The 120,000-nt window shown below is 37.8% G+C and overlaps 2 protein-coding genes across 4 annotated transcripts; both read right to left on the minus strand.

Annotated features, from left to right (window-relative positions):
* Positions 1 to 11,048: 11,048 nt before the first annotated feature.
* On the minus strand, positions 11,049 to 15,052 carry LOC126367219 (uncharacterized). Its single transcript, XM_050010647.1, has 4 exons — positions 14,406 to 15,052; positions 14,076 to 14,264; positions 13,503 to 13,691; positions 11,049 to 12,870 (listed from the first exon to the last, which is right to left on the minus strand). Exons 1-4 carry the CDS (start codon positions 14,467 to 14,469, stop codon positions 12,734 to 12,736), a joined length of 579 nt encoding a protein of 192 aa, XP_049866604.1. The 5' UTR covers positions 14,470 to 15,052; the 3' UTR covers positions 11,049 to 12,733.
* A 7,241-nt stretch (positions 15,053 to 22,293) lies between these two features.
* On the minus strand, positions 22,294 to 79,042 carry LOC126367216 (neuropeptide FF receptor 1-like). 3 transcript variants are annotated; one of them, XM_050010641.1, is made up of 6 exons: positions 78,998 to 79,042; positions 61,868 to 61,973; positions 36,190 to 36,287; positions 29,369 to 29,537; positions 27,559 to 27,680; positions 22,294 to 22,703 (listed from the first exon to the last, which is right to left on the minus strand). In XM_050010641.1, exons 1-6 carry the CDS (start codon positions 79,031 to 79,033, stop codon positions 22,512 to 22,514), a joined length of 723 nt encoding a protein of 240 aa, XP_049866598.1. In that variant the 5' UTR covers positions 79,034 to 79,042; the 3' UTR covers positions 22,294 to 22,511. The 3 variants fall into 3 exon arrangements, with proteins under 3 accessions (XP_049866598.1, XP_049866599.1, XP_049866601.1); XM_050010644.1 differs by having other exon boundaries at positions 22,521 to 22,703; positions 27,588 to 27,680; XM_050010642.1 differs by lacking the exons at positions 61,868 to 61,973; positions 78,998 to 79,042 and adding an exon at positions 42,672 to 42,821.
* Between the last annotated feature and the right edge of the window lie 40,958 nt (positions 79,043 to 120,000).

Genomic DNA, 120,000 nt, shown 5'->3' on the forward strand with positions numbered 1-120,000 from the left:
AGCACGGTACATACATACATAAACTCACGCCCGTAATCCCTAATGGGGTGGGCAGAGCCACAAGTAATCAAAGACAACTTGCAGCCACTGTTGATACGATGTTGTAAGCTGGATATGATGAACCTTATGGTGATAAGGGATCAGCCTATCGCCCATAACATTAGTCCATCATGGTTAGAGCACACAATCCCTCTGTCGGTTTTTACGACATGCCCGGGAAGACAAGCAGCTGAACGTTTTCTATGTTTTTTATTTGCTCCCAGAACAGCATAGAAGCAACAAAAAGCACGGTGATTTATAAAATATAAATAAAAAATCAAATCACTAGTAATGAATAAATAATCTTCTTTCACCCTAAGGTTGTCTCGCAGAAATTGCTGTTTAGCAATAAGGCCGCCTATTGTGCTTATGTTTTATTCGTATGTTTATGTCCCTTGTATTATGTTGTTGTGCATTGATTGATTGATTGATAAATAATAACAATAAAAGTGTAAAATGCGTAAATATGTGAGAAACAATAAACCTTTCAAAGGTTACTTTGTGTGGTCGTTTAATTAATCGTGTGGTCGTTATATCAGCATAACAACTCAACAGTTAAAACTAGAACGCCATATAAAATTGATACATTACACTCATAACCTTTTTTTGCTCATAATTGTGGTTGAGTGTCGAGAAATTCCACCTGATAAAATAAAGGTCGGAATCCAATCAGGAATTGTTGATCGTTAGCAAACTTTGCATGAATAAATTGATTCAACCTGTTTCCGTATCTTCATTACATTATATAACACGTTTTGGGATAGATTCGAGCATGGTTTCAGCTTGAATACGAGTAACAATTATTAAATGACAGGAAAATTAAACACAAATTAAGGTACCATGAATTATTTATTACTGTCGTATAGTGAAGTATTGGAGCTAAGTAGTGTCACATCGTAAAATTTTACAAAAATAAATCTGTGAAAATGCATGAAACGATAAATTCATGTGATCTTTTAAAGTGGTTTTTAACCACTCGCCACTTTCACTCTGTCTCATAAAGTGTTAAGTTTGAATTCGTAATATAATGTAACTTAAAATATGCATAGGGTTTAGTGGACCTACATAACTAACTAAAGATTCGAAGTCAAGCCCGTAATCCAGGTGCTTTTCGTGTCGTATGATACAAATCCGCTGTCCTTTTGTACTCACCTACTCCTTTAAAGTTAAGTACGGTGGTGACGAGTACTAATATGCATACACTTTGAAACCATGTCACATTAACTTTTTCACAAATTAAACCGTAAGTCTCATTAAATGTCAAACGGCCTCTGTGGTCCAGTGGTTGAGCGTTGGGCTCACGATCCGGAGGTCCCGGGTTCGAATCCCGGTGGGGACATATCACAAAAATCATTTTGTGATCCCTAGATTGGTTAGGACATTACAGGCTGATCACCTGATTGTCCAAAAAGTAAGATGATCCGTGTTTCGGAAGGCACGTTAAGTCGTTGGTCCCGGTTACTACTTACTGATCTAAATAAGTAGTCGTGACATGAGCCATGTCAGGGGCCTTTGGCGGCTCAATAGTAACCCTGACACCAGGAATGATGAGGTTGGTACTCCATCTCACAACCCATACGTACGATAGAAGATTAAATACCTACTTTGAACGCGGTAAGAACCCGTTATCATGTGTTTTAATTACTTAAAGATTTTTTTTATGGATTGGTTAGTTCAGAAATGAGAAATTAGAATTATTTATTCAACATCAGATCAGAGATAAACTTTTCTTTGAATCTACGTCATTTCGCAAGGTTTTATAAAAATAAAAAGGATAAAATCACAATTATTAAGTATAAATGAAATAAAAAAGTTAAATAAAACAAAACAAAAGTTTGATTACCTTATTTTCATTTACCTCTTCTGTGTTACCAAGGAATTGAAAGTTTTTGAGTTAAATCATTTCATAACAATTCTCAAAGAATTATGAAAACATTTACCTATTTAACCTTATTCTAAAAAAATAAGTATCCTTATTCTAAGGATAATTAAGCTTCATTGTCTTATAAAATCCACTTTGAGGTAAATCTAGCTGGTGGGGTGCGGAGAATTGCCGTTCTATGCGTAGTATTATTCCTTATTAGCTTATATCGTAACGTAACACTTAGTGTTCAGGTATGTAGTCGTAACTACAACAACCAAACTAGGGATCACAAAGTGATTTTTGTGATATGTCCCCACCGGGATTCGAACCCGGGACCTCCGGATCGTGAGCCCAACGCTCAACCACTGGAACACGGAGGCCGATATACGATATAAGCCGATGTGCGGAGGAGAATTTGTAGTTTTAAAATAATATTTAAATATAGCAATACTGTAATACTTTTTCCTATAATGGCGTATAATACACGCGTTTCCCAAACTTCGGGAACTTGTCTATTTAACCAGCACCCTATCGAAAGTTAAACAACTGCGTAAACATATTTTACGTCGCGGGGGCGAATCCTCAGCGCTCCTTATTTACCCTGTCAATAGTTGTTTTGAAATGCAATTTTCGGCAAACCTACAAAAAAGTCACGTCAAAAATATATACTCGATCGATAATCGAAAGTTAAACAACTATGCATAAGTACCAACGTATATACGTTGTTCGGACATAGCGATACGTAATTTCAAATTATTATGACACAAGAACTTGTCAAAGGACGTGGTCCAGAGAACCTGTCATGAAATTATCTTTTTCATTGATTTTATCTTTTTATACGTTTGTTGTACTATTTCTGTTGTCTTTCTGCAGTGCTCTTCTCGCTTACATTTTTTTGTCCTTGTAAGCGAGAACAACACCGCAGAAAGTTAACAGAAAAACAACAAACGTATAAAAAGATAAAATTAAAAATGTCAATTCATGACAGGCCAGACACATGCAATAAATGAATATGAATATGAATATGACACCAGCCAGTCGCTGCCCAACTAAAGAGTTTGCGACAGAACTTACTAATAATTTAACCAATGGCGATCAAAACTTCTAGCAAATGATAATTTCTGATAAGCGTGGGCACGGACGGATACAAGCCACAGCTGTTTGTCTCCGAAAGGTTTTCGGGATATATCATTTTAGGATATATCCAATAATAAATTTTACGAATAACTTAACAATTTTCCCGAGCCTAATTTGCATAATCAAAATAACGTTATAACACGCTTTTAGCGCTGTCTCTATTAGAGGTCTTGTTTTTTTTATATACATACTTGCACAAGATCACGCCTATTCCCCGTAGGGGTAGGCAGAGATAATTTAATTTCTATTAGTACAATACGGACAGAACACTTTCACTTCTACCACTCTTGTCAAAGTGTAATAATAATTGGCATGATCTGATAGCCATAACATAAATTCGCATAACAGACTTAGTATAACCTAAATAATAAAACAGCATAATACTGGGTGTTAGTGACATCGTAACGAATTCTGAGAGGGATGATTCAGACCATGATTCTGAGTTAATATCTAGTGGAATTTTCCGTCGCAAAATTCATGAAATTTTGAGTTTTGTTTTTAATTATTTTCAATTCCATATTGTGCTTTTAGCTGCATAGAACCCAAATTTCAATAAAAAAAACAATAATGACAAATTATCGAAAAATTTCGATGTAATGGAGACAACAGCTGCTCGAACGGGTCAACGGCCACACGCACCGCGCCGCGCGCCCCGCTCCGCACGCCCCGCTCCGCGCCGCACGCCGGCGGCGGCGCGGCCTGCAAAGTAGGCACTACGAACCGATCCTATTTCTTTCTCTGTCTATCGTAAATTATAAATTTATTTTATTCTTATTCTTAAATGGACGGATAATCAACAGGCATAAAATTTATGGAATACACGTCAATTAAGCAGAAATCTAAAACAACCGACAGAATTAAGTTAACAGCACACGTCAAACGGTTTGCATACCAGCGATACCTTTTTGATTCGACCGGGTTATTCATTCATTTACTCATAGGAATCGGGGCCATTATCTACCTAAAACAGTTGAAACAGTAAATAATTGTATTCTTTGTTGTCATTAGAATAACTAACAACCAACTAACACAACCACCACAGATTAGGTAATTAGTTACCTACTATGTCAACCATCCACCAACTTAGTATGTAAGTACCTACGCAAAACCTCGCTACACAAAAATCGAGCGAGATCGCGTCTAGAATTGGGCGGACACTCCGCCAGAGTGTTGCCTATCGATATTCTATCGATACCTTGTTAAAAAAAAATTAATAGTAGGTACCTATCGATAGATCTTTTAGATCAATACCCATTATTGTTACAAAGCAAGACCTATCGGTACTATCGCTAGTATCGATCTAAATGTACTATCACTACTTTCGATAGTTTAGACAATTTTCAAGTTCAACAATTGATAATCTACCTATCGATAGTTCGGCAACTCCGCCGCGTAGGCAATGTCGGCATGTTCAAAGAAAAAAATTGTCCGAGAGGAGTGATCTTATTTTTCTTGTTACATGTTGGTACCGAGGTACTAAGTACATACTAAGTTATTCGTGTTTTAAATCTCATTGTTAAATCATCAGTAAAGAACTAATTAAACCTATCCTGTTCTGTGTACAATATTCATGTAACGGCTACGTGCTTACATAAGTACCTAGTAGACGGGAGCAACGACTTAACGTACCTTCCGAAGCACGGATCATTTTACTTTCGGACAATCAGGTGATCAGCCTGTAACGTCCCAATCAAAGGCCTTATAAACAGATTTTTGTGATATGTCCCCACCGGAATACGAACCCGGACCCTCCGCATCCCATCGCTCAACCACTGGACCACATAGGCCAAGAAGGTTCTAAGACATAATTAAAGGATCCTGGGACGCAAGACCTCCGAGTTAGGGCTTGTTTGATCTGTCTTGATGGATACTCGGACGTGAATAGCCTCACGGATCAAGGGCAACGCGCGCCAATAAAGTAGGCATTACGAACAGATACTAGGTATTTCTTTGAGTTGATAGGTATCAAGTGAAGTTTCCTGTCGCAAAATTCATAAAAAAATTAGATTTTTTTCAGTCCCATATTGTGTTTTAAGCTGCATAGAACGCACATTTAAAATAAACAAATAAAAATTACTAATTATTAAATTTTATCAATGTCATCAATAATAATAATAACGTATCTACAACTTCAGCTATGCGCAGGTGAATAGCCGGCGCACGGGTCAAGGGCAACGCTCGCCAATAAAGTAGGCATACGAACAGATACTATTTCTTTCTCTGTCACTTGCACCATAAACATACTTCTCTCTCTCTGTCTAGTCGTCGGCTCAACTCGGCCGCGGCCGGCGCGTCGTCGGCACGCCTTTGATGCTTTGCGCTAACGCCGCCGCGCGCTTCCGCTCAGTCGAATACTAAGCTTGACCCGAATCGCGTGATGTTTTTCGAGGATATTTTTTTCGTGTTTGTGAGTGTTTTGTGTTTGTTTTATTCTGTAAATGAGTAGTGTCGACTATGATGATAGATCATAGACCATTTACTGCACAAAAGTATGGAAGATTGTTGATGTTTATTAAAGAAAGAGCAAGGTGTTGTGTTTGTGAGTGCGTGTGATACCTACCTACCGCGGAGGAAACGCGATGTTGCATACCTACGTGACGTGACATGTTCTAGGGTACCTACCTAGGTACTTCATCCGAAGGAATAACAATTAAGGTAAGGCAAGAGTAGGGTTTTTATTGTTAATAAGTTAGGAACGTTTTAATAACTGGTAGGTAGGTACCGTGCGTGAAAAATCGTGGCAGTAGGTGTTCTACTTCAACAAACTCAACATTTTTAAACGTTGCACCACTAAGCATCTAAATACAAGAGAATGAAAACTCCTACCTAGATACAACATCGTATCTCGCACGCACGCGTAACGTAGCCGTGCGTAGGTTTAACGTCTGTGTGCCGCGTTGTTCGACTTACATTGCGGCACAGTAAAAATTCAAAATCTTAATTAAACATTTGCGACAAGAAAAACACCCACCATCGTTTTTAGTTCAATCAAATAGGCGTTCCATTTTTTTTTTCGTTACGATGTCCCTAACACCCTGTATATAGCATAATAAATCAACATAATTAAGATACGCATAATATTTTTTGTGTATTTATTTTTGGTTAAGTTAACTTCTAAATAGAAACGGTTAGGTTAGTATTTTGTTAACAACAGGGCATAGATTCGGTTAAAAAAAAACAAATGTTTATTTTTTCATGTTTGAAGTAATTTTCCATGTATCCGTGCTTCGGAAGGCACGTTAAGCCGTTGGTCCCAACTATTAGCCGTAAAAACACCTCCACCAACCCGCAGTGGAGCAGCGTGGTGGAGTATGCTCCATACCCCCTCCGGTTGATTGAGGGGAGGCCTGTGCCCAGTAGTGGGACGTATGTAGGCAGTTTATGTATATGTATGTTTGAAGTATGTGTTGGTTTATCCGGGCTGAAATCCACCCTCGACTGATAACTCGTATGAAAATGATGTACTTTAATCTGGCAGAATCGCTACAAGTATCATTGTTTAGAACGAACACGAAGTAAGTATAATAAGTTTTTATGTGATATAAAACTATTAAATTAAAAATTTGAAAAAAAAAACCCCGACCAAAAAAGGTACTTAATTATTATGACAATAGCTAAGAACACTCTCGACTGATATAAGTACCTTTCAAACAAAAGAAAACCGCATTAAAATCGGATTGAAGCGATTGATGAATGTGGAGGAAGCAAGAGAAGTGTGTCAGGATCGAAGCAAATGGAATTCTATAGTCTCTGCTTACCCCGGTGGGAAATAGGCATGAGTTTATGTATGTATGTATGTAAAATCGGATCATCCCTTTGGGAGCTACGATGCCACAGACAGACACATACACATTTACACACACATAGACACGTCAAACTTATAACACCCCGTCGTTTTTGCGTCGAGGGTTAAAAATACAGTTGTACAAAAATAAGTCAGAGAAAAACAATGTGGAGCGACCCGGCACTTTCATTAGAATTAAAAGAGAAAAGATTTAAAAGTATAATACTCCTTACTCATGAATAAAAAGCTAAATAAAAGCTCGTAAATGTTTAATTCTAATGAATTCAGAGACAACTTCAATCCGGTGAAAGTCAACCTGAGCTACCAAGCTCAGAAAATGAATACATTAAGGACACGGCCATATTAGCGATGGATACGGCCATATTAGGAAGACTGTTACGTATTGCCCTACTTCGTTAATCTGATATAGTATTGAGTATATAATGGACCAAGTGATTAATGCGGGAATTATGAATAATGTCTAGTTCTGTTGGGCAAAGTGATTAATTACTATCCAAGGTTCATTACTTACATAACATTTCCCGGACATGATTAAATTGCTACTTGTTAATTTGGCAATAAGCTATAGTTTATTGTATGTTTTATAATAATATGTCAAAACTTAATTTATTTAATATTTAGTCAATTTTAACTCACAATAATACTTAACAAAAAAAGTACTATATAGGTATGTTTTTGTCACGCTGTCCAAAACGCTCATGAGAGCAAAATGTATAATGCCCTTGCGGGAAAAGAAAAGAAATAATAAGTGAAAAAACCCATTTGTACCTTGTCAAATTGTTATTTTAGTAATATAATATCATATATAAATATTATACATCAATACAATCAATAGTCGTTACCGATCAACAAATGAGGGGGGGGGGGGGGTTGGTAAACAAACTTACTTATTTATTATGAGGATATAAACTAATGGACACTATGGACACTATCACATGGTCACATTAGAAACGCTGCCATATTGGGGTACACTGCCACATTAAGATCATGACCAAATTAGGAGCTTGATCTTTTTAAAGTCGCGGCCACATTAGAGATACATCGGAGACATTAGAGACACGACGGTATTATAATCACGCCCTCTATGGAATATAGTCACTCTAGGCACGCGGCCATATTAGGAACTTGCTCACATAAGAGACACGACGGCTTTACTTAAACGACCACATTAGATGCACGGCAATATTACGGATACGGCTAATTACGAGGTACGGCCGCAATAGGTACAAGCCCACGTAAGGTTTACGATCATATTAGAAACACGATCACCTTAGAGATGCTGTCACATTAGAGACATGGTCACATTAGAGAAAGGGTCGCATTAGAAACAAGGATACAATAGACACTAAGTCATGTAGGTCACATTAGTGACATGGTCACATTAAAGACATGGTCACATTAGAGACATAGTCGCATTAGAGACATGGTCACATCAGAGACATGGCTACATTAGAGACATCGTCACTTTAGAGTCATGGTCACATAGAGACATGATCACTTTAGAGACATGGTCACATTAGGGAAATGGCCACATAAGAGACATAGTCACATTAGAGACATGGTCACATTAGAGACATGGTCACGTTACGGACATGGTCACATTAGGAACGCGGCCACGTTAGAGTAATGGTCACTTTAGGGACATGGTCACATTAGAGACATGATCACATTAGTGACATGGTCACATTGGAGACATGGTCACATTAGAGACATGGTTACATTAGAGACAGGGTCACGTTAGAGATATGGTCACATTAGAGGCATGGTCACTTAGAAGCATGGTCACATTAGAGGCATTGAAGACTTTTTATCGCTTTCTTCACAATAAAATACGGCGAATCCACTTGAATAAATTTATTGCGAAAGAGCACACGTATACATTTTTAATGTCGCAGAGAGAAGAGGTTTTTTTTTTTACGGCTGAGTTGCCATAGATAAAAAATATAATTTCCAACATGCTGGGGGCCTAGCAAGGAAACAATAATAATTAAGTATTATAGCACATATAAATGTGAAAAGTTTACATTTTATCACTATTGTAATCCCAGCATGAATGACAACTAAAGTATTTATTAACTTAAAACAAAGTTTTACTTTTTACCTTACTTTATAACTATTTTTAAGTTATACTATTTGTAACTAAGTATACCTTGTAACTGTAAGTATAATTATATGTAACTAAGAAAGTTTTCAAATTGTACATACTAAAGATAATGGAATATGTTTGTATTTACATTGTATCAAAGAATCTAAGTATGTATGAAAGATTAATTATCTTAGGTTTTATAATAGTAAAAAATAACACAATCTTATTCTAACTTTAGTAATTAATTGTAGGAACATATTCTTAATCTAATGGTAAAATACACACTTTAGTTACAGACCTAATGTGTTTCTTTCTATTCGGAGTCATCACTTCAAATGCCCGAACATGATTATCTTTGCCAGGGAAAATCTGTGTAACACGAGCCATAGGCCAATTCAAGGGAGGAGAATTATTCTCAACTAAAAGTACAAGAGAACCAATCGTAATATTGCTCTTAGCTGTTTGCCATTTTGGCCTAGACTGCAAGACATTTAAGTAGTGTTTGTACCATATTTTCCAAAAGGATTGCACCATATTGTTACATACATTCCACATTTTTAATTTGTTTACAGGTTTATTACTTACATCATGATCAGGGTATGTCATTAATGACGTGCCTATTAAAAAATGTCCCGGGGTTAAATATGTGAAGTCATCGGGATTAGAAGTCATTGGTAACAGAGGTCTCGAATTGAGTACTGCCTCAATTTGTACTAATACAGTGTTTAGTTCCTCGTAGGTTAATAAACTATTTTGAACTATGCGTTTCAAATGATATTTTGTACTCTTAACAGCGGCTTCCCATAAACCACCAAATACAGGCGAGTATGATGGAATAAAATGAAAGTTGATCTGATTCTGTGCTGCAAAATTATTAACTTGCATTTGATGATTTTGCGATCCTAAGAGTTTGTATAAATCGTTCAACTGAGAACTTGCGCAGCGAAATGTACTAGCGTTATCGCAATAACAGTCACTTGGTAAGCCCCTTCGAGATATGAACCTCTTAAAACACGCGAGAAAGGTAGCAGTGGTGAGATCAGAAGCTAGCTCAAGGTGCACAGCTTTGGTGCTAAAGCAGACGAATACAAGAATATAGCCTTTTCCTATGACAGAACGTCTAATTCGCGACTGTTTAACCTCAATACTTCCAGTAAAATCTAATCCTACCTTTTGAAATGCTCGCAAGGGACGAACAACTCTATCACTCGGCAAAGATCCCATCAATTGTTTAGATGCTAACGCTTTTAACTTGAAACAAGTGATGCACTTGTGTGTTACCTTTTTTACCTCTCTTATGCCGTTTACAATCCAATACTTTTGGTTAAGGCTTGATAACAACAATTTGGGACCAGCGTGTAACAGCCTAGCATGTTCGCTACGAATTATCAATTCGGTAATAATAGAGCCCTTCACTAAAATGATAGGGTGTTTCTGTGCATAACTAATATCGGAGTTATGAAGCCTTCCGCCTACTCTTAAAAGATTCTCGTTGTCTAAAAATGGATGTAAGGACTTTAAAGAACCACTTACCTCTTTTTGCAGTTGTAATGAATTAATCTCATTATGAAAATGAATACTCTGATCGTATTTGATAATCTCAATTAATGCCCTTTGTAATTCTTGTGTAGAAAGATGTCTTTTTTCAAATGTAATATTTTTATCTTTTACCTTTAATCGGAGATTATCACGATATCTAAGAATGTACGCCATGATACGTGTCATTTTATTAATATCTGAGTACCTGTTAATAAAGGATCGCAGGAACTCATTTTCTTTTACAGTGAGAAGGACTACATCAGCGGGGGACGCAGAGGAAGGAGCAGTCTTCACTTCAGGTAAGTTTTCTAAAGGTAAGTATACATTATTGTTTTCAAATTGATACTCCCTTTCTTGCAGGAAGGTCGGACCATTCCACCAGAGGGCGCAGCCGGGAAGTACTTGCGGATCCACACCACGACTGATGAGGTCAGCGGGATTGTCTCGTGACTGTACGTACAGCCATTTCCAGTTACCTGTTAACTCCTTAATTGCTCTCACTCTGTTTGAAATATAAGCCTGAAGCCTTGTTAAATCTGTCTCGATCCAAGCGAGCACGATTTTCGAATCACTGTGCAGATAAACATTGTCAATTTTTATTTTTATATGAAGTGTATCATATACCTTAGAAACAAGCTTCGCCAACAACAGTGCTGCATGCAGTTCGAGCCTGGGGACGGTGAGTGGCTTTGCGCGTGGGTTTATTCGTGACTTGGAGCAGAGTAAGAAAAGTTTTGCATTACCTGTTGTGTCCACCACACGTAAGTATAGACAGCACCCGTAGCCAGTAGTGGAGGACGCATCGGCGAACCCAATGAGTTGTACTGCAACAGCTGTCTCTGGTATTGGTATATTTCTATCTAAATGAATAGGTTGCATGCTAGCTAAGTTGTTAGAAAATTGTAGCCAGTCATGAACAATTTCTTTGGGTGCAGGAGCATTCCAATCTAACTTGTCTTCCCATAATCTTTGCATAATAGCCTTAGCCTTAATTATAATCGGACTAGCAAAACCTAGGGGATCATAGAACCGCGCGATACAACTTAAGACTGTGCTTTTTGTGATATTTCCTGATGACGAATTATCAGGACTTGAAATAGTGAAAGAATCTTGTTTCAAGTTCATTTGCAAACCTAAAGTTTTCATATTAAAATTACAATCTTGTTCAAAATCTAAACTATCAAAATGTTGTTTTTCAATTGGTATATCTGACAGAACACTGGCTTGATTTGAAGACCACTTATGAGCTTCTAAGCTTCCATACTTTAACATTGCACACAACTGTCTTTTGGTTTCAATTAAAATATCTAAGTTTGAATTGCTATATAGCACATCATCTATATATGTACAGTTTCTAATAACAAAAGAAGCTAGAGGGAGTTCATGCTCAAACCTATTAGCTAACTCAAGTAAGCACCGTGTCGCGAGATAGCTCGAGCTTTTTAAACCGTAAGTAACAGTATCTAAGCATATACACCGAATTTCCTCATGCAAGTTATTTCGCCACAGTATGTTTTGAAGTGGTTTATGTGCAGGATTTATATTAATGTTCCTAAACATGCGCCTGATGTCTGTAGTAACCATGTATTCTCCAAATCTAAACAACATTAATATGTCAAAAAGATCACGCTGAACTTTAGGCCCATTAAGCTGTATGTCATTTAATGATACACCTTTATTTGTTCGCATGGAGCCATTGAAAACTACTCTCATGGGTGTACTCTTGCTTGCCTCATTTACCACTGGGTGGTGAGGGAGAAAATATACAGGGTCTTTAGAAAAATCGTATGAATTAATATCAACATAGTGCGCTTGGCCTAAGTCAATGTATTCATCAATGAAATTTTGATATTGAGTTAGTAAATTAATATTTTTGTGTAGCCTTTTTTCTAAGCTAAGAAATCTAAATAATGCAAGATCAAAAGAGCTACCTAAGGTGTGATTGACCTCATTAAGGTTTACTTTTAATGGAATATCAACTTGAAACTTATTATTTTCAAGTTTTACAGAGTTAGAAAAAATTAATTCAGCTTGCTCTGATTCACTGCATTTGTCACTTAGTATTTGGGGAACATCCTCTAATTTCCAGAAGTTTTTTATATTTTCATTTAGCTCACTGATATCGTTATCGCATGTGTGACAATGCAATGATATTATATTGCAATTAGCATTGTTTTTACTCTTGTTGAATATTGGTAAAGCACCCCCCACTATATGACCAAACCTGGTGTTAGTAATTATAGGTAAGGCTGAATCTTTTTGCTCATGCTGCTGCGATTGGCTCGGCGGCGGCTGGCACGATGGCTGGTTCAGCGGCTGACACGACGGCTGCCTCGATGGCTGGTACGAGGGCTGGCTCGGCGGCTGTGTGCTCGTCGTCGGAGTAGATGGCAGGAGCACCTGGAAAAACACATCAGCACCCATCAGCATGTTTATCTCGGATGGCGCATTAAATGTTTTGTCAGCCAGTTGTACACCAGGGGGAATCTTTAATTTTGTCAAGTCTATGGGTTGTTGGGGCAACTTGCAAGTAATTTTGTCAACAACATGAAAATTTACTGTGGTTTTAAAATCTGATACCAGTGATGACACTTCCAGAGGTATGGAATATTTGACATTATTAATTGAATTTGTGACTCCCACGATATTGGTGTCAGATTGCATGGGGGTCAATTTTAGTACATCAATAACTTTGCTTGTGACTAGGGATGCTTGTGACCCGGAGTCAAGTATTGCCTTTACATGTACTTCTCTGTTGCCCTTTGTGAACAGCTTCACCTGTGCTGTAGGGAGCAACACATTATTATTGACATTGGAAAATAATGTTACTGGTGTGGAAATGACTTCAGGATGCACCAATGTATTATGGTCATTCTTGCAAAGATTGCACCTGAAGTGAAACTTGCATCTCCCATTGTGTTTGTTTAAACAAACATTGCATAAATTATTGTCTTTGACAAATTGTATTCGCTCTGCTGATGGCAGTAGTTGAAAACTTTTGCAACTATATAATTTATGTGCAGTCGACTTACATTTCTTGCAGGATGATCCCTGGACTGCTATGTTGACTGCCAGTCTTGAAGCAGGCTTCCAATTGCTTGCAGTTGCCGGAGAATTTTCTGCAGCTAGAGCTCGTTTCTCGAGGAATGCTAACAATTCGGCAACTGTTGGCTCCTTCCCAATCTCCCTTTCGAGTTGGAAGGCGCGGGATGTGAATCCATCTAATTTGCGTAATAAAATAATAGTTAGGATAGGATCCCATGACTCAACGTTAATGTTTAAGTTTTTCAAAGCTGCGAGCGTCTGTTTAATTTGTGATACAAAATCTCTAACATTGCTACCCCTCCCTAACGTGGGCAAATCTAATAATAATGACACATGTTCATTGATAATTTTGTGCCTGTTATAATAGCGTTCTTTTAATAATTTGAGGGCTTCCAAGTAACTGGTTTGCGTCAACGGTAGTTCACTTATGATGTTAAATGCTTCGTCTTTTAAATATGTTCGGAGATAATGAAGCTTCTGTATGTTATCTAGCTTAAGATCACTATCAATTAACGAGTTAAATAGGTTTATGAATGTTACATATTTTGCACAGGACTTACCATCAAATATTTCTATGTTTATTGCAGGAAGTTTGAGTTTCCTGTCGTTTACGCTGGATGTACTTGGCGGAGGAGTAGAAGAGGAGTCGTTCTTGTTGCGTTTTTCAATTTCGTCAAGTAACATGGCCTTGGAAAAGTAAAATATTTCCTCGACTTTTCCAAAATCCTCGATATCATTTTGGTTGAGAACTGAAATTTGGCAATTGAGGTTTTCGTACTGAGTAAATGTGTTTACTAAATGATTTAGTTTGGCTTCTAATTGTGATTTCGAAGATACAACAGACAATTCATGGGAATCTGTAACAAATTTATGAATTCGTGTAAGCGTACCTTTTATGTATCCACGTTTGGCAACAAGTGTGCTTAATTTCTCTTTCTCCTTCTCCTCTGCCATGTTTACAAAACTTTAAACTTATTTTTACTTGTAAATATATCGCTACGTTAGTAATTTCGTTACAAACAATTATTTTTTCGTTGAATGTAAAATGTACAAACGTAATGGCGGATAAAATATGAAAAAGAACGAACAACGCTACGCTATAAAAAAAATAAAACCATAAACAATACACGCGAACGATTTTTCGTATCGAACGAGATGTCCGAAGGCCGATGATCTTGCGTCCCGCTCACTCCTGCGATGAAGCTTGTGGAGCGAGTGAGATCGAAACTCACCCCGAACTCACTTTTCGATCGTGTAGTGTTACTATTGCTAGTTCTTGCGTTTCGTTTCAGCTTACCGATTTCCGATAGGTAGCAAAAAAAGATGTTTCTAGAATTCTTGCAGTGAAGCTAATAATAATAATTTGCAGCTCACTGGATATCTTCTTGCACTTCCTCTGAGTATATTTGCGTATGCACTCACGGTTTCTTGGTTCGTATTCTTTTGGACTCGTTCTCGCAGCGTAGTCGGTCGGATTCAAGACGAAATCTTGACGAAATGTATAACGTCCTGCCACCGCCGCCCGCCGAAAATTGTAATTTTTGTTAACTCGCGATGAAATTCCGCACTGGAACGCTTGCATCCGGCTCGAAGGACCAAATTATGAAGAGTTTTTATCGCTTTCTTCACAATAAAATACGGCGAATCCACTTGAATAAATTTATTGCGAAAGAGCACACGTATACATTTTTAATGTCGCAGAGAGAAGAGGTTTTTTTTTACGGCTGAGTTGCCATAGATAAAAAATATAATTTCCAACAGGCATGGTCACATTAGTGACACGGTCAGATTAGAGACATGGTCACATTAGAGACATTGTCACATTAGAGACATAGTCAATTAGAGACATGGTCACATTAGGGACATGACCACATTAGAGACATGACCACATTAGAGACATAGTCACATTAGAGACATGGTCACATTAGGGTCATAGTGACATTAGAGACATAATCACATTAGGGACATGGACACATTAGGGACATGGCCACATTAGGACCAAGGTCACATTAGAGACGTGGTCACATTAGTGACATGGTCACATTAGAGACGTAATAGCATTAGGGACATGGACACATTAGGGTCATGGCCACATTAGGGACACGGTCACATTAGAGACATGGTCACATTAGTGCCATGGTCACATTAGTGACATAGGCACATTAGAGATATGATCACAATAGAGACATAGTCGCATTAGGGAAAAGGTCACATTAGAGACATGGTCACATTAGTGACATGGTCACATTAGTGACATGGTCACATTAGTGACATGGTCACATTAGAGACATGGTTACATTAGAGATATGGTCACATTAGGGACATTGTCGCATTAGAGACTAGGTCGCATTAGAGGCATGGTCACATTAGAGACATGGTTACATTAGAGACATGGTATCATTAGAGACATGGTCGCATTAGGGACTTGGCCACATTAGAGACATGGTCACATTAGAGACATAGTCCATTAGGGACATGGTCACATTAGAAACGTGGTCACATTAGAGACATGGTCACATTAGAGGTATGGTCACATTAGTGACATGGTTACATTAGAGACATACTCATTAGAGACATGTACGGGACCACAAATTAAAGTGTGCAACATGTCTCACCCACGGCTTAAGATCTTGCAGGAACATTTTCAACGTCCTTGGATGAGTGGTTGAGCGATAGGTTCACGGTTCGGAGGGCCCGGGTTCGAAAATTCCGGCGTGTACAGTACATACCACATAAATCACTTTGAGATCCTTACTTTAGTTAGGACATTATAGGCTGATCACCCGATTGTCCGAAAGTATGACGAGTACTTTAAGTATGTAATCGGTACATGAGCCATGTTAGGGGCCTTTTGCGGCTTAACAATTACTCTGACACCAGGATTGGTGAGGTACATCATTGATCGTACAACCAACACGAAAGAAACGAACTTATCAGAGACATCTATTTAACTTACCCCGTAAGACAATTCGTACATCTCATAGACATGGGCTGGATTCATTGTACCAGCAACCCTCAGTTACCTACAATAAATACACCCTAAGAAATGTAGATGGCGCTACTTACTACTTTTCGTAAAAAAGATATGAGCAAACTTCTTCTATCGTGTGGGTTGTGAGGTGGAGTACCAACCTCATCAACCCTGGTGTCAGGGTTATTATTGAGCCGCCAAAGGCTCCTGACATGGCTCATGTAACGACTACGTACTTACAATCATCAGTAAGTAGTAACCAACAAAAGTCAGTGTGGTGTCAGTGCTGTAGTAGTATTTTATTATTATTATTTTTTAAACTATAGTTTATCTTCTCTTTCTTATTATTATTATTTTTTGTATGTCGTTTCCATATCTCGGGCCTACGGAGCCCCGAATTTTGGAAGGCGTGCGTGGGGCCGAAGCCAACATGTAGAGGCCTCTTAAGACAGTTTAATCTAAATGTGGTGTGACACCAACCGGCGATTATCCCTGTATGCACTATGGGAGTGCACCCAAAGACAATCCCCGGTTCGTGTAGGACTATTGCAGATTATGGGAACAAAGGGAACTGGGCTATTGGGTTGGGGGTTAGTGGACCGGGATACTGGAGCTATGGGGGATTATGGCGCCTGCTCGACCAATGTTGGTAAACATGGATAAAATGAGCAGGCGGTGACTTATTATTATTATTATTTGTAACCGGGACCAACCGGGATAAGAGCAAAAATAGTCCTAGACTTCTCTTATTACAAACTTTAATAGCGATTATTTCAAAAACTAAAAGTTTGATCACAAAATAGATACTTACCCCAACACCGTCGATCTGCATATCTCGTTTGCCCAAAAATCTGGAGGTAGTATTATATCTAGTATACTGATATTGTGAAAAAGATTTTTACGTAAACTCACGCCTAAGATCCCGATCGAGGTGGACAAAGTCTTCATAATACTTAACATATTTTGGTATACGTACTAAACACCTTTGGTTCATCATGTCAAAACTACAAGCCTTTAGATTTCGCATCAAAACTGGTTGTGGGTCAAAAGTTGAATACTCTTTGTAGTCTGCTGTCCCCAACAGGGATTGCAAGAGCGATGCATCCGGGTTCAAATTCAATATGGAGTTTTGTTTTGTTTTTACACCTAGAACCATACCCCTGGTTGATTTGGGGAGGCCTATGCCCAGCCGTGGGACGTATATAGGCTATCTCTTCTCCTTATCGTGTGGGTTGTGAGGTGGAATATCAGCCTCATCAACCCTGGTGTCAGGGTTATGATTAAGCCGCCAAAGGCCCCACAGGCTATTATAGGCTATTTATATTGCCTATGTTGTTTTTCGAGAACCTTCTTAAGAAGCCTCAGAAAACAAAATATCTGTTTATGTACAAATTCGACACATTTAACGAGCATTAATTTTGTATAATAGAAGGTGTCAGCTTCTATTATACAAAATTAATGCTCATTAAATGTGTCGAATTTGTGTCAAGGTCCCATAATACAAATATGTACGTTACATAAACAGATATTTTGTTTCATACCGTACCGAATACTGAGGGGGATGATTCTGAATTAATATTATATTTCATATCATTTCCGTTTTATTATTATTTTTATTTAATTTATAATTTTCAATTCCATACTTGCGGCGGAAAATTTCAATTGATATTCTACATCGGTATTCAAACTCATTTAACGAGCATTAATTTTGTATAATAGAAGCTGACACCTTCTATTATACAAAATTAATGCTCGTTAAATGTGTCGAATTTGTGTCAAGGTCCCATAATACAAATATGTATGTTACATAAACAGATATTTTGTTTTATACCGTACCGAATACTGAGGGGGATGATTCTGAATTAATATCATATTTCATATCATTTCCTTTTTATTATTATATTTATTTAATTTATAATTTTCAATTCCATACTAGTGGCGGAAAATTCCAATTGATATTCTACATCGGTATTCTACAGACTGCACTTCGGAGAGTGTGCCTGCGATCTATACGAGCTCATTCCACCATCCCCCTTTTATCTTCGGACTTCCAGACGTACGGCCGGGTTCCATCCCTATGTGGTGGATATCCCAACTATTCGCACAAAGCGCTTCGCATCGTCCTTCATTATGCTCACTGCTAGGGAGTAGAATTCTCTGCCATCTTACCGTCTTCTGTATTTCCGAATACATTATAACCCGGGTGCTTTCAAGGCCAGAGTGAAAAGGCATCTTCTGGGCGAGCTCATTCCATCTTAGGCTTCGTCAATGCCTTCGGGTAAGTCTGAGGCTAAGAGCAAAACCATCAAAGGTAAAATAAAATGATATCAACTCAGAATCGTGGTCTGAATCATCCCCCAAAGTTTTTGTTACGGTGTGTTGCTAACACCCTTTATAAGAGGTACCCTTTATTTCCTTTATACTTTGCGTTTTAATACAATTTAAGCGACGAGAAGGAAAATCCTTTAATACAATTTTTAGGGTGGCTTGCGTAAGGGTCTTTAAACATGTTTAGTGGCCCACTAAACATGTTTAAAGACCCTTACGCAAGCCACCCTTAGAGTTCCGTTTGAAATCCCCTTGATAAATACAATGTAATGTCCTGCATTAGATTTTCATTCAATTTGTTTATTTTGCTACTTCTTTGTACGTTATAATGTTTTTATATTACTCCGGCAAAGTAGTTAACGTCATTTGCTGTAAGTCTACAATAAGTCACGTATGTTATATACGAAAGAATCTTATTTATTTAGAAAATGTTCGTGTTAGAGCCCTGGTAGTGTGAGATGGTGGCTGTGTTTGCATAGGGACCCAGATCTACGGGGTTTAACGAAGAACCCTTGCCCAGGGATACGGGTGAAGACCTCAACGGTCGCAGAGGCGGAGATTGGAGCCATTGGTATGGCAATGCAGGACGCGTCACAGGGACTGTAACCTGGAACCTGACAGAGGGCAGCAGTAACTGTCAGTACCATTCAGAGGCGGAGGCGATAACAGCGTGGCTCTTAAGTTAGTGATGAGAGCTGTGGTAACTCAGTTGGAAGAACGCTCGACTCTCAGTCTGAGGTCGCATGTTCGAGTAATCATAAATGAAACAAAGAAATCAAAATACATATTTTATTTACGTATATACAACTCTTTGCTCTACCTAAGTATAGTCTCACTACATAACATTATAATTGTGTTTCTTGTAATTATTATTATTAACATAGGTTATAACATAGGTTATAATTATTATTATAACATAGCATCATGCCTATGTCCAGGCAGGGGTAGGCTGAATTTTATAGTATACATACCCACTTCTCGACAGCTATGTTTAGGAATAATAATATTTCACAACAGTAACAAATATAATTAGAAAACTATACAAAATGTGCATTCAAATTATTATAATTCGATGTAATAATAGTGTACAAAATTAATGTCATTGACTATTAATATTTATACGTTTTTAATATTATTATTTGTACATATTTAATTACATTAAACTTTGAGGATAAGTAAGCGGATTCCGTGAAAAACGCCATAAAATAGGGTGATGATGATGACAACGTTATTTATTTACATAAATAAATAATATTTAATAATATTTTTTTAATATTATATCCCGCTATTCTTCAAAATTCCATTAAATTGGGATCAACATCGTAAAAGGTTTTAAGCCTTTTCGCACAATATCTTGCAAGTTTCTATAGTTAATTACTTAAATCTAAAATGACTAATAGCCTTTGTAATCGAATCAATAAAGCAGACAATAACTACTTTCCAGGCTACGTTCACCAAAAACAATATAGATGGCGTTGTACAGCTTTGACGTGATAATTATCTATTTTCTCATTACTCGGGCACTTAATTATTCTAAAACACAATTTAATGGCAGAAGCATATATGAAACATATTGAAGCTTGATATTTGGATCACGTTATGTATAGAATTATCCTACTGGAACTTATTTCGCTTCTCTTTTTTTGATCAGAATAATAATGGGTTGATGACGTGTTGTGCCTGGGTGTGTTGAGTCATGATTTATACCTAAAAACAAAGATAGAATATGCAGATGTCTGTTATCCATGAAATTAGAAGGTCAAAAGAAGGAAAATCTGTACAGCGCCATCTACAATTTTTTTTAGGAACCTAGCGGATCGCGGCACGTGGGTGTGGGTTGCGGTTCACAGCAGTTATGTAACTAATTTAACGTAATTAAATACAAATATAAGCAAACCAGCGGATAAAAACTAGTAATATGTACATATTTGAAATGTAGGCTGATCCCTTATCACTATAAGGTTCATCATATCCAGCTTACGACATCGTATCAACAGTGGCTGCAAGTTGTCTTTGATTACTTGTGGCTCTGCCCACCCCATTAGGGATTACGGGCGTGATTTTATGTATGTATGTGTGTTGAAATGTACAAATTAAGCATTTTCATTTGATACCCAACACACTACATTCGAAAAAAAATACTCGCGCTCACTTAACGCCCTCTAGAGGGCGCCACGTTGAATTTAGCGTGACGACACATAAACTATAACCACCGGATAATTATGACGCTTCTAGTGACACCTCATTTGTTAAATTCCGACAGGTGGTTTAGAAGTAAGGTTGGAACAGACGTGCATACACATACTTTCATTCATATATACATTCTTACATACGTAGCGGTCAAATGCATAACCCTCTTTTTTGTTTGGCCGAAGTCGGGTAAAGAGATGTTATATAAAATTATTCGATCTCTGTATTCAGCCTGCTAGTAGGCATACAAATAGTAGTCTGTTATTTAAGTACTTAATAATATAAATTGTTTGCAACTTAGTCAAGGCCCCTTATCTGTTCTGGACAGTGATCACAAATTATTATACATGAACTGAACATGCTGACACCGGGTATTATCCGAAAAAGTCTGCAAACTGCTTTCAGAATCATAATTAGACAAAGTCGCGGAATCCAGTAGACAATAAGCGAAGTCTTTCTTAAAATACTACTTTGTACAATTACCATCAATTGTAAGGTACACCAAACAGATTTTCAACTCACTTGTTGTCTAATTCGTGTGATATTTTTTTTTTTTGTCTAATCGGTTATAAATCTATCCTTATTACATAAGCGACCACACAAACTTACAATGTGTTCACATAATTACCGCGGAATCACAGAGTTCCATAACTTTCTAACACTAGATTTTTGAAGAAGTCTTTCTTAAATGAATTAAGCTCTGAATTTGCCCACGTCCGTAGGTTTGCCCTCGAGACCTTACACGGTGACCCTTGAGTCGTGCTATTCGAGCGATGTTACCGGTGGCAGGCTCCAGTTGTGGTTGGTTACCACCCTCCAGACATAGCCTTGCAGCCAAGCGACGAAACTCGTGTTTCGGGATGATGTGTAAAGAAGCTTCTAGAGGGGTGAGATTCGCGCAGTTGTATTATTATGTGCCGAGCAAAGTGCTTTGGAGTACGCACTGTAGAGCCAATTGTACCGAAATACCTCCCCGCTGCTTTCTCCTTGCCTATGCACTCTTCCTCAAAACTTGAGTGTGAACCACCCTCCTTCATTTATTTACAGAAAGTAACAGAAAGCCTATACACTAAACGAACCGGACCCTATCAATAGATATAATGTCTTTATGCGTTCGAGTGTCCGTTTTCATTGTGCACGTTGTATTATATTTCGTTACTCCTGCCGTGGGGACGCCAACTTGGAACGCTCGACCGCATGACTGCTGTGTATCTGGTAGGACTCTGCGTTTTGTGATAAGGTGGTAGAAGAGCCATAGTCTTCTTAAATCTTCTTCTTTGCGAGTCGATGGCGATCGATACTAAATTTTTGCTGACTAATGACTGCAAGGATAATCTCTGCAGGTGGGGATACCTGGTTGATGGTTGCGATGATTGCGAGTGTGGAGTATCACCAACAACTATGGCTCACCTTTTGTGCTGTCCTAAGTGCCCTAACAGCTGCACTATTAAATACCTTTACGAAGCCACTGACATTGCCGTAAGCGTGGCCAATTTTATTGGTCTTCTTAAATAAACTGCGCATTCTTCTGACATTGATGATTCCGCCAGCTGTGGTCTCGAAACGAGGTGGCTCTGTTGACTCTCCCGTACTGGATACTTGAGTTGTTGTTTCGAATGTGAGTGTGGCTGCTTCGGAAGGTAACCGTGGTACAGGTCCGCATACTAGACGTGTTGGATTTTTGACGTAAGCCTTGCATCTGTTGAGGATCAAATTGTTATTGGTCAGTTTGAAATTCATATTGGGCCTAGCAAATTCGATATCTTCTACGCTGGGCAGAGACATAATAAAAAGGATGATGTACCGGTCAACATGAATAACAATAGATTGGAGCAATGTCACTTTAAATGTAGGAAAGTGAGTGAAACAGGACGTATGATTGGTAGAAGGAAAGAGTGTATACTATGGAAGGACAGTGAATGGGGATTCAATTGTTTATGGTACGCGAATTTAGTATGGTAGATAAATGGGACGGAAGGAAGGTTTTTTTAAACGGCGACGGTGTCAAGGTTGGAAAAGTTGGATTCTAACTTTACTAAAAAGGAGAAAGAAAAAGAAGTCAAGACAAAATTTCATTTTATTCTATGGGACATAAATTCTAAGGTAAGTTTCTTCTGATAACTGGACCGACGGGCTCTCCCCACCCCAGTAGAAGAGATAACTTACGCCCAAAAGATTACACAAAAAATTCAATCAAAAAGAAGTATTGTTTACTGTTGATTATTTTTTGTTTATTCGGATCACTGTGTGGGCGCGTCTTATATTACAGTGCGTTTATTTTCTATGTCCTTCAACAATCATCGAATTTCGTAATAAAAACAAATACTAATTTCCATGTTCATCAATTGGCTACTGATAGTTTTCGAATTAGTATTTAAAAAATTACAAACGCTTATTTTATACCTCTTAAAATATTTTATTTTCTCGAAAAAGTTTTATTTATAACAGAATACATAATTACAAAATACATAATTCTTCTTCAATTATTTCAAATTTCGCGCGAAAACGGTTGGTCACGTGACATTTTGCCCAGTGACGTCACATGTCAACAAACAAAGAAACTGTTAAACAGTACAACTTGACACCTGACAGATAGATTTTATTTTTGTGAAATGTGACGTCACATGAAGCTCTTTGCCGTCTGCTGTATTTCCGAATGCATATAACCCGGGTGCTTTAAAGGTTAGAGTGAACAGGCACCTTCTGGGCGAGCTCGCTCCATCTTAGGCCTCGTCAATGCCTTCGGGCATGTCTGGGGCCAAGAGCAAACCCATGAAAAGGTAAAAAAAAGAAAAAGCTCAATCATAGCCACCCGTGTTTCGGGTCTTGTAATACACAGATAAAAATAGCTTTTTTATTTTGTAAAAATAAAAAAAATTGTAATTATCTTAATAATTATTGTTTAATGGTAAGCTACCATATCCGACATATTTCATATTTTATTGTTACAACTGTCAAATAGCCAAATCATGTATCAGAATTTGAATATAGAACTAAGAACTTTATAGTTCTTTTGTTTACGCAGGAATGACTGCTGAAGGAAATCAAGACAATATAAGCACATAGTAACTAGGTGAGAAGCTGCACCTTTGTGCGTCATGCACTGCATATGCCATTGTAAAGTCGTTTTCTCTTCTGTGCACGTTCTAACACAACATAGCATCGCCCCTGTATCCCGTACGGAGAGGTGTGTGATATAAACGCCACTATGGAGAGGCGCAAATTAAAAATAAACTCATGAAACAATTGCGTCAGACTTAAAGCCTAATGAGGGACTTTCCACACCACAATCCCCAAAATATATACAGGGTGCTAGTGACATCGTAACGAATACTGAGAGGGATGATTCAGCTGATTATTCTGAGTTAATATCAAGTGGAATTTTCCATCGCAAATGTATAGAATTGGAAATAATTTAAAAAAACTAAAAAAAAATACATGATTTTTGCGACGGAAAATCCACTTTTTTTTTTATTTGTTTCAAAAATTTAGTACACACAGTGATTATGCTAACTAGCATCGTTAAACCATGGTTTGTGTCGATGCTAGGTATCTACGATGTGTGTGACTTGATATCGACTCAGAATCATGGTCTGACTCATCCCTCAAAGTTTTCGTTACGGTGTCACTAACACCCTTTATAGCTGGCGCTTTACAATTTTGCCTTCGTTTAATTCAATAAATAATATACATATTTATCTTTTACCTTTGTTACGTATTAAATGAAAACCTTTGTTATTACACCCAGGCACAACAAATTTTCCACAGATTATTATTCTGATCATAATAAAGAGTAATGTGGGTAGCAACATAATTCTATACATATCTCATCCAAATATCAAGCAACAATTATTTTTAGATATGCCTCTGACATTACATTTTATTTTTGAATAATTATGAGAGCATGCCTATGTTATGGCCAAATATGCTGTACCAATCGACCCACTAGGGTCGATTAATTCTTTCAAATATAATTTTCCTCTCAGTCGACGCCCTGAGCCGAGGTTCGCGCACAACTGGGCACCCTCAGGCCTGTTGTCTTAAACTGTGTACCGGGTGAGAGCCTTCAGCGCTCCCCATTTGTCCGGCCAAGTAGTTAATGCCATCTGCGGCATATCTATAATAAGTCACGTCAAAAAAAAAATACCATATTTGTGCAATACATTATTTGATTTGATTTGAATGAGAATAAGGCAATTATCTGGTTGAAGTTCTACAGCGCCACCTATATATTTCTTGGAGAATGTAGCCTGGAAAATGCCCTCCGCTGAGTTATCGCCACAGGCAAGTATCAGCAGAAGAAAGCCAGAGATGCGGAACACCAAAGATAGCATTGCTTAAGCCAGTATTCAAGAGCTATTAATACTCGCGACACATGTATACCACGTAAGTTAAATACACAGCGTCTATTGGTCGACCCCGCGATACATGTCGCGTGTGCGTAGATAGCATGCACCGTGTAGGCTACGTTCAAAGCTGATCAGTAAGCACCTCAGAAGAAATAGGTAATAGAAAAATAAACATTATTCCTTGGAAATTAAGTGCAGAGATATACCGGGGCCCAGATTATAATATAAGATAATATTTTTTTATGCTAACTTTTTAAAAACTCACACGTAAAGTATAATATCGTTTGAATGCTGTAATGTTTAGAGCAAATATACCCATAATGCTGAGCGCGTCTGTATTGCCAGTGATATGCGCCAGGTAAAAAAAAAATCTTATAAGTATTTGGTACAACTACGGAGTGAAATCTATCAACTAGGTACGAACATCATAAATGTAGGATTATCTGTTACGCGTATTATCGTGTGTATTATACAGAGGGAAATTGATCGACTAGGACATCACTTATTCAGTCAGGAGAATGTGACATCACTAATTCTCACGTTTGAGAGTTTAATGCAGAGTTTCCCAAACCAATGCAGCAACCAATGGGTTCTGCCCCTAGAATGACAGACCAACCGCCCGAGCCAACAAACTTTTATTGTTATTTGAGAAGCTAAATTTCTTAGAAGTGGATCTCGAGTTTGTAAACTTGTATTATACAGTGTTAGTGACATCGTAACGAATACTAAGGAGGATTCAGACCATGATTCTGAGTTAATATCAAGTGGAAGTTTCCGTCGCAAATATTGTTTTTTTTAATTTATTTTTTAATTAATTTCAATTCTATACTTTTTCGATGCAAAATTCCACTTGATATTAACTCAGATTAATGAGCGGACTCATCTCTCTCAATATTCGTTACGATGCCACTAACACCCAGTATAGGTAACCCAGACAACTTTGGGAACCACTGGTCAATAAATTCTACATCCCAACATGAAATAAAGTTACCAATCGAAAAAGTTTTCTTTTGTTTTGTTTTATGTGTTGCCAACACATAAAACAAAACAAAACACACAGTGTCCTCGTGGGCTTTGATTATCTCGCCAAAAGTATTTTTTATTGTTCCCGACCCTGAAGTTTAATAATATATTGTTGACTTTACCGACTTGGCAAACTCGATTTTCCGAAAGTGACATGATCCGTACCTTGGACGGCGTACCCGCTACTATCTATTTAAGTCATTACATGAACTAGAAAAAACAGATAATATAATCGTTTTTGTAGATAATAGCTAGCAGTGGATGAACTGAACGGCCTCCGTGGTCCAGTGGTTGAGAATTGGGCTCACGATCCGGAGGTCCCGGGTTCGAATCCCGATGGGGAAATATTACAAAAAAATCACTTTGTGATCCCTAGTTTGGTTAGGACATTACAAGCCGATCACCTCATTGTCCGAAAGTAAAACGATCCGTGCTTCGGAAGGCACGTTAAACCGTTGGTCTCGGTTACTACTTACTGATGTAAGTAAGTAGTCGTTACATGAGCCACGAGGGGCCTTTGGCTGCTCAATAATAACCCTGACACCAGGGTTGATGAAGTGAATTGAAATGAATTCACTTCAAAACCCACGATAGAAGAAGAGTGGATTAACTGTCCACTATATTCCAGATATAAATAAATATGGCCAATGCTTCTATGTTTCAAAAAGATTTGAAATATAAAAGCTTTTGTGGGCGCTTGCGTAGCATATTTTCCTTTGTTACCGCTCAGTCTGCTTTATTACTGTCACATAGGACACTGTACAAAAGATATTGCTGTAAGAACGAGTTAGGTACTGTTTGATGCCCAGTTCTTTTTCTGGTATTTGTCAGCTCAATGGTCCCTTATGCCAGAGTTAATGAAGTCAGTCAGTGATCTTAGAACTGGTAGGTTCCCACCCTAGAGGAGAAGATTTGTATAGGTATGCCTATCTATAATATTATACACTGCATGTCTGCTTGTCACGTAGGTCACTTGGAAGAAATCTCTTTCTTAGAGATAAGCTTACCGTTACTGTCTGTTTTCTTTTGTCTGTTCTGTTGTGTACAAATAAATAAATTGTGAATTGTGATTATTACCTAACAATTGGGCTTTTTTTGTTTTTTTTTTTTGACGTGACTGGGCCCCGGCGTAAGAAACAATGAAACGTAAAATGAAACTAAGAGGCAATTGTAGTGACTTACATGGAAATGAGTACTAGAGTGCAAGTTACCAGGGTCGTGACAGAGCAGCTTGCGCAACGAGCGGCGGAAGTTGCGCGTCATCAGGCAGTACACTATCGGGTTGATCGCGGAGTTCGCGTGCCCTGGAAGGAAAGAGAAACTCTATGTTAACACATTCACGGACAAAAGGTCTAATGATGATGATGATCTCCGATCGATTTCGGCCATGGCGACCACTTCGACTTCTAGTCGGCACGACTCTGATGCGCCCGAAGATGGCTTATGTAGCCCATCTTAACAGTGAACTCCCGCGCACAGTGAAGGCACGTGAGCAGACCGTTTTGGTAGTTATAATGAATAGCGACAGGGGGACGGGTCTTCAACTCATCACGTTTAGCGTCGAGGTCTGCCGTGCGCTGTTGCTCGAACTCATGGACTCGCCTCATCACATGCACTATTCTGGGCGCTGAGCTGCCAAACCCTCTCATTGAGAAGGCTCAATGATGCATCTTTTCATATGCCGCTTCAGAACGTCTTTATACCTGAGGAGTTGTCCGCCAAGGTCTACAGGCCAACCAGAAATACGGCCGATCAGCAAATGATCACATAACATGAACACACACACATGATGTGATAGTCGTTATATGAGTTATGTCAGGGGCCTATGGCGGCTCAGTAATAACCCTGACGCAAAGGTTGATGGGGTTGGTAATTCACCTCACAATCCACACGATAGAAGAAGATCTATGCACAACACGCGAGATCGCCAGCGTGGTGGATCATTTACCTCATTCAATGCTTATCGCTTCCACTATGGTCAATTAATTATAACCAGGTGAGAGCATTCAGTGTTCACCATTTGTCCGTCCAAGTAGTTAAATCGATAAGTTTGTTTTTCCTCTAACATGCGAGGCGCGATTTTGTTCTTATTTTAATATAACGTGACTTATTTGGGTTCCAAACGGCATTATATCACGTCAAGATCGATAAAAATGACATTGACAAAATTTTATCATATTGCGCATGTTAGCCTTACAAGACGTAATCCAACCTACTTTGTGTAAGTCATCATCATCAGCCCATTAACGTCCCCACTGCTGGGGCACGGGCCTTCCCTATAGATGGATAGGGAGATCGGGCCTTAAACCATCACGCGGGCCCAGTGCGGATTGATGGTTATTAACGACTGCCAATGCAGCCGGGACTAACGGCTTAACGTGCCTTCCGAAGCACGGAGGAGCTCTAGATAAAAACTTTTTTTTTGGTCACCCATCCTATAACCGGCCTTTGCGAAAGTTGCTTAACTACAACAATCGCAGACCGAGCGCGTTTACCGCTGCGCCACCGAGCTCCTCAATACTTTGTGCAAGTACCTAAACGAAATTCTAAATTAGGATACCGCACTGATTTATAAATTATCAACTGCAAATTCAATATATTATGGCGGTGTTCAATATGTTATGTTTATGTTTATTTTTATTTTTTTAAAGAACGTCTAGGGCCCTGAGGTTTTTCTTGCAGCTGATTTGGTCCCGGTTGCATTAGCAGTCGTTAATAATCATCAATCGGCACCGGACCCGCGTGATGGTTTAAGGCCCGATCTCCTTATCCATCCATAGGGAAGGCCTGTGCCCCAGCAGTGGGGACGTTAATGGGCTGATGATGAATGAATGATGATGATGATTGTCATTGACATACTCTATTCGCTTTGCAATTGACATGAGATTAAATTTTGGACACTTAAATATAAGATAAGAATATGACAGATATACCTTAAAATAAAATTAGGTGGTGTTTACAGGAATAAGCACCATTGTATGGAACTCCTTACCTAACAGCAAAGTATACGGCAACACAGTAGCAACTGACTCCACCTCGACAGCATTGACGTCAATCAACAGCTGGAGGATGTTGTATGGAAGCCAGCACAGCGCGAACAGGACAGCGAGAAGAAGAAGAATCCATGCCACCCGCTTCCTCTCGCGGACTAGTCGTAGCCGCTGGAAAGAGACATAAAAATATAAACATTAACTGCCTATACATTGTTTTAAGTTTACGCGGTTATTTTCATAATTAAAGCACATAATAACGGGTTCTTATGGGTGGTTCCGAACATTCCGATATCAAAAACATAAACAAGCGGCAAAGAAAGAGGGTAGACAGATATGTCTGCCCGTAGAAAATTATGGATCTACCTATTCCACTCCAATCTCATCAGTCATCCCGTGATCATGGCACTTGTAACAGTGTCGAAATATCGGGAGTCTCATATCCCCATTTAAACGCGGTAAGAACCCGTTATTATGTGCTTTAATTAACTGCCTATACTACCTTATAGGGAAAACCATTTAAGCGTATTTTTGAAAAATATTCAGATGTTATTTTTGTCCACATCATCATCATCTACCTAGCATTATCCCGTTTCTCACAGGGTCCGCTTACCTAACCTGAAGACTTGACAGGTCCGGTTTTTTACGGAAGTGACTGCCTGTCCAACCTTCCAACCCACGATACTTCCAATACAGGTTAGGTGCATTTCTCGGGACTGTGGGTTTCCTCACGATGTTTTCCTTCACCGCTGAGCTCGTGATAATCATTTACGATCCAAATACGAATTCGAAAACAAATTCAACAATCATTGGTTTAGGCCTGTGTTGGATCGGAACTAGCGACCTCAAACTGAGAGGCAAGCGTTCTGCCAACTGGACTACTACGGCTCCATGGCGTCACGAGTGATTTTTGTTAGGGTGCTACCAGACCAATCGATCGATCATCGATCGACGGCATCGATCAACGTTGATCGAAGTTGATCGACTGGTCTGGTAACTTTAATTGATCGACAGATACTGTTCGATTAAGCAATCGATCGATTGCCGGGCGATGACAATAATCGATCCGTCGGTCTGGTAGATACTATCGATCGACGTCGACTATTCCATTCTACCATCGATCGATGCCGTCGATCGATGGTCGATCGATTGGTCTGGTAGAAACTATCGATCGACGTCGACTATTCTATTCTACCATCGATCGATGCTGTGGATCGATGATCGATCGATTGGTCTGGTAGCACCCTTAACAATATCCGCAAAAAGATAAAGCTGGTTGCAAGCCCAAGCAAAAACGTGTGCTTTTAGTAGGAATCGAGGATTTGTTGAGGAAAATCTGATTACAATGTGATTTTAAAGAGGCACTTACGGGAATTTCGGAATTTCACCATATGGCGACGATTTACCTCCACTGCAGAGTACAAGACGCAAAGCCCCTTCGACCCGTAAGGGCTACGAAGCATACTCCGTCACGCTGCTCCAGTTGGTACCCCTAGTGATGTTCCGAATATCCGTATCCATAAAATTCCATTCAGATTGTTTTTGTTTCTTAAAATCAAATATTTGGCACCTTTATATTGCAAACATTTAGATACATAGACCTTTAAAATGAAAGCAAGATAAAATATCACTTTTATAACAATGAAATAACTAAAACTTTAATCTTTTTTTTTTTAAGAAAATAAAGATCCGTATCCGTATCCGCGGATATACATTTATAACGATCCAGCACATCACTAGTACCCACCAGTGGGCTGACGTAACGTCCACAGCATAAATTACTTTTTCGGACAATCACGTGATTCAGCTTTCAATATTCAGCTTAACAAAGGACAGTCTATTGTCCCCATCAGGAATCGAACCCGAACCTCCACATCGAAACCACTAAACCACGAAGGCGGTTAACGTAACAGCACCTATCCGTATTTATTCGACATCGCGAAAGGAGTGTAATGTGTTTATTTAAACATGTATTAAGTACGACGAAATCCTAATGAAGATGGATGAGGATAATTAATAAGCGCCTGACTTGCTTTATGCGACATGAACTCTTACACGAGTTAATGTTTAATTAAATAATGTCTGCTTTTCTAAGTACACCATACGTGTTTTGGATCTCATTATGTTTACACCCTTGTCTATCTGCTAGCGAATGGCGACTAATATTATGGGTGAATATCAAAATATGCCAAGTTTGGTGGCGAACTTTTATAATATTATTATTTTTTCGTGAAAAATTGGGTTTCGACATGAAAAAGGATGCAAAAGGATCCTGGGTTCCGACATGAAAAAGGATCCAAAAGGATTCGAAAGGATGTCGGAACCCAATTATTCAGGAAAAAATAATATGCAAGTTCGCCACCAAACTTGACATTTTGATAAGATTTTTTTTATTATTAAATATTTTATGCTCAATTACATTTCGATTTCGATTTTTTTGGCCTTGGTTTTATACAAGACCAACCCGGCCCCAGGCGAACAGAGCAATCTTCTCTGCCCTCCAATGGGGCAATTTCTATTCGGCGCGTCCTTGCCGCGGGGGTGGGAGCCTCTTACTTCCAGAAGTAGGCCAGAATGAGATGGTGGCTGAGTTCCGATTTTGAAATAGAGTACTCTGGGCGCCATCAAACTCGCGTCAGACAGAGTACTGCGGGGCGGAAGGCGAGGAAGAAACCACTGCCCTATTTTTCCCTAAAAAGTAGCCGTCAAGAGCGTGGCTCTTAAATTAGTGATGATGATATTTCGATAAATATCACACCGTCTAGAACTGGGGTACTCAACCTCTTTCTTCTTTTTTCGTATGGGTTGTTAGGTGGATTACCAACCCCATTAACCCTTTTTTATTACGGGCCACAAACATGTTTTAGTCATAAAGTCACGTTCATTGATGTGTAATCAATATTTAGTCACGGGTCACAAACTAACGTTATTAAGGAGTAGGTTAATAAATAGCATAATTCGCCGTGCGCGGTAAAGTTACCTAGTTATCTGTTAAGGGTGTTGGGACCCTAGCTTTATAATTTTCACTGACAATACATAGCGTAAGTGTAGCCACACAATTCGGTGATCTTTTTTTTGACATAGTAATACTGAGCTAAATGAGCTCTACACATTTTCACCGCTACTTGGAGGTCTAGAGAACCTACAATCAATAAAATATATTATAAACCCTTCCTATTATCCTCAGGTTTACTCTGGGTCTGAAGTTATTGAAAACATTTTATTTAAATGTTCTTTTTATTTCTTATTATTATAAACTACATAAAAAAAAGGTTTGTAAAGGACTATTTACGTTTATTTGTAAAATAAAATACAGAAACTTAGTAAACACTTTTGTATGGGAATGTAAATTTAATCAATGATTTAAAGAAATTAAATTATAATTTTACCTCATGTGGCACAAATAAAATGAAACTTCAGAAAGAATGATAAATTAGAAAAATACAAATTCACCTGATTGTATGAAAGTAATATGATCCGTGCTTCGGAAGGCACATTGAGTAGGTAGTCCCGGTTACTACTTACAGATGTACAGTCATGAGCAATATAATGTACCCACTTTAGGACTTTGTCGCACTAACATATTTGACATTTAGTAAGACTTACAGTTCAATTTGTCAAAAAAGTTAATGTGACATGGTACCAAAGTGTATACATATTAATGCTCGTGACCGTAAGTGAGTAATCGTTACATGAGCCTTGCCAGGGGCCTTTGGTGGCTCAATAATAATCCTAAAACCAGGGTTGATGTGGTAATTCACCTCACAGCCCACACGATAGAAGAAGAAGAATACTAATTTATATTTACGGTTTACACTGAATCCGCTATGCGTACGCCATCTACATATACGTAACAGACCTATCTCTTACCATGTTATAAATAAAAATAAAATATCTTTATTTCGGACATTAATCCATATTATTATATTGTTAGTACAATGACTTACAAACTAGGTTAGTAAATTAATTTAAGTAAGGGTTGAATGAAAATTAATTCATATATGACCTACCCTTGGTCCCTGAATAGCACACATGCGTCTGGACCCAGTGTTTTGTAAACGGACTGTCAGGCATCTCACTAATCAACGAGAATATTGTTGGAGCTATTATGTTACTGTGGTGTGTTAGTTCCTAAACTAGACTCCCTACACCTTTAACTTTCATTTTTGGAACCCTTTCTTTAAGTATATTCTACCAACAACGATAAGCAATATCATTTCTCTTGTTCGTCGAGAAGGTAATCTAATACTTGTATTAGAATGGGCCGAAATTCCTTTGCACGCTGGTATTTTCAATTAAGAATATCGTCGCTGGAAATCTCAGTTGACGTAAGAGACAAATTTTAATAACAGGTTTTCAGGAGAGCCAAAACACGATTTTTGACACTTAAAGTCTTATAACTTTTATAATTTGAAACGTGTTTGAATGCAGTAAAGTCCGATTTTCTTATAATGTTCTGGTTTTTTACGTAAAAATAAAGGTACTTCTCTAGCTATCATAACAACGAAATAGTTGCCCCTTACACTCATGTGTGATGAAGGGAACCCTTTTCGCAACGATTACGTAAAATATATTCTTTATTTTTTGTGTCGTAAAGGACTTTTTTAAATATACTTTTCGATACTTTTAACGTACCTTACGCCCCTGTTTTATTACTTACCTGTTATCATGTAATATCAGATGAAGTGTATTAAAATATACCATGACCCTACATCACATTGGAGAAAAAAAGTCCCTTACGCTATTTTTTTTATAACTTGGTGGCGCTTACGCTATTTTATTCAAAACTTAGAAACGCAATAAAAAATGCTATAAGGGCTATTGAGTTTTAAAAATGCCAATCGACGGAAAATAAGCTTAGCTCTCATACATTTTTTTTTCCACCATTTAGCACATTTTTAAGGGACATTTTGTCCCTTACGGCATTTGAGAGTTCCAGCGACGACATTGTCTTAGGCTTCTTTAGCTTAGGTAACAAATTGTAGGGAAATAAATATTCTTACTCTTACTGCGAGATAAAATGTTTTAGGGCTCAATTTACTTCAGACAATGTTTGTATTTTAGTTTAATTAGATCGTTTTATGACTTCATTGCTAGATAAGGAGTAAGTAAGTAAATAAATAATGAATGTCTACTACCCATTGTTCCAGCTTCCAGGTGTATTCTTGAATACATCCCGCTTGGGAACGGTGCCTACTGAAAAGTATCAGCGCCCGAAAAACTTAACATACGATCCTGACGACCCCTAGCCATAGAGGCGCCATCAGTTAGCGACAACAAACACTTCATTACCCCAAAACCGACTTCGTCGGCGCGGTCGACATTTTTTCTCATTCAGCGCTTATCGCTATCAACCTACTGAGATCGATTAATTGTTTCAAATAGAATCCTCTCAAACGACGTCCTGAGCGGAAGTTCGCGCCCAACTGGGCACCCTCAGGCCTGTTGTCTTAAATGTTGTACCGGGTGAGAACCTAGCGGTGCTCAGCAGTGGAGGAAAATTATTTGAAGAAACCCACATTCCCGATAAATGCGTTTCGGAAATATGTGACCTAACCTATATTGAGCTGGATTTCCCTTTTCGTGCTGGAAAGTCACACAAGCAGTCAGCCGTCATTGTAAAAAACAGGACCTGTAGGTTAGCGGACCCTGTGAACACGGGATAACGCTAGGATAATAGATTTCAATTTAAAATTAAGAATGTGCCTCTCTCAACATAATAATAAATTACAGTAAACTTTTGTAAGTTTTAGTAAATCCTAGCTTTGTGTACATTTCCCTAGGATAACACTACTTTCCCGAACAAATGGACAACTCACTGGGTAAACATTTTACAGTAACATGCCTTGAGGGCGCAATCCTCGATTAGGGATAAAGCGGTCAATCAATTTTCCTAATATTCAAAATAGACCTTTAAATGGGTATTGCTTTCCTGCCCTAACCATTAAATCAAAAGCAAATTTTAATGAACGATCAACCTGGTTTACGACTTAATTTAAAACCCTTTTGCGAAACAATTTTGAAAGGGTTCGATATTAAAGTGAACGTCGATGCTTAGTGACGAAAATAGAAAAGTATTTCAATTTATAAGATTCTATAAAATGTTTTATTATTATAATAATTATTATATTTACAGCAACTCCTTAATTTAATAGCAATTTCAAGAACACAATTTACAAGAAATTTTGTTTACAATTGCGTAGTAAATTCAAAAGTAAAGTTTAAGTATTCAAATTAATTGATATTAACTAAATGATTTCCACTTATACTTTTTGGTTAGGTTATAAAATAATTTTATAACATAACATATACTCATGACTATATTTCCAATTAGGGTAGTAAAAGGTACAATCAAAGAGCATAAGTTTAGTCACTTAACCTGGCGAATTATTTGTAAACAGTGGTGAAATAATGAAACATTAGTGGTCATAATTATAAGTAAAAGGTACAATCAAAGAGCATAAGTTCAGTTACTTAACCTGGCGAATTATTTGTAAACAGTGGTGAAATTATGAACCATTAGTGGTCATAATTATAAAATTTGTTGTTGTAGGTGTTTTTGGTCTATTACAAAAACGGCATGTGGCCGGAAGATCTTAAGTACAACCAGTTAATTTATTACTTTGCAAGAAACTGATTGGACTTTTGCAGCTCATCCATCTCAAGATTGCACTGAGCTTACAGTTAGACCAACATGATAGGTGGTGAGCCGTATCGCCTTTTATACCTAATAGTCGATCCGAGATTAATCGATTCGAGAAAAAACATAAACACACGCCTATTTCCCACCGGGGTAAGCAGAGAGAAATATTAATTTAAATACCTGCTGACTATTGACGCTGCCCTCGGTTTGGTCAAAGGGTGGCAACACTGAGCACAAGCGCCGGCCCATCAGTGAATAGGACACCACAACGATGCAACCTGAAATTAAAAAAAAAATGCACAAGTTGAGCCATTTCCTTTTGCCCGTATTCGCAATATTTATAATTACTTAGTTTATATAGCAAATGTAAATTGTTACTGGCAATAAATTTATTTTATTCTTATACTTATTCTATTCTTGAAAAATATAAATTTAAAAACGTTCTAAAATTAGAGAAAAAATTACAATTATTAATTCTTATCCCGTGTTAGGTTAACGGCCTCCGTGGTCCAGTGGTTTGAGCGTTCGGGTCACGATCCGGAGGTCTCGGGTTCAAATCCCTATCACGAAAATCACTTTGTGATCCCTAGTTTGATTAGGACATTACCGGCTGATCACCATATTGTCCAAAAGTAAGATGATCAGTGTCTCGGAAGGCACGTTAATCCGTTGGTCCCGGTTACTACTTACTGATGCAAGTTAGTAGTCGTTACATGAGCCATGTCAGGGGCCCTTGACGGCTCAATAGTAAACCTGACACCAGGGTTGATGGAGTTGGTACTCCAGCTAACAACCCATACGGTAGAAGAAGACGATACCGTGTTGTTGCTTCTATGATGTACTGTTCTTGTTCCCTTACGATATGTATAAACTACTCTGGGTTCCTTCCAACTCACGTCAAACAGAGTACTGCGGGGCGGAAAGAAAGAGGGAAACCACTGTCCTATTTTTCCCTAAATACGTAGCATGGAGAATGCTACACTGACAAGAGCGTAGCTTTTAACTTAGAAATAGAAAAACTCTTTACTTTTTTTTCGTTTTGTTTCTCTTTTCTTTAGTGTCAATATTTATGACAATAAGGCTAAAATTTGCCGTATCTTTGCATTGCGTTGATTGAAGTAACCACAGTACTTTCCTTTTCGGCAGATAAGGAACTTACGAGTATATCTTAAAATAAAATGATATTGACATGAAAGTTTTTGTAAAACGTGAAACGCGAAATTTTGTTTGACCTCTCTCTCACCTAGCTCTCTCTTTTTCTTCCTCTCACTAAATCAGCAATTGTCACATAGGAGATTTTAAAGTCGCAACGACGATATGACGTATTATCCGTATCATGTAAACAAAGACACCAAAAGGTCATCAGAATTCCAATATTCAAATTTTCCACTTCAAACTAAAGGTCGTTGCAATTCATTACAATTCAAATTCAGCTATAGTTATATTTGTCTTGTAAATGTAATATAAGGTCAAAATCGCTTTACAAACTTGGCTACAGGAGCCTTGTACAAACAAAAGCCAAGAAATTTGATTTGTCTTGGCAAACAGACACTTTGGAACAATAACCGACGAGGACAATCAATATTGTAAAGAAATATTATTTAAGGTTTTAACAATAATAATAAAAATAAAACATACATTTCAGTCTAAGCAGCATAATGTGTTAGTTACATACAAATTGCTTACAAAAAAAGAAGTTATTAAAAACTAAAGCTTCTCACAATCTGTATAGCCGGGGAAAACAAGCTGCAAGAGAAGCCTTTGCACATAGCCCTAGATGTTCTCTAAAAAACTCATAATATAATATTTTGAATTACAACAAAATAATTATTATGTATTGAAAGAAAAACACACAACGTCGATATGAAGATTGTTTTGTGAACTTACCCTTTACTCCCGCTATGTTGGTACTATTTACCTGCTTGTCACCTGCTAGGGCAACACTTTCATAAATTTTGAAAGTGTGGTCGCACTGCAATTCTGTCATCTTTTCATAGTCCTTCACCAGGAAGATATTCCTGCGACGTTGTGTGTTTTTCTTTCAATACATAATAATTATTTTGTTGTAATTCAAAATATTATATTATGTATTTGTCTAAAAACACACAACGTCGATATGAAGACCTGTTTGATATCTGCTGGTGACAAACACAAAACGCTATGTGAAAATTATAATATTTATTGTTTCTTAAAAACTTTTATGAAACAATCAACACATAATAATTTATTCAAACTTATAAAATTATTATTCAGGCACAACATTATTAAACAGTAAATGAGATGTATTACTCTTCTTTTGTATTTCTTGTAAAGAAATACTAGACTTTTTTTAAAGTATCTTGATTCTTCAAGTTGCCTCATGATAGTATGTCATCAATGGGATGATTTTCAACCCAGCTTGCTGAGGCCACAGCTGATCTGCCAATAACAGTCCTAGAAGCTGGTTATGGTTGTCCTGTTATAGTGATAAATAGGTGCTTCAGTTTATCAACCTCATTCCCTCTGTTTTGAGAAACTTCAATAAGACGTCTTGCTCAAGTAACTGGGCACATTTGCTTGCTATATAGCTAGGGTGTTTTAAGAGCTGCCATGCTGACTGCCTATGGATAGCAGTGTCTGTCTTTGAACGAAAGAGATTTCAAATAAAGTATTTTTGGTTATGGGACAACTTACCAATCAAATAATGAACAATCTGGATAACCCAAACAGGCAGATTTTTTTTTTTTTTTTGCTTTGACTTGTTGGATGCTGAAATTGCTCTGAATGATGCTGAAATCTGTCATAGTAATAATTGGTCATCAGACTTACGGTCCCGTCTAATTATACAAAATGTAAATATTGCAGATTTATGGATTAGAATCGAACTGTATGCAAGTTTCTCCACCAAGTGTATGTAGGCTAAAAATCTGCATTTATGTGACTTTCTGGACTTGTGCTACTAACACGATTTTCGTCACACCACTTGAACCACCCCTTAATTGCAGGAAAATAGGTACTCGTTGTGGATTGCCAACAACTGTTACATAATAATTACTGTTATATAATAATTGCTTTTCGGGTTCTGACCAGTTACTAGTTTGTTGCCCCCAGCTTTAAGTAACCAAGCCTGTAGGTTCACTTGGTCGATTTGTAAGGGTGAACGGTTCGTGGCAGTGTCCACTAAGCACTCCGCGAGCTTCTCTATCGTAATAGGTGGAACCCATGACCTGTAAGGCCCAAGACCTAAAGTCTTCCAGCCAATATATTTTTCCCGAAGTGGAGGTATTACAATATACAGACCCTTGGCGCTGTTCATATGGGCCAGAACTCGAGGGATGAGGTTGGGTGGAGGGAAAGTCCAGCCCAGTTGAAGTTCCCACACTTGAATGAAAGCATTTGAGAAGAGTGCTGAGCAATCTTTGCAGTCTAATGAGACGTACATGTTGACCACGGCTCTTTCGGCAGACGCGAACAGATCGACGTCTGGTGTGCCCCAATGATGAAATAATCGGTTTGTTGTAGTGGGCAACAGGTGCCATTCCGATATATGCCGTGCCCGTGAGAGGCGATCGGCAGTGCAGTTGTACCTCCCCGGGAGGTAGTGTGCTGACAGGGTTATGTTCAGCCTGTCTGTCAGCTTCAACAACTTGCATGTCAGATTGAATAAGTTGAAAGAGCGCGTTCCCCCTTCCTTCCGAATGTAGGAGACCAATGTTCGGTTGTCGAACTGGACTAGAATATGGGCAATTCTGCAGACGATGGAATTGATCCCGAATCAATACACATCTCCAACAGCAACAACAGCCTCCGTGGTCTAGTGGTTAGAGCGTTAGGCTTACGATCTGGAGGTCCGGGTTCGACTCCCGATGGGGACATTGTTGAAATCATTTTGTGAGACTGTCCTTTGTTTGGTAAGGACTTTTCAGGCTTGAATCACCTGATTGTCCGAAAAAGTAAGACGGTTCCGTACTTCGGAGTGCACGTTAAGCCGATGGTCCCGGCTATTATCCGTAAAAACACCTCCACCAACCCGCATTGGAGCAGCGTGGTGGAGTATGCTCCATACCCCCTCCGGTTGATTGAGGGGAGGCCTGTGCCCAGCAGTAGGACGTATATAGGCTGTTTATGTATGTAATGCATATACTGCGAAAAGCTCTTTCCAGATCGAGTGCTTCCTCCTCTGTTCTTTCGACCAAGATTCCGATAAGAGGGTCTCGTCCAACTGAGCTTCCCAACCCGAGTCCACCGAATCGGTAGTCAGTGAGTGGGTGTATGGGGAGTTGACTTGCTCCATCACTTCATGTCGTTCCGTACTTGTGGGGATAACACCAGTAACAATTTTTTATTGAATTTAAAATATTTCAGAAAAATTTGAAGGTAAGAACAATGGAGGCGGATCTTTGGAATAACAAAGTTGGCGAAGTTTGTTTTTTTTTTTTTTTTTTGCAATGTGTTGTTTTATGTTTGCTATGGACTGTTCTAACTTTCTTATTTATTTTTTTTTTTTTTTTTTATTTTTTGATAGAAACATTCTGTTCAACTTTGTATTCCCAGTGATCCCTAAATACTCCTGTGTCAACTGTGTGTATACTGAAATCAATTTCAGTATAGATTTTAGATAATTTATCTGCCATCCCAAGGATTCCAAGAGACTTACAACTTCCGCAGTTTGAGTAATCAACTTGGTCTAGTCTTGATTGGCCCGGAGGAAATTGTCTAGCTAGGTAGACTAGAACTCGACGAATTTCTCTCGAATGTAGGATCTCCGCGATCCAGTTCATCAATATTAAAAATGTGCGAGGTGCGGATGCTACACAGAAGGGTAGCTGGGGGATAGATAGGGGGCTCTCTATTGTACACTACGGTTTGGCTATTGGTATGTGTAAGTATGCGTTGAAGTACTAGGCGGAGCCCTATTAACTCATGTCCTGGTGTGAATCATGAGATTGACACAAAAGTTTCAGATGGTCTCTTCTTAGCGAATGGTTTATTTTCTTTCAGGTAAGATGGAACGTTTAACCAGGAATTTGTGCCTCCCCGTGACTGTATGACCGGCGTGAGGGTGTTCTGGTCAAATAGATGGAAACTTATGGTTGTCTGGAAGAAATCGCTTTAAGCGATAAGGACGCCATTTGCCATTTACTTAGTTAAGAGTCTTTTTGTAATTTCTTTTTATTTTGGTGCAATAAAGTGTATTTGTATTGTATTGTATAAATGTTCGGCACTTGGAGGTAATCTCCTCAATGTGTTCTGAAGGTTTTTATTACCTACTTCAGAGATAATCCATTCCCCTCTTAATTTATAGGCATTCGGCCCTCTCACAAACTACCTGTAACATCTGTTCCATATTTTTGTAATGAGCAGAAGCCGGACCAAATACAGGACTTAACCGATCAAAATTATATTTTAATGTTAAGTATTTTCTGTTGAACCTTGATGTTGGCAGAATCATCGTTTCTGGACGATGCAGCCACAAACAAAGAAAATAGAATAGAAATTAATATCTTTTCATACAAATTAGTTGGGTTCAACTCAGCCGATGAGTTGTTAGCCCAATTAACAATTTCTTGTAAATTGTCACAGATTATTTCTTTCTGTTCTAGTAAGCCATTAGTAAGCCTTGCCATAGCCCTTTCAGTTGTTGCAAGATAATCTTTGCCTTTATTTAGATGGCAAAGTTCAGTATTAAGTTTTTGCTCCACAAAGCCCGGCTTTGCTAAAAGGGTTTGAAGACTTTAGAGTACTTCATCTCTTTCTAACCATCACTATTAAAGTGTTGTAATCGATTAATTCGTCCACACGCTTTTGAGATGTATTTTTAATGACCTTTGTGGTGTCTGTAACAGTCTGGATTTCTCCCAAATTGAGTTGTACAGCATTGGGTTTGGTTAAAAATTTGTTAGAAGAGGATGAGCTAACTGAATTAGCTACAGATGAGCCGGGTAATGACGTCGGCAAAAAGTTTTGTACATAATTTGTAAGTTGACTTACTTGAGTGATGAGGGTATCAATGCGTGGATCGTAACCCTCAGTATTGTGATTTACGCTTGGATCTCTAGTTTGGACGACGTGAGGATTGACCCTCTGAATCCGATTCAGTGTCCCCACAGTCGTTACTGGAAGAACTTACATTTTCTTCGCGAGAATATTGTGGAGGTTCTTGAACCTCGTTTTCCGCAATAGGCGGGGTATTAAACACACTTTCCTCACTCATATTACGGCACAACACAAATTTGGCACGAAAATATACTATTTTACGGCTATTTAACTTGTGATTTTTAACTTTTTACGATCTCGAGAAAAGTTATAAACCGTATAAGCGGGAATCACAAAACGCTATGAAAAGATGACAGAATTGCAGTGCGACCACACTTTCAAAATTTATGAAAGTGTTGCCCTAGCAGGTGACAAGCAGGTAAATAGTACCAACATAGCGGGAGTAAAGGGTAAGTTCACAAAACAATCTTCATATCGACGTTGTGTGTTTTTAGACAAATACATAATATATAATATTGTAATACAATTTGAGAAACAGGGTAACGTCACGGGAATCGCTTTACCCGCGGCACAGTAAAGTCAATGGGAAAATATATAATTATGTTTTTATAATAGTACAGGCTCGCGTTTGACCACAATTTACCTGAATGTAAGTAACGATGTGGTCTAGAATGGATCACGCTTACCTAACAGATGTTTATTCACTCTAGCCTTGAAGACTCGCAAAATATAACGAGTTGGAAAAACAGCTGACGGCAGACAGTTCCAGTCCTTTGTTGTTTGCTTGTGTTAGTTTTTGTCTCACGAAACTAGAGCTAATCCCACGCAATCCTAACGATTATTTCGTTCAATAATCGCTTTTTTGCCGTATTTGAAGATGGCTTTCAAACTCAAATTAAAACAAGGACTTAATTGGGCAAATGTAAATGTTTGCTATAATTTGCGAAAGTAATGCCCTCACCCTCGGAAATTGCTATAATTTAGCCAATTTGCAACTTAACAGCCTGTTGTAAATGGATTCTAATACATCATTTTAGCAACGAGATTTACTTTAAATTATTGTGGCACTTTACACCCAGGGATCGCTCAGGGCCCTGAGCACTTAATATAACAAAACGCTTATGGGGCTGGGAAGTTTTATCCGGTCAAGTGTTTATGACAACGCCTAGCATGTGTCTGTGCCTCCTGCCAACCATTGTCCAATGGCGCAAATAAGCTTCAAAACGTTTTTTTAGATTCTGCTCCACACCACACCACGCAAATAATCTGGTAGTTGCGGCTTCTGAATACATCCCGCTTAGGGACGAATGTACGATCCCGACGACCCAATTACTCTAGCCATGGAGGCGGCCAATCAGCTCGCGACACCAAACACTTCAGGACCCCGATACCAACCCCGCCGGCGTGGTCGACGATTTCCCTCAATCAGCGCTTATCGCTATCGATCCACTAGGGTCGGTTAATTATTTCAAATATTTTTCCTCTCACACGACGCTCTGAGCGGAGGTTCGCGCCCAACTGGGCACCCTCAGGCCTGTTGTCTTAAACTTTGTACCGGGCCAGAGTTTCAGCGCTCCCCAATCTACAATAAATCACGTCAAAAAAAGTGTACACAGCACAAGCACATGACGACAGCAAGAAAACACGCGGCGCGGCTGCCGTCGCTTTTGCACTTGTTTCGCGGTGACCTCATATAAATGTCTATGTACCTATTTGCAATAAATTTGTATGAATTTAAAGAAAATTTTAACAGAACGATCCTGACCGCCACCACCGCTGCAGCAGACGTCCAGTTCTCAACCAGTCTGCCTGACCTTCGTATCCGCGAAGGGAAAGCCTACCAACTGTAACCTCACAAGTAACACGATAGAAGAACTCTAAGAATTAATTACCTGTTGAAAATCTTTAAATATTTAAATACGTACCTACTTTGTCCTAATTTAACGGAATGTATTCCTCCTAATTCCACTTTAAACGCCAATCTTTTGTCCAATTTGCGTCCCTTTAAAATGTCTTATACATTTATCAGCCAGCCCATTTCACGTTATTAAATATTAAAGATAAACAAATTTGTTTTGTAAGGAATTTTATAAGTATGTCAGTAATTTTTTATTTAAAATTTAATTTCTCTGTTACTTATATTGAAATAAATTAAACATAATGACATTCATAGCGTCTTTGGGCTTACGATCTGGTAGCCCGGGTTCGAATCAGTCAGTTCTTCGCTGTTCGAATTAAAATGAAATTTTCTTTTTACGTGTCTTATTGCTGATCAGAAATCAGAATAATTTATTCAACGTAATAGTCATGGATAAACTTGTTGAAGGTCAATGTAACATTTTGAATTTACGTCATTTCGCAAGGTGTTTTGGCTGAGGAGAAGAAATGACAAGAAACTGGAACAGCAACACATCTTTTAAATCAATGATGGTGTACATTACAAGTAAATAACTAGAGGAACAAATTTAGTACCACACATTTTTATCATTTAGGTAATCATTAATCTTAAATTATTTTTTTTTACATAAAGTAAGCTTCACATGAGCTTTAAATTTATTTTCGGACAAATTCAAAATATTATCTGATATTTTGTTGGAAAAAAATTGCCCCAAAAAAATGAATTTAATTTACTTAATCAAGAATTTTGAATAGATTTTGATTTGCCGCAGATGGTATTAACAACTTAGCCGTACCAATAAGGATGACTGGGCGAGCTCTCGCCCGATACAAAATTTAAGTCAACAGGCCTAAGGGCGCCCAGTTGGGCGCAACCCTTGATTATGAGCATCGACTGAGACAGAGAGGACGGCGGGGTCAATTATAGATTTTAGGTATACATTTTGGTACTAACAACATAACACAGTTAATTAGAAGCTTTACTAACAAGTTATAGATATGGTCTGATATGAATAAATCCCCCTAGCATAATTCCATTTCTCACAGGGTCCGCTTACCTTAACCTGAAGATTTGACAGGTCCGGTTTTTAAAGAAGCGACTGCCTGTCTCACCTTCCAACTCGCGATGGGAAAACCAGCCCAATACAGGTTAGGTCACACTCATACCTCCGGAAACACATTTCTCGGGAATGTGGGTTTCCTCACGATGTTTTCCTTCACTGCTAAGCACGTGATAATCACTAAAATCCAAACATGAATTCGAAAATAAATTCGACTATCATTGGTTTAGGCCTGTAGTGGATTCGAACTTGCGACCTCAAAATGAGAGGCAAGCGTTTAACCAAATAGGCTACTACAACTCTGTTATAAATAAGTAAAAGATATCGGGTTCGAAATGACAATTGCGAAACGATTGGTAGCTAAACATACATACATACATAAACTGCCTATATACGTCCCACTGCTGGGCACAGGCCTCCCCTCAATCAACCGGAGGGGGTATGGAGCATACTCCACCACGCTGCTCCACTGCGGGTTGGTGGAGGTGTTTTTACGGCCAATAGCCGGGACCAACGGCTTAACGTGCCCTCCGAAGCACGGAATCATCTTACTTTTTCGGACAATCAGGTGATTCAAAGTCCTTACCAAACAAAGGACAGTCTCACAAAGTGATTTCGACAATGTCCCCATCGGGAATCGAACCCGGACCTCCAGATCGTGAGCCTAACGCTCTAACCACTAGACCACGGAGGCTGTTAGCTAAACACATCTCATGTTTTTTTTTGTCAGAATTTCATAAGAAGGAAAAACATACCACGTATAGAGTACTAACAAGTCTGAAAAGAAATTTACGAATACTTAATCGAAGTGTCGTCTGGGAAAAATCCGATTTATTCTGAATAATAAAGTGGGTTTTAAATGGCGGTGAAGTGATAGGGCTTATTCAAATGAGAGCGAAGAGACTGTCATACAAAGCCTTAGCGGACTGTGAAACATTGAAATGCCTTTAATTAAAATAACGAGGGCGAACCGACGGATAAAAAACTTTTACTTGACTCAGACCCTATTTATAAACCGCTGTGTATGGACCGCTGTGAAACCGCGTGTTTCTAATGAGAGACTTTCCACGCCACGTTCCTCAAAAGAAAAATAGATACATACATACATAAACTCACGCCCGTAATCCCTAATGGGGTGGGCAGAGCCACAAGTAATCAAAGACAACTTGCAGCCACTGTTGATACGATGTCGTAAGCTGGATATGATGAACCTTATGGTGATAAGGGATCAGCCTATCGCCCATAACATTAGTCCATCATGTTAGAGGACACAATCCCTCTGTCGGTTTTTACGACATGCCCGGGAAGACAAGCAGCTGAACGTTTTCTATGTTTTTTATTTGCTCCCAGAACAGCATAGAACCAAAAATAGATAGCTCTGTTTAACTTTGTCTTCATTTAACCTTCTAAATTCATAGATAACAGACATGCAGGGTGTTTCGCCCATCGTAACAAATACTGAGGGAAATGATTAAGGTCAGAATCATGATTCTGAGTCATCATCATCATCATCAGCCCTTTAACGTCCCCAATGCTGGGGCACGGGCCTTCCCTATGGATAGATAGGGAGAGATTCTGAGTTATCAAGTGGAATTTTCCGTCGCAAAATTTATGTTTTTTTTTACTGACTTCAAAAAAGGAGAAGGTTCTCAATTCGACCGTATTTTTTTTGTCGGTTTTTTTTGTTATTTTTTTTTTTAATTTAAATTATTTTCAATTCTATACTTTTGCAAGGAGTATAAATCTGTTATTCGAGCTTTACTTGCCGATATTTGTATTCCCACAAGGATTAGAAAAAATGATATTATTATACTAGCTTATCTATACGAAGCGAAGTTTTGTTATCATAAATCACACCAAAATGTGTTTTTTTCAAAAAAGCGCTTCCGGGGTTTTCACTGTTAGGCTACGATAAGTACCATGCTTTATGCAAATAAAGATTTATCTTAATTCGTAATAGGCAGTTTGTATTGTTCATTCTGAGAGTACTTCTTATTACAGTACATTTTTTTTTTTTTTTTGACGTGACTTATTGTAGATTTGCCGCAGATGGCATTAACTACTTGGCCGGAGTTACAGTACAAAGTTTCTGACATTTTGGATTAAAACAAAGGTGTAATTTGAATAAACTTTTTCAAGTGAAAGCGGACGGTATTTAAGATCTTAAGTACCTAATCGAACCTTCTAAGGCGATCATTTTAGTAGGTACATTTTGTTAAGATTAAGAATAAGAATATTAGAGAAAGTCTAAATGTTTCAACTATTTAACAATGTCTAGTATTTCGAAGGAGACAATTTGTCGGAATTCCCTCTTTGTATCCGTGGAATCTATTAAGGCCAATGACTTTGTTTCAATACTCGTGCAATACCTGTTAAATAATTTCAATAAAGGGAAAGGGAGATAATATTTATTCCTTGACACGCCTTAAAACAAAAGAATAACTAAAAATATATTATTAAAATAAAAATTAGTTATCTGTTCACTTTTGATAAAAATAAATTTAATAATGAAAATTAAATTTAAAAATCTGTCGTCTTACAAATCGAACTAAAAAGAGAAACAAGATGAAAATAGAAGAATGTGTAATGTAAACCTTATTCGGGGGCTGTTTATATTGATTTTAATGTGACAATCTTCAAACAATACTTTTTACAATAAGCAATTTAATCAACTTCAGAACTGACAGATTCCTTTTGAAATTAATTTACAAGAAGTTATTAAAATTAGAGAAAATTTTAACAGTTTAATTTGATATCAATCACGGAAGTTATAATTAGTTTTCGAAATGATGTTTAGTTAATTAGCAGAGTAAAAGTAAGTTATATGATTTATTATATCACTGCTTTCCAAGAAACTGGATAGACCTCAAATGACTCCCAGAGCTGAGACTCTTCCCTAGCAGGCATCCTCGGGCCTGTCGTCATAAATTTTGACCGGGCAAATATAACAAAAAGTTACATCAAAATTTTAAAAATAGGTTACGACTGTTATGTGTGTTTTATGCTATTAATTATTTTTGTATATGTATAATTGTTATGTTCTTGTCATGAAATATTTAAATATGTTAAGTATGGATGATGTATAATGTCGAACACAATGTAAAAATTGTTAACGATTACATAAATAAATAATAAATAAATAGCGAAGGCAAAAATGACAACACGGTCTTAAAATAAATGTAAATTTTTAATTATGCCCGTAAATAAACCAAAAATAAAATATAAAAGTGAACAAATTAAACCTCTTTATCTCTCCAACCTTTTAAACAAATAAATATTGAGAGCATTTTCAAGCCTTATACAAAAGTTGATCGATCGTAGTTTTACAAAGAGAATACTATGTTATATTTTTTTTACTCTTGTGATTGCTTTTCCATACAAGGCGGAAACCACTTCATAGGATGATGTGGTTACTTGCGTTTGACACCTAAATACTACGTGTTACAAACTAAATCATAAATTCCCAACTTTAATACAAAGAACAGATTTGTTCCTGATTTGTCATATTCCAAATTGGTCATCTTCCAAACACGACACTTTCCAAACTGGTCATATTCCAAACTAGTCATATATTAGATTCGTCATCTTCCTAATTTGTCATTGTACAGTCAAACTGAATTTTAATAAAAACCAAAGTAACAATAATGTAAGTAATTAAATTTATTTCTTGTTAAAACATTTTTTTAAGATTTAAAATATAGTTTGGAATATGACCAGTTTGGAAAGTGTCGTGTTTGGAAGATGACCAATTTGGAATATGACGAATCAGGAACAAATCAAAGAACAGACTCCTTAGTGCTACAGCTTTTGGCTCATAGACCGCAGGAGCAGATTCGTTCCCTGAAGAGGACACAATAAAAAAACACTTTATGTACTGTTCTTTAATTCGCTAGGAAATAGCAGGCTGAGTAACTTGAATAGCTGAAAAATTAAGATGATTTCGTGCTATGGAAGGCACCGTTCTGGTCTCGGGCTACTAGCTCAAAAACCTCCATCAACCTGCAGTGGAGCAACGTATGTAGACTACAGAATTTATTTAGACTACTTAGTATATTACTTTTATCATTATAATTATTATTTCCATTATCTTTTATGGTTCGTGCTTGTTTAATTTTAAGGCAAACTATGTTATCAGTTCAGACTAATCTAACTTACAAATTCTTGTTATATTTCTGCAGGTGGATAATACAAACTAATTAAATGAACTTTAAATTTAATCCGGTACACTTTATAACAGAAATAACTAATTGCTTGAAATAACAAACTCTAATTTATCTAGAAGGTCTATCTCGAGCTACGTCGAGATATTAAACTTGTTCGTACCAAGGGCAAGCATTTTACCCAATAAATATTTGTCTAGAATTTATCCACTTTCACAAAAGTAAACACATTATAAGAATAAGATTTTTGTATAGAGTGTCCGGGGTGAGTTATGATATTGGTTATAGGTATTGCTTGTGGTTCTTGCACCTCTATATGTGATTTGAAGTCTCAAATCACAGTCGTTTGTTTTTGCATCTGACAGTCGTCAGCATACAAAAACAAATTAAGGGTAACATGTAACCGTATAAAAGCAAACAAAAAATAAATAAAAGGAAAATTTTACTCCAGCCACACTTCAAAAGAAAATACAGTCATACAATCGAATCCACTACGTTTTGCTACGTCAGTGTTACGAAATGCTACGAATTGCTACGATTTCTAGAAACGGTTAAATTCATTATTTACGCGTCGCTTCATTATTCACGTTGGCACGATTTTCAAAAACTTCACGCTCTTAATCCTTAATGGGGATAGCAGAGACAAAAAAAATTAGGTTATTAGATTACTTATTGTATCATGTTCATTGAAAAATGTTTCGGAGAACATTTATTGTGTATTTGGCTTTCCTGTTTAATCTCATGTTACTAATGAATGCAAAAGGTTACATACATTTTGTTTTTCAAAATAAATAAACAGACGGAATGACAACATAGTGATGATATAAGAATTCCGTTTATCCTTTTGAAGTACAGAAATTTAAATAATAATATTTCCCAATCAACATAACTAACAATGATCATAATTTATACCCAGTCTGCTATACCATGTCTGTTATCCATGAAATTAGAAGATTAAACGAAAGCAACCCTGATCAGCGCTATCTATATTTTGTTTGGGAAACGAAGCCTGGAAAGTCGCTCATTTGGGATGTAGTCGTGAGCTTATGTCAACTTCGGCCACGTATATACATTGAAACATATAGTATAATAAGTAAAAAAAAATCACACCCACAGCGGGATGACGGTAATTCGTTCGTCGATTCTTATCTAGTGTTAGATAGAACAGAATCCATCGTCCTCACTTTGACTGATACGACAGATATAACTCATACCGCGCAATGAAACTATTGGAAAACTTTGTCTATGTTAAATACCCACATACTTCACGTTTTAAAACCTTCTATTTTGTAATGTTATATTAGAAAATAGTCGTTTTATTTTTGAGGTTCTATATGCGCTACCGATTATTTTCTTTTACCAATCAAAAGTTATTTTTATACGAAGTATTTTCTGTGGAACCTTGACATTGGTAAAATCATCATTTCTGAACGATGCAGACAGACAAAGTTGGAGTTGAAATCTACGTTGAAACATAATCACTTATTGTACTGAATTATGGGTTAAATTTAACGCTAGGCGCGTTTTTCTGTTCGCTTACCTATCCTAAAGAATCGACAGGTCCGGTTTTTTACAAAAGCGACTGTCTGTCTGACCTTCCAATTTCCGGCCAAGTAGTTAATGCCATCTGCGGCAAATCTACAATAAGTCAAGTCAAAAAAAAAATGACCTTCCAACCTGCTAAGGAAAAACCAGCCCAGTACAGTGTAGGTCACATATTTCGGAAACGCATTTCTCGGAAATGTTGGTGTTCTCACGATGTTTTTTTACACCACTGAGCACGTACAAACAAATCATTGATTTAGGTTTTTGCTGGGATTCGAACCTGTGACCTAACAGTGAGAGTCACGCGTCCTTCCAACTGAGCTACCACGGCTTTTAAAACAGTAAACAATATGAACAAAAATATGCCGATTGTTGAGTAAATAATGTTCTTTTGTTAAACAGTGGCCAGCAATGATTAGTTGTTTTTTTATTCTATAGTGAAGGGGTATTTTCACAGGGTTTGTCCTAGCCGCGTAACATGGGAGTATGAAAACGACTACGTCAAACTCTTACATAGAAAGAAGCAAGGCACAATGTTTACTAACGCACTGTGCCAGTCATGACGTCACGAGTAGTGCCAGCGTCACAGTCAGTCGGAAGCAGTACTTATAGTTCCTAAATAGGTCCTGTGACAGTCAACGCCCGTAATCGTCTTATTAGAATCTAATAACAATGTCGATACCGCGTTTTAATAGACTGCTAACGCCATCTATTGGCCTGCCGCATAAACTATTTTAAAAAGTTGTGTTACCTACACTATTATTTTATAGAGGGTTGTTTCCATACTGAATATGTCACCCTAATTGAGCTTTTTAATAGTTACTTACGTGTACTTTTGTTTCTTTTTGTTTTTTTTTTTAGTATAGTTATAATTATTTGCAATATTCAGATTAATAATATTTACTTTTTTAAAATTACTTACAAAATAAACACCCTCATAATTCTTAAAATATTATAGGTTTAACCTACGTTTCTTCGCTACTTTACATAACTTATAAAGTGCCTGAGCGTCGTCCGGAGTAGGGGTGGCCAAGACACCACTCGTATTACATAATATACCAACCTCGCAGTTGTAATTGATTGACATAAAAAATCTATATCTCAGCCTCATTCCGAATGCTACGTGTAGTCGCTACATGAGCCATGTCAGGGGTCTTTGACGGCTCAGTAATAACCCAGACATCAGGGTTGATGAGGATGGTATTCCACCTCATAACCCACACGATAAGAATATTCCGAACACACTCCATTATTACATGCAACTTCTATGGCATCACATTCGCTACAGTTAGGTGATGGTGATTTCCGTTGATAATACTGAAAATCCTTAGGTGGATGATATTCTGCATGTCACAAGAGTGGCTAAGTTATCTAATGATAATAATAGACCGAGAGCTGTTGTCGCCAAATTACGAAGCCCACGTGTCCGAGATACTGTATTAGCTGCTGTTACGAAGTTCAATAAGACCAATTCTCAAGATAAACTAAGTTCCCTCCACTTAGGCATTGGAGGAACTCGATCACCCGTCTACGTTGCTGAACATCTGTCGCCTGCAAATAAACACTTACATGCTGCGGCTCGCAAAAAAGCAAAGGAGTTGGCTTTCAAGTTTGTCTGGGTTCGTAATGGTCGCATTTTCGTCCGTAAAGATGAAAATCACCAATCACTACTAATAAAAAACCTAGATTTTCTTAATAATCTTAATTAACTTATGTTTAATGATACGAATGTTTTGGTAGTTACGTATTAGAAATGCTTGACATTTATTACCAAAATGTCCAAGGTCTACGAACTAAAACTAATGATTTGTTTAAAAACGTGGTTACTTCTGATTACAAGGTTATCGCTTTTACCGAAACTTGGCTAAATGCAAAAATTTCAAATAACGAACTTTTCGATAGTAGGTACATAGTATATCGTAGAGACCGACTGTGCTCTAATAATACAAAGAAGGACGGAGGAGGAGTGATGATAGCGGTATCACGTAACATACCCTCAGTTCGAGTACAGAACTGGGAAATTGACGTGGAAAGTCTATGGGTCACGCTTCAAGTTTCTGTTAATAACACATTAAGAAAACTGTCTATCTGCGTCGTTTACTTACCACCACCAGTAAAATTAGAAACTTTATCTCGATTTTTAGAAAGCGTAAACAATGTGATAGATCAAACCGATGACCTGGTAATCCTTGGTGACTTTAATCTCTGGTTTATTAACTGGACTTCTTCGAAAGATAGCACAAAAATGACTCCTTCTAATTATAATACAGCGTTAGGTCATTCTCTAATAGATTTTATGTCGGCAAATAATTTGCAACAATGTAATTGTATTTCTAATAGTGTTGGCAGATTTCTCGATTTAATATTAAGTAATCTACCTCAAATATCTGTAACTAGTCCTTTATTTAATATATCTAAAACGTATAATAATCATCCTAGTCTTCTGTTAAGTATTGTTTAATTACTTACTTATATTTTACTTTTTTTACTTATACTTATATCTTTCTAATTTCTAATATTTAAGTTTGTTGTGTAATTTTAATTTTACTTTATTTTTAAATATTTAAGTACCCTTAATTGTATAAGTTATGTACGCCGTAATTGTCATATATATTAGTCATAATACCGTAACCTTATATGTAAAATGTTTTAATATATGTGATGTGGTTGTACTTTATAAATAAATAAATAAATAAATCCTTACCTTATCGATATCGATAAATATCCAAGCGGAAACCCCAAAAATGGATACTATAAATAACAAAAGTCACAACAGAAACAGTGACGTTGTATACTATTGCTTCACCACAAAGAACGTTGGAAATCATTATGTAAGCCTATTCAAAAGCAATTCTATCCCATGGCAAACAAAACATCGGTATACGCAAGTGGTTTGTATTTGGGAATCCCTTTATTGTTCACTGTTCTGTGAATTCACTCGGTTATCGATACAATACTAGCCTATTTTGAAAGCGCAGCGCTAACATTTGGACAAAGATTTTGCTTTTGAAGCATTACTATGTACACTTACAAAGCAAACAACGCATTGTGGTTATGACCAATAATTTAATTTTATTAAAAGTTACAGTGGTATATTATTGGTTTATTTGAACCGTATTAATTAGAGGAAGAGCCGTGGTAGTGTGTTAATTTGTATTGGAATTCATGTTTGGACCATAAATATTATCACGTGTTGATCGGTGAAGAGTATAATATAGGACTACTGAGAATATTGTTTTAGTAAATCTATTGGGAAGGAAATTCCGCGTAGTTCAACTAGTAAGACTACTCGGTAAGACTACTGGGAATAGGGGAAAATTCCTTACCAACTACTTACACAATAAAAAAAAACCTGTCTTTTCGTTAGTAATAAATACAGGGCGTTGGTGACACCGTAAGGAATACTGAGGGAGATGATTCAGACTATGATTCTGAGTTAATATCAAGTGGAATTTTCCGTCGCAAAATTAATGTATAAAATTGTTTTTTTTAGAATAATTTTTAAATCTGTACTTTTGGGATGGAAAATTGCACTTGATATTAACTCAGAATAACGAGCTGAATCATCCCCCTCAGTATTTGTTAAGATGTCACTTACACCTTATCTACTTGTATAGAGTATAAGTGACGTCGTAACGAAGAGACCCCCCACACTAGCGTCTTTCGAGCGTCGTCGTCGTGCCAGCGTCCGCGGAACGTCCACGCGACGTCGACCGCCGCGGCGACGCGACGCTAGCGCTGGCCGGCTGCCGAACGCCGAGCGTGCGCGGCGCTGGCGTCGCGTAGCCGCGGCGTCAGTTCAACGTTTTTTGCGAACAAGTAACACAACGCAATCTTTATATATTTTTATTTTATTTTATATCGTTCTGTATCAATTGTAATAGTTCGTCAAATATTCGTTTTGGCATCCGTAAATAATCATAAAAGTGTTTTTTATTATATTATTTTTTATATGTTGACAATACAATACGAAATAATCGCTTTCCTGAACTCTAGCACTACACAGAGGATGTTCCCAATGTTGACGACGATGTTTCCTTTTTCGTTTGCGTAATTTTTGGATCAGTAATATCAACAGCAGTGTTTCTTCGTCGGAATCCATTTTCACACTGATTGTACGCGACAGGAGCCGCGGTTACGCGACGCTAGCGCAGCGCACGCTGGGCGTTCGGCCGCCGGCCAGCGCTGGCGTCGCGTCGCCGCGGCGTCGACGTCGCGTGGACGTTCCGCGGACGCTGGCACGACGACGACGCTCGAAAGACGCTAGTGTGGGGGGTCTCTAACACTGAACTTTTGCGATGGAAAATTCCACTTGATATTAACTCAGAATCATAGTCTGAATCATCTCCCTCAGTATTCGTTACAATATCACTAGCGACCTGTGTATTATTACGTGTTCAGCGGTGAAAATTCCTGACTTATCAACTACCTACACAATAAAAAAACCCGTCTTTTCGATAGTAATAAACATATCTGCGTGTGCGTGTTGTAGGCTCGAGCACGTATTACGACCTAACAGAGATTGAATGCCCAAACCTGCCTTCACAACAGGCGCTGTGGGTAAAAAATGTTCTTAATACTTTAACTCACAATAGCCTAGTAGTTTAATGGTTAAAGCTTTCGACTCACGATCTCCAGGAGATCTCTAGGTGATCTCTAGGTGTAGGTTTGGTTTTCGATGCAGACGTTATCGAAATTTTGTTGAAGAATGTGATTTTACAAAAGGGCGCTTTTATTGTGTTCGCTATATGATATATATTATACACACCCACGCCTCGTCAGCGGTATTTGAGACCCCTTTAAGGCGACCCTATTTGCCATTAACCATTTGGTATTTGTTATATATAGAGCTATTCAGTTGCTTATTGGCGAGGTTTGCAGAGGCTATAATTAAAATATTATTTGATAATAGGTTAGTATGTTTGATAAACTTGGCCTACTGTATATATTTATCATAATTTAAGTTTATATTTGCATGTGTCTAGTTGGTGAGATGTGGTAGCCCAGTTGATAGCGCTTGCCTTTCACTTTGAGGTCGCAGGTTCGAATCCAGCACAGGCCTAAACCAATGATTGTCAAATTTGTTTTTAAATTTATATTTGGATCATAAATGATTATCACGTGATCAGAAGTGAAGGAAAACATCGCGAGGTATGTGACCTAACCTGTATTGGGCTGGTTTTCCTTTCGCAGGTTAAAAGGTCAGACGGGTAGTCGCTTCTGTAAAAAACCAGACCTTTCAAATCTTCAGGTTAGGTAAGCGGACCTTGTGAAAAACTGGATAATGCTAGGGAGATGGTGATGTTGATGAGGAAGACCTAAAAGACCAAATTGACCAAATTGGAGATGTTCTTAGGAAAGGTTTAATACGGTCTACTCTGAACCGGCGGCGTGCTTGTATGAACCGATTGATGAAGCAAGACAAGTGTGTCAGGATCGAAACAAATGGAATTCTATAGTCTCTGCTTACCCTGGTAGGAAACAGGCGTGAGTTTATGTATGTATGTATGATGATGTTTTGGGCATGTGCCTGTATGGTAAATTATAGTTGTAATTAATTCATAAATAAATGAATAACGGGGCACAAATACAGGAACTCACGTGTTATCAATTAGTTTTGAATAATTATATCTTATCATCGAGAATCGATCAAATAATATAGGCTTCAATAGGTGCCGAATCGTGTTTTCAGTGATACTTCACAATCAAACGATTGAAACCCATGTGAATTTCTAACAATATTCGTAACAAAGATAGTCGTATATTGCCACTCGAAAATGTAGGTTTATTACAGTTCCACATAAATGATAAAATAAATCTGACATACTGATACAATATCTGACATAGTGCCTATGATGCTGTCATAGAATAAAGAATCTTACAGACCGGACACTAAATTCGTGTCTGTGCCTACTCTGCATGTGTGCTTTGTTTTTTTGACGTGACTTATTGCCGCAGATGGCATTAACTACTTGGCCGGACAAATGGGGATCGCTGAAGGCTCTCACCCGGTACAACGATTAAGACAACAGGCCTGAGGGTGCCCAGTTGGGCGCGATCCCAGGGCCAGCGCGTCGTCTGAGAGGAAAAATATTTGAAAGAATTAATCGAACCTAGTGGGCCGAGCCGTTAAGCCGTTTTGGTCCCGGCTGCATTAGCAGTCGTTAGTAACCATCAATCCGCACTGGGCCCGCGTGATGGTTTAAGGCCCCATCTCCCTATCCATCCATGGGGAAGGCCCGTGCCCCAGCAGTGGGGACGTTAATGGGCTGATGATAATAAAGTGGGTCGATACCGATAATCGCTGATTGAGGGAAGTCGTCGACCACGACCTGGATGTGTGTTTGTGTACATTTAAATAAAAATATATTATGTTTATTGGGAGGACGCCTCTGATAAAGAAAATAACATTCACAGACAAATACGAAGGGATATAGAATATTAAAAAAATATTTATAGGTGTGTATATGTGTCACAAAGGGAAAAAAGGGTGGGGAGGTGGTTCAAGTCCCGTCCGAGTCAGAAATATTTTCGATTTAAATTTTCTCTTTGTGAGTTTCCCTAAGCACGGGTCAGTGATATAAAAATGAAAATGTATATATGTATCATCATCATTAATTTGAGAGCCACGCTCTTGTCGGTGCAGCATTCTCCATGGTACTTTTTTAGGGAAAAATAGGGCAGTGGTTTCCCTCTCACCTTCCGCCCCTCAGTACTCTCTCTGACGCAAGTGGGATGGCGCCCAGAGTGGTCTATTTCAAAGACGTACTAGGACTCCTGTCCTCCACCTCTGAATACGAGTAGTACTAACAGTTACGCTGCCTTTTGTCAGGTTCCAGGATAAAGTCCCTGTGACTTGCCCCAGTAAATATTCGATTTTTTCTCGCCGTAAAAACAATCCTTGGACTTTAACGAACATTAAAAAAAAGAATTGGCCAAATTGATCCAGGCGTTGTTGAGTTTTGCGCTTACCAGCACAATTTGCAATTCATTTTTATATTATAGAATAAAAAAGAAAGAACAAGAAAAGAAAGCAGTGGAAATCGTCATTTACCTCTTAACTCCGCTGGGTCCCGATGAAGTTTAAATGGCCATAAGCGATTGTGGAGTGAGGGAGCGCAGGTTGTCTGTCTCGCTCGGGAACGTGGCACACGGCAAGAATGTGATTATTGTATAGACTGTTTAGAGTATCCTGCTGTGCTCTGGTTGGCTTTTGTAATCCGTGTTGTTACGGACAGCCGAGAAGAGGAGGTTGCGGGCTAAGTTCATGCACGCACGATCCGCTAATTGCGTTACAAAACGGAGGAGCGACGCGGGGCATGACGCGGGGAGCGACGCGAGGAGCGGATACATGGCGCGGCGATCCTGATTCGCCGACATAATGCGCGCACAGCCCGCTAGTTCCGGACCGAAAATTTCCAATAAGAATCTGATTGGACACGACACGAATTACTTCTTCTCTACTTCTCACTGATTATACATCGATTGTTTACGAATTTTTACTTAAGATTTTTTACTTACTTATATTTTACTTTTAACTTTGTATTTTTAATGTGGTTTGACAAATAAACCAGATCTTCACTTGTACCGCGGGTTTTCTTCAGTCCCAGCAAATAAAATCTGCATAAGTGACACGTGTATTTACTTTGTATAATAATAATAACGGCATCCGAGGTCGGGTGGTTTCAGCGTTAGGCTCACGATCCGGAGGTCCCGGGTTCAAAATCCGGTGGGGACACATCACGAATATCACTTTGTGATCCCTAGTTTGGTTATTGGACATTACAGGCTGATCACCTGATTGTCCGAAAGAAAGATGATCCGTGCTTCGGAAGGCACGTTAAGCCGTTGGTCCCGGTTACTACTTACTGATGTAAGTTAGTAGTCGTTATGTGAGCCATTTCAGGGGCCTTTGGCGGCTCAATAGTATCCCTGACACCAGGATTGATGGGGTTGGTAATCCATCTCACAATCCACGCGATAGAAGAAGACTGTGTAATAAGATGTTATGAAATCATAGTCCAACGGTGATTGTATTGAAATTACAAAAATTTTACCGTCTGCAAATCTCTACTTTCCATAACACTTTAAATATTTATGCCGTTTAGTCAACGTGAACATTTTTGCACACGTTTGTTCCCTCATATTTTGATACGTTAACCAATTTAAATTCTTTTGAGCAACATCTCTTTGGAAGAGTTCATGAATTTTTAAGACTTACTACCGCTACCGTTATAAATGTATCACGGCCTCACAATCTCGAGGTCCTGGAGTCAATTCCCGGTGGGTACACGTCTAACAAAACACACTTTGCGAGACTGTCCCCAGTTTGGTTTGGCCGTTACAGGATGACCGAAAATGAGATCATCCGTTTTTCGGAAGGCACGTTAACCAGTCGGTTCCGGCTACTATTTATTAAGTTAGCATGTAATCGATACGTGAGCATGTCAGCGGCCTATGGCAGCTCAATGGTAACCCTGAGGGTTGAAGAGATAGATCATTGATCTCACAACCCACGTGAGAGAAGTATATCGATCAAATACAGGGTGTTAGTGACATCGTAACGAATACTGAGGGGGATGATGAAGTAGTCGTTACATGAGTCATGTCAGGGGCCTATGGCGGCTCAGTAATAACCCTGACACCAGGGTTGATGGGGTTGGTAATTCACCTAACAATCCACACAATAGAAGAAGAAGAATATAATAATGTAGAAAAAGATTTCAATCCAACATAGTCGCCAATTTAGTACCAAGATTTATTTACTGGCGTCAGTTGAATCAGCTGCTTCTTCTTCTTATCGTATCGATGGCAAACTAAATTGTATCGGCCCAAAACTTGGCAACAAGTATGGCGCTATCTGCAGCGCTCATCAGATCCTCCTACGTACAGGTGTTCGGGCACGCAGGACACGATGTAAGATGTTCCATCGTTTGGAGAACAGTGCCGCACTTGCACTTTAAGTCCGAGCCATCCGAGAAACCCCACCTGAACAAATTGTCCTTACTTCGGCCCACCTGAGTCCGAAGTCTATTTAGAGACTTCCAAGTAAGCCAAGGCAAATCAAGACGTGGCGGAGGTCTCTCGGACGGCGAAACAAAAGTTTTTGGGAGGTGTACCCGTTCCTGCCAGATCCTGCATCTTTCTTTAGAGCGGTCCCCATCACGTAGAGGCGATACACACTTGGCGAAGCTTTTGCGGCTTTTCAGCCTCTAACACTAGATTAATTGGATCGCCAGAGTCGTCCATTAATATTACATCTTTCGTTATACTACAAATGCATAAATAAAATGCACCGAAATGATTAGTTTAAATGAAATTGAAATCGAATTCAAATGAAATTGAAATCGAGTTTAAATGAAAGGTTGATTTCACAATATTGATAAAACGCAATATTTGAGTGAAGAGTTCTAGTTTTACTTTTGATATGAAAAAAATGCATTTTTTTAATTTATTTTTTATTTTTAAACCGTGTCTAAAACTGACAAGGAGATAAAGTATTTCGAAGCTTATATTGGATTGTGGCCCTACACAGAGACCGATATTGGCAGCTTTTTTATGACTAGAAAAGAGTGTACATAATATTACGAGTACACACTACAACTCCATTACATAAAAGTAAAATACTCGTATCACTGGCTTACTTTTCTCAGGAATTACAACGACTAGGAGTGTCAAATTTTGCATAGACGTTCCTTTCAGGACTTAAGTGCTCTCATGACAGGATTTTGCAAAATTCAGCCCAGTAGGGGTAAAAAAAAGGTGTTAATTTTGTCAAATTACAAAAAATATACTCATTTTTGGGGTGACATAGAGGTTATAAGTTTGTATAGAAAATATTTTACTTTTAAAGCTGTCGACTCCAAAATCACATTAGATAGGCTCGGTGTTGGTAATCAGTGAACTGTAAAAATTTTTACCTCAAAAGTGAGGTATAGGAAGCGTTTAACGAACAACACGCGCGTGCGGCGGCGGCGGAGTCGGTCGAGAAGTAGGCGTTGGGTTGGCGCCGCGACGCCGCATTCCTGTTGTCGCTTTTCATTTCCTGTTGTCCCATTTATTGATATCTCACGCGTACGCGCGCGTTAGTGTTACGAACACACATAATAAACTATCCGTGCGAAGCCGGGGTGGACTACTAGTTTTATATAAAACTGGAAGTGCTGACACCGCGTCACTAATATAAGAGCCACGCTCTTGTCGGTGCAGCATTCTCCATGCTACTTTTTAGGGGAAAACAGGGCAGTGGTTTCCCTCCTGCCTTCAGTCTGACGCGAGAGATATGGTGCCCAGAATAGTCTATTTCAAAGCCATGCTAGGACTCTTATCCTCCGCCTCTGAATAGTACTAACAGTTACTGCTGCCTTTTGTCAGGTTCCTGGTTACAGTCCCTGAGACTTGCCCCGTCCATCCTGCATTGCAGTACAGATGGCTCCCGTCGCCGCCTCTGCAAGCGTTAATTTCTTCACCCGTATCCCTGGGCAAGGGTTCTACGTTACACCCCGTAGGTCTGGGTCACTATCCGAATTCAGGCCATCTCACTCCAGCCTACTGAAGTAAGAGGTGCCCACCCTCGCGGCAAGGACGCACCGAACAGGATTTCAGGAGGGTAGAGAAGATGAATCTGTCCCCCCTGGGGCCCTAGGACTCCTGTCGTCTGCCTCTGAATAGTACTGACAGTTACAGCTGCCCTCTGTCAGGTTCCAAACGCAGCGACACCGCGTACGTTGTGGAATATTGGTCGCCTCTCAGAGGTTTTTATTATTATTAACTCAGGCAGGCAGTTTTCACTGATAAGTGCCTGTATTCGACTATTCAGTAGTTGCGTTTTCCTTTCTCTGTTTTATGGTAATTGTTCAATTTGTTTTTGAAGGTTTTGACGCTAGAAGCGGAGACTACGTCCTGCGGTAGTCCGTTCCACGCTGCTACTACTCTGTTAGTCAGGAAGTGCTTATGGGGGTTGCTGTTTGAAATTCTTTTACGGAATTTGAGCGTATGACCTCTTAGATTGGTGTTTTGATTGAACAAGTATAATGCTTCAAAGTTGTCCAGGTCATAGTAACTACGACCCAGAAGAGATGAAAGAAAGATGGGAGAGGGATGAGAGTCTCATATCCCAGCTTTAAACGCGGTAAAAACCCGTTATTATGTGTTTTAATTATCATAGTAAGTTTATGATTTTGTATAAATTTTTGTATTTTATATCAGTAAAAATCTCACCAGGTATCGCATAGACAAGGACGAAGCTGAACGCCCCGTACAGCTCCTTCTTTATAGTGTCTGGCCACTTCTCTGTGCAGAACTCGACACTGCGTTGCACCCACACCTGGAATCAACAATTATCATCAACTACCACTCTTCTATAGCCCTCTATGGATGTGAAACTTGGACACTGACACAGAAGGACAGAGAGAGACTTGAGGCCTTTGAAATGTCGTGTTGGAAAGAATAAGTTGGACAAGAAGTGTTACAAATGAGGAAGTGCTAGTAAAGGAAAAGAGACAAATACTGAGAATTATTGAGGACAGAAGAGGCAAGATGATTGGACACCTAACAAGATACGACGAATTTATTAAAAACATCATAGAAGGAAAGCTAAAAGGAAAGAGAGGAAGGGAAAGACCAAGAAGAGCTTACATGGAACAGATTTAAGAAAAGTTTAACGTCGTGTCGTATAGGGAAGTCGAGGAATTGTCCTTTGATAGACTGGAATGGAAAATGCTACTCCGACAAGTGCGTGGCTATTAAATTGATGACAATGACCATTTTTTTGCCCTTAGTTGGAAACAAGGAGGGCCTTTGCTCAGCAGTGGAAGCTATAATAAAAAAAAACCTTGTATACTACACAAATATTTGAAAAGCTTCCGTCTCTCTAGAGGTATTTTGTTGTGCCTGAACTAGTCTGTGATGTGAAACTCATATGTAGCTTACCAACTTGTACACCGTCATAGTATGCAAATAAAGAATAATAAATACCGAATATATTGAATATTGAATAGCAGCGTGGGACTTAAAATACTTCATAACATTTTTGTGCACTTTTGAAGGTGATACGGCTTTCACATTGGTCTAACAGCTCGGTGAAGCGTGGAGTACTTAGTTCATCTTGCTATGGATGTACCTCTGACTATCCTATTGGTATATAGTCATGATATTTGTATTATTATACCTACACTAATATGATTATGTAACTCCTACCAACAATATAATGGTTATTAAGTTAGATTCGTACACTCAATCCTAAGTAAATATGAATAAGTTACCTGTACATATTACATAATACCTTCCACTTATGCAAACATGTTATACTATATATATTATAAGGAGTCGGACCGCGAACTGAACCATTTTAGGAGGACGTACTTAGTTTTCCATCTCATTACTTTTTAAATATTTGACTAAATTTCGTAGTGTTGGAGACAATGTTATAAAATTTATAAAAAAAACGAATGAAAAAGCATTTTCGTACGTATAAAAATATTTCCATTTTTTTTTATTTGGGATGAAAAACAGCAGTACAAAACATTACATTATTTTCTTGGCACTAAACAATTAGGTAGAACTTGGTAGAGTTCAAAAGAAGAAAAAGGTAAAAAAATAAGTTGAAGCTAGGCTCTGTGACTTGAATGTAACGACATCAAAACTACTGTTGCCTATTATCGATTAGTATTAGTATTGGAAATCAATAGTCATCATCACCAGCCCATTAACGTCCCCACTGCTAGGGCACGGGCATTCCCTATGGACAGATAGGGAGATCGGGCCTTAAACCACCACGCGGGCCCAGTGCGGATTGGTGGTTATTAAGTTATTAGTCGGGACCAACGGCTTAACGTGCCTTCCGAAGCACGGAGGAGCTCGAGATGATTTTTTTTGTGGTCACCCATCCTATGACCGGCCTTTGCGAAAGTTGCTTAACTTAAATCGCAGACCGAGCGCGTTTACCGCTGCGCCACAGAGCTCCTCAATAGTATCGATGTCAAAATGATTTTCGAGGTCAATATTATCGATACTCAAACTCAATCGTTCGAGTACCGATACATATCGGCAACAGTATTCTAAACACTTCTTATTCTTGATCTTGATACTAACTCCACCAGGGTGGTTGATGCTTTCTCATCTTCAGCGCTTATAATCTATGACCTCTGGAGTTAAAAAGGCCACATCGAAGCAATTCATCTAAGAAAGCAATATTGCTATTTGACATTTGTTTGCATTGCGCACTTACTTTTATAATCGTAAATGTCAAATTGCAATATTGTTGTTGTTTTGGATTGTAAATGATCCACTATATAAATAAATAGATTATTTGCTTCGATGTGGCGTTTTAAACCGCTTGAACCGTGGAACCAATGAGCCTAACTTGAAATTTTTATTTCCAATGAAAGTTTACAAGATATACCTACTAAAATAAGATAAGATAAGAGAGACCTTGGAAATTAAATAGACCACATTGAATGAATTCATCTAAAAAAGCATTATTATTATCACGACGTGTGTTGATAATACGCACTTACTTTTATATGCGCAAATGTCCAATAAAAATATTGCTTTCTAGATGAATTTCGTCTATGTGGCCTATTTAACCCCTCTTGTCGCTCTCCATTTAGCCGGCCAATGAGCAAATCTGTCTTTGTCAATGAAAAAGTTAGTTCCGTCAGATTGGCGAGTAAATAAAGTTTTCGCAACGCAAACGCCCGTTTTGTTGCTCAGTTAGGCAGGTGACCGATGGTGGTCCCAAACCTTGTTATAGCCATCGGTCACATTTCGGTCACCTGACATGCCTCGTGCAACTTTATCCTGTTCCATCCTATCCTCACGCGTGTTGTATGCGGAAAATTGGCAGTTATTAACCCGTACCCGATTCGGGTGTAACAAAAAGTAGGGTTATCTGTTTGTCCGCTATGTATGTATGTGTGTATGCACGTCTGTTCCTACCTAACTTCTAAACCACCTGTCAGAATTTAACATATAAGATGTCACTAGAAGCGTCTTGATTGTCCGGTGGTTATAGCCTATGTGACGTCATATTTAATTCAATATGGCGCCCCCTAGAGTACATAAATTGAGGACGAAAAAAATTGTCGTCCTCAATTTGAATTTCGAATGGTAGTGAATTGGCCTTCATACCTGCTCCGGTCGATTGAGGGGAGGCCTCTGCCCGTCGGTGGGATCGTATACATGGTGTTAGTGACATCGTAACGAAAACTTTGAGAGAAGATTCAGGCCATGATACTGAGTTGATATCAAGTAGAATTTTCCGTCGCAAAAGTATGGAACGGAAAGTAATTTTAAAAAACACTAAAATTTTCATGAATTTTCCGACAGGAAACTCTACTTGATATCGACTCAGAATCATGGTCTGAATCGTCCCCTTCAGTATTCATTACGGTGTCACTAACACCCATACGTACTTGTATGGTCACCTGTATGTACTTGTATGGGGTGACATCGTAACGAATACTAAGAGGGATGATTCAGCTCGTTATTCTGAGTTAATATCAAATTGAATTTTCCATCGAAAAAGTATAGGATTGAAAATAATTTGAAAATACTAAAAAAAGAACATATTTTGCGACGGAAAGTTCAATTTGATATCAACTCAGAATCATGGACTGAATCATCCCTCAAAGTTTTCGTTACGATGTCACTAACACCCTGTATAGGCAATTTATGCTACGTTATGTTATGTAGCTGGTACTTATGTTATCTGGATGAAAAAGCAGGATTACGAGAACAATGTGTAAAGCGAAGATTGTTGCTGGTAAAGGAAGACGAAAAGGGATAAATTGTTCAAATCGGGGATAAGCTTCAATAGGGTTCTGTGCGATCTACTCTGAAACGACACGCGTGGAAAATCCGAATGTAAATCCATAGTTTTTTCTCATGTGAGTTGTGAAATCAAAGACTGTTATCAGTTACTAATGGGCAGCTAAAGGCCCCTGTTATGGCTCTTGTAACGATTACTTAGGTAAATATTAGTGCTAATTCCTATCAACACAATCTAATTTTATTTTAATTTATATCTGTCATTTTCTTATCCGCCGAAAAGAAAAGGGACGGGTAATCGACAAGCAATAAATTTATGGAACACACGTCAATTTTAAGCACAAATTTAAAACAACCCTATAAATATTTTGCATTGGCTAATAACTCGACAGAATTAAGTTAGTAGCACACGTCAAACGGTTTGCATACCAGTGAGATACCTTTTTGATTCACCCGGGTTATTCATTAATTTACTCATTCTTTCTAAAATTAAGAGCTGTCGTCATCAATCATCCGTCCCTTTTCTTTTTGACGGATAAGAAAATGACAGGTACCTATAACTTAATGTAAAATTAGAAGATGTCTGCAGGAATCGGAGCCAGTAGCAAAAATCGACTGCTTAATAGCATCATTTCGTTTTTCACAGGGTCCGCTTACCTAACCTTTACAGGTCCGGTTTTTTACACAAGCGACAGCCTGTCTGACCTTCCAACCCGCGAAGGAAAAACCAGCCCAATACAAGTTAAGTCAAATTTCTCCGAAAATATGGAATGTGGGTTTCCTCACGATGTTTTCCTTCACCGCAGAACACGTGATAATAATTTATGATCTAAACATGAATTCGAAAACAAATTCGACAATCATTGGTTTAGGCCTGTGTTGGATTCGAATTTCGAACCGGCGACCTCAAAGTGAGAGGCAAGCGTTCTACCAACTGGGCTACCACGGCTAATTACGAATCATCAAAGTGATTTTCGTGATATGTTTCCGCCGCGTCTTGCTCTATAATTTTTTTCACAAGAAACTACCTTAAAGGAAAAATCATAAAAACTATTTTAATAATAGTAGAACTGAACGACAACTTTCCGAAAGCATCGTTAAAAGTTACTAAACGTAAAATACGACACCACCAGCATACGATTCTTATTGTGTTTTGCAAGTATCCAAACGAGGCACACAACAAGATGTTAACTTAAAATGGTCCCGAGTTACTGTATACTCTTCAGATAATACAGCCATATTAGCAACCTTACTGTTTAAGAGAATAATGGGACAAAATGTTATTCAATAAAAAAGTAATTTTTTCCCATCCTAGGCCTTTTTGTGACATGGATGGATGATCCAAGCTTTTTGTACTAAAATTTATGTTCATAAATTGGTACTCACATAAGGAACATATTCTGTAAGTACAGTCATAAGCAATATCATGTAGGTACACAGTTTACAACCCTATCGTACTTTCATATTTGACGTTTAGTGGGACTTCCTGTGCAATTTTCATAAAAAAGTTAATGTGACATGGTAACATAAATGCTGACCGTTAATCGTACCTACTATGCCCAGCAGTCTTACCGAGTAGTCTTACCAGTTGAAGTAATGGGAATTTCCTTCCCAATTGACTTACTGAATAGTAAGACTTCGCTTATCCCATTAGTTTTACTTTGTCAAAATTTATAAAACCTAGCCCTCGTGGTTGATAGACAATGGTGCTAATTCCTGTAAACACCATCTAATTTTATTTTAAGTTATATCTGTCACTTTCTTATCCGCCGAAAAGGAAAGGGACGGGTAATCGACAAGCATAAAATTTATGGAACACACGTCAATTTTAAGCACAAATCTAAAACAACCGTCTAAAAATTCGCCCGGGTTATTCATTTATTTACTCATTCTTCCTAAAATTAAGAGCTGTCAATCATCCGTCCCTTTCCTTTTCGGCGGATAAGAAAATGACAGGTATAACTTAAAGTAAAATTAAGAGATGGTTGCAGGAATCGGGGCCAGTACCTTTATTACATCTAAGAGATTTTTTCCAAATGACAAACAAACATTTACGTTCAGAGGAGAAAGACGTTCAGATGTTTCATCCTGATTTATTGCCTCTCCAGTGATCGCTCAGGTGGATACGGGTATGCGCTCTCGGACCCTCGAGCTACTATTAGTAAGTTTGGTTGTCTTTTGACAACTTAGTTTCTTAGCTTCGTCTTGTAGCTTTATTTATTTATTTATTTATAAAGCACAGCCACATCACATACATTAAACCTTAAAACTTTTTATTAGCTTTAAACATAACATAACATAACAAATACTTTATTGCACAAACAGGAAAAAACAAAATACAAAAAGAGAAATAGAATTAGTACAATAGGCGGCCTTATTGCTAAGTAGCAATCTTTTCCAGGCAACCTTTAAAATACACTTACCGTTGATGACTTAGCTCCATCTTATCTTCAGCATTTTTTCAAATTAGTTTTTAACATGATCGTGCTATAAATTGTTAATTTCTTTGACAAACTATAATAATATTTTGGTACGAACGAAATTTGTCGTTAATTATTATTTATTTTAAGAACGAATCGTGTCTTTAACAACTTTTAAGCTTAAATTTGGGTTACCATTTGTAATATTACGCAAATTGTTAGATATTTTATGGTTATTTTTCATAATCTACCGCCCGAATAGAAGCAAACACTGTATATCATTGTGTATACAGGATGTTAATAACATCGCAACGAATACTGAGGGGGATTATTCAGACCATGATTCAAGTGGAATTTTCCGTCGCTAAATTCATGTTTTTTTTTAATTATTATATTATTCTCTCAGAATAATGAGCTGAAACATCCCCTTTGTTACGATGTCACTTCATCCCATAAAAGTGCGTACAGGTAGCCGTACTAGTACGTACGGGTGTTAGTGACAACGTAACGAATACTGAAGGGGATGATTTAGCCCACGATTCTAAGTTTAAATCAAGTGAAATTTCTAAAATTTTATGAATTTTCCTCTCGGAAAATTGATAAAATTTTATGTGTTTCTTTAAATTATTTTCAGTTCATTACTTATGCGACGGAAAATTCCACTTGATATCAACTCAGAACTATGGGCTCAAACATCACTCAAAGTTTTCGTTACGATGTCACTAACCATATTTTTTAAATCATTTTTATCATTTCCGAAAATAAAAATACAAGCTGTTAAATAATGAATGCATCACACGGCTGTCTCCTCGAAGACGTAGTCGGAGGTGTACAGTACACACAGACACACACCTACTCCTCGCCAGCTATATTTAAGTCCCATATAACAGGGGTCGATCTAAAACCAAGGTTAGGAATGTAGTAAAAGTAATTGCCGAACGCAAGTAGAGATGGGCGGGACACATTGCTCGAATGAGCAAAGAAAGATGGACCCGGAGATTGTTGGAGTGGCGCCCACGAGCATTCACAAGACCGAGAGGAAGACCACCAATGAGATGGAAGGACGACATTGTGCGGCACGCAGGATATGGCTGGATGTCAATAGCCCAAGATCGTCGGAAGTGGAAAAACATGGAAGAGGCCTACGTCCAAAATTGGATATGAATTTAGGCTGATATAGACAGATAATAGGGGTCGAGACTATTGATATTTACCTGCTACAAATCGTGCAAACCGCGTGATTTCATTTCCATTAATTATAATGATCCAAACATGAATTCAAACTCACAAAGTCGAATTCAGTTGGTACGGGAAATAAAAGCTAGGTGCACTAACAACTGAATTACTTCTACAAATGGCATGTTCTGGGCGATAAACCGAGGTTAAGTACTGCTATAAATTAAGTCATAAACTACGATAAAGACCGTTACTTTTCTTAGAGAAACTTTGAAACAAGTATTTTATAGTTTATTCTCAATGTGGTCTGCTGCTGCTAAGGACACACTGACAAGCGGATACCTATTTGGTTTTGGAATGTTCCAAACAACAATTCGACAACAACAGCAACAAGAAACAACAGTTGTACAGTGCTATGTTTAATTCCTATTTATGTTGCTCCGCCTCGCATCTACTTCCATATTGCAAGTTTTTAGGCGAGAGTATTTATTTCTTTGGCTGTATTTATTATGTGGCTGATTATTTCGCTATCGACTCACTACTGCCGACTCACTGTCGACGGCCTCCGTAGTCCAGTAGTTGAGCGTTGGGCTCACGATCCGGAGGCCCTGGGATCGAATCCCTGTGGGGACATATCACAAAAATCCGTTAAGCCGTTGGTCCCTACTTACTGATGTATAGGTCTTTGACGGTTCAATAATAACCCTGACACCAGGGTTGATGAGGTTGGTATTACACCTCACAACCTACACCATAAGAAGAAGAAGGCTCACTAAGGTCAATTCATACTTTCAAATATCATCCTCTCAGACGACGCCCTGAACCGAGGTTCGCGCACAACGGGACACCTTCAAGCCTCTGTCTTAAATTTTCTTGAGACTCCTTAAGTAATTAATGCCATATAAATTTACAAAAAAATACGGCGAAGTAACAAAATGTCTGAAGTTTAACATCTCTGACGGGATAACTTCAATGAAAGCTTCAAAGAAAATCCAAGGTTCTTTTAAGACGTCATAAAGTTTTCGTACGAAATATGCTGGAAACTAAATATTCTTGGAAAATTCGAGTAATTAGTGTATTGATCAATGTAGTAACAAGTTCATTAATAGTCCAACATTTCAGCATTAAGCTTTGATGATAAAAGTAATATGAAACCGCCAACATTTTATTAGCTTCCATTAATCATTTGGATGAATTATGTTTAAGATAAGATAAATTTATTTACTTAAAACAATTTCTTACATTTAAACGGAGGTGCTAACTTCTTGAACACAGGACCATAGGATAGCAAGCCGAATTTTCCAACCATTAGACCACGAAGGCTGAAAGATATTTTGAAGAGAATAAATGAATAAAGACTTTTTTACATACACAATATGGTACGAGGATAAACTAAAACCAAAAGTGGGCTTATTGCTAAAAGCAATCTCTTCCTGCAATACAGATTCGAGTATAGCGCGAAAATGGATTGATTAAAGCCGGGTTTCCACTTACGCAGAGATGGGCGGAGAAGAGCGGAGATGTGCGGATTTGACCAATCACAGCGTTCGAGAGAGCGAAAAACGAAGACGCTCTGTCACTCTCTCCCTCACGGTGATTGGTCGATTCCTACACATCTCCGCTCATCTCCGCACAGCTCCGCGTCAATGGAAATGCAGCTTAAGTAAAAAAAAAGAAAGTGCCGGGAAGTAAACACGTTGCATCATATCCTTTGGTTATCATACACGACAACTTGAGTTGCAATCGAAACGCCGGCTCTTGAGGTTGTTCGCATTAGGCTGTCAGCCTCATTAGGCTGTCGTTTTTAAAGTTTGTTGGCGATTTATTTTGCCGACAAAATGGCGCAATCAGGCAGCAAGCGCTCTGACACCGTCATAGTGAACGAGCTGCTTGCTTTCGTGCAGAACAAGCTGGATGTAATGGATGAAATAAAAAATGTCGTCGTCCGAAGGACTTACTCTAGAAGGGATTACTCTAGCCATGATCACCAAAAGTAAGATTGATTGTCCAAGAGTAAGATGATCCGTGCTTCGGAAGGAACGTTAAGCCGTTAGTCCCGGTTACTACTTACTGATGTAAATAGGTAGTCGTAACTTGAGTCATGTCAGGGGCGTATGGCGGCTTAATAATAACCCTGACACCAGGGTTGATGGGGTTGGTAATCCACCTCACAACCCACACGATAGAAGAAGTATTAGATTTTATGAGTTTGTTTTGTGCTTCCTACATTGTCGAGAGGAGTGGATGTATATACTGCGGCACGACGGGTGGAGGTGGAGACCTTGAGTCCCGAAGTGCCAGCAGAGAACGATAATTATATATACAGGGTCTTAGAGACTAAGGGGGATGATTAAGACCATGATTTTGAGTTAATATCAAGTGGAATTTCCTGTCAGAATATTCATGACTTCTTTTTGTTTTTTTTTTATTATTTTCATTTCCATTTATATATATTCATATACACATATATTCGTACATAACTCACTATATAAATTTATAAGCTAAAGACAAATCATATAAAATGTGACACATATATAATATTGTATGTTAAGTTAAGGTAAGTATTTCTTAGCTTTAGATAAAAGGATGAAGGAAAGGAAAGGAGAAGGCTATCCGAATATCGCATTCGCCCGCTCTTGCGTTTGTTATTAAGGGCCTTAAGAGATTTACTTGTCTCGCGAAATCGTTTTCCTTATTTCACACGAAGCTTCACACAACCATGTTTCACTACACTACGCATAAGGAAACTGATGTTCTATATATTAATATTCATATTATTATTGGTAATGTACATTACATGTCATTCAGATAGAGATCAATAAGAAATAAAGATGATAATAATAAATAGTAAGTATACCGTAGTTGATGGTAGGGCTGGCAGAGGAAGACCGAGAAGGACTTACGATGACCAAATTGGAGATGTCTTTAGAAAAGGTTTAATACGATCTACTCTGAACCGGCGTCCGTGTATGAAGCGATTGATGAATGTGGAGGAAGCAAGAGAAGTGTGTCAGGATCGAAGCAAATGGAATTCTATAGTCTCTGCTTACCCCGGTGGGAAATAGGCGTGAGTTTATGTATGTAGTAATATAGAACGACTGCTCAACTAACCATTTCTTTAATTTAAATTTAAAATAGTGTTAATTCCTGCAGACGCCATCTAATTTTATTTTAAGTTATACCTATAATTTTCTTATCCGCTTAAAAAGAAAGGGACAGGTAATCGACAGGCATAAAATTTATGCAACACACGTCAATTTTAAGTAGTAATCTAAAACAACCGTCTAAAAATTTTACATCGGCCAATAACCCGACAGGGTTAAGTAGACAGCACGTCAAACGGATTGCATACCAGCGAGATGCCTATTTTATTCGCCCGGGTTATTCATTCGTTTTAAAATTGACTTGTTGACAATCATCTGTCCCTTTATATGTGATAAGAAAATGACGGGTATAACTTAAAATAAAATTAAGAGGTGTGTGCAGGAATCGAAGCCAATGTTTAATATTATTAGTATCTGTGATGTCCTTTGGTAGTCTATTATATACGTAAGGACCCATAGCGTGAATGTTGAGGTTAAGTCGATTTACATGGCGCAGGTTATGTTTTTTGTTTTCTCCTGTCTTTATATAGCACTGCAGATGTATACACACTATACACACAATAGTGTGTGCACGTAAATAGCTACCTGCAAAATGAGGAGGCTTGGCACTGTGAGGATTCTTTATATTTAGTGCACACGCGGTGCCAAAATCGGTACCAAAATCATATCCTCTGAGAATAAATTAAGAAACATCATTAAGAAACGAGGTTACAACCTCGACTTTAAAAATGGAAGTAAATAATTATGATATTTGTTTATATAACGTTTCCACAAAATGCGTATTTTTAATCGGAATCATCTTTCCATATTATTTAAGTTATAAACTTGCATATATCTGACTTTTCTTTCTGAATACCGTAAAGAAATATTACAAACCAATATTCTCAATTTATAAATTCACGCGATTTATATGCTGTAAGATCACATTTCATACAAAAAATCAAGCCCATAAGTACTTCAACTGTAATATTTCACCTTGGGTTCCATTCTATAACACACAAAGGTTCACAAAGGCCGTAATCCTGACCACCGCACGCACTGCTCGCCTCTGAAGTCGGAAGACACGCTCCTAATCGGCAGCACGACCCCATAACTCTATGCCGTACTGTGATAATGACTGAATTGTGGCAAAATAACAGGCTCGCGTCGCATTTACAACATAACATAAGCTCATGCTTATATCCCAAATGGGGTAGATAGACGCACAGCCATCGTATGAACTAAGATGAACAAGTACTTACCCGAGATTTACCATTAAGATAGGTAGTCAACCGTATCGCTGAGGTAATGTTCGATCTGTTATAGAATGCAATTGCTAGTAGAAATGCTTAACTTTACCCAAAAACCACCAATTCTGTATTTCATCTAAATTGAAATAGTCAGCGCCTTATTCTCCTAGCCTCCTCTTCCCACGCAATCTAGTTAGTCTGATCCCATCCACCACGCGGTACACAACTCTATTCTAATTTATGTTTTTTCCAAATCTGTATTTCAATTCCAAATTCAAAGTAAAATATAATTTTTAGTTTAATTCAAAATAGTTTTTTTTTTAAACCGAAATCTCAAAATCCATATAACAGATCGCGCAAATAATATAAAAAAAAATAATATAAATGATATGTTTGTTTATACAGAGTTACGTATATTGTGTAAGTAAAAGGTTAGTGAAAGACTAAGAATTTACCACGGCAAAAGTTATAATGGAATCTAAGAATAAGGTATTGAATTCTCCGTTCCAAGAATAGTAAGTATAGAAAACGCGCGAAGTTCTGTCTAGGTGATTAGATAAGGTTTCAATAGTTCAGCGGGTTGAAAAGGGTAGCGCAAATAAGTACCCAGTGCATTGCAATATAAAGTACGTTTGTAAGAACACATACTATTTGCGAGACCCTGCGTCTTTTCAAGTAATTGCGTAGTTATTTTAAAATAACACCCAATATCTAAAAATATAAGTTTAAAATTAAACTCGACAGCGGAAAAATCACGCTCTAAAAATGAAACAAGAAAATAAAATTCTTCCGAATTGTGATGTCTAAAAGATACCCGTGGTTGTATGCCGTGGTAAGCAAACTCTTAGCACAGCTTAAGTAATCTAAATCACTATTTATTTCTTTTAAAACGCATATTTTTTATTTATGGGTGAATTGCAAAAGCCAAAAAAATAACGCGTCGGGATTAATAACGGTTGTGTAAAATGCTGCTAAATGACTTTGTATATTTTTCTAGTTAAAATCTTGGCAACAAAAATCATTTAGTAACGGAAGCAATAACACAGCAAAAAAATTATTAAAGTGTAATTTTATCATTTCGATAGCTTGGCTTACATACATAGCGGTCAAACATATTATCCCTCGTTTTTGCTTCGCCGCAGTCTGGTACTAAATTCCTTAGTTCTGAATTCAAATTCTGAAAGGTACATGATTCATTTCCTAATTTATGAATGTAGAGATTAGAATTCATTTGAATGCAGAAATGGGATGATTGTTGCTAAGATGTAATTCCCGCATAAAAAAGCAACATCATAATACTTAGTTCCGAATTCAAATCCTGATACACGATAATTCTAATGATAACCGAACATGGAGATTTGCATTCTTTTATATTCGAAATTTGAAATGCGGCGTAGTCATTGAGATTAGAATTCATTTGAATGCAGAAAGTGGATAGATTGTTGCGTTGCTATTACCCTTGCGGGTAATAGGAAAATATTTGACCACAATCTCACCTGATGGTAAGTGATGATGCCGGTGGAAAGTGAAGACATACTTATCTAGAAAGTGCATATACGTAGACTCATGCCTTGAAGATGTCCAGATTGTACTTATCGGGAAAAAGATCCGCGGGCAGAGAATTCCAGACCTTAGTCTTTCGTATTACCTTAGTAATTAACAAAAAAAAAAGCTTCTAATATTAAGTTACTTTATTGAGTACTCCACACAATAAAAACCAACATAATATTTTACCGGGTCACGTGGGAATGAAACCTATAAAAAGTTGTGCCATACCCTCTGGGTCTCAAAAACCATAAAACTCTTTCATGTATCATAGTCGAGTGATAATTTTAACGGCCATCTTCCCCACATTTAGCGGCTATAAATGTTACCACACGAACCTAAAATAACAAGTTTAAATGTTTGGGTTAAAGATAAATTAGTAGCTTAAGGTGTTTAAAAATCATAGTATTATTCAAATATATTTTATTACACCAAAATAAATCGACCTCATTTTAATTTTTAACTTAATAATAATATGAATTTTAAATTAAGAATTAAGTGCGACGTTTGACTACTTTAAACTTAAATGTCAACCATTTAGCCGCTAAAGAATAAAGGGGAGAGCGCGCGAACTCTGTCTCGCTCACACTAATGCGCTACGCGGCACATAACAAAAATGTCATTTTTGTATGAATACGAGTAATAGTTCACTGAACGTCTTGTAAAGGACAAAAACCTAACCTCAACACAAGGTTCTGTAATGTTTGTATTATATTGAACCGTATACAAATATCCATATTCAAATCTTCCTTCATTATCAATCACAATACGAACGTGTTATTCAATCTCAGTAAACCCAATACAAATAATCTGCAATCATTTGACAAACATTGATTTTTCAACCAACAAAGAGAACCGCGAGTCTAAAAAGGGTCACATTGAACATTGTCATATAAGCTGCTAAAAAGCTGAAGCTGAAGAAACAAGCCAAAGCTGTTATTTGATATTTCTTTCAAAACACAATTCCTCAAATAAGCATTTCATCACTTTCCATCGTATATTTTCATAATGAGGAATTAATATTGTAAATTACGGACTAACTAACGAACGCTTTCAACTAAGCTTGCAAACGATATACAACAATATATTGTTCGCCATAGAACGCATTAACAGGCTTTCAAAATTAAGATTACACGCTCATCCACTTATGACGTCATCTCGTTTTAAGTCTATTATGCATAACAAATACCTATTACATAGATAATAAACTCCTTTAAAATCACCACGATAGTGAGAATGGCAATTAACTCGGGCCTTGTTCTCTGAAGGTCGGATAAACTCATTTGTACCAGGCAGTGAGGCCCAACACTTCTAAATTTGTGATCGCTGCTCTAATTGGATCAAATTTTGATAACACCTTCTATGTATTATATATAACACATTGCATAACAAAATAATTAAAACAAACACTAAAATTTTCATTTTCCGGCAAAAGTATGGAACGGAAAATAATTTAAAAAACACAAAAAATTTCATGAATTTTCCGACAAGAAATTCCACTTGATATCAACTCAGAATCATGGTCTGAACTATCCCCCTCAGTATTCGTTACGATGTTACGACACGCATACCTAATTGTATGGCTACCTGTATGTCTTGTACGGGGTGTAAGTGACATCGTAACGTATACTGAGGGGGCTGATTTGGCTCATTATTCTAAAGTAGAATTTTCGATTGCATAAGTAAAGAATTTTAAAAGAGTAATGAATATACGGAAAATTCCACTTGATTTTAACTTACAATCATGGTCTGAATCATCCCCCTTAGTATTCGTTACGAGGTCACTATCCTGTATACATAATATATGTACATAACATCGCAAGATGAACTAAGTACCCTCACCACGCCGAGCTTTCTGTTACACCACCGTCATAGGTGGTGAGTCGTATCGTCGTCTAGGTGTAGCCTGTGTTTGGGAAAACTGGACTTGAGATAAGATAATAACTCTTTGGTGCAAGTATGGCCAGTCTCAGGTCTAGTGGTTAGAGCGTTAGGCTCACGATCTGGAGGTCCGGATTCGATTCCCTATGGGGACATTGTCGAAATCACTTTGTGAGACTGTCCTTTGTTTGGTAAGGACTTTTCAGGCTTGAATCACCTGATTGTGCGAAAAAGTAAGATGATTCCGTGCTTCGAAGGGCACGTTAAGCCGTTGGTCCCGGCTATTAGCCGTAAAAACACCTCCACCAACCCGCATTGGAGCAGCGTCGTGGAGTATGCTCCATATCCCCTCCGGTTGATTGAGGGGAGGCTCACCCAGCAGTGGGACGTATATAGGCAAGTCTGGTACCGGGTACTATGCATTATAGATGAAAGGGAACGTCGTAAACAACGGCATTTGAAAACTGGCTAGTTGGAACAGCGTTAATAATTCAAAATCAATTGGCAATTACGTAGGTATTAGACATTCTGCCTTGGTTGAATGACAGAAGGTCTATGCTCTATTATGAGAGATATGTGGGTAAAGTTATGTTAACAATTCGTCTATCCAAACAGCAACATTTTCAAATTCAAAAGTATCTTTATTCAGTAGGTAACATAGTTACACTTTGAATATTTTTTACATAACGAACGTCTCATCCGCCTAAAACTACTGCAGCTTCTCACAACCTGTATAACCGGGAAAAAGAAGCTGCAAGGAAAGCCTCGGCACGGGGCCCTAGACGTTCTTCAAGAAAAAATAACATAAAATATTGTTCATCATCATCAATTTAAGAGCCACGCTCTTGTCGGTGTAGCATTTTCCATTCCAGTCTATCAAAGGCCAATTATTGAGGACAGAAGAGGCAAGATGGCCTAATGAGACACGACGAATTCATTAAAAACATCATACAAGGAAAGCTAGAAGGAAAGAGAGGAAGGGGAAGACCAAGAAGAGCTTACATGGAACAGATTAAAGAAAAGGTTAACGTCGTGTCTTATAGGGAAGTCAAAATATTGTTATACAATTGATATACTATTGTTAAGGTTGGTCATAGTTGTAAATTGTTTTATCTGATTTTGAGTACTTCTCTTCTTCTATCGTGTGAGTTGTTAGGTGGAGTACCACTCAAAGACTACTGACACTAGTGTTTTGAGTACTTATCTCAAAAATTGTGTCTTTCGTATTACTCCAGACTAGACAGTCTGGCTATCACAACTTTTTTTAAAAAAAGGACGTAATATTTTTTTAATCTTATTTCTGCTAAACCGCTTAGCATCTTCAACCTGATCTATTCAAACGAAATAGGCCTCAATCTAAAATAGTCTTAAAATAAAAATAAACTTTCACTAAACCGATTATTTTGCGCCTGTCAATAACTTCAGGTTTGGAAAGCGGATCCAATCTCGGATAGCAAAGTTAATAAAGTTGAAACTTGAAAAAATAAACTCTGTCAGGCCAATGGGGTATGTAGGTAAGGTTTTCTTTATATTTTATATTTTTAAGTGAAAGATTATGGTATTAAAAAAATAATTTGTTTATTTTTCCTTTTCATACGGTAAATATTTATTTTTTAATTTGTTTTTTACATCTCCTAAAGTAATCTGAATGGTGTCTTTGCCTTTGCTAGATTGTTTTCAAATTTTAATTTTGACGTTTTGTTAGGGTAATGTGCCAAATATCTTTTTGTAAACATGACGGGGGTTACTTATCGGGTAAGTACCTTTAAAAACAAACCGGCTAATTACGAGTCGGACTCTCACACGAAAGATTCCGTACCATTATGTATGTGAGCCTCCCTGAAATATGAATCCAATTTCAATTTAATTCTTTTTTAAGGAATATATAGCGAAATATTCTGCGAATATTTCAAGCGTCTCGTTGCTGTTATGAATATCGACCCAAATCGAGCAAAAACATCGCGTTTGATGCCTTGATTTATTTTATTCTGTTTTTCAGCCGATTTCGGATTGGGCGACTGCTTCAACTCCGTCGTTGTTATAGCGGTAACAGAAATACATCATCTGTGAAAATTTTAACTATTTGACTATAACGGTTCATGGGATACAGCCTGATGACAGATGGACGGACGGACAGACGGTCAGCAGAATCTTAGTAGTAGGGTTCTGTACGCAATGGGTATAAAACGGGACTTCTATTACTAAGACTTCGCTTAAAATACTCACTGAACCATTCCTCGTTCTGGACAGGAGAGGAATCATCTCTCTCTCCACAGCAGCAACGGCTAGGAGTGGGGCGAAGATGGCCAAGGCCACCAGCCACAGAGCCACCAGGAGACCGCAAGCACCTCGTCTTGACGGCATCCAGGGTTGTCTGAGAGACTGTGTGATGGCCAGGTAGCGGTCTACTGACATTGCTGTTATGGTGAACACGCTTGATGCCACTGCTACACCTGAGGATAAGAAAGTATTAAAATAAATATTACAAACAACAGATCCCTAAGAACATTTTATACCGAATGTCACATATCATGACAAAAATGTTATTCATTCGATACTAAAACAAATCTATTTTTTCTATCGTTTTAGTTTTTGGCAGCTTGTATGGTATAATGGTTAGAGCGTTGGGTTCACGAGCTGGAGGTCCGGTTTCGATTCCCAATGGGGACATTCGCAAGCAATTATTTTGTAAGAATGTCCTTTGCTTGGCTCGAACATTGCAGGCTGAATAACCTGATTTCCCGAAAATGTTAGATGATTCCGTGCTTCAGATTGCACGTTAAGGTGTTGGTTCCGGGCTACTACCCAAACACGTCCACCAACCCGCAGTGGAGGAGCGTGGTGGAGTATACCCTCTCCAGTTGATTGAGGGGTTACCTGTGCTCGGCAGTGGGACGTATACAAGGTATTTATAACATTTTTTTATTTTTTTAAATATATGTAGCATTATATGTATATTAAAGAAACACAAAATGAAACAAACAAAAATTAAGTACATTTATATTGCATTTGTTTGTAAAGATTGTTTTATTATAAGAAAAAAGACGAAATTTTTTTGTGAAGATTTATAAAGAATATGCTTACTGGGAGACCCATGAAAGAATTTATTCGGGACAAAAAAATTGCCTTTGTTTTTCGTCTCTTCCATTTTATTTGCGAAAACTCCTTGGCTAAGTATTTTATTTCATTGATTTGTCACAACCACGTGACAAAACGGAGAAGGACAATTTTGCATTTTAAATTTTAGCTGGGTAAGTATATGTAGTATTATTCTTTATTCTATGGGTAAACGTAATATTTCTTTTAGACGTGACTTATAGTTGTAAGACCGAATGTCCTTTTAATATCCAAACCCCATTGTTTAACTATTGCGTCTGGAAATCTCGGCCTTACGAGGTTATTGTAGATTTAAGTCGAATACCACTCACAACCACTTGGAGCGACCAAATGGGGAGCGTCAAGGGCTCTCAATGTGGAAGTCCAATTTATCAATCGCTCCATCAATTTCAGGCGTAGTTCCGACCAGTGTCTGACTTCATAGACATATTACCCTTTATCCAATCGGCTAATAAACTGATAAAAATAAACCCGATGCAAAACAAAGTTTTGTTATCAGTCTCGATACCAATTTAGCGGATATAAAAACACCCGGGCAACCAATAATTTTGTTTCCCAACCGTTATCCGGGTGAATTAAACCGGGAAGTTAATCCGAGCGCGAAGTTGAGGGCTTCCCACCATGCTCCCGTTGTACGTTTGCGATGATGTCGCTGCCTAATCCTTTTGAGATTACAACTTCTTTCCTAATACATTGTTTTAAGTTTACGCGGTTATTATCATAATTAAAACACATAATAACGGGTTCTTACCGCGTTTAAATGGGGATATGAGACTCCCGATATTTCGACACTGTTGCAAGTGCCATGATGTGCCCGTAGAAAATTATGGATCTACCTACTCCACTCCAATCTCATCAGTCATCCCGTGATCATGGCACTTGCAACAGTGTCGAAATATCGGGAGTCTCATATCCCCATTTAAACGCGGTAAGAACCCGTTATTATGTGTTTTAATTATTCTTTCCTAATTTGGTCTAACCCGCCAATTCTATACATGTATAGTCACACCCTGGACACATATAACTCCTGTAATGTTGCAAATGTAAGTTTAATAAATAAATAAATAATGAGGACTCCACAGCAGTTTAGTGTCCAAAATAACTCCCAAAAAACAGCAGTATCCGTGAGGCCCTATTCCTTATTTTTTAGACAGCGTAAAATAAACATTTAGAAGAGACACGCTCCGCCCCGCACCAATTCGTAACGGTGTCGAGCTAGATTTACCTCACCCCCTCTGGGTCTTAACATAAAACATAAACAGCCTATATACATCCCACTACTGGGCACAGGCCTCCCCTCAATCAACCGGAGGGGTATGGAGCATACTTCACCACGCTGCTCCAACGCGGGTTGGTGGAGGTATTTTTACGGCTAATAGCCGATAAGCTAATAACCAACGGGTTAACGTGCCCTTCGAAACACGGAATCAGCTTACTTTTCCGGACAATCAGATGATTCAAGCCTGAAAAGTCCTTACCAAACAAAGGACAGTCTCACAAAGTGATCAGTGAGTGAGTGGTGAGTGTGAGTGAGTAAAGTGGTCTCTGGGTCTTATTTTAGTTTAAATTGCCGTAAGCCGCTAAGGCTAAACTATTTGCAGATGGTACCTACTTACTTTTTTAAATAAAGGAACAATAAGATTCTTTTGACAATGTATACAGCGCCATTTCAGAGGTAGTAGATTGGTTTACTGTAAACAATCTGCTCATCATCGTCAATTTAAGAGCCACGCTCTTGTCGGTGTAGCATTTTCCATTGCAGTCTATCAAAGGCCAATTCCTTAACTTCTCTATAAGACACGACGTTAACCTTTTCTTTAATCTGTTCCATGTAAGCTCTTCTTAGTCTTCCCTTCCACAAAACAATCTGCTACTGAATGGAAAAAAAAATATGTTGTATTACTTTTTCTATAAAAAAAAAGTTTTTTTGTTTTTTTCTATAGTATACAACGTAAAACCGCTTATGCAACAAACGCTTCAGGTCTAATTTTATTCATATTTGGAACTTAAGAATCAGTAGCATTATATTAAGGATAAAAAATAATGCTATTAATTCTGAACAACATTGAAACAGAAACTTTATTACTTATTTATCTATTGGTAATAGTAACCTTCGGTCTTTAATAAGAAAAGAACCTCTTAAATTGTTTCATTTTTACCTGTTATTTTTGTCATAAGACCCGAGTCATAAAATCCTTTTCCTGTAAAAAGTAAATTACTTATTAATTTAATTACATCCATAAACTTTTGCGGTTTGAATTATGTAAGGATACGTAAAAGTTTCAAACCAATTTCAAATTTTTGAAGTTCGTTATTAGGTTACTTTGCTAACCCAAAAATATTTGACTTCTTATATATATATTTGATCGGTTTAAAAGTTATTATCGTCATTTTCCTGGTTAGGAAAAGTTTGTATTCTGAGATAGATCGGGGTAAGATTCTTCTCGACCTTGTTTTGTTATTCCTCTAGAAACAAATATTCAGTAAAGTCGAGTGCTATTATTATCAGGCCTCATACATCTTATCCAGATAATTTATACAACGTTTAAGAGGCACTTTTTCATGATTATACAGGATGTTAGTGACATCGTAACGAATACTGAAGGGGATGATTCAGCCCATGATTCTAAGTTAAAATCAAGAGGAATTTTCCGTCGCAAAATTCATGTTGTTTTTGTGTTTTTTAATTATTTTCAATCCTATACTCATGCGATGGAAAAATCCACTTGATATTAACTTAGAATAATGAGCTGAATCATCCCCGTCAGTAATAATACCCATATTATGTACTTGTGCGAGGTGTAGTGTCATCGTAACAAATACTGAGGGTATGATTCAGACCACGATTCTGAGTTGACATCAAGTGGATTTTCCAGTCGGAAAATACATAAAAAATTTAGGGTATTTTTTTATTACTTTCGTTTTTGTTTATTTATTTATTTGCAACGAAAAATTCTACTTGATATCAACTCGGAATTATGGTCTGAATTATCCCTCAAAGTTTTCGTTACGATTTAGCTAACACCCTGTCTAAGCCAATGTGAGAGTGGCAAGGTCTACCACATACTCTGCAGATGTATTCAATCTCGTGTCCACTTTCGCGTCATCTGCTCCTTTTCTCTGCCGACAGATCAAACCAGACAAGGTCGAGTGCATAATTATAATATCTGTTCCTTATCGTTCGTGCCCTTTTACCGCCATGTTATAATTAATTTTGGCCTACAGAGGCCACAGGGCCCAGTGGTTGAGCGTTGGACTCACGATCTGGAAGCCCCGGGTTCGAATCCCGGTGGGGACATATCACAAAAATTACTTTGTGATCCTTATTTTGGTTAGGACATTATAGACTGGTCACCTGATTGTCCGAAAATTAGATGATCTGTGTTTCGGAAGGCCCGATAAGCCGTTGGTTCCGGTTACTATTTACCGATGTAATTAAGTAATTGTTACATGGGCCATGTCAGACACCAGTGTTGATGAGGCTGGTATTCCACCTAACAACCCACACGATAAGAAGAAGAACATAACATAACATAACATAAACAGCCTATATACGTCTCACTGCTGGGCACAGGCCTTCCCTCAATCAACCGGAGGGGTATGGAGCATACTCCTCCACGCTGCTCCAATGCGGGTTGGTGGAGGTGTTTTTACGGCTAATAGCCGGGACCAATGGCTTAACGTGCCTTCCGAAGCACGGAATCATCTTTCTTTTTTTTCTCATCACCTTTTTTTTGGTGATGAAGAAGAAAAAGAAAATAATAAATTAATGATTAGATAAATGACGCTAAATCTGTGTCGACGCATCCTATTACGCTTCAACACAATATCTGATCACAAGGAAATAAACCAGGTCCCTGCCAACACCGGCTCACGAATGTATAATAAAATATTAAGCATACTTTATGCAAGAGGGAAACCACTGCCCTATTTTTCCTAAAAAAAAAGTAGCGTGGAGAATGCTACACCGACAAGAGCGTGGCTCTTAAATTAATGATGATGTTATGTTTTATAAAGTATCTTATACCTCTCAACAGAACTGTGCTAATTAAAACACATAATAACGGGTTCTTACCGCTTTTAAAGCAGAGATATGAGACTCCCGATATTAAGATGAACGCAGTAAGAACCCGTTATTATGTATTTTAATAACTGCGTAAAATTAAAACAATGTATGAACTATGATACATCGACTATTATTATAAAATGTAATGATTACATGCAAACACACACAGGGAAGTCCGTAGCTACTACGTGAGCTGGTGTTGGCAGGAAACCGCCCTACTTCCTTGCCTTCAAATAATAATTAAAACACATAATAACGGGTTTTTACCGCGTTTAAAGCAGGGATATGAGACTCCCATCCCCGCTTTAAACCAATCAATCAATCAATAATACTTTATTGCACAACGACATCTACTCAGAATTATGACCTGAATCATACCTCAAAGTTTTCGTTACGATGTCACAAACACCCCGTATAGAAGCATCGACACTGGAACCCAATCTACTTCTAACAAAACTACTCAATTAACAAGCGCTGAACTTTGAAAATCGTTCATGGGAATTTCGGTGGTAGCGTAAATTATTTCGGGTTTCCGATCGCTGCGGGCTCATTCGGAATTCAATAACGGCTCGTGCGCATATTTTGTTAACTGAGATAGAAACGACAACGTGTAATGATTCATCATCATCAATTTAAGAGCCACGCTCTTGTCGGTGCAGCATTTCTGTAAAATACTCTCCATGCTACTTTTTTAGGGAAAAATAGGGCAGTGGTTTCCCTCTTGCCTTCCGCCCCGCAGTACTCTGTCTGACGCGAGTGGGATGGCGCCCAGAGTAGTCTATTACAAAGCCATACTAGGACTCCTGTCCTCTGCGTCTGAATAGTACTGATAGTTACTGCTGCCCTCTGTCAGGTTCCAGGTAATGATTAATCTCAGAAAATTCTGTCTCTAAGGCAACGGTATGGTCCTTCACATTCAGGTTCCGGCTAAGTAGTTAATGCCATTTGCGGCAAATCTACAACAAGTCATGTCAAAAAAAGACGTCCAAGTTAAGACAAGCTCGCTCCGGCCTTTTTTTTATCGTTGAAAAAATTTTACATAATGATACAATTGAATCGCATTGCTAAACCTTGCAGGTTTGTCTCAATGCAATATTGCGCTATTGTTACAGTTTGTACTTCGGGAGTATACTACTAATTAATTACACTATTGAATAAATCTTAAATATATAAAAGAAGAAACTGACTGACTGACATATCAACGCACAGCCTAATAGGCTAAACGTAAGCACTTGAAATTTGAAAGGGACGTAGCTTAGGTACCGTAGATGTGCACTAAGAAAGGAATTCCCGCAATTCCCACGGGAACGGGAATTAGCGGGAAAATCATTTTGTATGAAAAATCTAAACCGCTTAAGTTAGACGCTTGAAATTTGGCATGCAGGTACCTTAGTAAACTTAAAGCTTAGTTGCAACAGGATATTGCAAAATTCCCACGGCTACGGGAGTTAGTGGGAAAAAACATTTGTATGAAAAAATGTAAGCCGCGTAATAAGATACACGCCACGCGGACGAAATCGCGGGCAAAAGCTAGTAAAGTATATAAGTCAAACGCATACACAAACGAAAGAACCAGTAGAATAGGTACTTCGCCACAAGTGAGGCGCATCGTACCTACGTATGAGCGGGCGATTCCGAGAAACGTAAGGGACTACAAGCGCCATTTTATGTACTTTAGTATGTTTTTATTTATTTATTGCTTTGCATAAGATCACTTGCATGTAATTCGTAATAGATCCGTTTCTTTTTTCATTAGTTTTCATGCATACTCCTAGCTGTGCTTCATATCTACTTCTATCCTAGGAGTATATATGAAGTTACTACTCCTAGGATAGAAGTAGATACTCATTTTTGCAAGACACCCTAAATTTGATCGCGATATACACGCATAGTCAATACAAACAAAACAGACATAAAGTAAAAAAATAAACATTTTGTTCAACATTATGAGATTAGAGAGAGCTAAGTAATATAATATTGAGGAGCTCGTTGGCGCAGCGGTAAATGCGCTCGGTCTGCGATTGTTGAAGTTAAGCAACTTTCGCAAAGGCCGGTCATAGGATGGGTGACCACAAAAAAAAAGTTTTCATCTCGAGCTCCTCCGTGCTTCGGAAGGCACGTTAAGCCGTTGGTCCCGGCTGCATTAGCAGTCGTTAATAACCATCAATCCACACTGGGCCCGCGTGATGGTTTAAGGCCCGATCTCCCTATCCGTCCATAGGGAAGGCCCGTGCCCCAGCAGTGGGGACGTTAATGGGCTGATGATGATGATACACGCCTGGATCTTCCTCTTCCAACTCTACCACTTACACCCTCATCATTCATCATCACTAATTTAACCCTTTCATGGACAGAGGTCATGGGTCATTGATGGTCCATAATAGGTAATAACCTCGGTGGTAACCTTGGAATCGGAACGTCATTAGACGTTCTGTCCTTGAAATTGTTAAGAGCCACGCTCTTGTCGGTGTAGCATCCTTCATGCTACTTTTAAGAGAAAAATAGAGCAGTAGGTTCCCTCTTGCCATCGGCCCCGCAGTACTCTGCAGACGTGAGTCATCATTAATTTTCGTTATTTTTTTCTACATGTCCGAACCAAGTAAGTATCCTTTTCTCAATTCGCTGAGCTTTAGCTTTTTAGCCCTGATTTTTGATTTTGATTTTTGATTTGCTCCTTTTGTTATTGTCAATAAGATTTTTTATTTTAGCAAAATATTGCAGATACGTCAGTTTGGAAGACCAGGCACGAATTCTACTTACCCTGTAAGAAGTTGACGGTCTTGCACATGACTTCCCCGAAGTACCAGAGCAGCGTGACAGACTTCGCGATCTGCACGGGCATGCAGAACAGGGTGACCAGCAGGTCCGCCACCGACAGGTTCACGAGGAAGATGTTCGTTACGCTGCAACAACAAATAAATGCACTATAGTACTTCATATAAATTTATTTATATATTTTTTAATTATTATTTATATTTATGTTTATATATAAGAAGAGCGGCTTACGGTCATTTGAGGCTAGAGTAAGACCCAGAGGGGAATTGGTGCGGGCGAGGGTCTTATTCAAATTCAAATTCAAAAAATATCTTTATTCAATAGGTAACATAGTTACACTTTGAATCGTCAATAATTCTTCTATCGTGTGGGTTATGAGGTGGAGTATCAACCTCATCAACCTTGGTGTCAGGGTTATTAGAATAGAATAGAATAGAAAAAGTTTAAGTTATTAGTGAGCCGCCAAAGGCCCCCCTGACATGTAACGACTACTTATTTAAGTACATCAGTAAGTAGTAACCGGACTAACGGCTTAACTTTCCTTCCAAAGCACGGATCATCTTACTTTTGGACAATCATGTGATCAGCCTGTAATGTCCTAACCAAACTAGACACCCCAAAGTATTTTTTGGGGTATGTCCCCATCGGGAATCGAACCCAGGACCTCAGGATCGTGAGCCCAACGCTCAACTACTGGACCACGTAGGTCGTTGGGCGGAGGGTTACTGTCATTACTTATACTATACCTGCAAGTGATTAAAGCTATTACTTATATATATAGCTGAAAAGTACTTAAAATGCTATTTTAGTCGGCGTTAAAAGATTAAACCCTAAACAAGCTTTTAGTTTAATTAAACCTGACCTAACCTCTAACGGTATTGTTCTCATTAAACAAAAAACCTATTGTAAAACTAAAAAGACTTTCTTTTAACAAGGACAGTTATAAAAATATATTGTCCAGGGTGAGAATTGCCAAAGCCACGATGATCTGAATTTCGTAGTTACTGATAATATTTCTTATATCGCGTGGTGTCAGGATATTATTGAACCGCGGTCCGTGGAACTTTAGAATAGAATAATTTATTTGCCAGGAAACAGTATTTACAAATGTTATTCTATACAGTAGTCCGTGTTTTCAGCTTACAAGTAAGCATGCAAATGTATGGTATTGTGCTACACATGCATCTACAATTACATAAGAATTATATAATACACATCAATCATAAAATAAAATAATAACAAAACTCTAATTAACAATGACAAAGTTTAGTTTTCTAGAAATTCATTGACACTATATATCAATGTTGTAGCAACCATTTTGTCAAATTAACTTTAAGAGCAGCTTTGGTCATATTTGTAAATGCGGTGGGAAGTATATATTATAACTATACACATATTCGATATATTCCTCATTATATATAACTATACAAATATTATATATTCCTCTTTTAAATATATTTCCGGGCAGGAGGTTGATATAGCTGGTTCATAATATGCCTTCTTGTTTGTCTCTGGATCATTTGACCCCGGGTTTTCCAATTGTTGGGATTTGATGCCACGAATATACATCATCCCTGATGTATATGCAGGACAGTGGTAAGATGCCAAGCTTTTTGAATAGCGGTTTGCAGCTGTCATCAAACCGAGCACGGCACAGTGCTCGTATAATTTTTTTTGGAGTTTAAAAGCCCTATCAACATCCATTGAATTACCCCAAAGTAGCAGGCCATAGCTCAGTACAGATGACACATAGCCATGGTATGCCATTAGTGCTGGTTGTGTGGATATTGTTTGTCTAAGTTTTCTTAGTACATATACAATGCGACTTCTGAAATGCCAGTACATGGCTCATATAAAGACTTCGAACTAACAGCTTAGCAGTAAGTTTACGCGGTTACTATCATAATTAAAGCACATAATAACGGGTTCTTACCGCGTTTAGATGGGAAATATCGGGAGTCTCATATCCCCATCTAAACGCGGTAAGAACCCGTTATTATGTGCTTTAATTAAGCTTAGCAGTAAGTAAGAATGAATGAATAAGCCAGGCGAATCAAATAGGTATCTCGCTGGTATGCAACCAGTTTTACGTGTGCTGTCAATTTCATTCTGTCGCGTTATTGACCAGTCTAAAATTTGTAGAGTTGTTTAAGATTTCTGCCTAAAATTGACGTATGATCTATTTTTATGCCTGTCGATTACTCGTCCCTTTCCTTTTCAGCGGATAAGAAAATATCAAATATAACTTAGAATAAAATTAGATGATGTGTACTGAAATTAGCACCATTATCATCTAATTTAGTATGGAAATTGAGGAAGGGTCCGTAAGAAAAATATGTCGTGTATTTTTTTTATATATTTTCCTGCTCGCTAAGAAAATGGTGTTCGGTGTCGAAACTCGAGGAAAAAGCTTTCCTTACTTTATAATTGAAAAATCAAACGTGATTACACAATTTTCAACACAAGTTATTTTTTTACCCGCCTACCGAGCAAGTACTTAGTACGACAAGGGAAGCTTAATAAATACTTTTTTCATAATAAAATACTCCTTGCTTATATTAAAGGTCTATTTTTGTACGTCTACGGGTTTGAAAATAGCTGATTAATTTAAATTTTAATTATATGATGGCGTTGGGTACGAGTATTTACTGTCGAATGAGGTTTTAGCTAAGTAATCACGCTGAACGGAAAACGGTTTCTAAATGTAGCACCGCGACTTGCGCAGAAGAGGTTGACTGTCAAACATCTGTGAGATGGACTCACGGTGGACTCGACAGTGCAGCAAACTTGCTGAAGCGTGAAATAATACGTTCCCAATAAGGAAACGAAAGTTCCACAGCCATCAGTCAATATTCCCTTACACGATTACCTCTCCCCTTCTCTTTATTTAAGAGCTGCGCTCTTGTCGGTGGAATAATCGCCTTCAATACTCCATGCATAGGGCGTGTGGAACGGTGGTTCCCCCAATCGCCTTCCGTTCTGCAGTACACCTACCAATTTCTCAATCGGTGGTGTTCTAGCTAGAGCCCTACCAGAATCCATTTCCTCTGCCTCCAACCAGTACTGATACCGCTGCTGCTACTCGCTACTTCACAAGATCGCCCGATTACCTACGCCTACGATAATAATAGCCATGTGCCAATAACGTTGAACTCATGAAGGCTGTGTGTGTATACTTCTCCAACTTAAAACACCTTTACAACTTTTCCAACAACGGCCTCCGAGGTCCATTGGCTGAGCGTTGGGCTCACGATCCGGAGGTCCCGGGTTCGAATCCCGGTGGGGACATATTACAAAAATCACTTTGTGGTCCCTAGTTTGGTTAGGATATTACAGCCTGATCACCTGGTTGTCCGAAAGTAAGACGGTCCGTGCTTCGGAAGGCACGTTAAGCCGTTGGTCTCGGTTACTACTTACCGATGTAAGTAAGTAGTCGTTACTTGTGTCTGTTTATCACACTGGGCATGACGTAATGGCCTTTAATCTTTCGAACGCCGGAACGCAGATCTCGACCAGACACAATGTAAAATCTATTGTGTCTGGTATCTCGGCATATGAGAGGTTAATGCCGACCATACAATACACAGAAAGCCAGAAACCTTCGTAAGGTGTGGGTACTGAGTTCACCTTGCGATGTATTTGCCTCTGAAGTACCCTAATTGGGTTAAAGACGTGAGCTTATGTTACGATATAACGAACGACATACAACATACGTCTGTATAGATAGATAAAATACTTAATTGAGCACAATGGTCATGATACAGAAAGGCACAACAGGCGGCATTATTGCAGCAATTTGTTCCAGGCAACCTTTGTGTACAGAAAAAAATGGTACAAATATAATAGAAGCAGAGGGTTAGTGCATTCTGACATAAAAATAATTAAAATAACTTATATACATACAACGTAGAGGAATATTCCATTAAAATCAAATCAAATATATTTATTGCACACAACATACAAAACAAAACAGAAACAGTCGGTTTAAAAAAATGATGGGTTTAATTTATTCAACCGGCAATTGAATCATTAAGTTTTTTTTTGGATGATTTTCCCCGAAAGGCAAAGCAAAGGGAACTATGCCCATACAGCCATGTCTTATGTATTTTTTGATGATGTTTAATGAAATGATGAAAGGTGATGACGATGAATGTCGAAACCTAAGTCGCTACCCTCGGAACAGACTCCTACTCCGAACCACAAACGAATTAACTCAAAAGTCCGCATAAACTTTCGAGTAATGAAGCGGCTTCTTGACATGAAGCGAAAATAGATAGGTACACTTTATTGACTATTCTAATATGACACTATCGTCAAAGTTTTCACACCACTTCGTATTAAATATTTAGATTATTCAATGAAGAAAGCGAAGTTCGAAGTGAACATTGTTTTCGAATTCATGTTTGAATCATAAATGATTATCACGTGCTCAGCGGGGAAAAACATCGTGAGAAACCCACATTCCCGAGAAATGCATTTTCTGAGGTATGTGATCTAACCTGTATAGGGCTGAATTTCCCTTTGCGGGTTGGAAGGTCAGACATGCAGTCGCTTCGAAAACCGGACCTGTCAAATCTTCAGCTTAGGGAGATGATGATGATGAATGAAGAAAGCAACCGTCCCGTTCTCGTTCCCGCCAAAAAGTCCCCTGGGCGTTTCAAGGGCTTTTAATTGATGTACCAAATTCAATTTTATAATATAATTATCGCTATGTATTAAAGTCTTCACACAGTAGTGACGCCATGTTTTGTTTACTTAATATATTGATGTATAATTCAAATTAAATCAAATCAAATCAAATATACTTTATTGCACATAACTAAAAATTCAACAATCAGACAAAACACATGAATACAGTACAATTATGTTAGTGTTATGTTGTATAATTATGTTATAATATAACATAACAACCCAATAACAGTTAAGTAACATAATGCTACGCGAGAAAATAACATATTCAGTAAAGGTTATTAACATTTAGTTACGATTTCCGCAATGTAACGCCTGATTCTCCAAAGCCATTCAACCAGCCGTAGTCATGTACCCGCTTAAATCAATATACAGGATGTTAGTAACATCGTAACGAAAACTTTGAGGGATGATTCAGACTATGATTCTGAGTTGACATCAAGTGGAATTTTCCATCGCAGAAGTACGGAACTGAAAATAATTATAAAAACACTATTCATGATTTTTTCCGATAGGAAATTGCTCTTGATATTAAAACAGAATCATTGTCTGAATCATCCTGCTCAGTATTAGGTATGATGTAAATAACATCCTGTATACGAAGTAATTACTTACTTAGCAAATACACATTATCAGAACACAAAACCGTTGTTTAAATCAATGCTGTGAAGTTCAGTGACCTCTGATACGGTGACTTTTAGCTATAGCCTTCATGGTTGGTATATCACTAAACACTGTAAAACAAAAGCCTATTGTCACCATAATATAATGAATAAAACGTAAGCGCCTTTTTAAAAAATCACATTCGGTTCTTTGACAAAAACTCGATTTCTTTAAATTAATTTCAACATCACATCCTCCTCCTCCTTGGGGGATCCTTGGGGGAGGCCTATGCCCAGCAGTTGGCGTCGTACGGCTGATAATGATGATAAAATAACATAAGCTCACGACTATAACCCATTCAGGCAAGATGAACTAAGTACCCACACTTCACCGGGCTTTCTGTTAGGCCAATGTGATGTGTTTGTGAAAACTGCACTTAAGACAAGTCCGGTACCGGTTCGGTTCGAACCGACACTCCCAGTTTGAGAATTAATTTCAATTCGGGTAAAAATTGAGGCCCCAATTTTTTACCCCCCAATTTTTTTGATTTGCTTTGAGGTGGCCCCACCTCAAAGCAAATCACCTAAAAAAGCAATATTTGCTATTTGACATTTGTTTGCATTGGGCACTTACTTTTACATGCGCAAATGTCAAATTGCAATATTGCTTTTTAGATTAATTACTTTGATGTGGCATTTTCAATAAGCCCTCAAGATTGAAACCAGCGTGCCTGTTTCAAGGTTTTGTTTACGAAAATCACATCCAAATGTGATTATTCGAAAAGGTGTGGTTTTCACTATAACGTGACGTTATGTTGATACACTTTGTTTGTTTCGGTAATGTGGAAATAAACAGAACCATGATTTGTCCTTGGTTACAAATTAGGGGTGCAGCCTGAAGCTAAAGTAATAGCAGAATATGAAGCGACCTAATTGTATCGGAGATTATTAAACCTGTGATGGCACTCTTCGGCAAACGTGGGACTTACATTATTTATTTATTTATAAAGTACAGCGACATCATCAGCAAATGGAATTCTATAGTCTCTGCTTTCCCCGGTGGGTAAGAGGCGTGAGTTTATGTATGTATGTATAGCCACATACATACATACATAAACTCACTTTTTTACATTTAGAAGGTTACGGTATTGTGCCTAGATGTATATGGCAATGACGACGTACATAACTTATACAATTCAGGGTAAGTATTTAAAAATAAAGTAAAATTAAAATTACACAGCAAACTAAAAAATTAGAAATTATAAAAATATTAGGTAAATATAAGTACCTCTATAAGTTAATATAAGTAATTCAAATCTGTTGAGCTTAATATGATCTAGAATTTTTCTCATATATATATTCAGCGGATATTGACTAAATTGGAGATGTCCTTTGAAAAGGTTTAATAAGATCTACTCTGAACCGGCGTGCGTGTATGAAGCGATTGGTGAATGTGGAGGAAGCAAGAGAAGTGTGTGAGGATCGAAGCAAATGGAATTCTATAGTTTCTGTTTACCCCGGTGGGGAATAGGCGTGAGTTTATGTATGTATGGAATACATCAAGATTTAAAATTTTGTCTCTAAGATCATAGTGTAACGAGTCCGCTCGGGCTCTAAACCTGAATTTATGTTTGGATCATAGATTATTGACATCACATGGTTTCTAAGATTTGTGTCCGGGTAATTTTATTTTAAACAGACAGAGTCGCGTCAGACAGAGTACTGCGGGGCGGAAGGCAAGAGGGAAACCACTGCCCTATTTTTCCCTAAAAAAGTAGTATGGTGAAATGCTACACCGACAAGAGCGTGGCTCTTAAATTGATGATGATGAATTTTATTTTATTTTTTAATTCTAGGAGAACCAACAGTTATCAAAAACAAGTTAAAGACTGGAATAAAACATCAGAATCAATTAAAGGTTCTCACAAATAGAATTAGAATAATTAGTTACAAAAAAAAAAAAGCGTTGAGTCTTGACAGTAAGCAACGTTGTAGAAGATTGAGTCCCGCACGCACAATAGAAGTTAAATGATAAAAGCAACAAATAGTTAGATGTATACAATAACAAAACTATTATATACAATTTTTAATTGTACTTTGTGAGTTGACGCCTTACTGACTCGCAACTATCGTAGGGGAAAAATGGCAATAAGGTCGCCTCCTATTACTTGGGTGGTTAACATAGCTGGCAAAGAGTGGGTGTATTATAATATAATAAATTATACACCATGATGTTGTGTTTCTTGCCGTGCTAGCCCAGTTGGTAGAACGCTTGCCTCTCACTTTAAAGACGCAGGTTCGAATCCAGCACAGGCCTAAACTATGCTTGTCGAATCAGTTTTCGAATTCAAGTTTGGATTATAAATGATTATCACGTGCTCAGCGGTAAAGGAAATATGAGGAAACCCACATTCCCGAGAAATGTATTTTCAGAGGTATGTGACCTAACCTGTAATGAGCTGGTTTTCCCTTCGCGGTTTGGAAGGTCAGACAGGCAGTCGCTTCTGTAAAAAAACCGGACCTGTCAAATGTTCAGGTTAGGTAAGCGGACCCTGTGAAAAACGGGATAATGCTAGGGAGATAAAGATGATGTGTTTATTGGTAACGAGAAAGGGATTTCATAATGTATGAAGACTGCCTTGAATGGTTCGCAAGAAACGTTATTACTTAAAGCTATTACAATGGTGAAAATGTAAAATAGTGGATACCTCAAACATTTCTATCAGAAACACTTTAAACGGTCTACAAGCAAAGTTGTTAACGAGTTATTAAGGTGGCAAAACTCTGAAGTAGTGATTACCTGAAATGTGTGGCAGATGACGGAGAACCAACTTTAAGTTGTTACAAAGCACGCAACTTGTAACTTCACCGTTGTTTGTGCGTTGATTTTAATAAGGTGAAGGGACAAAGATGGATGGTGCTTGTTTGAAAGTGTCTGCAAAAGTGTTTCGACTGAATTTGTTTGTAAATGATGTCAAAATGTTGTTGGAAAACATCAGGTCTAAATTCAAAATTATTTAGAAACTTCAACAGAACAACGATGTAAATGTAACACGTTTTATAAAACAGAACAGTAGCGGTTCCGATTCTGGTACTTGTACAAAACTGTATTTTATTTTAGTCCGACAAAAAAATATCAAAATAGCGCCGTCCTTCACTTATGATGACTGCAAGACGTAGACATAAAGCTATTTTTTTAATATAATAAATAGGCTCGCGTTCGACCACAATCTCACCTGAGTGGCTAACATGCGCACCGTGATAAAATTATCTATCGATTCAATAAACATTGACGAAATGGATAAGTTTGTTTTCCCCCCAACATGAATGCCATGTGATTTTGTTTGCATTTTGACAGGACGATATAACTTATTTGGGTTGGGATTCTCTTAAAATGCATAAATGGTTTTGTCATAATTTTAATTATCATAATCCTTTTTGCATAACGTTTTTAAGCATAATAGTACTTTCCCATAATAACATCTAAGCATACTGGTTTGTTAGTTATAACTTATTTTTGGACTAATATTTGTTGGTATAAATTTGATTCGCATATAAATAGGTATCCATAATTCTTTTTTAGAATAATAGTGTTTTGTCATAATTTTTACAAAGCATAACAGTAGGTTAGGGTGCGGCGGGGGTGGCCCGCGGGCCACCCCTACGCCGCCAGCATGTTTATCTTACACACAAAAAGTATACTGAATGATGACCAACAGCATGAAATAGAGTCAAAAAATATAAAAAGTCACAATCATGAACCAAATGCAGCCTAGGAAAAAATAAGTTTCGGAAATGTTAAAAGTTGTGCCAAAGCTTTTCTCATTCGAAGTATAGTTTTTATGCTTATAATAATTATGCTTATATATCATTATTGCCATTAATTATTATGCTTATAGTAGTTATGAGTTTCAAATTTATGCTTAAAAAGTTATGACAAATTAATACTATGCGTAACTAATAATAGGACAAGTAACATTATGCCATAGTAAAGTATTACATAAACTTTAATGCGTTAAAATAGAGAACCATTTGGGTTCACATATATTATAATATCGAAAAAAAAAATAACATTATTATATCGTCAGAATCGATAAAATGACCTTGGCAAAATTTTATCAATTGTGGTAAGTGTCGATGTGGTCTAGGGTGGATCAAGCTTACCTAGCAAATGCCTATTCACTCTACCCTTGAATAGGCTCCAAAATTATAACGAGTTGGAAAAACACGGCAAACAGTTCCAGTCCTTTGCTGTTCACATCAAAAAGAAAGAGGCAGTTTAGTGCAGATTGGTGGTTTATCCACAACATAAGGATGAAGTCCGTAGATGGAATGGAATGGGTGGAATTAACTCGTTAAGTTCCTAACTTTTAAAAATTTCAGATTAAATGAAAATTATTTTGGTGTCTATTAGAATCGGCATCATTGTATGTATTGAGAACTTGGTATGCTAAATCAATATTAGAACGGTTGCGGCATCGAATATTTCATTTTTTTATTGAATAATAACCATTTTCCGTTTTGCCGAGTTGGTGACACGGTGACAACTAGAATATCAATAGTTTATTATAAAAGGGCGCCACACACAAAAACATGACAATAACATCTATAATTTTTTTACAAAATAATTGTAAATAAGCAAGACGGATATTAAAAAAAAAATATATATTCTTCAAAATTGGCTTACATAGTTAGCGCTTTTTGTACGTCAAAAATTAAATTACGTTTTATGTAACTAGCTGTAAAACTACTACCACATCGGAATCTGTAACGCTGACGGAAAAACGTGGCCAGAAAATCTCCCAGCACAGGGCCCTAGTCCTACCTTTTTCCTTTCTTTTTTTTAAATCCAGTTTGTATTACATAATTCATAAACTTAAAAACAATGGTATTCCAATTGCAGACGGCGGAAGGAAAGTGAAAAATAAAGACTTTATGTGACTGATTCACAAAAACGGTGTTTTATGAGCTCCCTGACAGAAATATCCGTCGAAATGATCATAACTTCGTATTCGTCTTGTTATTGCTGATATTCAAATTAATTTCAAGGGTCAAACACAACACTGGCGTAACATCTGGTTTCACAAAGAAGCAATAAAAAAGAGGAGTTGGCATATGAGCATACCTCCGATACAAACAATCATTTCTTCGTCGTCATAATAATGTAATACATTAGACGATGCCGTGCTTTGGAAGGCACGTTAAGCTGTTGGTCCCGGTAACTACTTACCGATGTAAGTAAGTAGTCTTTACATGAGCCATATTAGGGGCCTTTGACGGCTTCATAGTAACCGTGACACCAGGGTTTATGGGGCTGGTAATCCACCTCACAACCCACATGATAGACGAAAAAGGCGATGCTTTTCACGCATCTCATATTTCCGCCCTAGGTGTCAGTAAAGAATTAATTGTATTCATTGAAATTATTATCGCCAACGACTAAATAAAGTGAAAAAGTTAAGTGAAGGCCTTTGCACAGGAGTGAGTCAGTTTACGCGTGAAATGGTCAAGAGAATGTACAACTGAGATCATAACCAATTATTAATTTTATCGATGGAAAACTTTTGGCGAATGGCTCGAATGTACCTAAAGGGCATTAAACCTCAAAACCAGGATACAACTGCCTCTGTGGTCCAATGGTTGAGCGTTGGACTCACGATCTGGAGTTCCCAGGTTCGAATCCCGGTGGGGAAATATCACAAAAATCACTTTGTGATCCGTAGTTTAGTTAGGACATCACAGGCTGATCACCTGATTGTCCGAAAGGAAGATGATCCTTCGGAAGTCACGTTAGGACGTTGGTCCCGGTTACTACTTACTGATGTAAGTTTTTCGACAAATCACATTCGCATGTAATTTTTGGTAATAAACTCTCTCCATTGACATTGTAGTACGTTGTATGTTGTGTGTATGTTTTGTGGTGTATGTGTGTGTGTGTATGTGTTGTTTGTGTGTGTATGTAATCCAGGTACAAAATTATTGTTATTATTTTTACCCTGATTGTAATTAAGTAATTGAAAAAAAATATATTTTGTTTGAGGTTTACGCAGTTAGAAATCGTTGTGTGTGTGTTGTGTAGTTTGTGTGGCGTGTCTGTGTTGTGTGTGTGTGATGTGTGTGTTATTATCATAATATCATTTCAACACTGTTGCAAGTGCCATGATCATTGCCGTCCCATGATCATGACACTTGCAACAGTGTTGAAATATCCCTGATTAAAGCCGTAAGAACGGCGGTATTACGAGTTTTAATCGAGATTTGTTTGAAGAAAATCACATAAGATTGTGATTTCTCAAAAAGGTTCTTGAGTGGCTTTCATTATAAGGAGTCGATATAGGGATATCGAAAATAACACAATTCTTTATCAGAAAATATGATTATTATATTTTCCCTTACAAATTCTGTTCCCAACTACTCCCGAAATATTATATAAATTGGTTTGACGAGGAGAGTAATCCCAAATGACAAGCAATAAATGAGATACCTTCAATAGTAGGTACGAGTAAATACAACAGCTTAGGGTGTGTTACTAAAGGGTCCCATATACGGTACGATTTGTCTGTACGATCCGTCGCTTCAGACCGATCGAAACGACGAATCGATAGTATATATCAAGTTCGTTAACGATTTACTTCATCGAAGACGATATCGGAAATCGCAACCCATACAATCATGAATATCGTAACGATGAATCGACAGTGTATCGCTCTTTACCACATTTTTCTAGACTTTCTTTTTTTGTTTTGTAGCCGAATCAAAGTTACGGCGGTAACATATGTAAGGAAAAGAAGTTCATTTTCCATTTTATTATGCATGTATTGAGTTATTAAAACACTTGTTTATACTTCAGTTTCAAATAAATAAATGATCGATCGTGACGAGCAATCGTTTCAAATTCAAAATTCAAATTCAAAAATATCTTTATTCAGTAGGTAACATAGTTACACTTTGAATCGTCAATTTTTACATAACGAACGTCTCATCCGCCTAAAACTACTGCAGCTTCTCACAACCTGTATAGCCGGGGAAAAGGAGCTGCAAGAAAAACCTCGGCACAGGGCCCTAGACGTTCTTTAAAAAAATTAAAAATAAACATAAAATATTAGTATACAATTGAGTAATTTAGCTGCCTAATATCAGTTCTCAGACAGTTAATTCCATGCATTCATATCTTCTAAATAATCACTAACTTTATAATAACCTTTTTTGTAAAGTTTTTGTTTAACTACTATCTTAAAACAGTTGAAAGGCAAATTCCCCCTTTGCCCCTTAAAAGATTTAGTAATCTTATGTTTCGTGTATAAGCGTCATTTGCGATGCGATCAATCGTCACGATTTTCATCAGATCGATCGTACAGACGAATCGTACCGTATATGGGCCCCTTAACAAATGGTCCTGCTAAGCGGTTTCTCTAATAGGGTACGAAACTATATTAGGCATATGAACCTTTCAACCCCCTGTGACCCACTTTAGTGTACAAACCTTCTTTATGGAGCATATTTTTCATGTCCAATGACCGATTGCACCAATTTTTTGGAAATGTTTTACGCCTTCACACAATATGTTAGGTTTTATAGGGCTGTCAAAAGGCACATTTTTGGAATTTCTACTGTTATACCCGTCACTTCCATAATTATTGTTTTAGAAATTGTTATCTTATCATAATAATTATATTGTAATACTAACAGCCTCCGTGGTCTAGTGGTTAGAGCGTTAGGCTCACGATCTGGAGGTCCGGGTTCGATTCCCGATGGGGACATTGTCGAAATCACTTTGTGAGACTGTCCTTTGTTTGGTAAGGACTTTTCAGGCCTGAATCACCTGATTGTCCGAAGAAGTAACATGATTCCGTGCTTCGGACGGCACGTTATGCCGTTGGTCCCGGCTATTATCCGTAAAAACACCTCCATCAACCCGCATTGGAGCAGCGTGGTGGTGTATGCTCCATGCCTCCGGTTGATTGAGGGGAGACCTGTGCCCAGCAGTGGGACGTATATAGGCTGGTTATGTACTAAACAGAACGACCAGTTCACTACAATTCTTGATTGTATTTCAATAAGATAACATTTTACAATCGTCACAATGCGCGGTAAGAATTAGATCTGTCAAAGTACGTCAGCTAGTGTTGTGACGTTCATTAGCATAGTGATGTACCAGTCGATATTAGATCGATCGATTCTTTTCTATCTAACAGTAGCTTTTTATCAGTGATATACTAAAACTAGTCACAGTGAATAGGCGCTGGAGTTTTTGTTATATATTAATAGAAATTGGTTTTAATTTCACTAAATAAATAGGCAGTGGCAGAGGAAAGGATTCCAAGGACTCACCTCGTGGTTACAATAAAATCCAAATTGGGGAGGCCTCCCGTGGAACGAAGGTGGGAATCCTACTCCACTAACACCACACACCAAATAGCACTTCACTGTAGCTCATTTGTCACTGTATTTCAGCAGTTTCTCCCGATATTTTTGGGGAACTCGAAACGTGCGCGGACGCGGTAAATTAGCAACTAGTTACGTTTTCTTCGCTTCCGGGCCTTCGGGTGAGAAAGGGGTAAGGAGAGAGACAGGTAATGGATGCGCACATAAGTGCGAAAGGGATGGGAATAGCTATTGCCTATTAACCAGATTTAAAAACATTATATTTTCTTTCTTTTTTACGGCTTTCTGGAAAAATAATCTATTTTAGAAGATCACCTATTCTCTTAAAGATATTACATTTCCAATGTTATAGGTACCTAATTTATACCTAGTCTCACATATTCATAATTAACATCTTCTCTTTATTATTATGTCTATATTTGTATTTATAATATTACACATTGTACCGTAGATATAAATTACATGAGAGTGTATTAATATCTATTCGCGAAGGTCGTAACAGAGATTATATTATTATATTTCGTAATCCAATAATTATATATTTCATAAAAACAATATAACTAATTATTTATGTTCAGGCAAGTTTAAAACTAATAATAATGTAAGCACCCCAAAATATAATATGAATTTATTTCAATAAAGTATTAAATCTGAATTTGAAGTTCACATTACTCTTTCAAATCAGTTCGATTTACCTAACAGTTAAACAGATATAGATTAGAGCCGTGGTAGCTAAGTTGCAAGAAAGTTTGACTCTATTTTGAGATCGCAGGTTCGTACATTCCTACTTTGCCAACTTCGAAGGAAAACATCCTAAAAGAACATGCGTTTCGGGGGTGTGTGACCTGCATTGGGCTGGTTTTCTCTTCGAGTCGGAAAGCAGACAAGCTGTCGCAGGCTGTAAAAACCGGACCTGTCAAATTTTCAGGTAAGTTAAGCGGACTCTATAAAAACAGGATAACACTAAAGACACGATAATGCAATCAGTTAGTCACTTTACTTTTCTTCTATCGTGTGGGTAGTGAGGTGGAGTATCAACCTCATCAAACCTGGTGTCAGTGTTACTATTGAGCCGCCAAAGGCCCCTAACATGGCTCATGGGATAGTTTGGTTAGGAAACTGCAGCATTCACAAAGCGATTCGTCTCCACCGCGACCTCCGGATCGTAAGCAGAACGCTCAACCACTGGACCACGGAAGCCGTTAGTTACTTGTAAAATAGTACTTGATCTAAAAAATATTATAGGATTTTGTCGCATGCAAATGTTATTGTGCTCTGGCTGGTGTGTAGAGGATGGCAAAAAATACGGCGCTTGAGTCGACCGCGATATATTTTCAAAAGAGGCACACAAATTACATGTTACTTGCAGTCGATTGTAGAAGAAAGAAAAAGTATTGCCATTTAAAAAAAAGGGGGTGAAATTCTTTGCCGTCTTCTGTATTTCCCAATGCATATAACCCGGGTGCTTTCAAGACCAGAGTGAACAGACACCTTCTGGGCGAGCTCCATCTTAGGCCTCGTCAATGCCTTCCGGCAAGTTTGGGTCCAAGAACAAATCTATCAAAGGTGAAAATAATTGTTGGATTTTGCCAACAGTTGTCATTTTACACTATATAATCAAGTATTTCCATCCAAACATACATACATACATACATAAACTCACGCCTATTTCCCACCGGGGTAAGCAGAGACTATAGAATTCCATTTGCTTCGATCCTGACACACTTCTCTTGCTTCCTCCACATTCATCAATCGCTTCATACACGCACGCCGGTTCAGAGTAGATCGTATTGAAACTTTTCTAAGGACATCTCCAGTCCAAAATGAGGAAAAAAAACATTTACTTAAAGCACAATTACTTACGTCCCTACGGAGCTCTCTTTACCATTGCGTAATTACAAGAGAATTTATTTAGACCATCCTTACGGTAAACATCATTATGCTAGTGATGGGCCAATCACGATAAACGTTCTGATTATTCCATGTTTGTGTTTGCTCTGATCGTGGTTGGTTTTTGCTATTCCATTTTGCCCGCGACTTTGTCCGCGTGGCGTGTTATAAAAGAGAGATCTTTATGTGGGGTGTCCCTTAAGTTGCATAAAATTAATAACCCTATTTTGAAAATCCATAACAGACTTGTAATTTGCATACCAATTAGAATGAATAACATAAAAATGTATATCATTATTATAAATATTAATGAAAATCCATAATTTTAAAAATTAGCACAGCCTCCGTGGTCTAATACAGCCTCCGTGGTCTAGTGGTTAGAGCGTTAGGCTCACGATCTGGAGGTCCGGGTTCGATTCCCGATGGGGACATTGTCGAAATCACTTTGTGAGACTGTCCTTTGTTTGGTAAGGACTTTTCAGGCCTGAATCACCTGATTGCCCGAAAAAGTAAGATGATTCCGTGCTTCGGGGGGCACGTTAAGCCGTTGGTCCCGGCTATTAGCCGTAAAAAACACCTCCACCAACCCGCAGTGGAGCAGCGTGGTGGAGTATGCTCCATACCCCCTCCGGTTGATTGAGGGGAGGCCTGTGCCCAGCAGTGGGACGTATATAGGCAGTTTATGAACTTTAAAATTCATAGCTTATAAAACAATAAATCTGCAAATCCATAATATTAACATTATATAGTTAATACCTGTCTCTGGACATTCTGGATTTTAGTTGTAATAAGTAGGTATGAATAAATTGAAAGAGTGGTAATGGTAAAATCAACATTTACAATAATATTGTCGCATTCGTCATCAAACTGTTTTATTATTGGCATTATATTATTATTAAGAGTATGGGTTTCAACTTTTATGGGTATTAAAATTAAGGGTGTTAATTATATATTTTTTAATCATTATTTATATTGACATTATGTATATTAAAGATATACAATTTAAATATAATATATTTTAAAGTTATGTATTTTAATGATTATGTATTTAAATGATTACGGATTTTCAATATAGGCATTTTCAATTATGGATTTTAATATAGACCCTTTATGTGTGTGGGAGAAAGTTTAAAAAATGCTTAATTTTATTATTTTTAAATGAGGTTATAGTATGAGGTTATATAAGTAGCTCAGTTAAATAATGAATTGTTATAAATTTTTAGATTATTAGTTTATGATAATTTGGTTTGATATAAATTTAGGAAAATACGATCAGTACAGGCTAACCCTAAAGTACTTATAGGCTTTCGTCTGGAATTCAGCACAGATATTTTCATACAAATATTTTTTTCCCGCTATCGCTAAAATACGAATATAATAACTTTTGTCCATCGTGATAAAAACGACACAATCCCTCTGTTGATTTTACGACATGCCCTGAAAGACAAGCATATATATGAAAGTGTTACATGAATGGTTCCATGTATGTTAGCAAACTCTACAATAAAACGTAAATATTAGTAACATACCCAGTTTCAATCAGTCAATGTTAAGTACCACAAATATCACTCTTATTACGGAAACCAAATTATAATAAGAAATATTAATACAAAAGAATACAGCAACTAGTCTTTCAGTTTTCGCTTGTCTCGACAATCATCGTCTTCACTTGTTTTTATTTCTTCGTAGTCCCAGACGGAACACACGCCAAAACGTTTTTCTCTTAAAAAGTGACTTGACGTTCCTTTTTTGAAATTGCCAACATATATTTTTTTTCGCACCCAGCCCACCATAGCTTTTTTTGACGTGACTTATTGTTGGTCTGCCGCAAATGGCATTAGCTGCTTGGCCGGAAACCACCATAGAAGCGTAGTTTAGTTTTATATGAAATTACTATCACTATAACAGAACAGTTAAGGTCGATTATTGCCTTCTTTATTTTGAAAAATTCGGATGACACTCACCGTACGACGTAACGCATATTTTTTTTTTAAACGAACAAACCAATACACGACCTTATCTTTTTTGTAATTGTGATAATATTTCCCTACAAAACTGTAAATTCTGCCAAAAAAATTTGAATTCACCTCAAGACAATAGACAATCAGAAATGTAATTGGACACTTCATCGCTTATTTGTCCATCATACTTTGACAGAGATATCATAAGACCTTTGCAAATAAACGGCATTGTTATCCAAACAGCGATTTTGAGAATAAACAGCCAAACAATGCTTTCAAAGAAAACAATTTATCTTTACAGAAAACAACACTTTGGTTCTTTGTAACTCGGGCAACACTGATTTTTTATTTTATCGCAAGAGAGGCGTTATCAAAGTAGTCATTCATCATCATCATCATCTCCCTAGCGTTATCCTTATTTTTCACAGAGTCCGCTTACCTAACCTGAAGATTTGACAGGTCCGGTTTTTTACAGAAGCGACTGCCTTCAAGGGAAACCCCAATACAGGTTAGGTCACATCCTCCGAAAATGCATTTCTCGGGAACTTGGACGATGTTTTTGTAGTGTACATATACGACGTTATATATTTATGTTGTTAATGAAGCATATTCTTTGCCAAATATATCCAGTCTTAAACGAGCATCTGGTTGTTTCACTCCTCTCCCGAACCTCCAACCTCATATTACCATACGACCCTTACCATACTTGGTTCGTGGTATCAATTTAGTGAGAGTGATTAATCATTCGAGATGAAATCAATAATTGTTTTGAACATTAGCCTGCGTGCGAATGTTCCTGTCGGCCTGTTTGAAAAACACTAAATATGTGCAATTCAAACGCAGCGCAAACCTCCACCGCCTTCACCGCTAAGCACGTGATAATAATTTATGATCCAAACATGAATTCGAAACAAATTCGACAATCATTAGTTTAGGCTGGATTCGAACCTGCGACCTCAAAAGAGGCAGGCGTTCTGCCAACTGGGCTACCACGACTCACAAAAATATCAAAGTAGTCATTATTCAATTATGAATTAAATTCGAAAATGAGTATTGTTATTGACTAACTTACTCCCCTCCTATCGTGTGGGTTGTGAGGTGGAATACCAACCCTACAACCTAATCAACCCTAGTGACTCATGTATCGACTACGTACTCACATCAGTAAGTAATAACCGGGACCAACGGCTTAACGTACCTTCCGAAGCACGGAACATCTTACTTTCGGACAATCAGGTGATCAGCCTGTAATGTCCTAACCAGATTAGGGATCACAAAGTGATTTTTGTGATATGACCCCACAAGGATTCTAACCCGGAACCTCCGGATCGTGAGCTCAACGCTCAACCACTGGACCACAGAGGCCGTCACTGGCTTACCGACTTAGTTGTTCTCCCAGAAGGAACACCGGGAGTAGAAATTGTATGGAAGGTAAGATCAGGACGTCACAGCGAGTATAGGAAAACTTTCAGATCTTCGAATACTACTCGGTATGAGTGAAACACCCTACGGCTTTGCTAAACGTATGTGAACGTTGGTCAAAATCAATCCCCAGCAAGAAAAAGGTGCAAAATGGCGGAAAAACAAGATGGCCGCCATATAAAGTAGTCAATATCCCTCGGGTCTCGTTTTCAAACAAATGTTATTCGGGTTGATATAGAAATGATTAGGTACAACACACACGTAGCTCTAATACCATCTAGTTCACATTAAAACCCACAGCACTTTTCTGATCTCATTTCTTACTACGATGTTTGCTCTTTGGTTTTGATTCTTTTCTCATTTTGATAACTAATTAGACCACTCATTACCTTCTACAAATCATTTAAGAAAGTCGTCAAGCGAAATCTTGTGGTACCATAAAAAATATTATCCTTACAAATCAATGACCTCTCGAACTGAAATAAGTGGAGGGTCGATCCTAATTGGCCAAGTCGTTCAACCATATTCAGGACCTCTTGTATTGACAGTTTGGGTTTGACGCACTTCAGACAATAATTGATAGGCAAGAGCGATAAATACCTAAAATCTCCTTCAATTGGTTGAAATTGAGCTTAGATTAAAGGGCTAAGAAAGGAGTGTAACGTACTTGTAATATGCGAGGGTAACTTGTATTTTGCCACGTCCGGTGCACTCTAGGCAATTGGGTATGTAAGGTATTTCTGAAGGTATCTTTTTTATGTTCTTAAATAAAAGATAATGCTGTGACGCCACAGAACAACGCGACAAAATGTTTCACTTATTATTACATTTTTCTATATTAAAGAGCATAAATAAGTTAAATAGAAAAGAAAACGTTTTCTTGTCACCTTTAGATCTTTTTTCATTTAGTCATCAGAATTTCATAATTTACCTTGAACCTAGGAAACTACCCAATTCAAAACAACTACCTATACAAAAGATCAAGACTTTATCACAATTGGACTAGTCAGATGTACATCCATCGCAAGATGAACTTTACTAACTACCCACACCTCGCCAAGCTTTCTGTGAAACCAATTCCGGCCAAGTAGTTAATGCCATCTGCGGCAAATCTACAATATTATTATTATTAGTAGCCCTCAAACAAAGGCTCGGTGTCGCTCAGCGGGCAATGGAGAGAGCTAAGCTCGGTATTTCCCTGCTCGATCGAATCAGAAATGAGGAGATCCGCAGGAGAAGTAAAGTCACCGACATAGCTCGGAGAATTGCAAAGCTGAAGTGGCAGTGGGCAGGACACATAGTGAGGAGAACCGATGGCCGATGGGGCGGAAAGGTTCTGGAATGGCGACCACGTGTCGGACGATGCTCAGTGGGTAGGCCCGCTACAAGGTGGACTGACGATCTGGTGAAGGTCGCGGGAAGCCGCTGGATGCGGGCAGCGCAGGACCGATCGTCGTGGAGATCCTTGGGGGAGGCCTATGCCCAGCAGTGGGCGTCGTACGGCTGATGATGATCCCCCACTGTAAGGCAAAGGCCTCTCTTCCCTTCTTCCACTCCTCCCTGTCCCCAGCTTGTACGTGCGACCGTTTTGAAAAGCGGTCTAACTCGTCGCGCCATCTTTTTCGTGGCCTACAATAAGTCACGTCAAAAAAAATGTGAGACCAACGTGGTAGGTGGTGATTAGGGATTACAGACGCATGGTTAAATATGTATGTTCATCTTACTTCGTAATTTCCATAAGAATAGACATTTCCGGCGTATAATTTGGCACTAATGCTGCATTCATAATGAATGGCCGTGTGAACCAAAGGCCAAGTTGATGAAATATTTATAACAAAGTGATCCTAACGGGTTCCATTTTTCTTTGTTCGGAACCTTCAAAATAGAGGAAATAAATTTGTGTTAAAGCTAATTCCCCCTATTCCCAGTAGTCTTGCATGGTTACAGAAAATAATTTGAATTTTATTCTATTTTAATTCTGAGAAAGCAGCCCATATCTACGATTCCGATAAAAACGAATTAATATTTTATTTCATATTAATAATGTATATTTTGATGGTAACGTAAATATTTTATATTTATCCGTATGTAAACACATTTTTCATTTCGAATGCCAAGTTAAATAAATAATATCCTAAGTAAATAATGGCAAGCTACCTACGTGAAACAGTGACTATATTAAATCAATGTACTTAGTGATTTTTTTCTTCAAACTAAGGCAGTATTACTACGAGAGCGAACTCATGTCCGTAAAAATAACAGATTGTGAGTCCAACAGATGATCCGTGCTTCGGAAGGCACGTTAAGCCATCGGTCCCGGTTATTACTACCTTACTGATGTAAGTACGTAGTCGTTACATGAGTCATGTCAGGGGCAAATGGCGGCTCAATAATTACGCTGACTCCAGGATTGTTTGGGTTGGTAATCACCTCACAACCCACACGATAGAAGAAGATGATCAAAATATGAATTTTCACAGTTTGATAATATATTTATATAATAAAATAATATTCATCATCATTGGCTTTATACGTCTGTTCCAGACGATTTATGACGTCATTGCCTCGAAGAAATGCACAATTCAAAATAATATTATAATAGCAATATCATAATATAATTTTATACACGTTGCTTATCTCTCTCGTGATATAGGTCAGCTGAAAGAAATATCTTCCTTAGAGATAAGCTTCCTTGTACTGTTTGTTTTCTTTGTAGGTTTCTTTTGTCGGTTTTGTTGTGTACAAATAATTAATATTTTTTCTTCGTCTGACCATGTTGAAAGATCATCATCAGGTCGTGGAGATCCTTGGAAAACCTAATTCACAATTCACATTCCAAATTCACAACACTTCCAAGGACAGAACATCTAATGACGTTCCGATCCCAAGGTGTCATATTTATTACCTATTATGAACCATCAATGACCCATGATCTCTGTCCATGAAAGGGTTAAGATTCTAATTAAATCTAAAATATTTTAATTAATTACTAAATAAATATCCAACCAATTTTCCTTGTAGGCTGCAAATTAAAATGTATCATGTAGCTGAAAAAGTAATAAATAAAAATAATAATAATATAACGTTTATTTCAGACCAACACAAATATGTATAACAGTCCATAGATTATTAGTAGGTTAATAACAATTGTGCTTAATAAACTATGTTAGTACTTATTGTTAATTTAAAATCATTTATTTACTATACCCATAGCTACTTCGACCCGTTGGATTAAGCAGTCCAGTCTAGCAGCAATAATTTTCAGGATGCCGTTGGTGCTGGGTAATTCTAACAAAAACACTTTTATCTAAAACGTTGCCAAACCGAGGTCATATCGATTGCGATGTAAAAAAGTTATCAGATTCAAATTCAAATTCAAAAATATCTTTATTCAGTAGGTAACATAGTTACACTTTGAATCGTCAATTTTTACATAACGAACGTCTCATCCGCCTAAAACTACTGCAGCTTCTCACAACCTGTATAGCCGTAGTAGATTTCATGTAGCTTCATGTAGCTTCTAACTCTACACGCCCCAACTATACAAAAACTAAGTTCACAAACTACACATTAGGGAAAATATGGGACTTGGCCATTTCGTTGCTACAAGAACTATATTTATAACAGATGGCAATGAACAGTCCTTTGTTACCTTATGCTCATAGTGGCGGTAGCGAAATTTCCAAGCCACATATTTTACCTAATGTGTAGAGTTTGTTGACTTAGTTTTTGTATAGAACTGTCTCCCAGCGTATGGCCACACGATGACGGCATGGCCCTAGCTCTACTTCAAGTGAAACTGTTTTACAATCCATAATTCACTCAGTAAGAAAATTAGTAAGTACTGCTAAAAATAGGGTTTTGAAATAAAGAATACGAGCGGTCAGCAAGTTCGACTGCGTACTCTCTAAACGCCTAAGGCGTGTGCGAGTGTGCTACGTGCAATTTTGCTCCACTGCGCCCTCCTCACGTCCAGGGGCCTGTTTAATAAAACTTACAGTTGTAAATTACAACGACAATTTGATGTTCATTACGTAGCTAATATGAAACTGCAAAATATTCGTGATCACACACTCCGCAATGTACATCAAATTGTCATTGTAATTTACAATTGTAAGTTTTATTAAACAGGCCCCTGGACGTATAAGTTAGCAATTCACCAAAAGACTTCACCGTTTTACTCAGCGACATCTAGTAGCGATGCACAGTCAACCAAGCTACAGCCCGATAACCTTATCTTTTCACTTCGTTCAATATAATTGCTATACAACTTGACCGCGTTAATAAAGTTGTCTCTGTTTGGGGGCTCAAAGTTCCAATTTTTAGAATCCCAAATTTCAACTTTCTAAGACATCTCGAAATATCTTATAATTATGGTGATCGTTAGTGTGATAGTGAATGTCAAAATCGGTGGTCTTTTTATATCAATAAAATCTAAAGTATAATGTTATGCATTCGAAAGTTTATATGTCTTATAAGTGCACTGCTGACTCCATTATTATGCTGAGAATTTGGTTTATCTGGTATATTCCAAACCTGAATCATGTGGGTTCCAAAAATCGACGAAACTTTTCGAGAAAAAGTAGATAGTGCCATGCTCTTGCGCTTCGCTTTGCTCGTCTTGGTGAGGGCACTGCAATGCCCCCATGATCCAACAATCTATCAAAAACATTTAAAAACAAACCTCGTATCGGATAAAAATACCAGGATAATAAAATATAATTGAAAACCTTTCGAAATTGATTGATTGATGAGATTCAAACTAATTTTATTACCTCACTAGCTTTTTCCCGCGGCTTCGCTCGCGTTCAATTCGGATGAACACGCTTCCCCTTTCCAGATTTAGATATACAGAACGGAACTCCGAACAGAATCTAAATCCAAACATCAAAACGATTGTCTTATTCTTTGTTACTGGCTATAAATTTATTTTATTCTTATTCTTCTTATTCTTAAAAGTTCATAAATATTATAAATCTAAACTAAACGAATAAATCCAAACCGAAAAACAACAACGGTAAAACCGAATCCGAAACGGATTTTGTTTTACGGAAATCGGAAAACCAAACCGGAAACCGGAAAAGCAAAGTAGTGTTGCCCAACAATCGACTACTATCGAACGTTTTATTTTCCATTAAACGTTTATTTTCCAAACCCTTATCGATACCATCGATTGTAGAATAATTAAAGCACATAATAACGGGTTCTTACCGCGTTTAAATGGGGATATGAGACTCCCGATATTTCGACACTGTTGCAAGTGCCATGATCACGGGATGACTGATGAGATTGGAGTGGAGTAGGTAGATCCATAATTTTCTACGGGCAGACATATCTGTCTACCCTCTTTCTCTGCCGCTTGTTTATGTTTTTGATACCGGAATGTTCGGAACCATCTGAACTCGCACGAAACTCACTACGACAAACCGCACTCACTGTGTCCTCACGTTTTTTCACCACATTAGGCCGTTTCAAGCTAAACAAAAACAACAAACAAACAAAACAAACAAGCGGCAGAGAAAGAGGGTAGACAGATATGTCTGCCCGTAGAAAATTATGGATCTACCTACTCCACTCCAATCTCATCAGTCATCCCGTGATCATGGCACTTGCAACAGTGTCGAAATATCGGGAGTCTCATATCCCCATTTAAACGCGGTAAGAACTCGTTATTATGTGCTTTAATTATGATAATAACCGCGTAAACTTAAAACGATTGTAGAATAATTACAATACTTTTGATTGTATCGATTATACTGCACTAATCGATCATATCGAGGTATTGGTTAAGATAGTATTGTTAACAGCCTCCGGGGTAGACTAGTTTAGGAGTAAGAGCATTACGCTCACGATTTGGACGTCCGCGTTCGATTCCCGATCAGTGAGACTGTCCTTTGTTTGGCAACGACTTTGCAGGCTAGAATCACCTGACTGTTCGAAAAAGTAAGTTGATACCGTGCTTCGGAGGGCACGTTAAACCGTTAACAATAACTATTAGCCGCAAAATTCCTCCACCAAGCGTCGTGGAGTATGCTTTATACCTCAATCAACGGGAGGCTTGTGCCCAGCAGTGGGACGTATATAGACTGTATTGTATTATTTAGAAGTGTTTACCCGGATTATGCTAAAATACTACTTTAACCAATACCTTGATAACATAAACATAAACTGCCTATATACGTCCCACTGCTGGGCACAGGCCTCCCCTCAATCAACCGGAGGGGGTATGGAGCATACTCCACCACGCTGCTCCACAAACCCCAAACCAAATACCTTGATATAAACGATTATTTGAATCTAATCGATATAGTCTATTATAATCGATATAATTGTAGAATTATCAATAGATAGGCATATACAGGGTGTTAGTGACATCGTAACGAATACTGAGGAGGATGATTCAAACCATGATTCTGAGTTAAAATCAAATGGAATTTTCCGTCGCAAAATTCATGATTTTTTTTTAGTTTTTTTAAATTATTTTCAATTCTATACTTTTGCGATGGAAAATTCCACTTGATATTAACTCAGAATAATCAGATGAATCATCCCTCTCAGTATTCGTTACGATGACACTTACACCCCGTACAAGTACATACGGTAGCCATATAAGTAGGTATGGGTGTTAGTGACACCGTAACGAATACTGAGGGGGATGGTTCAGACCATGATTCTGAGTTGATATCAAGTCGAATTTCGTGTCAAAAAATTCATGAAAATTTTTCTTTTCTTTTTAATTATTTTCCAATCCATACTTTTGCGACGGAAATTTCTACTTGATATCAACTCAGAATCATGGCCTGAACCACCCCTCAAAGTTTTCATTACGATGTCACTAACACCCTGTATATATTTAGATTGTTTAGGAGGTCCATAATCGATCAATCGATTATCGATTATTTGGCAACAGTACTGCAAAGCTAAACTCGAATAGCCAGAAATCAATACCAGTTAAATCAATCTGAATCAATCGTACCCGCACTGACGTGACGTACAGGAAAAAAACGGACAAACAAACATAAACACATACTTACTTTCCCACTTATAATAGTACTATGGATGGATTCGCGTCATAAAGTTATAATTGATGTATTAGGCTTCATCATACGTTTTTGCAATGAACCTAGATTTTTGGATTGAATTTTCAAAAAACATTTTATTTCGAGACTTTTTTTTATTTACCTTTTGGCAGCGTGTAAGTGTGCTACTGCCAAATGATTTTGGGTACCGAACCGAGCATAGTACCCTGCTAGCCACAAGTTTGTAGTGTAACTAGGGATCAACCCGCATCCAAGTTGTAAATGTTTGTTTCCTTTTGTTGGTTGCCTGGAAGAAATTGCTCTAGAGCAATAAGGCCGCCCAAATTGTACTGTATTACGGCATTTTCAGTGGCTTCGTACAGGTCTTTAATAGTGCAGATGTTAGGGCACTTAGGACAGCACAAAAGGTGAGCCATAGTTTGTGGTGATACTCCACACTCGCAATCATCGCAACCATCAACCAGGTACCCCCACCCACTGAAAATGCCGTAAGCGTGGCCAATTATTGGTCAGCAAAAATTTAGTTTCGATCGCCATCGACTCGCAAAGAAGATTGTACTGTATTCATGTGTTATGTCTGATTGTTGAAATTTTAGTTCTGTGCAATAAAGTATTATAATATTTGATTTAATTTGATTTGATCAACGATCCAACGGTGTCATATTGGAAGTTGTAACTTGTATATATGCATAATACTGTGTGAACTTTGATAGCGCGTTTCAGGACTGCATTATTGAATGGTGGCGCCATCTGTTGCATGTGAGCGGAACTAGCTGGTCAACTAGTTACGCCCACCACAACATCGAACTCAAACTCAAAAAATATCTTTATTCATTAGGTACATTATATAAATATACCTATGTTTGTCGTCTCATTCGTCTGAAACTGCTGCTGCTTCTCACAACCTGTATTGCAGAGGAAAAGTAGCTTTAAAAACTTCAGCACAAGGCCTTAGACGTTGGTAAAAAACCTCAAATGACATACACTAACCGGTGGAATCTGAAACAAGCCTGCGGAACTGTAATAGGCTGAGAGGTGTTCAACACAGACTTGCCAAGTCTGATCGGCTGACCCACGTCATGGGTCCGGAGGTGTACAACAAACTACCGACACATATCACTGACGCACCGTCATTGCCCTGTTTTAAGTCTCGACTCAAACGCTGGCTTCTTGAGCACAAGTTCTATAGTTATAACGAATTCATTTCATTTAACTCATGATTTTATTTTAATACTTAAGAATGACTTCTTTATTACGCTGTTGTATTAATTTTATGATTATTATTATTTTAATTTGTTTTTAATGTGTAATTAATGATACCAAATGAATTATTCTACTAGTAGAATGTAACCTAGATTATATACGACATTATGACATGTAATACGAACTATTACGAATAAATGAATATGAATATGAATATGTTAGTCCTTGCGATGTAATACCTATGATCACGGAATTCCAATTACTACGATCCTAACACATCACTTTGGCTTCCGCTCTCATCAAAGACTTCATACTTGAACGCCGGTTTAGAGTAGTCTTGACCTTCAATTGTTCTAATGTGTGACCTATTCTCACATTTTACTCCAAACCCAGTAACAACTTGCTACGCTATAAAATAATAAAATAAAATATACTTCATTTCGGACAAATTAACATCCATATGTACTAACCTAAAATACAAGAAAGAAAATACTTAAAAGCTATAAAACACCATAATGGCACACGCTTAAATGCTGATGGGTCCAGTGCTTTATAAAGCTGCTGTCCCACCTATCAGCCATTACAGCCAGGATGCTGTTGGTGCTGACACGCACTCTGCAGTGCGTCGCAGCGCACCGTTTGCGGAGTATGGCGTGAAAGCCATCTACCTGCGCGTCTGCTATGACGTGATTTCAATTATAATGCTTAAGTAATACGCGTTACACGGCTTTGGTGCAAATCATTTAGAATTAATTAGGATGTCTAGTCGTGGATTATCTTATGTACAAGTTCTACTACAGAATAGTTTGTAGAATCAATTTATCAACACAAGTTCAATGAACTGTAACTCTAAATCGTATAGAACAATAAATACTTAGTCCGATAATAACGTAACATCGAGTAATGTTATCAATTATGTTTAAGTCCTATATGATAATATACAGGGTGTTAGTGACTTCGTACCGAATACTAAGCGGATATAGAAGTATAGACATGAAATTAATAAAAAAAAATAAACAAAAATATCATGTATTTTGCGTCAGAAAATTCCACGTGATATTAACTCAAAATTATGGTTTGAGCATCCCGCTTAGTATTCGTTACGATGTCACTAACACCCTGTATACGTGTTATCAATAATCTATGATCTCAATATAAATAAAAAATCACAAAGTCGAATTCAGTAGGAATTTAGTCAAAAAACATCACCACCGTAATATATGTAATTATGGTAGGAACGTGTTATTTACATGTTACGTAGTTTAATAATATTTATAATTCTCTCTAAGTATATCATAATGACATGTGTTAAAATTTTAAATCAGATCAGAATCAAAAATCAAGAAATCATAATCATTTATTTATTCAACGTAATTATGACGAATAAACTTGTTGAATGTCAATTCAACATTTTCGAATCTACCGTCATTTCGCAAGGTGTTGCTAAGAATAAATGACAAGAATATGCAACAGGAACACATCTTTTGAATCAATGTAGGTATACATTACAAGTATACCTACATTGATTCCTTGGCTTACCTGGCATCTCATTAAGGTAATTACCTTTTTTACATGATATACTCCACTCGTACTCGTAGTAGCTTCACATGAGCTTTAAATTTAGTTTCAGATAAATTGAAAATATTATCTGGTATTTGTTAGAAAACTCTACAACAAAACGTAAATATTAGTAACATACCCAGTTTTAATCAGTAAGTATAATATATGTTAAGTACCATAAATATCATTCTTATTGCGGAAACCAAATATTATTACTTACTACAAATTATAATAAGAAATATTAATACAAAAGAATACAGCAAGTAGACTTTCAGTTTTCGCTTGTCTCCACAATCATCGTCTTCACTTGTTTTTATTTCTTCGTAGTACCAGACGGAACACCCGCCAAAACGTTTTTCTCTTAAAAAGTGACTTGACGTTCCTTTTTTGAAATTGCCAACATGTATTTTTTTTCGCACCCAGCCCACCATAGAAGCTTTTTTTGACGTGACTTATTGTTGGTCTGCCGCAAATGGCATTAGCTGCTTGGCCGGAAACCACCATAGAAGCGTAGTTTAGTTTTATATGAAATTACTATCACTATAACAGAACAGTTAAGGTCGATTATTGTCTTGTTTACCTACACAAGAATATGCTCACAACTATATTCCTAATTTGGTTAGTCTGAGGTACTTACATCTAAAAATGAACTTTATACGCACATCTCACCGAGCTTTCCGTTAGACCAACGTGATAGGTGGTAATCTGTATGGCCGTCGTTTGGTCGAGCCAAGGGTATTGTGTTGTTTCAAAACTCAATCACTACATTGTCTCCGAAGAAAAACTTTCCTTAAACTTTCCTCTAACTAGACCATTTCTTATTCTGGAATAGCACTAACTACTTAAGTGGCTTATTCATATTTAATTCTTTTTCCAACGTTATCGTGGGCCTTTGTCAATCGACAGTGATAGTGATAAAAATGGGATTGTATCATCTTATGTCAACTGTCAATTTATTCTTTCAAATATTCTGGCGACGCTTTGAGCCAAGGTTTGCGCTCTAAATTTTGTACCGGGTGAAGGCTCAGATTTCCCCATTTGTCCGGCCAAGTAGTTAATGCCATACGCGGTAAAGCGGCAAGTCACGACTAAACAGATAAAAACAAAATCTCGGTTGTCATATTCCGGTGAATATCAAAATATCATGTTTGGTGGCGAACTTTCATATTATAAAATTGGGACCCGACATGAAAAAGGATAGTTCTAGCTACGAGGTAACTTGTTCTTTGTTGTTTTTGTTGTTTTTTCATGCCGGAACCCAATTTTTCACGAAAAAATAATATGAAAGTTCGCCACCAAACTTGGCACATCTTGATATTCCATTGCAACACGTCTAAGGCCCCTGGCACATGCCAGCTAATGTGCCTCTTCATTCCATCTCTATCCGGTCCACATGTTATATGACAAGAAATTATTGATTAATGAAGTGATTTATTTATAACTCTGGAATTCCTGGGGACACGAATGACGCTTTGATCCACGTGGCTAAAGTTTGTACAACAATGAAATAGTTTCACCGAAGTACTGAATATAAATCAAGATTTTAGCTAACTTTGTTATTGAACACGTGAACTATTCAGTTTACCCATAAGCACACCCCGGACACTTCACACAAACAACTTTGTTTTACACAGACACTACACACTGACATTATCAACATGCGCAAATGTGTGTGTGACGTCTGAGGGCTGCCAATTACAATACCATAATCGTCATTACTTACTTAGGTAGGTAGTACTAATGTTAATGTGTGTATTTTTTAATGTTGTAAATATATATGTGTGTCGTAGATTTTACCTAAATAAACTTTTTTATTATTATTATTGTATGTCTTTTTCATATCTCGGGCCTATGGAGGCCCGGACTTTTGGAAGGCGTGCGTGGGGCCGAAGCCAACACGTAGAGGCCCCTTAAGACAGTTTAATCTAAATGTGGTGTGACACCAACCGGCGATTATCCCTGTATGCACTATGGGAGTGCACCCAAAGACAATCCCCGGTTCGTGTAGGACTATTGCAGATTATGGGAACAAAGGGAACTGGGCTATTGGGTTGGGGGTTAGGCGATTTACACACGGCGCCGCGCACCGCCGCGGTGGGCGGTGAGGCGGTTCTCATGTCGCATTGGCCTGTATGAAATCCGTTGGTGCCTCGCACACGTACACCGCCCGACCGCGCGGTCGAGCGGTGCTCTCGCCGCCACCGCCTCTCCGCGCTGCCATCCGCGCGGAGGGGCGGCGCCTCGCACACGAGGAGCCACATAACCGCGCGGATTGTTGTGAGTGCAGGACGTGTTTATGCAATTTAAAAATGGATTTCGATGTCGAAAAGTTTATTTCGGAGATTGAAAGTCGCCCTGCTATTTGGGACATGAAAAGCGCACAATATAGTGACAGACTGCTTAAAATGAAACAATGGGAAGAAATTATTGCCAGTGTCTGTGATCAAACTGTCCAAAACCGCGTTAAATCCATCCGCGCGGATAGGCGCGTAAACCGCCTCAGCGCGCGGAGCACCGCTACGAAATCCGCTTCACCGTCGCCGTCCTCCGCGGCGGTGCGCGGTGCCGTGTGTGAATCGCCTTAGTGGACCGGGATACTGGAGCTATGGGGGACTATGGCGCCTGCTCGACCAATGTTGGTAAACATGGATAAATGAGCAGGCGGTGACTCGCCACTCACTGGATGGGCCACCTATCTAGCCGACGCGACTGGACGGCAAGGCAGCAACATGGTTGTGAGCAGCTCAGGGTGTCGAGAGGTGTACACCGCTTTCTGCGAGGCGGTTTACCCGCCTCACCAACTCGCGACTTATTATTATTACTACTTACGAAAAATGCTTTTATAATAGTCAGTCAATATTTATTTATTTATTTACCACCCAAATCACAAACAAGAAATTTTGAACAATAAAGGTTCACAAAATAGGCTTTACACTTTACTTAAAATCACTAAAGTAATTAATTGCATTGACATTATTTTTACACTTAGCCTAGGTTTAATTTTATTGCAAATTATTATAATGTTTTAATGAACAATCACCATGAAAAATAAATATTTATAGCGCGCAGGCGAGCCAACGCGGGCAATCATTGTGAGATCAAATATTTGAATTAGACGAAAGAACGTCGGCGTCCAATTTCAAAATTCGAACATCTAAACTGATAAAAAATAAAAACAACGGTCCGCGCGCTTCCTTCACGATTCAAATGTAAACTATGTTCGAGGGTGGGAGGGGGAGGTAAACATAGCTAAGTCGTTGGTGGGTTCTGTACGTTTAGAGAAGAAAATCTATTCTATGCCATAAGATAGAGAGCAGTTTAGCAATAAGGTTGCCTTATATTGTCCGTTTGTAAAACGAGGAGCGCCGGTGCCAGCCCTGGTACTGGATTTGCAACGTCATCATCATCACAGTTATCATTAATCCAACTTTGAATAAGTGCCCTTCTCACCTCTATAGCAAATAAGCGAACAAGTGAATTGTTTTTAGTGTTGTGTTTAAATGTACAATAAAGCGTATTTGTATTGAAAAAAAATTTAGAGAACATCTTCTTAATATTCAAAAAAGTATGGGGTGACTGAACTCTGCACATATACATACATACACCTATCAATTTACATACCAATATAATAATCTATTCTATTTGCTTATATATTTTTATTTATACTATCAATTATGATTTAACCCCTTGGCATACTATTGATTTTCATTTAGTACTTTGTTAATCTTACTTATTTGCCAAAGCTATATATATACATATATTATTATTATTATTATTTATATATATATATATTTTTTCCGTTTAAACAATTCACGGCACGGTTTTTTGTTGGCACGTTCAATTCATTTATTACTAATTATAAGCGTAATATGGGTACTGGCAGAATATCAGTGTTGGTGAGAGTGAGCACTCGTACCATACTCTTAGCAACAATATGCTGAGTCAGTCCCATTTCCCTGGGCAGTGTTAGCTACTAGTCACAAATTGTTAAACTTAATTTATGTAAATGCTTTTGTAACCTTCACTGTTTTGGGAATAAAGTTATTCTATTCTATTCTATTGTATTGTGAACACGTAAATAAGGTGACCACGGACTTTACATTAAATAAGCAAATTAATATCTAGACAAGAAAAGAGAGAAAGGCAAGCCAGACTTTCCAGGCCACGTTCACCAACAACAATATAGATGGCGTTGTACAGCTTTAACGTGAGAATAACCTATTTTCTCATTACTTGAGTACATAATTATTCCAAAATACAACATAATGGCAGAAGCATATTATAAAAATAATTGTTGCTTGATATATGGTTCACATTATACAGGGTGTTAGTGACATCGTAACGAATACTCAGAGGGATGATTCAGACCATGATTTTGAGTTTATATCAAGTGGAATTTTCCGTCGCAAAATTCATGTTATTTTTTTAGTTTTTTTAAATTATTTTCAATTCTATACTTTTGCGATGGAAAATTCCATTTGTTATTAACTCGGAATAATCAGCTGAATCATCCCTCTCA

This window comes from Pectinophora gossypiella, chromosome 5, assembly GCF_024362695.1.
Source record: "Pectinophora gossypiella chromosome 5, ilPecGoss1.1, whole genome shotgun sequence".
In the NCBI taxonomy this organism is placed as follows: domain Eukaryota; kingdom Metazoa; phylum Arthropoda; class Insecta; order Lepidoptera; family Gelechiidae; genus Pectinophora; species Pectinophora gossypiella.

Coding starts and splice junctions, on each gene's coding strand:
- LOC126367216 (XM_050010641.1), bottom strand. CDS start 79,033: ATGATTCCTCTCCTGTCCAGAACGAGGAATGGTTCA. Junction 27,681..29,368: donor GCCGTATACTTTGCTGTTAG/GTAAGGAGTTCC, acceptor CTTTCCTTCCAG/GGCACGCGAACTCCGCGATC. Junction 22,704..27,558: donor ACTCTAGTACTCATTTCCAT/GTAAGTCACTAC, acceptor GATCCTCAACAG/ATGCAAGGCTTACGTCAAAA.
- LOC126367219 (XM_050010647.1), bottom strand. CDS start 14,469: ATGGCAGAGGAGAAGGAGAAAGAGAAATTAAGCACACTTGTTGCCAAA. Junction 14,265..14,405: donor CAAACGTGGATACATAAAAG/GTACGCTTACAC, acceptor GCCAAATTTCAG/TTCTCAACCAAAATGATATC. Junction 13,692..14,075: donor AAACATAGAAATATTTGATG/GTAAGTCCTGTG, acceptor TACGCAAATTAG/ATGGATTCACATCCCGCGCC.